The following is a 127,801-nucleotide window of genomic DNA, read 5'->3' on the forward strand; positions in this document are numbered from 1 at the left end:
AGATTATCAATTAAATAATGACTAGATAATGAATAATTAATAGTTGAATAGAGGTGTAATTGGTTTAATTAATTAAGTAGGTAAGTGTATGCTTTTAACACATATCTGTGCACCACAGCTTTAAAGAAAGTCAATATGTAGCATTGTATTCATATTTACAGCCTGTATAGTTTCCTGCCAGTCATTACACACAGTTAATTTCTAGGCCATTCCACTTTTTGTAGCCACATTCTAAATCATTTAATTGACACTTTTCAACTTCCACCAGATCTCAAAACTGTTCATTATTTAAGGTGTAGTGTCCATACAGGAAGTTGTTATATTTAAAAAGGTTGTTACTTTATAAGCTCATGATGAAAACAATCTGTATTGTGCATGTTTCCTGTAATTATTATTATTATTATTATTATTATTATTATTATTATTATTATTATTATTATTATTATTATTATTTGTTTTACACTATTGCAGTAAAAGAAAGAAATCCACTTTTTTCTCTTGTTCACATGGTTAAACAGTTGACCAACAATTATCACATTTTAGTATAAAACTGATCCGGATTGTGGGACAACGCAGGTTTAAATTGTACCTATTAAACCTAAGTGGGTGGTCTAAGAATTCTTCGCCACGATAATTCCAGTTGCTAAAATTCCATTATTTGTATCATGTTTCCCTCCTGTCATTCAGACCTGGATCCCTCTCAAGCAAAGACTGCCAATTGTGTCAAATTGTGCCAAGAAAAAAACCTAACAAAAACAAACATATTATCATTTCAGGCCACAAAGGTCTCACAATAAACATGATAAAATGAAATTAGAGCACCCTACACCCTGTTAGTAACTGGACTAACTAACAGCAATGTTCTTTTTGCTGACAATATTTTGCAAAATTCATGTTTAGAGTGTCCATTTAAAGAACAATACTCCCTCTAGTGTATTTTCACAATAATACACCTAGGAAGCTGGGGGTGGATACTATTTAAAGCACACTCAGCTTCCTGTCCTTTGTGTGGTTTTTGACATCCTGAAGAGACAGCTGAAAGAATTTCAAGCTTTTGTTCTCCCACTTTTTGGACAACAACTTTAAAGTCAAAGGAACCCTAAAATATAAGCAAAACTAAGGATGCATTACCTCAAGACAAATTGTGTGCATTTAGATATTGTAGCGAGCACAGGAGTGGATACACACACACCACGGCTCTTTCAGGTACAATGCGGTTTATTAGGCAGCTATCAGCAACTAGCACCATCCACACACTCTCTCACACACTCACAGACAGCCCCTACCCACCCACGAGTATCCTAACCCTAACCCTAACCGACTCCCAGGGTGACACACACTCAAAGGTGAACACAGGAAGGGTTTAACAATTTCAGGACTGTACAACCAAAACAGTGAAATAACAACACAATGAACATTTTCCCCAAAGCATTTTCCTTTCCAAGCGTCTTCTGGTCTTAATTAGCATGCCAGCCTCTCTCCATGAGAGGAGACGTCCGGGCACATCACCCGATCCACCAACAGTGCCTGTTACAATATGTTAAAAAAAAAATGTTAAAAAAAATATTATTTTTAGATAGGTAAGGAAACCATTTTTTTTTTTTAAATGCAGTGTTCTTTATTTTTATATTACTGTATAGTAAATGCAATACAAATGGAAATACATTAAAGCTTTATCCCAGAACATAAAAAGGCATTAACTCCAACAACCAGGGTACAGACTCAAATTGCTTAGCTTATCTAACAATCTTTCTTACAAATTTCTTCCTACATCTACTATACAGAAACAAGGTCCAATATAATTTAAGCTCCACTGACACCCTGTGCTTTGGAACATGAGAGTTCTGTTCTGCCCTCTGTGGTTGACACCCAATCACAATACTGGCGCATCCTGAATACGATAGGCAGCATCCATCACATGAGCTCTCCTACAGCCAATCTACAGGCTGTACTGTGACAGTTTTGTAATAACCTCTGCAGGTTTTGATAAGGTAGGCTTGGCTTGGCTTTAGACTCTGCTAGTGTAGTAACAGTACTATTCACATGGTGTTTTATTTGTCAATGGCTGCCTAACCCAATGTTTCAGAGTATCTCTGTGATCATTTTCTAATGCTATTGCAAACTGTGACCAAGATTCGTTGTTTTGTTTTAAAGAGCAGTGCAGTTTATTTTGGGCTTTAACTTCAAACTAATGCTCCAGTAATGTATTGTTTTAACTGAACAATACCCCAATACCTTGCCATTAAAGATGTTGTTGGAATCTAATGTGAATGTAAGAATTTGGTGAATAAATATTGTCTGGTGCGAGATTGAATTCCTACTTAACTGCTACTGTATACTGTCCTGGTATTCTTTCTTGATCTACAAAACCAGTATCCCACTTGTAAAACTCTAACTTGCACAGCCACACAAACTGCTTATCTGCCTGACCTTTGAACTACTGACGCAGACTTTTAAAATCCGAAAATAAAACAAACTTTATTTATGAAGCACTGCATTTTTTTGGACAAACCTGGTTGCAGACCACAAAGGATGTGATGATGATATACCAAAAGAAACATCTACAGCGGCTTTGCTTTGCGAGCACACCTTAATCCTGACCTAAACGCTCACCACAGCTTGGGAGAGTCATTATGTTGAATTGTGCTGAATTGTACTAGCTTTTGTGGTAGTTTCATGATGTGGACTAATGTCAAGGTTGAGACCACCAAGCCCATTTGACTGATCTGAACTCAAAACTACGCCCTCCCGCCTTGTCTGCCTTGTTTCACTCACTTCCTCTCACAGGGAAATGATTTCCTTTCTTGCTAGTCGCCTCACTGAAATCAGGGCTGCCTCCTTCTGTGCAGGGATTAATTCTACCACTGGGGCATTGCCTGTGTCCTCTGGCTGATTCTCTAAAAGTATGTGTTGCCTCATCATCAGCCATTATATTTGGTGATTCTCTTTTGTTTTCTACAGCTTATGATTAAAAAATAAATTAGAGAAATGTCTATCTTAATCCTCATGCTTGGTCTTGTTTTTGCCTGTTCGTGTTTATGTACATTACTTGTGTTTTTGCATTCTGCAGCATTTCTCATGATATAATACAGAAGAGCTTTTGATTGATTTTTAATCACCAAGGACTATGAGAAGAACATAGAAGTGTTGAAAAAACCAAAGAGAGAACTGTGACAAATACCGCACTTATAATACAAGTAGTATTGAACCTAAAGGACTGAAGAATTTCCTGTCTGTTATTGAATTCCCTAATACTCATATTGTTGAGTGTGAGAACTTATTATTTCTCTCTCTCATCTCTTATAGATGTTGAGTGTTTATGACATCAGTTAATTGATATGTACCTGATCTTAAATGACCTGATCTCCAACTGAGTATATCAATATGAAAAGCAATCAAGGGAATACATTTAAATGCCTAATACAACTCACACACCAGTGTACAACATCAGACAACAAAAGATGGATCCTTGTAGGGAAACCTGATATCCTCTCCACCTCAGTAAACTAAAACATCATCCCAGGGGGCTACATGGCCATAGTAGGACGCTAATTGTTCAGTGTCTGACTTAAATCCCTCCCCTATACTCCCCTTACAAGGAATACCAAAGGATCTCTTTCAGTGTCAGAGCAAAACATCTTCCAAAGAGGCTCAATGTTCATAACATTTTGAGAAAGCAACCTTTAGCAGGAAATTTGCATTTGCCATGCAGGTTTATGGTTGCAATTAAAACACTTATGGCTAGTTTCACAGACCCTGATTAACACTTGGACAACCTTACCTAAGGTAACATTAGGTAGTCCAGGATTGGTGCTAATCAGGGTCTGTGAAACCAGCCATTAGAGCACTCTTAGCTTGCATGACAAAATCAAAACTAAAACCTTTTTGCAGCACCCCCACCCCCACTTTGTCCCTTTTTTTCAGAGATTCGTTCATCTATTTGCATAATAATGATAAGATGACGTCAGATGCAGGAAAGAGAGCTGTTTGACAGAACAATGTAGATTAGTAATGTGAGACATGGTGTTGTGCTCCGAATGCATATTGATCTCAGACTGAAGGATCACACTAATAAGAAGAGCTGCCTGGCAACAGAAGTGAATTAAAAATATGGTAATAGAGGTACAAACATATCTGGAATATGATAATCTAACAGATGAAATAAAACACCAAGAAATTATAAAGCAAAGGAAAAGACAAGCCCACACATCATACGGGAGGAAGCAAAATGAGATTGAAAGATTGGATTGAAAGGAGATTGCTGGATTGAACTGTTAATAACAGAAAACAGGATTCAAAATATCAGTCAGTCGTGCAGATAAAATCTCCCATGACTTGCTTGAGTAAAAAAAAAAGTGTTTCGGAAAAAAAACCTGGCAGTATTATTTAATGTAAGAATCGGAGACATTTACGAGGCTATGAACAAATGACAGCAATAGCTTTATTTCAGATTTTTCTATCGACATTATATAAACATTATAAAAAGAAAAAAAAATAATAAGGATATGTAGTCACCCTTTGTGATCAGGAATGGCAGAAATAGATATACTGTTACATTTTCAAAATATAATATATATATATATATTTTTAAAGCGTGTATGTGGGACTTCATATTTTATGAAGCAATATGTGGCAGCTGAAAACAAAACTGCGGATGCTACAAGTTCCTGCTTTACATTTCCAGCTCACTGACTCTGGGAGCGTGACCTTAGAGGCAACTTCCTCCTTCTGCCTCATTTCCACCTCACATACCGGGTGTATGCTGGACTTGTAAACAGGACATAGCTTCTCGTTTGGGACACCGCCTTCCCTGCTAAATATAGAAGATGAACACCACAGATCATGCGACTTTTGAGGTTAAAGTATTTGTGACTTCCTGGTAAAAGTGGGTTTAATAGTAAATTGGCCAACTGTCCTTCTTGATCCCTTCTCCTGTGTGTTTCCCACAAAATGATTAACCTTGTGTAATTTTATTTTAGAATTATGCAATTGCTGCTGCCATTATTAACGCTCACCAGTACCATTTAAAATGCCTGTTTGGCCCATGTGACTTCAGCAATTGTGTGTATTTTTTAAGTCTTTGGAGTTACAGAAAGTTAAAGGTGGTGTCAAAAAAAGTAGTCTATTCTATATATATATATATATATATACAGACGTGCTCAAATTTGTTGGTACCCTTACAGCTCAGTGAAATAATGCTTCATTCCTCCTGAAAAGTGATGAAATTAAAAGCTATTTTATCATGTATACTTGCATGCCTTTGGTATGTCATAGAATAAAGCAAAGAAGCTGTGAAAAGAGATGAATTATTGCTTATTCTACAAAGATATTCTAAAATGGCCTGGACACATTTGTTTTTTTACTCCTTAGAAAAGATAATAAATAATTGGATTATAGTGATATTTCAAACTAATTAGTTTCTTTAATTAGTATCACACATGTCTCCAATCTTGTAATCAGTCATTCAGCCTATTTAAATGGAGAAAAGTAGTCACTGTGCTGTTTGCTATCATTGTGTGCACCACACTAAACATGGACCAGAGAAAGCAAAGGAGAGAGTTGTCTGAGGAGATCAGAAAGAAAATAATAGACAAGCATGGTAAAGGTAAAGGCTACAGACCATCTCCAAGCAGCTTGATGTTCCTGTTACAACAGTTGCAAATATTATTAAGAAGTTTAAGGTCCATGGAACAGTAGCCAACCTCCCTGGGTGCGGCCGCAAGAGGAAAATCGACCCCAGATTGAACAGAAGGATAGTGCGAATGGTAGAAAAAGAACCAAGGATAACTACCAAAGAGATACAAGCTGAACTCCAAGGTGAAGGTACGTCAGTTTCTGATCGCACCATCCGTCGCTTTTTGAGCGAAAGTGGGCTCCATGGAAGAAGACCCAGGAGGACTCCACTTTTGACATAAAAACATAAAAAAGCCAGACTGGAATTTGCTAAAATGCATATTGACAAGCCACAATCCTTCTGGGAGAATGTCCTTTGGACAGATGAGTCAAAACTGGAGCTTTTTGGCAAGTCACATCAGCTCTATGTTCACAGACGAAAAAATGAAGCTTTCAAAGAAAAGAACACCATACCTACAGTGAAACATGGAGGAGGCTCGGTTATGTTTTGGGGCTGCTTTGCTGCGCCTGGCACAGGGTGCCTTGAATCTGTGCAGGGCACAATGAAATCTCAAGACTACCAAGGCTTTCTGAAGCGAAACGTACTGCCCAGTGTCAGAAAGCTCTGTCTCAGTCGCAGGTCATGGGTCCTCCAACAGGATAATGACCCAAAACACACAGCTAAAAGCACCCAAGAATGGATAAGAACAAAACATTGGACTATTCTGAAGTGGCCTTCTATGAGTCCTGATCTGAATCCTATCGAACATCTATGGAAAGAGCTGAAACTTGCAGTCTGGAGAAGGCACCCATCAAACCTGAGACAGCTGGAGCAGTTTGCTCAGGAAGAGTGGGCCAAACTACCTGTTAACAGGTGCAGAAGTCTCATTGAGAGCTACAGAAAACGTTCGACTGTCGTGATTGCCTCTAAAGGTTGTGCAACAAAATATTAGGTTAGCGGTCCCATCATTTTTGTCCATGCCATTTTCATTTGTTTTATTATTTACAATATTATGTTGAATAAAAAATCAAAAGCAAAGTTTGATTTCTATTAAATATGCAATAAACAATGGTGGATGCCAATTACTTTTGTCAGTTTCAAGTTGTTTCAGAGAAAATTGTGCATTCTTCGTTTTTTGTGGAGGGGTACCAACAAATTTGAGCACGTCTGTGTATATATATATATATATATATATATATATATATATATATATATATACATACACACACACACGCTGATGCACAGCAACACTCAGGTCTAATGGATTTAATCAAAATTTTAAACATAGATAGATGTATATGTGTGTATATATATATATATATATATATATATATATATATATATATATATATATATATATATATAAAAAATGAAAGCGAATATAAAGGGACACTGACCTTTTATTATCTTTAAACACCAGAAACATCTTTGTGGACACATTGCGTCTGAATTTGCTGTCAGACATAGTGTATCTGTGCTGTCACAGTTACTGGTGCAGCTCCAGGACAGCCGCTGCAAGGACTCCATACAGAGCAGATTGGAATTTGGAAGTGGAAGTGCTCTCTCCGCAGCTGTAACAGCAACAGCTTGTTTTGCGCCTGCGCGCCTGGGGGCTGCAGGACGAGACAATATGGCGTAGCATAGGAAAGGATTGCAGTGACTGAAAAGAAAGAAACGGAGGGAGGCACAAAGGGAAAAATTGAAAAACGCTTCTTCAGGAAAAGAGAACATTGCGAACAGGATGTGCGCCACAAATTAAGGCACATAACTTTTGTTTAAACGTAGTTTTCAGGAGCGAGAAGGACAGTTAGACTACGGGGAAGGGCTGAATGTTGTTTCAGGTAAGTGTGAGTAGAAATGTTTTTGTTTTGTTTGTTACAATGCCCCAGTGTGAAATTAAGGACCAGACTCACAAGTTACTCCCGTTAGTTTTGTTATTGAACCAAATGTAACTTTTCAGGCTATTTGGAAGTTTTGGTTTACTTAAAACAGCAATGGCTCCTAATACTATTTTGGTTGCTTACCTGATTGGCCAAACTACAACTTTCAACTGTTGTGAAGTGTACGGGAAGTTGGCAATAACCCTTAGGAACGTTACAGTCGGTATGACTGATTTAGTGGTTAAAACAACATGCTTTATTGTAGAAAGTGTTAACCGCTTTAAAAGAGAAAACCTTAAACATCGCAAAAAGTATTACGACACAATGCGGACCGCTCATCAACAAGTGAAAACGTGAAAGTTTTGTACATAATTAATCAGCTATATAATTGCTGTTGTTTTCCGCACACTTTGCCACAAACTGGAAAGAGATTATTAATAGATAGGGGCAGTAGATCTGTGTTACTGGACTAAGCACGCAGTGTCAGCGATGCCCAGATTCAGTATCTATCTACGTCAAGGAATGCGACTTTATAGAAACACAGAACTTGCATTACCAGTGTACTACTGCACAAGCCGGATCAAACTTTTGTGTGGTTATGTGGCATATAAGGCCAACATATTCAAACGGTGATTTACACTGTACATGTGCTGTATTATTAATTGCATTTTTTTTGTTCGTAATAATATGTGGCGAACTTGGCGTCACTGCTGTTTCCCATTTGACAAAAGGACCTGGATGCATCACATGAAGAGATTAACAGTTTTTTGTCCTGGTTTATGGATATTTATTGAATGTGCTTTTGAAGAGAAAGATGGATTTACAGTTTACTGTTCTCTCAAACACACACATCAATATAGCAATGATTACACTTTTTTTTTTTCTCGAGTAGGTATATGTTAATATCAAAATATCACTAAGGTATTATCCACTGATCTATGAAGCATTCAGAATACCATATTGTATTTGCTATCAGGTGTTTGTCCAATTTACTAAATGCTAGTATAGATGGCTACTTGCTACTTTAACCTCGATAATTACTGTAACTGGACATTAAGATAGTGCTGTACAAAAATAAACAGATGTTTTATAGAAACAAATTGTGTATTGGCTAGGTGTAGAGTATAGGCAGTTTTAGAAAATAACCATATATTTATATATCAGATTTGTAGCACGTTGGAACATCATTAAGATAGATGCCTGAGATGTGTATACTATACATGTTCCTGATCCTGCGCAATATGTCTCTACCACACAGGTTACAAAAACAATGCATGGTGCAGATATGTGAAATAAGGCTTCAGTCATGCAAGCGAATCATGGTGTGAGTTAGTGAAGTGGTAAAGGGTACCAACGTTAAGAATCAATCCTAAAGAGCGGAAGGGAGATTCTGTACATTTCTAAGAAGTTTGCTTAGGATCGTTTGAGATGCTGTGTTTGAAAATGGGCACGTCTTCAATTCGGGTGGGCATTCTTTTACTGATTCGTTGACTATAAGGTCACTGAGCTGGTTGTTTTTGTACTGATCACAAGAAGTAAGGTAGACAGAGAAGTGCGCCTCTATTTTAACGCAGTAGTACCCCGTCAGTAGTACCTTCACAGAGGGGATTCATTATCCCTCCTGCATTGTTCTCCTGTTCCCGATGATGCCCGGTGGGATCTGCACCTCAGCCAGCTGGGGAAAGTGGATACACGATTCTGAAAGCTAAACACTTACTACTTTAAAACAACAACTTTTAATTTTATATTGAAGCATAGGACCGAAATATTTTGTGTTATCCCAGATTTCTGAACTGATAATAGAAGCATTCCAATTAAAACACACAGATGTGTGGCTTTATTATTTATTCTTTTTGTTATATAGTGTTTTCACATGCACTGGTGCATCAAGCGTTAATTTCAATACATTCAGGTTTCATAACTATTTCTACACACTGCTGGGTATAAGTGTTGTTGTTTGGCTCTGACTGATTGGTTTGGAGGTGCAGTAGTCTTGTTTAAAATATGTTATCTAGTATTCTGTTACAAGTGACAACAAGTAAGGCTTGGAGGGATAAAAACAGTTAACTTTCTTTTATCATTTTTCAAAGGCTTCCCGCATGGTCTGAAGTTGTTCCGTGATGGTCAGATGATACTAATCTGATTTGATAATGTAATTTTCCTAGGCAAAGAAGAATCACCATTTATGGGGAACTGGGTGTGTGTTATGGATGCGAGTCAGTAAGGCCATGTCCTTTCATCTTTCTAGGAAGCATTCAAATGGATTAATTTGTCCAGTATACTGTATGGACAGTCATTTTGTACACAAGGCTCTATGAATATAAGGGCTAATTATTTATTGGGCTTGTCATAGTGTAATGAGTAGGGGTAGGAATTTAGAATACAGTGTGTGTAGTCTATTGAAAGGCAGAGCAAAACTTGTGGGTTTGCAGTTGTGCTGTCATGATGCCCACCTCGCTGTCAGTCTCGCCACCACTATCCCTTACGTGTTTCCTGGATGTAGCCAGCTCATACTGGCAGTTTCTTTACAAATGAAATAATGCATTAAAGATTTCGAGTAGTGAATATTTATCAAAGTACTTCAAGAATGATTTAATTTCAAGTATTCCTGCTTAATAAAAATGTTAAAGCTTACTGATTGATTTGACTTTAAGTACACTGTATTATACTACAAGCACACTATATATAAGGAGAAAAACACTGAGAGATAAATTGAGCTCTAAGTGTTTTGTTTATTACATCAGTGATATTATGCTGCAGTGTTAGATTCACATCAGAACCCGAATTAGTCAGCGGCAATTTGAGCCCCTCTTGAATCTTGTGGATAACTCATGGGTCATGTGTGGAATTTAAGAAGTGGGTGTTATTGTGGGATATCATGCATGCCTTTTATTTCTGTATTTCAGCATGTAGCAACTATTAATTCATTGTTAAAATGCAGCCCAATGATTTTAATCTTTAAAATAAATGCAGTTAATTACCTGCAAAAGTACTTGGCATTTTTTAAATATAATTTTGGGCACGAACAGCTTAAACAATGGCAGTTTAAACACAGACACACAACAGTATAAAAGTACTGTGCTTAAACAGAATTAATTTAATTTACTGACCTGTAAATCAGGAAATAGATACAGAATCTGTTGTGTAAGTCCGGTGATGGGCATGTAGTGCATGTGTTACACTCAGTCAGTGACAATGAGTGTGACACATACACCAAATAGTTTAACAAAAGTGTATGTCTTCTACGGTCGTACGTATGTACAGTAAAAATAATGTTACATTTACATGTGGTGGATATAGGTCATGATGATTTACTTTTCTCATTTTGCCGATGGCTGTGAAATGAAAAACCAACACATGTTGTCAAGGCATGTAGGTTAATACCGACTTACTGTGCTTGTGTACAGTGTCAAACTTTGTATTTTTTCATTAATTCTGCCCTAATCCTTTCCTTTATTCTCCCATTTTGATTACTCCTACTTTTTTCTGGCATCTATTTTTTTCTTCATTCAAGTTCCTTACCCTACTCCGCATTCTGTGCCTCTTTCTCCCATCAGTAATTTTAGCCTCCTGTCGGCCTGTTTTCTCTCACAGATACAACAGTATGCATCTAGCCATTCAGCTGCCAGTTGCCTTAGTAACGGAAAGGCTTTTGTTTTTGACAGGCATTATGCGGACGGAAACATATGTTATTCAAATGCTTTGGAAACACTTTGATACCCAAACTGATTTCCACAATTGGTGCTTGTTATTTTCAAAATCAACCTCTGCTTCAAGTTCCCTAAATCACCCGTCCAACAAAACTGCTCCCAATTCATATATGTGTGCAGAGCTTCTCTTGAATTCAAGTCCAAGCTAAATTACTGCTACTACTACTGTATAACTGGATGATTAAACTGTATTCTATAACAATAACACGTGTCAATTTTATTAAAAAGGTTTTATCCATACCTTCACTCAATAATAAATGAAGAAAAACTATTCCAATATGAAACTAGGGTTTTCCTGATGCCTTCAGTATAGTTTTACCTTAATATTACAGTAGCTTTGCTCAAATGATTCTCCAGGGTGATGAAGAAATGCATTTTGCTTGACAATTAAGCATTTCTGTGGGGGGCAAAGTGATGGCAGAAGTCTTCATTTACAGTAACATACAGATGACCAGTGTTCTGTAGGATAGTCTGCTGATAGAATTCAGACCCACTAGCCTCCTCTGGAAACCAAAGTCAGCTCCTGAATAACTTCCTAATATTCAGGTGACAGTGATTCAGCAGTATTTTTTTGCAGTATCGAATGGTGCATGTCCATTTGTAACTACTGCACTGTAAATGGACAGGTATGCATGTAGTACAAACAAGCAAAATGTGTGTGTATATATATATGTGTGTGTATATATAAAGCATTATAAAGCATTTTGATGTACAGTACCAAGAGAACTTAAAATTAAGTGTGTTATGACAAAACACATTAATTTGTTAACATGAATGTCAAAGAGATAGATTGTAGCTATTCTCATGTGTGCAGTACAGCCTGCGGCCAAAGGAGGCAACAGTAGCAACCTTTACAGGTTAGTAAACCTTTACTAAAATGGTCGCAAGTGAGATAAAACATTTTTTTGGAAAACATTTCTTAGCAAGTTGCTGTATTTTAACACTAGAAGGACCGGAGATATACTCATACCTAGATGCCCTGCAGCCGTGTTTCTGACAGGCTGTATTCAAAACACTTTAAATAGTATAACGAAAGGAGAAACAGTCAGATGTAATATTTGTTGTTTTTTAATTGAGTCACAAACATCTGAACAACCGAAGCATGCATGCATGCATGCATATATATATACACATTTATATATACATTTATATATACACATTTATATATACATTTATATATACATTTATTTTAAAAATTAAAACAAGAAAATGTAAATAAACAGACATCGGTTTACAACATACCTATTTATAAAACTGAAACGATAGCAATACATTTTAACTTTTCAACAGCAATTGGTTTGTTATCAGATGAGCAAAAGCAACTGAACAACGTAGATACATAAACTTAGAAAAAAACATTTTACAGAAGCGCACAGCACCTGACAAAAGGGTATTCATTTACCTTGAGTCTAAGGCTGTTCACAGTCAACACAGATAATGCGCTTCTCCACGTCGCCTTTCTGCACAGGACACAGCTGTCCGAAGTTTTATTTTTATTGCACTTGCCAACCTGGCATTGGCATCTCTTGCGGCTCTCAGCGGGGTTGCCAGCTTCAGCTGTGGGTACAGGCTTGGCAGTCTCCCTCTGTTCCAAATGCTTCTTGCGACGTTCCTGTGCTAACTGTAAAATATATTCTCTCCTTGGTAAATTCTTCTCCATGCATTCTTTGTAAAATACGCAGGATTTGATGGCTGCTAGGTCCAATACATTGTAAAACATCTGAACAGACCACCGTTGGGAGCCAGCTTTCACGTAATACTTCCATATCATCTGATCCAAAACATCAACTCCATATTTTGTTTGCATTGTAAAACTCCAGTCTCTGGTATTTATTTTCACTAGTCCCGATGCTAACTGACTGACCAAAGCAGCGCAGCTGGCAAGCAGGCGCCAGCCTTCAAAAGGCTGATTGAAACCAATAGACTGTCGGTCATTCACTCAGGCAGAGAGTAGAGACTAATCTGATTGCAGCTAAACACATTGCGGACTGGTAAATCAAAATAATAAAGTAGAATACCGTTCTGTATAATCAAAATACAATTGTTTAGGTATAATGTAATATATCTCCTTTATTTCTGCACTCCTGCGTTCCATGCTTTGTGAGAATATTTAATAGATACGCACAGAAAGGTACATGAACGCACAGCCCCATATGTGTTACACGACTGGAGAAAATTACATTTTAAAACCAAAAGCTGCCAGAATGACCGCCGTGGGGTTTCTGTGTTAAGCAGTTAAATATGAATATGATGTGTTTTTAAAAAAGTAATTTCAGCTTCCAATCACTTAAAATATGCTGACGATAATGTAAACAACACCAAGCTATAAACAGCGAGTCCCAAGCTTAAAACGTGTTTCTGTTTACAGATAAGAACTCAACTTTTTTTATGAATATATTGCGTTATGTTTTAAGCAACATATTACGATAATGTTCATTATGGTAATTGTTTGTTTATTAGTTTTAAAATGTTTAGTAAAACGTGGCCTGTTTGACCTCGTTAGTACAACCGGCCCCCTTTGCTAATGACATCTTCAGTCACGGTCATAACCCAGTATAAATCAACACATTTTTGGAAAATGACTTTACACTTACTTCAAAAGATGCAACGTGTTTCAGTAAATTCAAATGATAAACTTCGCAGCCCGTGCAGAGAGAGAACACAAACGTAAAACATCATTAAGTGGGGTTGGCATTGCAGGGGAGATGAAGGGAGGTTTCAGTTCCGATCGAGTGACTGTTTTCTAAGCATTATTTTTGAATGCTTATTCACCACTGCTACACCCTGTTACAAAATGGACTTCCGTGCATTTTTTTTTTAACGCAAGACTGAACTTGAGAGTATATGTGTACATTTGTTTTAAGTACTCGCCCAGAGGACTACTGAGACACAGACATCAACTAGTCCTCATCAGATTGAATTTGCTTCGGGCGAGCAGGAGTTTCTAAGGCTTGATTTTGAAATAGTTACAGTAATTGGCATTCCTTGCTGGCTGTTAAATGCATTTTTACATTTCTCCATTTATGTCCCTTTGTTTTTTACAAATGCTTGCTAACTAATTTATTGTGGTCTCACTTTAATTGGAAGACAAGCTGAGGAGATAATAGTGTACCAATTACTCCTTTATCCTAGCACTAATGTTGCAGTAGCCGTGTTCATGGATCAGCTGCAGGCAGCACCCACCACCATCAGGGTCAAAATGTGTTTTTGACATGCAGTAGGATGTAAAAGGTAATCCTTTTTTTAATTCCTTTATGAGAGATATTGTAACATTTTAAAGCACTTTTGGTTTTACCAATTTTTTAAGTAGTTTTCTTATCTGCAGTTAAGATTTTTGAATTTCTGTCTTTGCAGTTGGTAGGTAGATACACAGCCATTTTCTATTATTCTTTCAGGCAGGTTGTGTTGCCAGTGTTGTCCAGTAAAAACCTTTTTATTGTTTAAACCACAGTACATATAATGCTACATATTTACTATGTTTGTCTGGTTTCATCTGGTCCTGTGCCTTCACGTTATCTGTATTGTTCCGGGGAGGGACCATACCACTAGTTTCAGGAGTGTGTGAGTGTGTGAGTGTGTGTGTGTGTGTGTGTGTGTGTGTGTCGGTCGCTGTTGGGGGCGGACCATGTAATCTAGAGCCCTTGCAGGATCAATGTTCCGAAAAAAGAAGTCCTTTATTAATAGCAATAGCTTTTGTGCTTGTCTGGCAGCAGTAGGAAAAAAAAAACACCAAGAAATAAACAAAGTGGAAGCAATCAAATAAAAGTAAAGATTAAAAAAAAAAACAACGTATTAGACATCTCTTGAGTCTCGGTACCAGAATAGAACAGACTAAAAAAACAAACAAACATGGCATTCTGTAATCTGGCTCAACAAAAAACATTAACTTGTTGAATCCGGTATCCTCCACAATTGAAATTGATTGCATGTCAGTTGCAGTTATCTCAATAATCAGCCATGTTATGTTTTCAGCCCGAGTTACATTGTTGTTTGTCTGGGCCCCACCTCCTCCGCACTAGATCCAGCACCAGTAGTAGAAGCAGACATCGTATGTACAGGATGCTTTATATTCACATGATTTAACGTTGTTCACGTACTGCCGCTGTAACTAAGCTCTGCAGAGCACAGTCTACATTTTACTTTTTGGTCTCCCTTTTAATCACAATATGCCCAGACTTGCTTATTTCGATCTCCCGAAGAGGACATTGCTTGTCACGTGACCAAAAGCATGCTGGTCATTGGGAGGTGAATATCCAGTGACAATGATGCCACGTGACAAACAAAAACTCTCAGTAGCCATTATTTGCAGACACCCTCTTGTTCTTCATATTTGACCTGCACATTTTTGACAAAGTTTAAACGATTAAGCAAAATCATAAATGCTTGACACTTTACTGACGTTTAAACTCTAAACACCCCTAACACCCCTAATACATGCATACACATTTAATTGTGTATAGCTGTAATATGGGAAACAGCATATTACAAGTATACACAATTAAAGGTGCGGTCATCAATTCCACACACATTTTCAGCCAGTCTTGTATTGCAGTGGCCTTGATGCTTCAAAAGTATTCTTTTTTTCTTGTTGATCTTGGCTTGCTGAATACAACTTCTTCATTTCACTAATGGAGTACTTTGTCGGACACACACACGAACACACACACCCCTCCCACACTCTTCCCTCATCAGCTCTGTGCGCCACGATGAGATCGGTGCCCCCTATTACCTTGTAAGTGCCACATACCTTCAAACTAATTGAAAACCCTGGGTGATTTTTAGTCTTGCGCGAATTGCGAATCGGGCTTATGTTGCATAAAGATTTTTGTGAAAGTGTTATTTATGAAATGATTGGAAAGAGAAAAAAAACTCATTCAGCATTACTTTAATCTCTTTGGGGGGGAAGGCTGTAAATCAACGCCTCCCATACAGAATAAAGCAAAAGCATCAATTTAATTTATTTAAAAATGATCTGTATATGAATTTTGGGATGCAATTTGTAATGAACTGATGTAAGCGTATGGTACCAATTTCTATTCTTTTGGGTTTTTTTTGTTTAGTTTTTTTAGACAAACGTTGATATGCAAATTAATTGAGCCATTGATCACGTTAGTTCAGAATGTGGCCTTTTAAAGCTTTGTTCTGTAGTGCAATATTAATACCACACCACCAGTGGTGGGTCCAGGATTCTGAAAGTGGGGAGGCGAAGGGGTGGCAGACAAGGGCTTGGTAAGCGGAGTGTTGTTTTTTTTTTTTAAATGTGTAAGTGAAAAGAAATGGGAGATGAGTTAAGAAGCTAAGTATGATGATTATTTTTTCATTATTTTTTTGTTTTCTGTAAACTCAAAATATTTTGACCAATGTTATATTGTTTTCAGTGCAAATAAATTATACACATTGCCTGGGAATTATCCGAAGGTCCAGGTAGTTCTCTCTGCCTTGTTTCTTTGAAATTAGAAGCTTGAGATTGTGTCTCTCTCTTTCCTGTGAGGAAGGGACTTGTAGATTTGAATCACTCATGTCTACATAATCTTCTTCACTACTTACATCTTGGTCAGTGTGTGTAGTTGGAGCGTTTGATGTTGTAATAAATAGGTGATAACAATGATATATGAAGTTATTTAGTCTTTCACTACCTTTTGTGAAATAACTTATCAAACCACATCGACTCAGCAAGTCGGGTTTCCAAGAGGTTTTTTTTTTTTTATATATAATAGCTGCATTAATAAACCATAAAACTCAACCTTTTTTTACTCTCTTAAATGAGAAAATGAATTATGCAAATTCATATATGTGTACTTTTTTACGCTGCCTTGATAGAATATCATTCTGAATGAGTTTCGTGAAGAAAGGGGTTCTGAGTTCTACCATTAATACTGGTACTCTTAATTCTGATCTTAGTTAATTAATTAATCTTAATTCTGATCTAAAGCATTTTATCAGCACATTTCAGGTGCCCGGCCAGACTACAGGGGTCACTGGTGCGCGGTGAGCCGAGGACACCCTGACCGACCTAATCCTCCCTCCGCCTGGGCGGCGTGCAGCGAATTGAGCGCCGCCCCCTGGAAACTCCCGTCCTCGGTCAACAAAGGAATAGCCTGGACTCGAACTCGCGACGTCCAGACTATAGGGCACATCCTGCACTCCACGTGGAGCGCCTTTACTGGATGCGCCACTCGGGAGCCCACAACATTACTTATAGTTTGACATGAAATTTGTAAACAATAGCTTAAACGAGAACATAATACAGATAAATAAAATATGGAAATACATTAATAAGTTACATATATACAGGCATTAAACAGTTTGTTTAATATTATAGGCACCTTTTTTTTTTACCAGTTGCCTCCGATGAGGTTTCCAGGTGGATTTTGTAGCTGGGTGGGGTGTTTATGCTTCAACCTGACTAAGTAGCTTCGACTTGTTCCTATTCTTACTGTGACTGGCTACAACGACGACAGAGCTAGCCTGAGATTGGCTAATGTTTGTTTGGTTGTTTTTCTTTTCTTGTGTACCATACTTGTAACTGAAGGCATTGTATTGTGAGATGTAGTTAGTTAGTGAAAAGTTTTAGGGGAGGCGGCACAACACATACAACATGAGTACTTATCAAATGTTACAGGATTACTCAGACCAATGCACACAAGGTGATGGTTACAGTAACCACTGACTGCAATTGTACAGTGAGATCTCTATTAGGGACATATTTCTTGCAACAAAATACTGAAGGAATATAGATTTCTTTTGTAACTAATGCCATGTTGATTTTAAAAATCTATTCTTTTTTTAGCCAGTTTATTTAGTTGTTCTTGCTGCTGAATAGAGGTGACTTTACATTGATGTAAATAGGAACACACCAGGACTGGAAAAAAAAATAAAAAAAAATAAAAAAGCTTTAGTTGTGAGGTAGTGTTTTTACTGGTGGTGCCTTAACGCAAGATTTTTACTATTTCCGGGATTTGGAAGTTATTTTGTGCCCTTGATCGATAAGAACCCTTTCATATAACTTGACATATAAAACCATTTATTATCAGATGTGAAGATTGATAGCCAAACTGTATTGTTAGTTAATTAGATGGTGATAACTTGGTAGCAACCCAGGGGTAACCTAATTTATCTTGGTACTTCTTTAAAAATTACCAGGAAAGAATTAGAGATTCATTTATAAATCGCGGTCGGATCTGTCTAAATTAGTTGTTGCTTCCTTGGGATGTATAACTTTTTTGTTTGATTTGTAGTTTAAATCACACTAAATTAGGGAGCCTTTAAAAAGGATTGCCAGATGATAGTATGTTGGAAAATAAATGCTTGTTTTCTGTTGCCAAGAACTTGAGACCTGGATCAGATCCATGAAACATTTTCCCACATAAATTCGGAAATGTGAAAGAAATCAAAGGGAAGGACAGAATGGGACGTAGTGAAACCGGGAAACGTTTCTACTTGCTCTCTAAAGCAGCTTTTAAAAAATTTTTTTGAAGGCAGCCTTATTTGCATGTAAAAAGTACAGCGTTTTTTTTTTTTTTTTACTGAGACGTCCAAGCATCCAAGTATTTGGTGGTGCTTTTAGATGAACCCATGAGAAACTATTTAGTATTCGTATAAGGCCACCAGCTGTGGTTTAACTTGGCATTCTCCTTGAGATAAAAACAACTTACTTATTGAATCTATGGGCATATTAACCCAGTGATTGGAACTTAATTTGTAATATCTTACATTGGGTGGTATTGACAAAAACAAATGAAGTACATAAGTAGCTGTTTTTCAGATGTACACCTCACAAGACTATACAAATGGAAACAACACATTTAATGTAAAATGAAAAACCATCAGCCTGTTTTGTAACAGTTTGTAAAAAAATTAACAAATGCAGCAGACAGCCACCCCCAACATTTTACAAGAGGAAAGCGTTGGTGCTTCACTATATTGTGGCTTGTAATTATTTTATGCATATGTATTTATTCATTTTATTATTCTGGTTCCTGCTGAGCTGACACATCTGGCCTTGGGCTTTATTAGGAGGCATGCAGAATGTGGGTCCAATTTGATAGATATACTTTTTTTTCCTTTTTTTCTGCCACCTACAGCAATATCACAAATCTGCCATCTGCAGCGATATCACAAATATCCCTGGGTTGTATTTTTTTTTTTATGTTATCAGTTTCCTGAGGCTTTTTAAAAATGTATAAATAAAATAGACAAGCTTTTGTTATGTGAAATCCAACTGTTTAATAAAAGCAGATGAAGGGGCTTTTGTGATTGGTAGGTGTTTTGTTGCTTCTTACAGCAGCCATGAGTTTTAGTAATTTTTTTTAAGTTTTAGCTTTTTTGTTCTGCTGTCACTTCCGAGCCCTGGTGACAGCTGGCATGACCTTCGGGCTGCTCGGACCTATAGGCCTCATGCCAGTCATCTGCCGGAGCAAGCGGCCTATACCGCTTCCAGACGAGGATTTAATTGACTATGGGAAGCAGCTGTGTAATCTGTGGGAAGGCGGCCAAATCACCCAGTACTGTAGCAGATTGACTGCCAGCTGATTGGCCCATTGTGGGGGCATGTGACTAGAATGGCTGTATTTGCTTGTGCTTTAACACAGGGAAAGGAGATGGAATGGAGGTTGACAGTGGTACAGAAATGGGGTAGGTTTTTTTTTTTTTCACTTGGCATTTTGATTTGTTTTTGTTTTTGTTTTTTTTGTAAATGAGGATTTGAATGATTTTAATTGCAGACTGTTAAGAAATGAGGTTTGTTTAGAATATCTTGCAGGCTAAGCCTTTTCTTTTTGTGTATGCTGGATCTAAAAACAGGAGGGAGGGTTCCATGTATCTCTCCTTTTTTATCCAGTAGCCGGGAAGGCAGAAGAGACATGTTCTGTGCTTTGGGGAAAAATGAACTGCTGTAGACACTGAATGTGAAATAAAATGTGTTTAAGGCAACCAGCATAGTACTAAAATGTACACTGCCTTGGTTTTGGTTTCTGTAGTATAAAGGCTGGAACAAACCAGATTCATAGGGTTTTATGCTTTCATAGTGGAATCTGTGAAGAATGTGACAAGCCTTTGTGAAAACATAAAAATCTTGGAAATATTGATGTAAGACATACATATTGGTAGACTGCCAAATTAATCTAATTGAATAGTTGCATGCCGTGTCTTTTGTAGTGTCAGAGTGGTGTCCCTCGTTTTGCAGTTGACTGCAGTTTTTTGGTCTCAGAGCTGCAGAAGAACGAGCCAGAGTGCTGCATTGCTGGCTACAGAAATTGATTTAAAAATGGGTTTGATGGTACAAGATGGAATCCTCTTACCAGGAGGAGAACATTGCCGATTAAAAGTATTGTATTCAGGGTGTGCAAATTGGGAAAGAGAATGGGTGTAGTGTTTTTTTTTTTTCTTCTTCTAATTATTAACATGACAATAGCTGAGCTCCAATCTGCGCTTAAACTGAATGCTGAGGGAAATCTTAATAAATAATTTATGAAGCAGTCTGATTTCCCCCCCCCCCCCCCCCCCCCCCAACCCTTTGTTGGCAGCAGTGTTGACTGCGTTAATTAGGCCATATAATAAGAGATATTTGCTTTGTGCAAAAAAAATAACTGAATTGTATCTAGATTCTAATAGCCATGTGTTAAACCTTTTATTCAGATAGAATTTGATGTATTTGTCTGTTTGCTGTTGCAGTCATATTACAATGTATGTACACACACACACACATTAATTCAGTGTTGATTTAAATTTATTAAATTAATACAGGACACTTCTGTGGTCTTTTCTTGATCATTTATCCTTTATATATATATATATATATATATATACAATACGTTATATTTCCTGGGTTTGTATTTAAAACACGTTTTACAATTTCTGCTCCTTAAATTGCTTACAATTATATTTCAAAAAAATGGGCAGCTATATTTTTGGCTAGTATTCTCAAATCACTGAAATGAAGAACAAATTTGCAGTGATTTTAATCTATTTTGGTCCAGCAACCTTTAACATAGTATAAGGCGGTTAACTGTACTTGAAACAAACGATAATTTGATAAGAATTGCCAGTTCCTTGGTACCTTTGTCCCTTTGCTCTGTCGGTATACTGTACCTCAAACCCAGCCCAGTTTGAATCTGCCCCTCCTCCCTCAAGAACAGTGTTTCCACTCTGTGCTTTCTGACCCTTTTAGCTGAAGGAATGATAAATTACTGTAGCTTTGAGTTGGAGAGTTTTTACTTAAATATATATCTGATCTGAAGCTAGAGATGCATGTACGAAAGAACAGTATATTGTACAGTAGCACAGTGCTGTCTACAGTTCCTCTATTTGCAAAACAGGTATTGGCAAAAAAGGTTTCCGCAAAATAGTTTTTCTTCCTCTTGTATTAAATACAATACATGTTTTGTGGCATGTTTTCTGTAATGCATGACACTTTGGTTTTACTTGTTTTGTAACCAGTGGGATGGCAACTGTTCCTATTAATGTAAAAAAAATAGCCTAGGTCAATGCAGTGACTCAAATGAGTCATAAATGGCCTCTACTGTTCTTATGAATGATCAATTAGTAAAGGACATTGACTTTAATACTGTAGTGTGTTTCAGTCCTGTTTAAAACAATGCTCTTCATTTATACATTACAGTAAATGTATGACTCTTCAGTCTGTCTGCAGTAGCTTTCATGTGTTTTTCAGCTTGATTCGGAGGCGTCTGGTGACGAACAAAAAGGCAGCAGCAGTTTATTACCAGTATTATTTTCTTGACATATCCTAATACAGAAACAGTACACCCACATTCTCTCAAGATCAGAATGGGATTTAATCCCCATAAGAGTGTTCTTTAATAAATAAGACATACTGTGTTCAACCTTCCTAAGATCTGTTTCCACGAAGAATCTTTTCCGGGTCCATTTTATTATTATACATTATTCATTTTTCTTTGTTTGACATTCACTAGCCTGCTAATAAAAAAAAGTCAACCAGTGCCCCTGCATGCTGTAGAAGGATACAGTAATGTTCTGTGTGCTTTTAACCCTGTGCCCCAGCTGAAGTTCCAATAAACAGAAAATAAAATAACCAATAACCATGTGCACTGGAATATTTAATCAGGGCATCAGGTCCTGAAAATATTCCACTTTAGAATTGGCAATACATCGTTGTAGGCATGCAGTTGTGATTCCTACAATACATTCTTATAGTGCATCTACATTTCATATACTTGCCATGTAACAATCCTAACGTGCACTGATTTGGGGTGACCTGCTGTTGTACCTGAAGGACGGTAGCTAAACTTCAGGTGTCAGTGCCTTAGTTCTCTTCTTGTCACCAAAGTATGATAAATTGGCCACGAAAAGCTAATGTTTGGTAGTGAAGACTGCAGGCCAAATACCTCCATGGGCAATAGGTATCTTTTTTCTTTTTTTTATAGAGGCTGGCATTGTTGCAGAAATGTTTTAATGGTGTCACCTCATGACCCTCATTGTGCCCTTGGGGCAATTCAGTGTGTGCCCATGCTTGGGGATGCCAGTTCCTTGCCAATATGTTGCATGTTACTTTGTGTTAAGCAAAAGTTAATTGTCTAGTTCAGTGGTTCTCAAACTTTTTTGTTCATCGACCACCTGAATATATATATATATATATTTTTATCTCGGCAGACCACACAATAAACAATATAGCTTACTGAAAAATAAGCACATTAAAAAAATAAAAAATAAATCACTATTATTAAGAATAACTGTAGACTTGCCTTTCTTTGTTTTAATGCAATGGCCTGTTTCTGTGAGCAAAGTTATTTTTAAATTGGAGTTCTAAAGATCAGTTCTAGTTTACTTTTCATAACACATTTACAGAGAGGGAAAAACAACAAAACGGATTATGTGCTTCAATGCGTAATTCGGCTGGTCAGGGATACTCAGTTTTGTTGTGTTAGCCTCCGTGCTGGTCTCAATTGCTCCGTAAACAGTGCTGACATAAACCTCACAATTTGCAAGCCCAGAACACACTGCCCGATGCAACCGTCGCATCTCAATTGAGGAGGTTGCGAGCGGGCATCACACACTGCCCGATTGAAATCGCAGGAAGGGATGCACCATTTTGTTGTTTTTTTTTTCTGTTGCCCTGGGTGCATTAAGTACAGCGGCAATGGGGCAAATCAGTGACAAGAGGCGAAAACATAAGGCTATGACAGTACTATCTAGAATTTTGGCTAGAAGGCGGTGTGTTTGTGAAAACCACATTTGACTGGAGACATGCATATATTCTCTCTCTTAACACACACATATACACACACAAGGTATTCCATTGGTTTGTATATAATGTCTGTGCCGATCTCTTTTGAACAAAAAGCCCTGACAGCCTCATAAACATTGTACTTTTTAACTGTTAGACAAAATATTTACAGAATACTTAAACTGCTGCTGCAATCATGATTTGTTTATTATTAATAGTGTTTTAATTAAATTATACCTCGAATCATATTTTTATTTACAATGTAGATAACATACTGTGTCGCCCAATTGCTTATTATGAAAACATGTACAGTATTATGTTTTCCCTTCTTTGTAAATAAAAACATTTGGTATAATTTAATTAAACGCTATTAATAATAAATTAATCAGGGTTATAGAACCAGTTTGTAAGTACTGTATTCTGTAAATATTTTGTCTAATAGCTAAAAAGTACAACGCTTATGGGGCTGTCGGCTTGTTTTCAAAAGATATCAGCACGGACATTATATACAAACCAATGGAATACCGTGTGTATGTATGTGTATATATATATATTTTTTTTAAATACGGCTCTTTAGTGATTTCGTCACTGACGCGCATTTCCTTAGAGATAGTTGCTACCTGGTTCCAAACAACATGGTGCTTTCAATATTTTTGCCGCTCACTTTTTTTTAAAGGGAAGAACAACTAATTAAAAAGGGAGAAAACTCTCTCAAATGAGGGAAATTTCAATCATTCTTATATGATGGTGCACTTGGTGTCTTGAAAGCCAAAGTTAATGCCAGTATGAAGGCTAAAGCTTACGATGTTGAGTTAAGTTTCCCGCTAAATTGACTCTCAGACCTTATCATTTTGATATACAATGATTGATTTAAAAAACAATTTTTAAACAAGAACAGTAGTAGATAATATTAATGAAAAAGACGTGACTAGCTGACACAGATTTATTATTCTGTTATACATTAACGTAGTTTCACTTCATTGTTCTCTGTATGGAGAATATTGTAAATAAATGCTCTGTTTTTTTGTTTATATAAAAAAAATCAAGAGTCTTTTTTTATGAAAAAGTTTAAATGTGTTTTTATTCAAAGGTGTAGTGCCCCATAAAGTGGTTACTGTTTGAAAATAGTCCCGGGAAACTGGGTAAGGACAAGTATTTTAGTTGCCCCTGAGTGAAAGCAATATTAACGTGTTTTGAGTGGAAAACCTTTGTTAAATTGATATTTCTTATCGCAAAGCAGATTTACAATAGTCTAGTGCGAAAAAGAGACCTGAATAATAGATACATTAATTAGTAACAAGCTTAATTGTGTCTGAATGATTAAGGTTACCATAAAATCCGGAATGGCTCAAATTGCTGAGAAATGGGCATCTTATTTTCATCCTTGAATTGTTAAATGTTGGCTGACAGATGACAATGGTGTTCAGACTACATTTTTCAGTTTTCTCTTTCTGAATGGTGTTGCAGTCTGCCGCAACCTCTTGCTATAACATTTTACACATGTTTTAAAACGCACCAATTATTTTTACTATAGACTCGCCTGTTTGTTTGGAACCACCTAGCAACAATAACCGTGGATGTGACGTCACACTAAAGCAGGGGTGCCCAATCCTGGTCCTGGAGGGCTGGTGTCCTCCTGGCTTTTGTTCCAGCTGTCCCCTAAATTACTTAATTGGACCAATCAAGCAATTTAGTGTACAGTTGGAACAAAAACCAGGAGGGCATCGGCCCTCCAGGACCAGGATTGGGCACCCCTGCACTAAAGAAACGCATAGAGAGAGAATGCATGCATGTCTGTCTCCAGTCATATGACCAAATGCGGTGAACTCATTAGTTGCTGACTGAGACTTGTGAGTGAACATAACACACTGCCCGATGCTTTACCGTACCCCCACTTTCAACCGGAAGTATGCAATCTCTCAATCATGTGTGCAATGCAACCAGATAGGTGCTCCTACATAAGCGGCATGCTGGCCATGGAGAAGGTTTATGTAACCTTTCCTCGGACTACCTGAAGGGAGCCGGTGGACCACAGATTGAGAACCACTGGTCTATTTAACATTGCACTTGGAATTTATTTTACTTGGAGGGTAATTGTTGTCTATTTATGTGCATGCTATTTTACCCATACTACAACATTAAATCAGTTTAATAATGAAATGATTGTGTATTGCAGTATACTGTGTTTATTTTTAGTCTTTATCGGTATACTGATTTCTTATAGCTGGTTTAGTAGCTGTGATTCCAACCAGATTATTATCTGTTGGGTCTGACCTTTACAGTAATTAATTATTGGAACTCAAATAGTGTTATACTAATTTCTGTCATCTGTAAGCTGTTCTAGTGACATACAGTGAGGTAGTAAGTACAGTAGATACATTACAGTAATTGTTAAACTTGTTTGACACTTTAATTGGTACAGGATTCAGTACAGGATCTTGTGCTTAATACCACACAATCCTCTCAGTAACAGCAATCAGAAAACATTAAAAATACATTGTTTCAGGTTTTTTTTCAGTATTCTTTTCTATATATGGTATTCTTGCATATGTTTTAGAAAACCCTAGGGGATGCATCTCTGAATGGGGGCTCAGCTGCCTTTTAGTGCAGTTATGGAATTTTAGTTAACATCCAGCTCAGATGTTGGTAAAATGTATTATATGATTGTGTATCCAAGCATGCAGGGACCAGTATCTGCAGTTGTGTGGTTCACCAGAAACACCCTGCCTGAAATGCAATTTTATGAGTGACTGCTCCTTTCAGTAGTTAATTTGAACGTTAATTTATTTTGAGGTACTGCTAATGGGTTTATTGATGAGAACACTGCTGATGCAGAAAACACACACACACAGTGAGTGTGTAGGGAGAGTTGGTACAGCATGGTGTCCAGAGGACATTTTAAGGTTAGTCTATTGCAGGGCTCTCCATTCCTGGTCCTGGAGAGCCGGTGTCCCTCCTGGTTTTTGTTCCAACTGTACCCTAAATTGCTTATTAAAAGCTTAATTGGTCCAATTAAGTGATTTAGGGTACAGTTGGAACAAAAACCAGATGGGACACTGGCCTCCAGGACCGGGATTGCAGATCTCGGGTCTATTGGATTTTCTGATATGCACAGCTTTTTTACTACTGTTGCTGTACATTTGAACATAGCTTTTGAAAATGTATATTAAATATACTAGTGCAACCAAGTCTCAAAACTTGATATGCTTCATTTTGGCTTGCATATATTCAACAGAGAAGCTCCATCTTTGCAATCTTTTCATCAATACACTGAAACATACACCTGCATGAAGCAACAGACTACCCTAAAACAGAACCAGTTACAATTTGAGCTTCTTGAATGTTGGAAAACATTAAGGTTCGCAGACTGAGTGCATGCGAATGCCTGCAGTGCTAGTAGCACCGGTACCTTTCATCAACAAACCATACTGAGGGCTGTCACAATCTATCAGGTAGGTCTTGTCATCAATTTTGATTTATGCTAACATATTAAAATTAAAGGCTATTAATGTGAAGTGTCTACATCAGGGCTTGCCAACCCTGGTCCCGGGGACCCCATGAGTCTTCTGGTTTTCATTCCAACTGAGTTCTCAATTACTTAACTGAAAATGTGCTTAATTAGAACATTTTCATTGTTTTTCAGCTCTTAAGTTAGCAATATAACATTTTATAAGTAACTTGATCTCTGCAACTTTTTAGGAGCTGCCATCGCTTTTTCATTGTGCAAAAAAAAATAAAATAGAAAAAAAACTTGGTTTCGGTTCGGTATCAAATTTTATGTAAAAGTCGGTTTTGGTTCGATTTTAGTTTGTGCCTTCAGTGGCACTGGAACAAGTTTTAAAGTGGGGGTGCTGAAATCTATTGAACAAAACTGTAACACCTGTAAATGATGGAAGCCATGCACCCCCAGCACCCATAGTTCCAGTGCCCCTGCATCCCTTATTACAATAAAACAAAAACAATACAGGTAACTACTGGGGAAAGGGGGTAAGTCTTTATTTTAGCACTCAGTACCCATTATTGGCACCTAGAATGTTTCTGTAGGATTGTGGAAAGGAGTTCAACATCCAGGCAGACAAATACATTATATCTTTCTGTATCTGAATAGATGTCGGAGGAAATGGAATACATTTTCTGATAATATACTGCAAGGGATGACAGCCACATTGAGCCAAACATTCACTTGATGATTCTTTATCCAAATCCATTTTCTGAAACGTTTGGCAATCATCGTGAGTGTTAGAGCTGACAACACTGACTCATTTCTAAAGGGTGATCCAGGAATCTGGATTAGAATGCAAGTGGGAAGCCACCTCGGCGCTCGGCATCTTTGTAATTAATCACCTTGGCGAAATGTATTGCTAATGCTTTGGGGTTGTGTGGTTAATTAAAATTGTGATGCATTTGGCCAAAGTAACTCTTCTCCAACTTCCTGACACCTATTTTGGAATAAAACTCATTTACCTGTATATAGAAGAACATTTATCTCTGTTTTGGGAGGTAATTTGAAAAAATAGAAGAATACTGGAATATGTTAATGTGTATTGAAAGATTATTTGAATAAATGTTTGTCCCAGCACCCTGGTTATTAATTTCTACAGTACGTTATTGAAAAAAATCTGATTTAATTCTGAAAGGGATGGAGCTTACCTTTTTTATTTTTGTTATGCGTGTAAGATGTCTTTGTGCACTGTTTCACTACGCTGTTCAATAGTCATTTATTACTTTAGTGATCAGTGTAGTTAAGTAGAAAGCATTTACTTAAATCCTTGAGAACTACTTGAGGTAATATTGGTCGGGAGTTTCACATGCTTTATAACTAGATGTTCTAATTATGATACGTAAAGGGGCTAGACAAAAAAAAATTAACTCCTGAGATCTGTAGCAAACTTCTTTTTTTTAATTTATTTTTTTGTTTTCATAATATTCGATTTATTTGATCTGTCTTCAGGTACATCTAATAACAAAGAATGTTTGTATGTAGAGAAATGAACTGAAATTACAACGCTGTTTTCTCTTGATCAGGTCAAGAAGTAGTCCAAGATGGCTGCAGCTTCTTATGACCAGCTGCTAAAGCAAGTGGAGGCACTTAAAATGGAAAACTCGAATCTTCGTCAAGATCTTGAGGACAACTCAAATCACCTGACCAAACTCGAAAGAGAGGCATCGAACATGAAGGTAGGCTTACACAGAATAAAATGTAATGCTGTTAAAACATTGAATTTCAGAAGGTTTTGCTGATTCATAAATAACCGTAACGGGTCCATAAAATAAGTTATGATGCTGTATTTTCAACATCACATTATATTTGCTGGTGCCGCGGAGCTTTAAAATGATTTGTTCCTTGTGGTATAACTGTAAGAAACCTAATGAAAAAGCATGTCTTAAAAAAAAAAAAAAAAAAAAAAAAAAAAAAAAAAACCAGGGGTGCAAAATTTATATTTAGACAGGTCTTGTTTAGCCTTTCCATAGCTAATTATGCAAATAGTCTTTATTGCATCATACAGACCTGTACATCAAGGATTAAGTACTACAGTCAATTCTCATTAGAACAGACTTGGGTTAAACAAATTTCCTGATTACTACAAATTTAGCAGTTGTTTATTGTAAATTTACTATTAACATGAAATTTCCTGTTGGTGAAAATTATTTTGGAGGCCCCCTCATGGAATAAAATTGGAATAAAAGCATTTGCCCTAGTTTGAACAGCTGAGTGTAAAGGATGTTGGGCAATGTATTAACACATCCAGTTTAGTGCCTCTAGTGTATTTTAGTGCTGTTTTGGGACTACAGATCTTATGATTTAAGGCCCTGTGAAAATCACAATTTCACGGAAAATTAGCCCAATACTGCGATTTTAACAATATTCTTAAGAAATAAAAATAATTTCATAATTTGGATTTCATACAAAAAATAAAAAAAATCACATTAACAAAACTGTTCATCTCTGCTATGTGCCTGCGTGTAATATTCGCTGTGCACACAGTGCTGTGCAGTGACTGTCATGTCACTATATGCAATCTAAGTGGGAAATTAAAATACTACATACTGTAAACAAGAAAATGTCTCTAAAAAGGCTAAAAATGTGTCTGCAGCAGATCACGTAAAGCGGTATCCAGCAGGAGTTTTACACAGCGATGGAGGTAAGCTCTTGTTCAGTATGTCCTGCAACGTTACTGTAGATCACTACCAAAACTCATCTGTTGACAGGCATTTAGATTCACCGAAAGGCGGAAATCCAGAGCAGTACTGCGACTGCTTTACTTGCAGAGATACAAAAAACAGTGACTTCCATATTCCAAAAGTCCACTTAATAAATTTTGACCTGACAGAGGCGTTTGTTTGCGCAAATATCCCTTTTGAAAAAATTGGACAACCAAAAGTTACAGGAATTCTTCAGACAGAGTGTAGCAAATGGTGGAGTGATTCCTTCATCAGCCCAGCTGAGACGTGAATACTTGCCTAAAGTTGCAGAGTATCACAAGCAGGAGATTATGGAATTGGTAAAACAGTCTGGTTGCTTGTCAGTGGTCACTGACGAGTCGACTGATGCCCAAGATCAGCATGGGTTACACATTGTATTTGTTTTTAAAGACCTAAATGGTGAACATGCACCTGATGTACTAGAACTGAAAGCTGCCCTTGCAGATACACTTTACCTACAGGCTGTTAAGTACAACACTGTTTCACAAACTATTGTAAAGTGCTTTAGTAACTTTGATGTTAATTTCAGAGTAGGTTAGGGGCTGCACAAATGTTATATTAAGTACTGTTGTACTTTAGCCAACACAAGATACATATACTGTAGATACCTACTGCCTTGGCTTTTGGTAAGAGTGGCTTGCTGTAATTATGCTGTAGTACAGGGGTGTCCAATCCTGATCCTGGAGAGCCGGTGTCCCTCCTGGTTTTTATTCCAACTGTACCCTAAATTACTTAATTGGACACCGGCCCTCCAGGACCAGGATTGGACACCCCTGCTGTAGTAGATTCTTCTGGACAATAAATGTTTCCTAAGGGAAATTTATGGTGGCTGTTAGATATTCTTACGTCAAAAGGTTCTTTATCAAGTCAAGATTGAATCTGGATGATCAACAGCAATGATATATCATGGACTCCTTCAGCACCACATTTAATCAGAAAGCCTTTTATTGCAGACCTATCTTTTATGAATAAATTGATACCTGTGACAGACAGGTGTTTTTTATTTATTTATTTACTTTTTTTTTTTTAAGTAATACTGCCATGATGGTCCCTGAGTGGCTCACCTGGTAAAACATGGGCGTGTGGTAGGGCTGTCAGTTAAGCCTCCAAATAGCAATCGATTAATTGGGCACACACAATATAATCGTTTTAAAAAATATTGATAATTGTACTTGCATTGACTAGATGTGGTCATCAATCAGGAAACTCAGACAGCATGCAGTCCATTTGGAAAATGCATAGTGAAAAACCCACAAAGTATTATTCCCAGGTTTAATAGTAAATTTTGAAACTCCAAAGAAGCGCAATCAATATATAGTCAGTGTTCTTCAATGTGCACAAATTTACATGTTGTTTGCCAGGAATACAAGCCTGTTGACCTGCTCTGGATCCAAGGCGGCACACTTTTTATATGCAATGTTTCCAGCTGTTGAAAAGACCCTTTCAGAGTGAACAGAGGTACAGTACCTGGCACACTCAGGTATTTTGTGGCCAGTTGAGCAAGATGTTGATATTTCAAGCTTGTTTTTTTTTTCCCCCCAGTCAAGCGGATTGCTGTTGGCAGTGTCTCCTTGATATAGCACGCCCTATCGTGGATCATTTGTGCTTCACGGTTTTCTGTTTCTTGCCAGCCCCTGTGTTGACAGACCTGTCAACTCCCCCTTATTTGCCGGGACGCTCGCATTTTTTGGACACCTCTCCTGGACAACTCCCGGGACAGATCTTCTTCTGAATTTTGCTCAAAACTCTACTGTTAAACCCCTTTGTCAGCAGACTTTTAATTTCTGTAAAAGGCATGTACGGTGTGTGGGTACTGCAATCCCCGTCTGTACAGAGCAGGGTTTAGGACCCTGGGGATCCCTGTGGCAGGTATGCATTCAGTAGTTGACCAACTAGGATGGCTGTGTGTGCGATAAGCCCTCCTTGCCCGGTAAAAAAAAAAAAAAAAAAAATACTGATCCAAATGTCAAGCTTCTTGGACCACAACATATCGTCGCATAATCCTAAGCAATGTTGGAAAACAACATACTTTCTGTAAACTAGGCAGGACTGATTTTAATGGTGGCATGTGGGAGCAAGATTGATGATGTGTGGTAAGCATGAGAGATCACAAAAACACCAAAAGCCCAGCGCCGCTCAGAAAACCAGCACTTCAATAATATCTTTTGTTGCCAAAGGAAAAAGGGAGATCAAGGTAGTTACATATAGTGAGACCTTTGCATGTTGTGACTAGTTCAGCAAATCTGTAGTAGACATGTTCCCAGACTCACACATTGCAAAGTACTCTGCAGGAAAGTCTGAAAGTCATACACATAATGAAAGATAAGCGTTTTTATTACAATTTCAGCATTAACATTGCTTTAGAAATTCAAATTGATTGATAACATGTTTATATACAAGCAATAGTGTGTTTATTTCAAATAGAAGATTGTTAACAATGAAATGTTTAGTAACATGATTGTTTATTTTCTTTGTTGCACCTCAGACTTGGATCGCTGTAAATTTAGTTTTTCATTTCCTTCACGACTGGAATTTTGGTGGGTGCTATGTTTTTAGCCTGGCTTACAAGGATATGGATATTCAATGTTTTTTGTGTATCACGGATATTTTCAACAATTTAACCATTCATTTAACTCCAGATGAGACAGCTCCATTTATTACGTTTTCATTTTTCAAGTCAAGCAACTTTTGCATGTCTTGCAGAAGACACTAATTCCTGGGTGTAAATGAGGAAATTGGCTTGGTGGTGGGAATGGAGGGCGCCCACTGAATCTTCAGTTCTCCGGAGCTGTTTTGTGAATTGCTGCAGTGAGTGAACATAATTGATCATATTTTTTGACTGCTGAAATGATGCTATAGCAATGCTTTTCTTTTCATCGGTTTGCAGGTCATCAGTGAATATTGTCACTATTGCACTGTTTAAAAATACAATCAAAAACATGTTTCCTACTGTACACAATTTTAAATAAACACATTTTAAACAAGCAGCTTCTTTATAAACTTGTGCATAGATGTATGTGACAGAGAGCGAGTGAATCAGAGCCAGTCTCCCTCCCAACCTGTGAGGGCACGGTATAACCGGAACAGTGTGCCCCGGACTGGATGGTTTGACAGGTCATTCGAGGGTCAGTCAGAATTCGGCCATCCAAAAAGTGGGCGAAGCCACAATACTAGAAGTCAGCGCCTTTCTGCGATAGGCGATGTGTCAGTCATGGATTGGAGGAGACGTGATTGCACTCGCAACCAAAGGGGGCGTGACTGAAGGTATATTGGGGGATGTGGCCGAGCGATCTGTTCCTTTGTTACGGTTATGGAAAAGACCTGTAAAGGACGTACTGTGATTTAAACCGTGAGTGTTTTTGTCAGTCTATTAATAATTGTATTTGTCATTGTTAGATGTATAGTCAGTATTATTATTTAAAAGCAAATAATAAAACTTCATTTTTCACCATTGAACTCTTGTTGGATAGTTACTGAGCACTGCATTACTTCTACACCTGTGCACTACAAACCACTTTGCCACAATGTGGCATCTTTGTTTGTGGAAAGGCTGCATACCGTGTATAACCTGTATATGAAAGGAATAGTTAAATTTGTCTATTTCCTCAACATTCTCATTATGTCACACCTGTTTATCACCAATGGGTCAGATGTGCTTTTAGTTTTATTATTATTATTGTAATAAGTACCACACGTTCAACACATTGTTTTATATGTCTTTTGTACTGTATTAGAATGTAACATGATATCATTTAACCAATTGAAAATGAATAGTCAGGCACCAGTCAATATAACCATGTATTTAGGTTTAGGAAATATTATACTAAAACTTGACACCCTACAAAAGCCAGGAAACTAACCTTAATGACTTTTTGAATTAGTTGGTGTTTTTTTGTGTGCATTTGAAACAGAACAATTCCTGATGTGTGAGTTTCTCCTGAGATATTGAAAATGGAGAGTAAAAGTATTAACTGTGTATTTAGGGCGCATCAGGGACAACCTTGTCTGAGTGAAAAATATAAACTGGGGATTTCTGTATCTCAGCATGCTTTGAGGACAGTGAGATTTGTCCCACGCAATTTTGGGATTATACGGTTCTGTAAATTACAACAAGGCTATGCTGCTCAATAATTATATGTGCTGTACTTTAGTTCAGCCTCTAATCTTTTTCCCTGCTTTAGAATTTAAATATCAAAAATCAATTCTGAAGCTTATATATGCAATACTTTTTCAACTGCTATTTTGCGTCTTGATACAGTGTAGCATTTCCAGACTGACTTGTTAAGGACATGCCTAAAATACTCTTAGTAGGAGGGGAATGAAAATGTGGCCCTTTGGCGTGACGATGTTATATTAAGCTGGTCGAGCGGATATTTTGAAGGATAGTCTTTTCAGCAGATGTGTTCTCTCAGGCTGCACTCTCCTCTCACAGTCCTTCAGAATTGGAGAAAACAACTAGATAGAATACCTCAATGCTCCCTTTTTCAATTACATTTCAGTATCTGGTGGATCACACTGAAAAAAGAAAAGAAATTCTACTGTATTTAGTACAGGTCCTACAACAAAAGGTTGTGCAGACTTGACTACAGTTGTTACGGCAACCGATGGGGAATAGGGAAAGCACACTGCATTGAGAGGAGCTGCTTCACAGGCCTGAATTTGTTGGACAGGCATTCCCTAAGTGGCAGCTTTTGTTATCAGAGCTGGGGAACTGGTGCAGAAAAGCTCGAGGGATAAAAAAAAAAAAAAAAAAAAAATGCTATCCCAAAATCTCATGGCATTTTAATTGAATGATTTATTTGTAGTTGTAAAAGCAAAAAAAAACACTAGCGATTTTAAGTATGTATTTATAAAATAGACCTTGATATATTCTTAGCAAAGGAGGTTATGTCTGTCTCTGTCTCATGTATCTTTGTTTTCCTGTATTATATTGTGCCCAAATCCCCAAAACTCGCATACATCTCTAGGTTATTCACAGATGGTATAGTTGTTGTGCAAAACACTTTGTTGACTCAACAGTACCAGAAATTATCTAAAAGTAACTTGTAGTTCCAAAGATTTAAAAAATAACATAATCCGGTGGTTTTGTGTCATGTTGCAAAGTGTACTTCATCATTCACTGAGTTTAAAATAGACCCTTTTAAAATCTGAAATGGTCTGTGCTGTTTAAAAATCACAACATTGCATTTCTGTTTCAATCTGCTGTAAATAAACATACCCTAGATAAACAGCCTTCTGTGTGTGTGTGTGTGTGTGTATATATATATATATATATATATATATATATATATATATATTAAATAGTGAAATAAATGGATGAATAAACTAAGTCTTGTGGCATCCTTTTGTTAGGTGCTATAGAGGCCAGAGTGAGTAACTTCCATGTGTTTCCATTTTTAAGCATTATATTTAAATTTTTTTTGCCTTTTTGCTGTGGGAAGGGAAGTGTTGGAAATGACTACTGTATAGGGTCTGCTGCAGCTGTCTAATTGGGGGGTGGGGGGTGCACTTCCAGTTACTGGAAATGTAGTGAGGATGTTCAGATTGTAGAAACTAATAAGTAATCAAATTTTGTAAGTAATTAAATTATTTGGATACCACTATTTAATCTTTTTATATAGGGCATGCCCTGGTGCATATGTACTGCAGACATGAAGATGCAGGTTAATACGTGTCATTCTACAAACCAGCATGTAATTGAAATTGCACCAAATTAAATGTTAGTCAGTGGCACAGGACTGCAACATTTCCCCGCCCTTCACTCTGGCAAATCAGACAACAGCCAGTGGGTATGGTTTATTTCTACAGATTGTTATGGCAACGCATTTCTGTTTTTACCACTGGTTCATTCACTTTCTTTAGTAAATGTGTTAATTTTGGGTTCTTTTTAGTTTCCTTAAACGATTCATTAAACAGCTTAATTACTGTAGATCAGTTTTCTCAATAGAATATTCGATTATAATCAATAACTACGGTAGGCACAGCCTGAAGATGTACATATATCTAGAATATATAGTTTTATTCCTGTTTTTATATATTATAAAAATATAGTATAGGATCCTTTATCATCTGATGCAAACTGTGACACAGACATTTCAAATCTTCCAGTTTCCTTTTACAACATACATGCTTCCCAAACAAGCGCACAAGCTCACCCTCCATAGCAACAGTCTTCCACACTGAAAAGGGCACTTTAGACTTGGAGTATGATTATCAATAAAAAAAATAATTTATTTTAATATAATTCGTTATTTCTTTTGCAGTGAAGTGTCTTTCATGCTTCCATTTTTACCCTTAGTTCAGAATATGTAATGGCCTCTTTAATTGGTTATTTTGGAAAGCTACATCAGACTGACGTCATGTAACATTTTCTTTCCAGTGGCCTTGAAATGACAAGAAATAACTGAATGCCAGCCAAATGCTTGGTGTTACAAGTGCTTTGAAAGTCATTGCAATGATTCAGGCGATTTTATGAAGACAGTTCCTTGGCTACCAGATCGAGCAATCCATCCTTGCATTGTAATGTCCTGCTAGATATTCTAGAGGGGTCGACCGTGTACGCCCATCTCAGGAAGCAGGGTCAAATCATGGTGTCCAGAAGCAACCACTAACCAAGGTTTTTTTTCCCCTCCAACACCCTTTGTCTAGGACCAAGCTTGATTCAACTGCAGTAGTTATTGATTGCTGGTTATTAGTCATACTGGAAGAAAGACAATGGTGTACACCGGAGGCTATTTGTATTTTGCTGAATATATTACTAATGATGATTGCAAATATACCAAGGTGCATTACAAAATGCTCAATGGTTGTCTCTTTGAATTACTAGCCTGCTTGTGTGAAGGATGAGGTTTTTTTTTGCCTTCTGTGGAGACTTGTATCCAACATTTTCTTGTGATGCCTAGGTTCTTAATCCTGGGGCGATGCTGGGATATTCCACAATTGCTGTATTTAATACTACAAACATAGATACATTTGATGGCTTTTGCATGAGCAAAAAATAAAAGATTATTATAGGTTATGTTATCTGTATCTGCAGTCAACAGTTTGTCATGACACATTATGATAAAATATATTTGTTTTTTCAGGCGAAAATAGTTTATTTTATAAGCGATGGGCACAGTTTAAAGATATCTAGTTACTGAACCCTTTTTTTTTGTCTTAATGTGTATTTGTTTAGCAAATGTTTGGGCTGCCTTTGGTCAGACTGGTAAGCTGTGCACAGTATTAAAGCAATCTGTTTTCCCTTTTAAGCTGCAGTGTGCGTAAACCAGATTTATTTTAACATCTTAAATGTACTGTATAATTACACCACTGCATATCCAAGCTGCTTTGGAATGACCTTGATGGATCACAGTGTAGGGCAGATTACTGTCGAGAGAGTGGTAGTATATTATGGGACTGGAAAGAGGAGAGGCTATTTCCATTATCCAGTTATATCGATCCTGTTGGTTATGTTCTAATTAAATGCATTTGTTGCTGGTTTGCGCACACATGTGCAACCATGTTAATTCCTTTGGCTGTTTTTTAGTATGTGCGTCACAGCAGCTTTTAGGGGTTCTCACAAGAATATTTGTAGACAAACTGATAATTGTATTTTATTTATTTTTGTATTTATTCTTTTTTAATATTGGCATAAACTGGCAACTACAGTATGCATCCCAAGTATATGGATTAGACACAGTTAGGTACTGTATGAGCTTCAATCATCATTGGTATTAAAAGATGTAAAAATCATTGATCACTTGATGTTCACACGTGCACCATTTATATTGATTCTGTTTTTAATGAGCTTGCCATGGCCCGTGTTGTATACTGTAGTACAAAGAACCTTATGGTTAAAACACTCTGTTTGTTACCCATTGTAGCTAGAGTACAATCACACTTATAAAATATGTCCTTATACTTTTGTATTCTTTATCTGGACATTATGCTTTTGAAAGAGAAAAATAAGTGATAGGGAAGGAGACTATCTGGAGGCAAAATACAGCTGAACCTTTGTAATCAACGTTATTAAAGCACGTGCCGCATTTCCTTATGTTTGACAGAACTGTGGTGCTGTATGTCGGAGGTAATCTGCTGCCCTCTGCTGCATTTATGTAAAATAATTAAGCAGAATGTGTGTGAATTAGATAGCTTAAAGTGTTCTGGTTTAAATGCTTTTCTGTTGTGTTTTCCTCTTTCTATCAAGAACTGTGCATGTCTGGCTGTGATACCAGCATACACGATATTAACTATGTCTGTGTTTGGTAAGAGTCTCTGGCGGGCTTAAGCCAATTCATTATTATTATTATTATTATTATTATTATTATTATATGTTTTTATGTACAGAGTGTACTGTACTCTGGAATGTTAAGTCTCATTTAAGGAGGCTTTATAATCAAAAAATGCACATATGGGTTAACTATTTGTCATACTGTAGCTACTGAATAAATACGGGAATCTTGCTAATGCGCGTAATTACGGCAGACCTGTTAACCCAATCAGGAAATGGATTTAATAGGTCTTGCAGATCCTGCCATCCCTATTCAAGATGTTATATCCTGTTAACACAATGAAGCAGGTCATCTTTTGACTCCCAAGGTGGCAGGTTTAATTAGCCAGTTTTTTCCGTAATTATGTAAATCAATATATTTCTGTTTAACTGTTTCATTTCCACTCCATCTGGTGGCTAAACATTTTAATAGAATAAAGCCCAGCTGCAAATCCTTACTAAGTTTGTGGACAAGAATTAATACCCCGAAATGCAATGTACAGTAACCTTTATAAAGCAGGCAATCCGTACTGTACAGCATGGCCAAAAGCAAAGGTGCGCATCCAAACTTTTATCACGGGCCGCATATCCAGAAAACTAGTGTAACCTAATGTGTATAGCGGGCCGCACATTACTAAAGAATAATCAGAGTTTAACCCTTAGCTGCAATATACATAGGCATATAAAGAATTAACACATTTTGCTTCATAAAGTTGAATTAAACTTGCTGAATAACGTTACGTTAACATATTTAATTACACACTGCTTTTTACATATACTTAATGAAAATCTGACATTGAAAAATTAGATTTTTTTTTTTCCTCAATCCTAAAATTATAGGTGATGTACAATAGATTTACATATTGTATATCCTCTTAAGAAGTTTTTCTGAGTTTTTATATTGTAGTTGGTATGGGCATTCCTTCTCTGGTTCTAATCATAATCTAAGTCATGGTGATTTACTTTTGATGAAATGAAAGCTACCTGTACAGTATATCTTCTGAACAGCTTGCCCAAATTTGCTGAAACCGTTCCACTTTGAGTGTAGGTCAAGGCAGCGTCAAGGGTTCATCTGGTGCTTGCAATTTTTTATGAATAAAGAGAACAAAAGTTTGTGAAAAAAATGTTTATTATTATTATTATTATTATTATTATTATTATTATTATTATTATTATTATTATTATTATTATTATTATTACTACTACTATTATTATTGTTACTACTATTATTATTAGTGTGCAGTTATTAAAAATGCTTCTGTGAAAATAAACTGAAGACACAGTTTGGGAAAAAAAGATTGTGCAATTGTAATAATAATCATTAGTCTTTTCCTTGGTAATTGATTTGAATATTTCCAGATATCAAGCAGTTATTAAAAATGCTTCCGGGAAAGTTGCCTTGTAATTGGAGAGCAGATGCAGTGTGTTTTATTATCGAGTTAAAGACATTATTGGCAGATATGTAAAATTGCAGTTTTGTATTATATTTATTTGTTTGCAGTACGGACGGCTTGCTAAATGTCTGTTTCCCAGCTCTCAAAGAAATATAACTCGATGTACCGGACTGTTGTCCCTCTTTATTTTTGACAGTTTAAACTCTGGCAAGTGTACTCCTCTAAATGTGTGTGTTTATTATTTTCCTTTAACTAATCTCGAAAAACATTAATTAGCCGAGCTGTTTGTTTTCTGGTATTTTTTTCAGTTCTTTCTATTTCAATTAAATCAAGTCGCTGTTGTGTAACGCTCCCATGTCTAGCACTACTAGTGAAGTGTTTGTGTGTATATGTGTGTGTGTGTGTGTGTGTGTGTGTGTGTATGTATGTATGTATGTGTGTGTGTGTGTATATGTATGTGTGTGTATATATATATATATATATATATATATATATATATTACTGTATGTAGTGTGGAATAACACAATTCACCACTGAAAGCCCAATTTATTCTGCATACTGCAGGCAGGGGCATTATGGGAGTCAACACTTGATACTGTCGACAAGTCCATGGCAGATGGAGGATTGATTTCCTTTACAAAGATTGTAAAAATGTTGGCGCTTACATTGCAGCTTATTTTGCAGATCTTTAAGTAATAGTTTAAGCATGTACAGTAATATCAAAGGCTTATTTTAATGTACTGTATAACGTGGCGTATTCCCCATGTGTTTCAAGTCCTGAAGTAAGGGTTTGTTTCTGATAATCCAGTGAAAATGGGCACTGTTTTAAGGCTGTCCTGTTACAGTAAAGGGTTCAAGCAGCGATGCCGAGGTCATCTTGCAGTGAGTGAGAGCTGGAGTGCCCAAGGGGATATCAGGGCAGTGTCATATTAGTTTAATGGAAAGCAGCTGCAACCCCATTGTCTTCCCCTTGCATTAGGCAGATTTTTATTGACTTGGGTGGGATGACAAGCAGCTTCCTGCAAGCAGATTGTGTCGGACACCATTAGAGAATCATGTTTGTGCTTTCTGTTAGGGGGTACTGTGCGCTATTTTGTTTTTTAAACACTAAAATGTCTGCTATCTACATCATTTAATACCGGAATACACATTACCTAAAATCTGAGAATGATGGCTTTTCTGATGAACATGGGCTTTTGTGATGGCAAGAGCTTCATTATGGTAAGAATGATTATGTTAATCAGTGTTGCTGGATTTCAAATTTTGAAGCTACAATTTTATTTTCATTTTTTTATTAAAATATTTAGTTTGGAATTGGATTGTAAAGTAATGTGACGATAAAATGAATACTCTACGTTCAGAAATTTACAGTGTCACTTGTGTATCCCTCTTCACAAAATAATTGTCTGCTTTGGTAGAATTGTAAGACTATGTTGTATTGGGTATTAATGTATTTATTATTTTTGGTACAGTGCGTTTTTTGTTGTCCAATCAAGTTAGTGACGTCAGATAGGTGGGTCCTTACTCTGTCAGTATTTCCATTGTTATGTACTGTAATGCTGATTAGCATGTACTGTAGGCTAACTGAAGTGTGTGTTGCTTTTTTGTCTTAATCTGTGAGCTTCAACATATTGAAGGAGTGTACCATGGTAGTTTGCAAGACCCAGACCCAGAAAGGTGGTGTTTGTAGTAGGGATGCACCGAATCCAGGTTTTTGGGATTCAGCCGAATACCGAATTCATCTCAAAAGAAAACGTTTCAACCCGTGTCACCGATCTGAGAGCTATGAGGAAAAAATTACCGTTAGTGACCCGAATCTCCCTGCGAAATAAAACCCATGTTGATTTAAATGCACCGTGTGTGTAACACCTATCAAATAGGCTACAAAATAGCCTATATATAATAAAACACAGCAATTCCCAAATGGTTCAACTTGTATTGGCACATTGCAATAATGTAAAATGTAATTTATTAAAGCATATTGCTCAACAACGTCTTGCACATCTGACAGTTGTAAAGTTACAAAAAATATATTTTTCTGTGCACCAAGTTTTTATTTTTTATCTCTGTATGATAGAACACATTTCACAAACAAAGCAACAAAGCACAAAAGTCAACAACAGTTTGCTGTATATATTACAGGTTTACTGCATAACTTCATGAAAAGTGAGATGTGACTGTGCTGTGTTGCATACGGGTGGGGGGGGGGGGGGTATGTTTACATTCATCAGCTGCGTGACGTGTTTAGTGCGTGTGCCACCAGTAATTTAGGGAGTTAGAGAGTTGAGAGCTGCGACCAGAGTTCATCAAACGCACTATACAGTTACATTCAATACAGGATTTGTCTTTTATTTAAAGAACTGCACACATTGGATGGATGTATTAAAATGGATCCGAACCCTGCTCAAAAAGTAGGTATTCGGGCCGAATCCGAAACCGAATCCTGGATTCGGTGCATCCCTAGTTTGTAGTGCCTATGAAGGTTCAAGTAATGTACTGTACTGTAGAGTACCATCTCCTACTGAGCAGGCCCTTTAGAGATAACATTACCATTACTAAAGCAGCAGTCGTCTGTTACAGGAGTGAGCAATTTATTTCACTTTAGCACTAAAACTTTGTGACATCTATACAAAGCCTTTGAACTATTAGTGGATAAAAGCAAGTAAAATATATTAAGCTTTGATGCCTTTTATGTGTGTAGGTTCAGTAAGAAGGAACTAAAACACACCATGGTCTCCAAGTAATTGGATTTCTTTTAAAAGAAAGAACTCTGGGTGATTTCATCACCGAATCTGAAAAAGAACTTGGAAAGAAAAGTCACAGATTAAAGAGCAGGGTAACCTTCTGTGGGAAAATGTAATAGAAGTCACAGCCACATCAAACACTGCTCCGAGCATATTGCAACCGATAACCTTTTTTGTGAAGGTGGCAAGACAGAAGGTCTAAATTCACAAATCCTTCCAACAGTGCTGCAGTTTGATCTATTCACACAGAAAGTTGTGCCCATTGAAATTACTTTATTGTTTTGATTGGTTTGAACTTGTTCACTATGTCAATTATTATTATTATTATTATTTATTTCTTAGCAGACACCCTTATCCAGGGCGACTTACAATCGTAAGCAAATACATTTCAAGTGTTACAATACAAGTAATACAATAAGAGCAAGAAATACAATAACTTTTGTTCAAGCAAAGTACAAGTGTGACAAACCACAATTCAATAATACAGCAGATAATAGTGATAGTTACATCAGGATATGATTAAATAGTGATAGTTACATCAGGATATGATTAAATACAAAGTACTACAGGTTAAACACCTGGCAGATTACAGTATTCTGAAGTACAGGATTAAATGCAGTAAAATAGGGGGCAGATAAGAGCAAAATAAAGCACATTTACATGAAGGGTGATAGTGTCCCAGGATACAAACAGAGGAGTTCTACAGGTGCTGTTTGAAGAGGTGAGTCTTAAGGAGGCGCCGGAATGTGGTCAGGGACTGGGCAGTCCTGACATCTGTAGGAAGGTCATTCCACCACTGCGGAGCAAGGGTGGAGAAGGAGCGGGCTCTGGAGGCAGGGTAGCGTAGCGGAGGTAGAGCTAGTCTTCGAGTGCAGGCGGAGCGGAGAGGTCGAGTGGGGGTGTAGGGAGAGTCCATGGAGGGATACAACCAGATTATTCGCATTACAGCTGTCCACAGAGACCAAAAATATGAAATAAGAAATACATTAGGTGGAAGAAGAAATGTGCTATAAACTACCCATTCATGTGGGTTTCATTTTCTATTTATTTTGGAAATGGGAGTACTACTTTTGTTAAATCTGAGGGGGAGAAAATCTTCTGCTATCCCTGTGTCTTTCAAAATAATATTAAAAGAAAACATTAAAGGAATTCCTGGACTCTGTCTTGGAGGCACTGTAGGTCTGTGTTTAGTGATCAACATCTTATGATGGGCAAAAATAACTTTAAAGAGATAGATTAATGCATTTGAACATCATCTGAGACTGCAGGAGATCAAATGCAAAAACACAAGATTAAAGAATTAGCAGAAGTACTTCTGTAGGGTTCATAGCTCTGATTGTGATTCTTTCAGTTGGGGGGACTATTTGATATATCAAATCTTTTTTTTTTTTTTTGCTCTCACCTAAAGGCAAAATCTTTCTGTTTTTGTGGCACTGCCTTAAATAACACTTCTGGAGTATTTTTTTCCTTTGAATGTTTAACTTATGCCTTAAGTAATTTGAATACATTTTCTTAGAACTTTTGGCCTCTCTTAAAATTCAGTATTGCCTTTTCATCTTTGAATGTGAAGTCTAGTCGGAATAGTTTCTGGGACATGAACTGTGCAGCAGAAGATTTTTTTTTTTTTTACATAAATAGATTGAGCTCTGTTTATTAGCTAAACAGTGGCAGATCTTAACCACTTGACAACCACTGAATGTACCACGTACGACATCCTCGAGTAATGCAAACATTTGTTCTACTCTCCTTTTAAAATGAATTATTTCCTTTTCAAGTAACCTTGATTTGTTCAAATTAATTTCTACAGTGCTCCCCACTCCTGAGTCAGCGCAGGGGTGGTAGCGGTGAGTTGAGTTTCACAATAATAATTGGCCATTCCAAATTGGGAGTAAATAATAAAAATAATTGGCAACTACTAAATTTATAAATAATAATAAAAAAAAATAGTAAATGAAAATAAACTCCTATTCTGACTCCTATTCAACCATTGCTTACAGCTCATTATTTAACTACCAATCACAGCTATGAATAAAGTATGAATAATCAGGAATGAAGTTACTCTTAGAGTAACTTAATTATGGTTAAAGTACATGTGTGACAAAGTGGCTGAGTGGCAACAGGTGCAGGAGTGATGCAGTGCGTGAAAGAAGCAGACAGATAATTGTAATCCGGTTTGAAAAATGTTTTTATTGTATTTTTCAGGTCTGGCGACCAAACAATAATTCCCCTGCAATACACACCAATGTGTACAGCACAGGATAAATAACACAGGAAAAGACAGTCCCAAATAATAAACAATATCTGCCCCACAATAATAGAAACACAGTCACCAGTCCTGGGTGCATGCAATAGTGCTCGTGGTGGGTGATACAAGTTTATATTTGTGACAATGGTGAAGTGCTGTCCATTTTATTGCTGGCCCTTGGCGACAGCTCAGGATCTGTGTTAGCCGTCTAGTAATGCATAAAACAAGACAATTACAAGACAAACAAAACACTCATGGTACTTTTTACGTGCAACGGGGTCTCGCAGACCAAAGCGAAGGAACAGTTTGTGATTCTCCGTCCCCTTTTATGCTGTCACACACGACCCCTTGGTAAACGAGTGCAACAACCTCTCCAATCTGCGGCTGCCACGTTGTTTCCCTTACGGGTCAATGCGTTATTGCAACAGAGTCTCGCCCCCTTCCTAGCTGGCTGACTTCCCTGGAACCCTGGGAAAGAACTGCCAGGCCAGCCCATCCAGGGAACTCTGTTCTCGCTGCTTAGCGCCCTCACAGGTCAGGAGGGAGATTTACAAGCAAGAATCATTGTATTTCTGCCACAACATGTTATGTAACATGCTTGGTGGTGGCATTTTTATGATTTTTATCCATAGCCACTCCTATTACCCACTTTCGCTCACTGACCTTGTTTTATTTACATTGAAACCCTTGCCCCATATGAAAGCAAGCTGCTTCACTTGACCTGTTATGGATGCTAACTGGATGAGAGCTGTCAAACAATTTGAAAGGCTGGTAGTACAGTACAATAGCTATACGTTTCGTAATGTCCACAAATGTGAATCTACAGTCCTGTTAAATATCTTTTCGACTGTATGTACAGTGTCAACTGTAAGAATGGGGGACACATGCACATTCTTCAAGAACCTGCATTGTGAATCATATACAGCAAATTGTACTGATTCCTTCAAGTGAGTCAGGATATGGAGCAGTATCTCTGCTGCAGATTTTTACAGAACTAGCTTTCACATAAGGTGTTTTTTATTCTTATTCTGTGAAGTGTTACTGTATGATGTTACATATTAAGCCCATAACAGAAACTGGTAGAGACTGTTTCCACTGATACAGTACCACTCAACGGCTGATCATAGTTATCATACACAACTGCCTTAAACTTCATGATTAGTTAACAGTGGCTGGATTAAATGACCCAATTCTATTGGTGGTATATTACTGTGTGTTCTGTGATGTTACTGAATGTGTGTCCATGCCCCCCTCCATTAGGCAAATTGGTATATGGATAGTATATTACAGTATACTGTTGACTTGTTGAGTTTTACCACTTCAGTTTGCATTACATTATGCGCCAGTAGTTCCTTGTTTGTCAGCTGTCAATGATAGTTCAGTGCCAGGCTGCGGGGGAAGAACTCTTGGATTTATAGCACATGCATAAAAGATCAGACAAGGGCGGACTGGAAATTTATTTCAGTTTTGTAATAGTAATGCAATGTGAAAGAGTGTCTGTCATTCCTTGGGTGTCACTGTGTATCCTGGCCATTGCAGTATCCCAGCCTCTCTTAATAAGGGTACAGTTTCCATTTCAGCATACTTTACTGCAAGTGGAGCAGTCGTAAGTTACTGCTGTGTTCACCTTGTAGCAAGTTGAAGCATTAAATGAAAATGCATAACGTCAATAAAAGAAAATGCATATCTGAAAAGGTTAGTAAGGCTGTTGTATTGATTTATCAGCCAGAGGCGGTACTCTTTTTTTTTTTTTTTTTTCTTTTTCTTCCGATTTAATTCTGGCTGTGTAGCAGAAAGCCTGGTGTATTCTGCTTTTACCAAGGTGACTGGTGAAAATGTCATTTAATCGCCATTTTATTAATTGGACAGTTGGATGGCATTTCTGTTGATAGTTTATTGCTCCATGTCTCCATGGGTCCTACAGTATGTTGCTAAGTGTGTTTCTTTTCTTAAGCATCTCTTGCTGATACTGTTGTAACCCATTTCAGCTAGAAACTTCATATTTTCATTGTTCTGGAAACTTCTTGGGCAAAATGTAAAAGCACCATTCAGCTGAGACAGCTACAATATTGGGATCTTATGTCTATCATCCAGAAAACAAAGTCACAGCAATTCTCAATATGGCACCCGAATATGAATGCAGTTTCTGCTGAGTTATTGTTTTAATGTTTGGTACACAGCAGTGTTTTAATGTAGCCTACTTTACGTTCAATTATCTGTTTCCCTGCTGGATTGTTTTACCTCTGGCCTTATAATAATAAAAAAAACAACATTTCATTAAGCAGTGATTAAATTCAAAACTATCGTCCAAATCATTCTGTCAGTGTACTATGATCAGGTGGTCCATAGTAATTAACCATTTCACTGCACATTGTTTCAACCTCTGGACATACTGATGATGCAGATCCTTTTTTTCACCCCATATCCATTTTCATATCCACTTTACAAACCATGTGGTCTGATATGACATTGCCCTTGGTTATGCCCCGGGATGCTTTGTTTTTGTTCACAATTTCGCACCAAGCATAGATGCATCATGAAATTAGAGTGCATCGCTGTCTGGGCAAACACTCATGGGGATGTCATCCAAGAGAGGAATGTATTCAGAGGTTTCATTAAAGATATCAATAAGGATGCCATCGGATAAGATTTGTTAGTCGGAATGCAGAATAAATGGTTCTTGTGGGTTAGTGCCAATACTTGTATGCAGGATTCCTTGTAGAGCAGGAGAACAAAGGGGAGCTGTGCTGGCCATTAGCAGTGGGGCTGGTGTACAGTAGCTGTGTGAATGAGGGCTGCAGAGCAGCATGCAGCTCTGTCTCCTTATACAGCAGCATACAGTATGGTCATAGGGATACTGATTGTGCTCCATTCCCTGCTTCAGGAGGTGCTTAAAGAGTTACAAGGAAGCATTGAAGAAGAATCCATGGGGTCTTCTGGGCAAATTGACCTGTTGGAGCGGCTAAAAGGTAGGGCTTTGAGCTCGTGTTTTTAACCTTTTTATTAGAAATTCTTAACTAATATAATTATTGGGGAGAGGCATTTTCTCGCTCTGTCGGGTTTAATCCAGCTGTTGATGCAAAACTACAGTATGTTGCCAGTGTCTGATTTGATTGTTTCTGTACATTTCAAGCTATATGGAATACATAGTTCAGGACATGCAGTAAGCAAGAAGACTGTATTTTGTATTATACAGGATGGGTTAATATATTGTTGATGAGTTAAAATCTCACATTTAGTATCTATCTGTCTCAGGTTGAAAGGATACTTTAGCATTTTCACATACAAACCTACTAATTTTTTCGGTGTGCTGTGTTCTGCATCTTCCTACTGTGCATGCATTATCATCTTGCAGCTTTGGTAATGGTTAACATGAACCCCTATTTGAGTTAAATTATACTGCAAGATTCTACTACATTTATTTTCTTTTTTTAAAAACAGCAGAACATCAATGGCTATTATGGGCATGACTAAAGTACAATAACATAAATGTTAGCAAATATTTCTACAGCTATGAGGAATGTAGTGTAATGAATCTAATACAGTAGGAACTTTGGAGAGAAAAACAAGGTTTCTTACAGTTATTCCTGCTCCCCCAGCAGCATCATTTCTAGGTTGTGAATTCTTAAATCCAATATCAATTCAATTTATAATGAGTAAAAACATATTATACTATTCCATGACTGCTTACATCTGTGTTACTTTTTTATATCAATTCTTCATTTGGGTTTTAAAGTACATTGTCTTTATTATGTTTTACTAGCTTTATATGTATGTGTGTATGTATCTATGTATTTTTTTATTTATATTTTAATTATGGAAATCAATACATTTATTAATTGTGAGGTAATATCACAAGTGTTTTGAACCAAAGTTTTGTTTCTTTGTTGTAAAAAAAGCAGGACCCCAATTGGAAATAGTTTTCTTCTCTGTTTGTCACTTAACCAGGGTTGGGGTCAATTCCTGTTTTTCAGTTTCCAATTCCTTCGAAGGTTATTTTAGCAACCATAATAATGGCCATGATTGTTCAACTGCTTTTAATTTGAAGCCAATTTAATTGATTAACAATGACTTCAATTGAAGTCATTTTGTTGCCACTGTGAGAAGCTCATTTTAACAGAATACTGCTCGTTGCATTTTTGATCAGTGATGTGTTGGAATTGATTAAAAGGGAATAGGAATTGGAATTGGGAACCAATTTTAAAATTGGAAATGAAAAACAGGAATTGGCCTCATTCATGCACTTAACATACAGTATCCTAGTCTTGTTTGATCATGAGTAGTGCTAAAGGGTCTGTGAAACCAGATGATTATTCTCCTCATCCTTGAGTGGTGGAGTATCGGCTTTTGGTTTTACCTGGTGCTGCCGTGTGAAGTTTAACCACGTTGTCTGATATTTTTTTGATTTATCAAGATTCAAATCTACAGGTTCTGTCTCTGTTCAACATTAATAAAAAGGAGATACATTGATAAATTCTCAATTTCTCTTCAGAGATGAACTTGGATCCCAGTAATTTTCCTGGGGTCAAACTGAGGCCGAAGGTTTCCTTACGCTCATACGGCAGTCGAGAGGGCTCGGTATCCGGGCGGTCAGGAGAAAGCAGCCCTGTACCCATGGGCTCCCATCCACGAAGGGGATTGGTCAATGGCAGTCGGGAAAGCACTGGGTATCTGGAGGAGTTAGAGAAAGAAAGGTAAACTTTTTATTTTTATCACCATCCTATGTTTAGCTGTCATCATTGATCTCCATGTTGACCACTACTGAAGCTATGTGGGGGTTAGGGACTTTACCACCAATGCTTACTCAAGCTAAGGTTTAGGTTAGAGCTTAGGGTTCACTATGCAGTGAAAAAAGCCATCCACTAGGGGGTCCACTCCTAAATGGCATGCAACCCTGCTGCTGGTATTTAGCTGTATTTGATAGTTTTCCATTTTTCCCACTTTATAATCTCCTTCACCTGTATCTGTTTGTGGGGCTAATTTTCCTGCTGTTTCCTTGTGGAAGTACACTGAATTCAGAGCCCAGCATGCCAGGTATTTTTAAATCACGAGTGGAAGCACAACTCTAGTTAGTTTGTGCACATAATTGTTTATTGATTTGAGCTCTAGAGAAGCTATGTTAAAACGGGGCAACCAAGTGGCAGAATACAAAATTATAATAACACAATAAAACAATAATAATAATCTGGATTAGGTTCTACTATTTATATTTAAATCAGTGATTTAATAGATAGAATGTTGTAATGTTAAAATAAGCTTTTTGTCAATTCCCTAATTAACCTCTTCAGATTCTTTATTAAAATAACATATGTTGGTATGCATTTCGACAGTGCATTTTTTTCAAAAATAAAGTTAATCCAATGTAAACGGAAGCCTATTCAGCAGATACAGAATGAATGTAAATTGGCTGTACACAGGAGGAGCGTTTGATGTTCTGCAACGTCAGAGTGGTATGTTTCCTCTGCGGCACTGTGTAATGATGGGTAATTGATTCTACCGCTGTATCTAAGGTCATCATTGCCTGATCAGTATTCAGTGCAGCTAGAGTAAAGTGTCTGGAATATAGTGAATAGGTTCCTTTTAATAAATATAACAGAGGTTAGGAGTCGTGTAGGTGTATATTTTTATGTTTTTGTAACTGCCATCATTTTTTCAACTGATCATATGTACATTACAAATGTATAGAAAATGAATGGTGTTAAATATAAAAATGTAAAGTACAACCGAGACCAACCACACAATTCCTCAGTTTGAAGGAAATTGCCCTTCTGTTTGTCTATTCATTTCTGTATGGCTTTTTAATTATAGAATATCTCTGAAGTATTGTTAGATTTGTGTAACTGTAGAAGATTTCACTAGCATTGTGTCAAGGAATACATTTCTATGCTTGCAGCTGGCACGTCCTCATGTTATAAGTTAGCGATTAAAAGGGCCTGAGGTTTACATGATAGCAGAGCTGCTGATTTACTGTGTACTGTAGTGTTGCGGTCATGCCCCTTCACTTACTTGTGTCCCACTTATAGTAGCTGTACAAGCAGAACCCCACTAGAAATAAGGAGACCCATATCCCAGGGCATTCATTTGTAATTATTAAAGGATCAAAGAGAATACATAGGTACCTGTGTGTTTTTTTTTGTTTTTTTTTGTTTTTTTTTTAAATTAACAAATACATAAACATAAAATATATACTTTAAAATGCTACATAAATGTTTCTGTATTGGCTCCTGCAAAATCATATTAAACTGTGCAGTAATAACTGCTTCATTAAACACATTTCGCAGCTGTGCAAGACTTTTGTTTTGTTTTTTGCTGCAGTCTTCTTTCTCCACCCCCTCAGCCCCCAGAAAAAAAAGAAATATACTTTTTCCATGCTCGACGCTTATAGTGGATTGCCTGAAGCACTAGAATGAAGGTTGTTCCTCTGCTGTTGAGAATCATTCATGTGTGTGCAAACGACATTTGTACCAGTCTTGTCATCCTGAATAGGCACGTGCCAGTCTCCCTTATCATCTGACCTCATCTCTGGTTGTCCACTAATTCAGTGCATGGCCCTGGGCATAAACTGAAAATCTGAACCTACCAGAAATAGTGGGATCCTGCTTTTAACATTTTGTTTGCCTCTGATATGCAAAAAAAAAGAAAAATGCTAAAATAGTCTCTTTTAATGTATCCTTAGGCATTTTAAACTTGTTTTTTTGTTGAATTATAAGGATTAAATCAGGGAGAGGTGGATAAGAAGCAGCCACGTTCCTTTATCCCTGTACTCTGCAGTAGAGATGTTAATATTATTGAGTTTAAACATTTTCCAAGTAGTACCCTTTTTTATCGAGTCTTTTGCACTAATATTTTTAATGACTCCACTGTATGAGGGATTTTGTTTTTCAGATGATTGTTTTGTGAACAGTGTTTGTGAGCTTTATCTAAACTGAAATGGTAAGGAAGCATTCACCAGACTGTGGTTTTGCTGTTTTTAGAAAATGGTTACAGTATTGCAAAGACTATTTGTGTAGTTGTGCAGGTAATGTTTTTTTTTTTTAAGATGTACATTAAATACAGCTTGTTATTTTACTTTTATCATGAATGCCCCTTTTGTTTTGTTTTTTTAGGTCTTTGTTACTTGCTGAACTGGAGAAGGAAGAGAAGGAAAAAGACTGGTATTATGCACAACTTCAGAATCTCACAAAGAGGATTGACAGCTTTCCTCTCACTGAGAATGTAAGTAGCTGTAACCAGTTTTTTTTTTCAGGTTCTGTGTTGTCACGTAGATGTATTTCTACAGATCTGTCTTAAGCAGAGAGTCCAGGGGTCTTGGATTGGTTTGCTGCTTCTGAGCATTTTTGCATGGTGAAAATGAAAAGCCCAAGTTGGTTTGCTTTGATCCCATGTTACAAAATGCAGAGGCATTCAAGCAAGTAGGTGTCTTTGGTGTTGAAGGCGAGTGATTCTGTTTATGTATTTTGTAAAGAAATGTCTTGGAAGAACCCAAAGGCAGGCATTTCTATAACCTATATAGTGCCTTTTCTGAATGTTCTGAATCTCAGCCCAGTTGACAAACAGCAAGTCATAGCATTTTTCTGTTTTGTTATGTCAAGTTTGTCAAATGTGTTTTAGTAGTGTGATGGTTGTCTATAATGATTTTCATCGCAATACAATAATGACTTTGTAATTGTGCCAGCAAGCAACATATGGGTAACCCTTGAGAACTGTTTCTATTAAAGGGAGTGTCTATTAAAACTTGTTTTTGATTACATTTGTAGATTTGAAACCATTAACCGTGTTAGTGCCATCAAACAACATTCAATATTTATAACATTAAGCTTCTCATGTGGCATTGTATTGCAATTGCTTTGATATACTTTCCGTGTACCTCGGGTCTTTAATTGTTGAATGAACTGGACATAATATACTCACTTGCACTTTTCTAGAAACTTAGATGTAACCAGAGAATCAAAAGCAGAAATATCACAGAGAACCAGCATTCATATGAAAAGTTTGATTTCACTGAGCAGTTGATTAATCACCCATTGTATCTGAATACATGCAAATTATATTTTGATATTGCAGGGAATGCATACCGTACATAGGACAGTAACATTTTAATTCAAAGTAAATTCTAATTATTTCTAAAATACTAAAACACTTTTGTGTCTACAGTTTTCTCTGCAGACAGACATGACAAGAAGGCAACTGGAATATGAAGCAAGGCAGATCAGAGCTGCAATGGAGGAGCAACTTGGGACATGCCAGGACATGGAGAAACGGGCACAGGTAACTTAACATGGCTCTGCATTCTGATATTAGAATTTTCCATATTTTGTATTCTAAATTATTCTGTAGAATATTTTAATGAAAGGTCAATAGAATATCTTGTTTTTTATTTGCATTTTTGTATTTATCTGTTTCAGGCAAGAGTGACTAGAATTCAGCAAATAGAGAAAGACATGCTTCGCATTCGACAGCACTTACAGACTCAGACAGCAGAATCAGAGGTGGGTATTAAGTGTTTACATGTCAATGGCAGAATGAATCTGAGATCTGTGTTGTAAAACAGGACGCTGCAGTACAAACTAAGCATTTGTGTGGGAGCCAGACATTATATTCATTGTGTTATGGAAAGAACATCTGTTTTCTAATAAAACTCTATTAGCGCATTTATAAATACATATATAATATATAGAATGTATGTAGTTGATCATTAATCAACTAGTAGCAGTTAAGCAATTCAAACCCAATATTCCCATTGACTTAACATCATCATATTTTATAATTGCATAGAATTGATAGGTATGAATACTGTATTTCTGTAGCTGGATACTTGATTGTGCACTAAACCAGTTCTACCCCAAATCCGGCTGGAATATAACAGTATAGTGGAGAGTTTATCACCTTATGTGCATAATACATTCAGTACCCCAAACCGAGACTGACCATGGATGAATTCGACACTGGGCTGCTAGGCTAGGTGAATTGGACCGTTTGGAATTTGGTTCCAGCGTCGCTGCAGCAGTGTAATAGTGGTTCACCCCTTAGTGTACATTGATTGGGCCCCTTGGAAAATGTTGGATCACCAGTTAAAATAGATTAACTATATAGATCAACTAAAATAGATTCAGCTAGTTGGTTTGGTCACAGTTTAAGCATCCACACAGGTTTTTAGAAAAAAAAAAAAAAAAAAAAAAACTCTTCCTGGTACTGGATTTTAATGTTAAGTGTTCACACTTTATTTGTTCAAAATGTTTTACCAGGATAATGCCATCATTTAAAAAAATGTGTCCTGGGAATTGTGACGTTTTTATAAATGGGTCCCTTTTTTTGTTTTGTTTAGGTTAATGGAATTTAATTGTATGTACTATATAATGCAGGGTAAAGAAATGTACATCCGTATGATTACATCTGACTGTTACTACTTTGTTTCCCACTGGCAATAAATGATTGGTGCCTGCTGGTTATTTAAAATTTTTTTTGCATCTCAGTTATTTGGCCCCATTTCTGTTAATCTGTGCAGAGTTTGTTTCTGTAAAGCTGTGTTCCCAGGATGAATGGTTCATCTGTTAAAAAATAAAATACAAAAAATAAAAAACCCTGGGAGGGGCACATTAAGGCATGTCTGCATCTGCTACCTGAATAGGCTAATTGACTCAAGAGCATCCTCTCCAAGTCTAGTTGCTTTTTACTAAATCAAAATGCATGGTTTCATACAGATGCATCCACTTTATATTGTACTGTTTGATATTGAAGAAGAATATACTGTATATATTTGTTCGCTTCTGATTGTTTAACCTGCATATTAGAGTTTTTATTTCTATGCAACCATATGCTGTGTGAGTAGCTTTATCTTCTATAAATAACAGCTCGAGTGCTCTACATCTGCCTGAAGAGATGTTGCTGCATCATGTGACTGAGTGCACAGGCAGCAGCTTTGTGAATCCCTTCTCTTGCATTATAATTCAAATCCTTTCTTTAAAAGGGCGCTCAGAGAAAGGGGAGGACGTTTTTTTCTCTCTCAAAACGAAGCTTGCCGTCGTAATGATAGCAAAACATCACTGCAAAATGTACTGTTTTTGTCTTGTTTTTCCCCTTTCTGTGATGGATCAGCTTGAGCAGCTGATTATTTAGGTCAGATGGGGAATAAGGCACAAAGAGAACAGATGCTTTCGCAAATTACCACACCAGTAGCACTCTCGTATCAGACAGAATCCGCCTGATGCTGATGCCATGCAGAGTTCCTTACTGAATGCTGAAGTTGTTGTTTTAACAGAAGACATCGCAGAGCAAGCATGATCCACCTTCACGTGATGCAGAAAGACAGAATGAGGGAGGACAGGCAGCTGCAGAGTTGGGCATGGGTACCACAGGGTGTGGTCAGGTAGGAATATTTACAATCTGCCTTTTGTTTTGTGTTTTTTTTTTTTTTAAATTTATTACATGATTAATGGTACACTGGTAGGTTAATAGATACATGTGAATGCTGCAGGGTAACTTGGCTGCTTAGCAACAAGCCAGGATGATCCGATGTATTCCTACAGTCCTTCATTCCCTTGTTCGCTGTTTTTTTTTTGTTTGCTTTTATTGTTTGCAAAATGACTAATTTTAGCTTTGAGTTCTCTAAATGACAAATGCTAAGCAGTAAGTTGATAGTTGTTCCCTTTCCTTAATCAGATCCTGGCATGGTAAACCTCCAGCATGCTGAGGTTCTATAAAATTTATTTTGTGAGTTAACATGTGTTTACTAATATATCGATTTTAATGTTTTAACAAATGGTAAACGTTTAAAATATATAATTTTATATATTTAATGTGGCTTACATTTTAAGACCTCGAATGAACTTGCCTGCAACCAATATTATCTACCACCGCTGCCATAACACTGGTGGTCTTTTAGACATTGCTATTTAGGCTGTTTTGAAATAACACCTTTGAAGTGGTCAGAAACCTGTTCAGGGATTTATTTTATTTTTTTAATTGGCAAGTCAAGGGCTATTGCAGTACATATTTTAATATGCTGCATTATATTTTATGTTCGTCGAGCATTTAGCACAAAAACAATCGCTGTGAAATTAGCCCTATTTCTGAAAAATGATCAAAAAGCAAAAGAAATGATAAATTAAACCTGAATGAGGTGATTTATCCGACTGTTAGTGACACATGTGATGTACAGTGTTTGGCATCAAGAAGGCCACAGAGCTAAGCATATTAAATAGGCTTTGTAGCTGGAGTAAAATTGTCTTGAAAATCACAGAGATTATTTTAATTTGTCCCCTGTATGTATGTGTGTATATATTTATATATATATATATATATATATATATATATATATATACCGGATTCAACACCCAGGGGGCGTAATGTTGCCGTTAAGACAAAAGTGTGTGGTGGTGGGGGGGGGGGGGGGGGGGGGATTGCAGGCATTAACATTAGGTAGATAGATTACGTTAACAATTAGGCATGCTTAAAATTCAAAGGTAGAGCGCAGCACACAGTCATGCTAAAGAATCAACAAGTGCAGTCAACAGATTTATTGACTGGTGAAATACAATTCATAGTTGCTGCAGTATGTCCACTGTTTTGTCATTTCAAATATTCACAAAACAAGCTTTAAAGCTGCAGTGTCCCATGCAAAACCACATCATGAAAAACCACGTTTGTAGGTGAAAAACGCTAAAATAAAAGTGGCTACTTTTAAAAATATATATAAACACGTGAAATTTTCGGTCCACTAAAATAAATGGCTTTACATAATCTCTGTAAGTAAGCAATTGGAGTGTCCAGTGTGAAAACACAACACGAAATAACACATTAACATAGCATCCAAAGTAGTGCTATAGCATTAAAATGTTCAATACAAAAAATGCCTGTTTACAAGATCTTGCAGCATCTAAAAAAATTAATATATATGAATTGTAGCGTAACAGGAAAGTGTAATCAATCAGACTGTGGAGTCTGTATCATCTGATCTGAAACCATCGAACTCTGTCATCTGAACCTACATCATTGATGATGTAAGCAATTGTTGAATCATTAATGCACAGAGCAACTGCTTCTAGGCAGTTTTTTCTATTCACATGAGTTGTAAAATGTTACTTTCAGGTAAAAGGTGTTGGGGGGGGGGGGGGGGTGATCGTTCAAACCATGGTGTTGACTTGGCAGAATCCTTTACGTGGATCTACTTTTAATTGCAGCATAACAAGAGATATGTTTTATAGGTCATACTCTTCAGTAAACTACAATATATTAAAGAAGTTGACTGGTAAATGTGATTCAGTAGTAGACTGTCATCCCATTAAACCTGTTTGGCATCAGAAACCTGTTTGGCATCAGTGTTCTGTTGTAAGATTACTCTAGTTCAGCCTTGCCCTGTGAAGCATCACTTTTAAATGCTGCATCACTTTTAAATGCTGCATCACCCTATCAAATCAGAACTCTAGCAGGATATCGATTACTGTAAATGGCCATTTGTTTCCCCCCTTCCAAGCTTATTCTGTCATGCACAGCATCTCAGCATGTCTTTCTCACTCCATTTGCTCAAATTTAATAGAACACTGTTGCTCCGTCAGAGAATCTTCCTTGTGCACATATTTAGAGGGTTTTTATGGTGTGTAAATGTCCATGTTTTATTTTTTGACCAAAGGTGGTAAGGCTGTGCCTAGTTTTCCTGAACTCGGCTAGTTATGTAACTAGATGCTAATCTTGGTGCCAAAGAAAACATGGTAACAGATCCACAAAATGTGACGCGTGCAACCTATAAGCTAGAGGCTAGCTTGCAAACAAATGACACAATCGCTCATTTGTTTTTAATGCACATTTTATTAAATATTTGTAACATTCTTTCTTTTTGTGTTCCGCTTTTGTCTTTATAGGGTTCAGGTGTCCGAATGGATCATGAGACAGCCAGTGATATGAGCTGTAGTAGTAGTAGTTATTCTGTCCCTCGAAGACTGACAAGTCACCTGGGTACCAAGGTAACCGAAGATTCCAAGCCCCAGGTTGCTACACTGCATTTTTACTAATAAATTAATTATAACAGTGCTTTGGCTGTTTTCTTATAGATAGACTTACTAACAAACAACACAACTGCATGCTTAAATATTTTGAAATACAACTACATTTAAAATATACACAAACCTAAACTAAAAATAAACATATTACACTTAAGTTAAAACTTAACATTTCTGTAGCATAATTTAGATTTTAAATAGTTTCAAAATCTTTGTGATCTGGTCAACAATTCAAAATCAACAGTAGAAGACCTTGAAGACCAATTTTCTGGTACTAGCTTAACCCTTTGCGGTCCATTGTCGGACTGGGTCCGACATTGCAATTATTCCTCACAGGTCCTTTGTCGGACTGGGTCTGACATCATTATAGCAACGCAATAAACGTGTGTTTAGTCGTTTTTCCTCCGGAAAAAGCCGAAAAAAACATTCAATTGCCGAGTGGGAGCGACAGGAGCCGAGACAAGTCGAAAAAAAAAAAAAAAAAAGGGCGTATCTCATGAATAGTCATACATGGTATCAGGTATTAGATAACGGGGGAGGTCGTAAGTAAACAAGTTGGCTGACTGAATCAGCGCACAGAAAACACGGACATTTGCAGAGCTTTTTTGAGATGTTATAGTAATAAAATAATGACTTGTATCGCATTATTGAGGAGTTTGGCGATAAAACGAGTGATCCGGAGATGATCGATCGGTATGTACGACTATTATTATTATTATTTATTTCTTACATAGGTGAACGCTATAGCAAACGAAAGGGTGGGGCGGGGCTGGAGATGCCTAGTGAGTGCTTTGTTGATATGCAGGGCCATTTAAACCCGTTTGACTGTGAAAAAAAATACTTATAAACAGTGCGTATAAAATTAACTGCTCGTGTGAAAATTAATTAGACCTGGCGTGCCTGACGCGCAATTAACCGCAAAGGGTTAATCACTGTAAAAATAAAAAAAAACCTTTAGAAATCTCCCTTTTTAAAAATAAAAAGAAAGTTAAGCACTGATGTACAGTTTACGTGGTTCAAGCTGAACAGACAAACTAACTGGACTCAAATGTTTGTGAATATGAATTGTAATTTTTAAATTTGAGCCACAATTTGCAATTGTGTTTACTTATGTATGCTCTTTATTCTGACCATAGGTGGAAATGGTGTATTCACTGTTGTCAATGCTTGGTACCCACGATAAGGACGATATGTCCCGCACTTTGCTAGCGATGTCTAGCTCCCAGGACAGTTGTATAGCAATGCGGCAGTCAGGGTGCCTTCCTCTGCTGATCCAGCTGTTGCATGGAAATGATAAAGACTCTGTGCTGTTGGGCAATTCCCGTGGAAGCAAGGAGGCCCGTGCAAGGGCAAGTGCAGCACTACACAATATCATCCACTCGCAACCAGACGACAAACGTGGAAGGCGAGAAATACGTGTGCTTCACCTGCTGGAACAGATTCGTGCTTATTGTGAAACATGCTGGGAATGGCAAGAAGCACATGAACGAGGTGTAGATCAGGACAAAAACCCAAGTAAGCTTTTTCAAATAGTGCCAGAACTAGACTAGTACGTGTTTTAGATGGTTCCTGCTTAGGCAGTTATTGAATCCTGGTCGAAGGAATTATAAACAGTGGAAAAAGTTGTAACAGCGCTTACCCTATGAACCTGTATTGGTATAAAATGCTTTAATCCATACTGCAATGTTATGTAAAACATCATGAAGATGACATTTGAATCCACTTATAACTTGTGCTGCTCTCACTGCTGAAATACTATATTGTAAGCACTTGTAAAAAATAAAGTTGTTCATGGAAACTGTGGTTTAACTAACATTTTTGCCAAAATCCATATAAATGCAGGCCCAACAATTGGGCCCCAATTTCAGATGTCATTATCCCACCAATAGAACACTTTAAAACAGTGAGTTTTCGGCATCTTTAATAATGAATAACAGAAATTGCACATGTGAAACAATTTTGCTGCTTAAGCATTTTATTTGTTGATTTTGTATTTTTCTTTTTTATATGTATTCCAGTGCCATCACCAGTGGAGCATCAGATCTGCCCTGCTGTATGCGTGCTTATGAAACTCTCATTTGATGAAGAACACAGGCATGCTATGAATGAACTTGGTAAGAACCTTATTTATCATCCCCAGCTGATGATGCAATACCCCTTGGCAACGAATATAGTGTAGGGGCCTGTATGTACATCTCGCAGATTGTGATAAAACTTGGTTCAGATGGTTTTTTGCACATGTTTTTGAGAGTATCAGAATTTGGGGATATAAGGAGGTGCCTGTCCATCTGTTTCTATGCATGGCCCACTTCGATTTTACATACCTATGTAACTGGTTATACAGCTGTGATATTGAGAGCATCACAACCTGGTGGAAAATGGAGGACCTTGTCTGTACAAAAACTTCACTTGCGTTTTAATGTGTACATGCAGGTCATGATGGTCTTTTTTTTTTTGACATACTTGTTAATTGCTGTAGTAGAGCTAGCTAAAGGCATCGTTTTATTTCCTAAATATTGTTTTAAACTGTTAAGATAATATTACAATGTTTGCATTTTATTCTGTGTAAATGTATTAATTGCTACACAACCACAGTGAATCTTAATGTTAAGTGTATTCTAAAAAACAATTGTTCCACACCGATAATTACACAATCAGCAAGTTGTATTAGGAAAGAAATACAACATGACATTTTTACTACTATTTCCTGTTTGTTAATTGGTTGTTTTTACATTTCAGGAGGATTGCAGGCTATAGGAGAGTTGTTGCAGGTAGACTGTGAAATGTATGGACTTACCAATGACCACTACAGTGTTACTCTGAGGCGTTATGCAGGAATGGCTCTTACAAACTTAACATTTGGGGATGTTGCAAATAAGGTAGGTACACAAATACTGGCAGCACTTTTAATCTTTTGCTTTTTTTTTTCTCATGTTCAGTAAAATATTCACTACTATATTTGGTTCAATTGAACAGGCAACTTTGTGTTCGATGCAAGGCTGTATGAGGGCAATGGTGGCACAACTGAAATCCGAAAGTGAAGATTTACAGCAGGTATTGTGTTGACTTTGTTCACTTTGTCATATAATAATGGAATGCATCATTTTCCCATCAAGTTATTTGAGGGCTTTCACTATCTGCACCTGAAAAAGGTAGTGCACTTTTTATGTATTGAGTCAAATGAAGTGCATCCATATTCTATGTATATATATATATATATGTGTGTGTGTGTGTATATATGTATGTTTAATCTCAGTGTAAATGCTTTTATGTATGTTGTTTACATTTGCAGGTAATTGCAAGTGTTTTGAGGAATTTGTCTTGGCGTGCTGATGTTAATAGTAAAAAGACTCTGCGTGAAGTAGGAAGTGTGAAAGCACTAATGGAATGTGCTCTGGAAGTGAAGAAGGTGAGTTGTGTGCGTTTTAGTATTATCCCAATTTAAGAGAGTCCAGGCCAGTGTTGTTCAGAGTGATTTTGTGTGGCCACATCAGATCCCTACTAACCCTGCAGTAGACCCTCACCTGGCTCCTTTTAATGGTGTTGATATTGGTAACGGCTGTGCTGCTTTTATTAACCCCATTTAACTTCTGTGGTCATTTTGCAAAGGAATGTATTTTGGTACAAATTTTAAATTGTTCTGCATACTTATTTTCTTTATTTTCTTTTCAAGGAATCTACCCTTAAAAGTGTACTGAGTGCCCTCTGGAACTTGTCGGCACACTGCACCGAGAACAAGGCAGACATCTGCGCTGTGGATGGTGCATTGGCCTTTTTAGTTAGCACTTTAACCTACAGAAGTCAAACCAACACTTTAGCCATCATCGAAAGTGGGGGAGGCATATTGCGAAATGTGTCCAGTCTCATTGCTACAAATGAAGATCATAGGTATGCACCAGTGTCTTTATTCCAGTAAACCAAAATAGGATGTTCTCTGCCTTAAATACTAGAATGGTCTTTCAGTGGTGCAGCCTTTACCTGATTGATTACAGAGAATATAAAAAATGACTAATAAAACCAGCTATTCCCTAACTGAATTGCAAGGATCTTATTATGGTGTTGCCGACTTCAGTCCTAAAGTTTTATATAGGAAGTGCATGTTGAGTTGAAACAATGTATTATTATTATTATAAAAGGCACTAAACAAGGTGTGTTTTTTGTCTTTTTTTTTTTTTAGGCAGATACTGCGAGAAAATAACTGCCTGCAGACGCTGTTGCAGCACTTGAAATCTCACAGCCTAACAATAGTTAGTAATGCATGTGGAACTCTATGGAACCTTTCAGCTCGAAATGTAAAGGACCAAGAGGCCTTATGGGACATGGGAGCTGTGAGCATGCTTAAGAACCTTATTCATTCAAAGCACAAAATGATTGCAATGGGCAGCGCTGCAGCTTTACGAAACCTAATGGCCAACCGACCTGCTAAATATAAGGATGCAAACATTATGTCGCCTGGATCTAGCTTGCCTTCCCTGCATGTCAGAAAACAGAAAGCTTTGATAGAAGAACTGGATGCACAACATTTATCAGAAACTTTCGATAACATCGACAATTTGAGCCCCAAAGCATCCCATCGAAACAAACAAAGACACAAGCAAAATGTGTACAGTGAATATGTTTTGGACTCTGGACGGCACAATGAGGATGGGATGTGTAGGTCTGAGAGTTTTAATACTACCAATGTGACTGTTCTCTCTCCTTATATGAACACTACTGTACTGCCCAGCTCAGCCTCTAGTGAAACTAGGGGAAATGCAGAAAGTTCTAGGGCTGAAAAAGACAGAAGCACTGAAAGAGAAAGGCGAGGACCAGGACCTGGTGGGTTCCATCCTTCAGAAAATTCTTCAAAAAGAATTGGAATGCAGATATCTACGACAGCTGCACAGATTGCCAAGGTCATGGAAGAGGTGCAGAGCATACATATATCCCAGGATGACGGAAGTACGGGGTCTTCAGCAGACCTGCATTGCCGGCAAGAGGAAAGGAGTGGCCTGAGACGAACATCTGCTTCTCACACGCACTCTAATGCGTATCACTTTAACAAACAAGAGCATCCCAGTAGGACATGTCCTATGCCGTATGGGAAAGTGGAATATAGAGCATCAAATGATAGCCTAAACAGTGTTAGTAGCAGCGATGGGTATGGTAAAAGGGGTCAGATGAAGCCGTCAGTGGAATCCTATTCAGAGGATGATGATGGGTATGGTAAAAGGGGTCAGGTGAAGCAGTCAGTGGAATCCTATTCAGAGGATGATGAAGGGAAGTTTTGCAGTTATGGAAAGTATCCAGCTGACCTAGCCCACAAGATACACAGTGCCAACCATATGGAAGACAATGATGGAGAGATGGACACCCCAATAAATTACAGTCTTAAATATTCAGATGAACAGTTAAATTCAGGAAGGCAAAGCCCTAGCCAAAATGAAAGGTGGCCAAGACCTAAACATCTTGTGGAAGATGAGATGAAGAGGAACGAACAAAAAACATCAAGGACTCAAAACCAGGGGTATTCAGTTTACACAGAAAACAGTAGTGAGGCTGCTGATAAGCATATGAAATTCCCGTCACGATTTGGACAACCAGAGTGTCCTGGTCCTTTCAGACAAAGAGGCTGTAACGGCTCAGAGCAAAGTAGATCTGGTTCTAATCATGGAATGAAACAAAAGATGAATCCGTCACACTGCCCGGTAGATGACTATGATGATGATAAGCCAACCAATTATAGTGAGCGGTATTCAGAAGAAGAGCAACATGATGAAGAGGATCAGCCAACAAATTATGGAATAAAGTATAGTGAGGAACACCACCATGCTGAACCCATTGACTACAGTATAAAGTACTCTTCTGAAGTCCCGTCATCTCAAAAATATGGACATTCAAAGACTTCTGCTGTTCAGAACTCAACCAAGGATCATATAACACAAGGCAGTGGAAGTACCTCTGGTCCATCAACCAAAAATTCTGTAAGACAAAACCAACTTCACCCATCCACAGCCCAGACAAGAGCAGGTCCAACTCGGGTACTGCAAAAGTCTACCACAGGCAAGACACCCTCCATCAATCAAGAAACTATACAGACGTACTGTGTTGAAGACACACCAATCTGTTTTTCCAGGGGCAGTTCCCTGTCGTCTTTGTCGTCTGCAGAGGATGAGATGGAAGGGCGTGAGCAGCACAGGAATGTTGCAAATAACTACCCAACTTTACCTATTGCTGACAAAGAAGCTAGTGGTTCTTTATGTGCTGACACGCCCATGGCTGAAGACCAGTCCTCTTCTCAGTATACAAGAATGAAAGCCCAAAGACATCAGTCCTCTAATGTGTCAAGTTCTGATGGATCAAGACATAAAGCTGTTGAGTTCTCGTCCGGTGCCAAATCTCCATTCAAAAGTGGGGCACAGACTCCAAAAAGTCCTCCAGAACATTACGTACAAGAAACTCCTCTAATGTTTAGCAGATGTACTTCTGTAAGTTCTTTGGACAGCTTTGAGAGTCACTCAATTGCCAGCTCTGTACAGAGTGAACCTTGCAGTGGAATGGTTAGTGGAATTATCAGTCCAAGTGATCTACCAGATAGTCCGGGTCAGACAATGCCCCCAAGCAGAAGCAAGACCCCTCCTCCGCCACATGCGGGTCAAATGAAAAACAAAGTGAAAGTGCTTAATAATGCTGATGAGAGAGAGTTGGCTCCAAGGCATGTCGCTGTAAATGCTGCTATTCAGAGAGTCCAGGTTCTTCCAGATAATGATACTCTGTTACATTTTGCAACAGAAAGCACTCCAGATGGCTTCTCTTGTTCATCAAGCTTAAGTGCTCTGAGCCTTGATGAGCCCTTTATTCAGAAAGATGTAACACTGGAAATAATGCCTCCTGTACATGAAGATGATCATGGAAATGACGGAGAGCCTGAAAAGGAGGAAGATACAAAAGAACACAAGAGTCAGAATAAACCACCCAATTCCAGTGAACCTGAAAAAGATATACTTAATGATTCTGATGATGATGACATTGATATATTGGAAGAATGTATAAATTCAGCTATGCCAACCAAGTCTTCAAGAAAAACCAAAAAGCCACCTCCTGTCGCCAGAAAACCAAGCCAGCTTCCTGTATATAAACTCCTTCCTTCACAAAACCGAGGACAGCAGCAAAAGAATGCTAATTTCACACATGGAGAAGACATGCCCAGAGTATACTGTGTTGAGGGAACTCCAATTAACTTTTCTACAGCCACATCTCTAAGTGACCTAACCATTGAGTCCCCTCCAAATGAGCTTGCTAACACTGAAAGTTCTAATATTGAAACCCAGGGTACTGGTTCATCTGCCATGGAAAGACGAGACACTATTCCAATGGAGGGAAGAAGCATAGATGGCAAAGATGCAGTAAAAAGCTCTGCTGCTCCCTCTTTACCTCTGGATGATGAAAAAGCAGAAGGAGATGACATACTTGCTGAGTGTATTAGTTCAGCAATGCCAAAGGGTAAAAGTCATAAGCCTTTCAGGGTAAAGAAAATTATAGGTCAGGTACAGCAGACATCTACATCTCCAGGTAACCCAAGGCAACAAGAGAAAAAGAAACCTACTTCTCCAGTAAAACCAATGCCACAAAGCAGTGAATACCGAGCTCGAGTGATGAAGCCTCCTAACAATTTTTCCTCTGGCTCTTACCCTGATAAGAATAAGGATGCCAAAAAACGAGATCCCAAAAATTCCAGGGAATGTAGTGATAAGGCTCCAAATAGCGAAGAACGTGTACGTGGAAGTTTTGCTTTTGATTCCCCGCATCACTATAGTCCAATAGAGGGTACCCCTTATTGTTTCTCACGCAATGATTCCCTGAGTTCATTAGACTTTGATGACGACGAACTAGATTTTTCTAAAGAGAAAGCTGAACTTAGAAAAGAAAAAGAACATAAAAAAGCATCCACAAGAAATGTTAATGAGCAAACTTCCAATCACCCATCTGCAAGTAGAACGCAAGTGTACCAGAGGCCATGTCCGAATAGAGGCCCTGCAAAACCATTGTTGCAAAAACAAGCAACATTTCCACAGGCATCCAAAGATAACACAGGCTCTGTCACAGATGAAAAAATGCAGAACTTTTCTATTGAAGACACCCCAGTGTGTTTTTCAAGAAATTCATCACTCAGTTCCTTAAGTGATATTGACCAAGAAAACAATAACAAAGAAAGTAGTCTTGATCGTCAGAAAGAAAATTCAAGTGCCCAGGTGGAAGGATCAAGGCCCCAGGCTTCAGGTTATGCTCCAAAGGCATTTAACGTTGAAGACACTCCAGTGTGCTTTTCCAGAAACAGTTCTCTTAGCTCTCTTAGCATTGACTCAGAAGATGATCTTTTACAAGAATGTATTAGTTCTGCTATGCCCAAGAAGAAAAAACAGCCTGCCAAAAGCAATGGAGGAGACAATGCAACAAATGATGACAAACATATGGGGGGGATTTTAACAGAAGAGACAGATTTAACATTGGATCTAAGACATATACAAAGTCCTATTTCAGAGCAGGCACACTCTCCTGATTCTGAAACCTTTGACTGGAAGGCTATTCAAGAAGGTGCTAATTCTATTGTAAGTAGCTTACATCAGGCTGCTGCTGCTAGCCTTTCCAGACAGGCGTCTTCGGATTCGGATTCAGTACTATCTCTTAAATCGGGCATCTCTTTAGGATCTCCCTTCCACCTTGCGTCTGATCAAGAAGAGAAGCCTGTTGCCTCAAATAAAGGTCCAAGGATCTTAAAGCCTGGAGAGAAGAGCACCTCGGAATCCAGAAAGAAAGAAGAGGAACAAGCAAAAGCTTTAAAAGGAGGAAAGAAGGTTTATAAAAGTCTGATAACCGGTAAAGCACGATCCAGTGTTGACATTTCTTCTATACCAAAGCAGCAGGCTCCTGTTCCCTTGATCTCTCGTGGAAGGACTATGATTCATATTCCTGGTATAAGAAACAGCTCCCCCAGCACCAGCCCAATTCCCAAGAAGACACCACCAAAAAACACCCCTCTAAAAGCTCCGACCACAGGGCAAATTTCCAGTAACTCTCCAAGAGGTGTTAAAACTCCTGTAAAATCTGACCCCAACTCTGCAAACAGACAACAGGGGGCTCAAGGAGGATCAAGCAAAGGCTCATCTAGGTCGGGATCAAGAGATACAACTCCCTCTAGACCTGCACAGCAGCCTTTATCAAGACCTGTGCAGTCACCTGGTCGTACTTCTGTATCACCTGGAAGAAATGGAATCAGTCCTACCAACAAGTTATCACAGTTGCCTCGCACATCATCTCCAAGTACAGCATCAACTAAGTCATCAGGCTCAGGAAGAATGTCTTATACATCCCCCGGAAGGCATTTAGGCCAGCAAACTCCAACCAAGCAAAGCTGTTTACCAAGAAGTACTAGTGGGATTCCAAGAAGTGAGTCTGCTTCAAAAGGCTTGAACCAGAGTGCAGCTACAGGTTCTGCTAAAAAAGTAGAATTGTCAAGGATGTCTTCAACAAAATCAAGTGGAAGTGAGTCTGATAGATCAGAAAGACCGGTACTGGTGCGTCAGTCAACCTTCATCAAAGAAGCTCCTAGTCCAACACTGAAGAGGAAACTAGAAGAGTCTGCCTCATTTGAATCCTTGTCACCTGCCTCAAGACCAGTCTCCCCCAACAGGTCCCAGTCCCACACACCAGTTTTAAGTCCATCACTTCCAGATATGTCATTAACCTTGCCATATCAAGGTAGTTGTTGGAGGAAATCCCCCCAAAGCCAAAACTCTTCTGAAAATGGGGATGATAGGTCTCTGAGAAGGCATGACATTGCCCGTTCACATTCTGAGAGCCCATCCAGACTCCCAATTAACAGGTCTGGCACTTGGAAACGTGAGCATAGCAAGCACTCTTCATCTCTCCCAAGAGTAAGCACTTGGAAAAGAACTGGGAGCTCATCCTCCATCCTTTCTGCATCTTCTGAGTCAAGTGAAAAGGGAAAAAGTGAAGATGAAAGGCAACATGCAAGTTTTGCTCAAGGAAGCAAGCAGAGCAAAGAAATCCATACCCCTTTGAAGGGAACATGGAGGAAGATCAAAGAAAGTGAAAATCCCCAAAATCCGTCCGATGATGGAAGTGATGCTGATTCAATGGTTCATCAGATGGCTCCTGCTGTATCCAAGACGGAGGATGTGTGGGTGAGAATTGAGGACTGTCCTATCAATAACCCCAGGTCTGGGAAATCACCAACTGGAAATACTCCCCCAATAATTGACAGTGTGCCAGAAAAATTGACTGTTGATGATCCAGACCCTAAAGACACACAGTCCAAACAATCTGCAGTAAATGACAATGTGGCTGTTTGCACAACGGGATTAGAGCATTCATTTATTATGAATGAAAGCCCTGAGAAGAAGGCAGCAGAGACCAAGTCAGTAGCAAGTTATCCTGCTGCTACACCAGAGACTTCTGAAAACCCTGTTACCGAGCGCACTCCTTTTAGTTCTACAAACTCAAGTAAGCACAGCTCACCCAGTGGTGCTGTTGCTGCAAGAGTAACACCTTTTAATTATAACCCCAACCCCAGGAAGAGCAGCACTGATAACGGCTCTGCTCGGCCATCACAGATTCCAACGCCCATAAACAGCAGCACAAAGAAACGAGACTCCAAAGGTGATAGTGCTGAGCCTAGTGGAAATCAAAGCCCCAGACGCCTTTCTGGGTCATACCTTGTGACGTCTGTCTGAAAGAAAAAAAAAAAAACATTTTGTGATATTAACTAGGATCTGATCACTACTAATGTATAATTTGGTACAATTGTTATGTAGACTGTTGGTTTAAAAAGAAAAAAAAGTGTAAATAAATTGATTCTTTTCTAGAGGGTAACTGTTCTGGAAGTCATATTTGATAAAGAAACTATCTTTGCTGGTAGATGTGGCTGGTACACGTGGTTAACAGAATGAGATTAATTTAGTTGGTAAAGCAAGCATATTTGTACTGTACAGATTGTTTTTCATGTATTATTTAAAAAGAATCCTTGCCATGATCCTGTATGTCTTGCTTGGCTTGAATAAATCAATAAAGAAAGAAAAAAAACTACACAATTTGGAGACACTAAAACACTATTTCAAAAGTACTGTGTTATATTAATATTTTAACTTGATTTTTTAAAAGCAAGGCGAGAATTCGGCAGTAGGTCCATCTATCATGCAAACGACGTTAACAGAGATTCTGTTGCAAAAAAAAAAAAAAAAAAAATCTTCCCCATCCTGCTCTTCTGCATGACCTGATCTGATGGTTTGGTTCCTGAAGTAACAATTTTTGTGGTCACATGATGTCTAGGTAGCTGTGGTGTAACAAAATACACTGATTTGTGTGTGCTCTGAGAATAATTAAGGAATTATCTGTAACCTTGAAACCTTGGATGAGATTTTATCTGAAATAGATTTTACCAGAAAGTAGGTAGATCCTTTGCTATGCTGTTAACTTGTTGTATATTCTGTTATTTGAGGTGTGATGGCTGCTCTTTTAATAATGAGACATTTGGTAATGTCTCAAAAGGACTAAATGAAAATTTCAAAATAAATTATTACTGTATGTATTGGTGTTTTGTGTAATTATTTCTCAAGCAGTCAGTGTTCAAGATTCACATTTTTGCCAGTGTAGTACATAATTAGCTGGGCCAGGAATTTTGTAATCTGCAGTTTAGATGTCTTATACGCCACACAACATTTCACACACTTCAACTCCAGTTACTGATATCATAATTATTCCATATTTATAGTGTATGGCACATAAATATCACTTAATCTATAATAAATAAATCTTGCCTTCTACAATGCAAAGTGCTAACATAGTTTGATCATGAAAAGATAAGCAGCATACTATAATGTACAGTTATTTCTTAAGCTTTAATTTAATGTATTTATTTTTAGTTGGTGAGCATTTGTAATACTGTTTACACTTGCAATACTGTATCACACATTGTCGGGTAACTCAGTAATGTGAAAGTTTCCCTTAACCATAATGTAATTGTTTGCTGTGCTTTAGAGGATTATCCATGACATAGTGCAGCTCGGTCATTCACTGTATCCTTTCATTTAATGTGACACTGAGGCTTACAGTCTTCAGTGGCAGTCTGTCTTCAACCACATGACAGGGTACATCCGTTTTCAACATGCAGAAGATTAGTTTTGCAGCCATGGTTTATAGAAGCGATGCTGTAGCAGCTGTTTTTTTTAATCCTCTTTCATTCAAAACCCTTTATCAGACTGCTTAATTTTTAAAATGGCTTTTATCATAAGATTTGTTTTCCAGTAGTAAAAAAATTTGAAAAATTGGGACATTGGGGGGAAAAAAAACAGAATGTGGAAATTGACAAGTTAATTTCAGCAATATACCCTATAGTAGTTTCATTAAAGCTGAAAGACCAAGGCACAATTGGAGCAATTACAGTTGTAGGGCAGAAGATATAGGGGAGGTCAGGATTAAAAACGAATGCTTGCCCATTGCCCAAGGCGAATTAAAACTGATGAGGACTAGTTGATGTCTGTGTCTCAGTAGTTCTGTGGGCGAGCGCCTAAAAAAAAAAAAAAAGTGTACGCTCTCATGTTCACAGGCTTGCATTTTTAAAAAATGCAGGAAAAGCCAATTTTGTAGCAGTGGTGAACAAACATTCATAATGCTTGCAAAACACATTAACACATTAAGTTTCATTTTTCAATTATTAATTTATTTTTTGAAAAAGCCCAATTGCTTGAACACAACACACTTATTTGGTAGGTCGATCTTTAATCAGTGCAAAATATTAAAGTATTTAAAACTATAGAGATTTAAGGGATGATTGTTTAACTGTCGTTACTAACATATTCATATTACAAGATTTAGTGTAAAATATTAGAACAATTTCATATGGTCCGTTTCAAAGAAACGTAATGTGAGGAAATGGCTATTCACTTGAACTATTTTGTGTTGACGTTTTTATGCTGTTTTGATATTTAAAAGGTAGATTTAATTTATAATACGGAAAGCTTACATTTAAACCATGGTGATGAATAAAATTAAAATTAATTACTAATGGCTTCAATTAGTACTGTCCTGCAGACTATAAGCAGGCAGTGTGGGCCAGTGGTTAATGTCCAAGTTTGTAACCAGAAGGTCACCGGTTCAAATCTCACCTCTGCCACTGACTGACTCACTGTGTGACCCTGAGCAAGTCACTTATCCTCCTTGTGCTCCATCCTGCGGATGAGATGTTAAATCAGTGCCCTATTGTAATTGACTCTGCATATAATCACAGCCTACCTCTGTAAAGCGATTTGTGATGGTGGTCCATTATGAAAGGTGCTATATTAAAATAAAGATATGATTATTTATTATTATAAACAGGCACAGGAGTGTATACATGCTATTGTGAGGACCCAGCATCCACCACAGTTAACCAGAATTGCAACTGCTAAATATTTGTCGGTTATTTCGTACAGGTCTACAGATACTTCCATTACTGAGGCAGTAATTTGCTATTTGAAGTATGCTGTTAACGGTGTTGTCCGCACAGACTTTATTGGGATTTGGAACGTGGGGAAGGCAGATGCAGAAACCCAATCAATGTATCTGGGAATGAGCATTGTTTATTTTTTAGGAAATTAAAATTGATGCCTAATATTTTAAGGACTTTACATAAGGACTAGCAACCACCATTTTGTTAGTTTCTAACCCTGGGAGGTGTATAACTTCAAAGGAATTCTGACTCTCTACTACACCCTGTGATGGGGCTAGCAACCAAAGACTGTACAAGTATACAAGCCCATGTATTTGTATTGCAGAGATGCTCATTAAGTTATGTTTAAAAGCAGATTTACCTGCTGATCTCAATAAAAGCAGCCCGCAACCCAAATACTGCTACCTTGACACTGGAGGAGAACAACACTCTGTTTCGCTGTTTCTTATGATAATGATGGTACTTTTTTTAACTTTTCTTTGAATGACTAATAAACGTGCAAGTTATTTATATAAATGTTGTCTTGTATTTAATTTATTATATTAGTTTTGTAAATGTATCAAATCAATTTGGTGTGATCGACACTAAAAATGTTAGCCCCATAGGTATTTTATAAAAAGTACTATATATTCGTGCCATGCCATATTAAAATGGGCAGTCTTGAAACAGAGGTGACATTTATTATACCACACTGCAACACAACATGAGCACAAAACTGAGCAGAAACAAACACGAGTTTTTTATTGTTTATTGAGGTGTTCCCAGACATGTGCGATAGGGTTTATGACGGGACTCTCAGGAGTCCAGGGAAGAAGCGTACAGCCCCTCTTGTCTCTCTCAGGTAGTGGTGATTCTGGATGTATGGCATGTGGCACCGTCTTCCTTGCTATAAGATGGTTTTAAAAGACAGCATTGTAATGTGTCAAATTAAGACGTCCCTTGAAGAACACCTACTCTGTCTTTCCACAGAACTAAATTGCACCCCAGACCACGATGCTGTAGCCACCATATTTTACGTTGCCTTAAAGCAATTGTTCCACAGTTCATCTCCAGCCCTCCGCCTGTGCCTATTTCAATTGTTGGAAGTGGAACTCCAGAACTGTAGGGGTCTGTCAAACATCTGTCAGGCTCAATGCTTTCTGCGCTGTACATTTGCATGGGTGAGCAGGGGTTTCCATTGGGACACTTGCCCATTGTAGCCCAGCCTATGCAGATCTGTGTACGTTTGCTCATGTAGAAAAGCAACTTGGTTGATGTTTACTACCATGGCACAAACCTGACCAATACAAGTGGTGTAACAAGGTGTAGGTGTTCTGATCACTGTTGCAGGTGACGTAAGGTAGACTGCAGCGAAAGCCAGCCAGTGCAGCTTACTCAGGGGAAGTAAAATACCACTGATAAATCCAAAAGTTGAACTCACTAGGCCAGGGCTTCCCAACCCTGGTCCTGCAGACCCCATGTGTCTTCTGGTTTTCATTCCAACTGAGCTTTAATTGCTTAACTAAACCCTTGATTCAACTAATAATTTGCAACCTTGTTAATTATTCTCAGCTCCTAAAAAGTTACAGAGTTCAACTTACTTATAAAATGCTATAGCTACCGATAACTTGAAATCTGCCACTGTTTAAGAGCTGAAAACAAGTAAAAAGGTCCAATTAAGCAAATTATCAGTTCAATTAAAGGATTTAGTTAAGTAACTGAGCTTAGTTGGAATGAAAACCAGAAGACACATGGGGTCCCCGGGACCAGGGTTGGGAAGCTTTGCGCTAGGCACTACTGCCTTGTAACTGCAAAATGTAGCAGTGGGAGGAGTCAGAAACCAATGTTATGGCAACTAAACTGCTGAATTCTGAAACTATGAATTGAATTAAAAATCAATATTGGAGCAACAGAACTCAGAACAATTGTAAATATAATTAAAAGGTAAGGGAAGGCGGTATCAAAAATACCTAATATATTGATAAACGACATAGTCTCTATATTCCTAGGAACTAAAACGCTGCTGGACTGAGTAATTTTTGAGGTACTACCATTTTACCGTGGAACGGAAAATAGCTTATGTTAGACCTATGATAGTATAGTTAATATTCAGAAATCTACAATAGTAGTCTGCAATAACCTACAACAATATTTAGGACAGAATAATAATTGTGTAATCTTTAATTAAAAATAAACAAATAATCTTGGTGTCTCAGAATGGTCACACCACTCTACAAATGACTTTAATAAGCAAGTGCACTTGTATCTGAAACATTTTATGACCTACAATTAAGTAAAAATAATGACTGTGTGCGCCATTCTGTGAAAGTACAAGTGTGTTTTGCAACGGCAAAGCTGACGTGAGCTTTGTAATTATTAGATATTGTAGTTATTAGAACAGTACTGTATTTTATTCAGTGAAACTGAAGTTAGCTTAAAACGTCAACTCACGTAAGCCACAGCTGCACCGTGTGGACTCACTGCGCCCACTGAGGGATGTGGGTGACTTTTTGTCGATGATTTGTATGCGGGACCACACAGGCGCCAAAATAAAAACATGGAACCGGACTTCATTAACACAATCGCAAGATGCTGTGTTTTGATTTTAATTTCGTTTTTTATTGTCTATGTTTTAATTGATACGGCTACGGAACAATAGTATACAAAACGTGTTTTCAAGGGACATATTTAATGTTACCCTGAAAGTTGATTGATGTTAAAAAACAATTGACTGACAACTGTTTCCTCCAGTAAAATCGTTCAGATCCAGGATTGGTATACGGAGGGGCAAGACTTGATATTATTTCCGGTATGCGTCCTGACCAATGGAAGACGAGACAATCAGCAGTAATTTCAGCTCTTCTGTGAGTGTATGTGGATACCACGCACACAGTGGTGTGGAATCGGCCTGAGAAAATGGCTCATTTAAATAAAAATCCTGCAGATAAAGAAAGGTAAGTTAAATGGGGCCTTTTAATAAAAATATTTATGCATAGCTGCTCTTATTATGAAATATATTGCGAGGTATAGTTTACCTACCTACCTAAACGCGGAGTACCTAGCTAAACCCTACGAATGACTGAGCTATACAATGTATAAACATTATAAATCAATTTTAAAAACAACAGTTTTTCTGAACATCGGTTGAATGTTGTCATATAGCGAGGTGTAAAAAGGTTTGTTTTCCTGTGTCAGATTGGAGATGCTACGTTTACTATAATAGTTTTAGTGTTGTTGGTATAGTTTATTTTAGAAATACAAAAAACTTGTAGAGATTGGTGTTTTTGTCAAAACCTCTAAAGATACATCTAGTAACATGTTACATAACTTGACTCGTTATTGTTTTTCAGGTTTATTTGTATATACCCAGCATTTATAAACAGTAAGAAGACCATAGCAGAAGGCAGGAGAATACCAGTTGACAAGGTAAGAAAAAATAAAAACAAGCTGCAAAAAAAAAAAAAAAAAAGAGATAATTTATTTGTACCCATGCATTTACTTTTTTTTTTTTTTTTCAGGCTGTAGAAAATCCAACATTTGGTGAAATAAGAGATGTTTTAACAGCAGTGGGAGCAAATGTTATTGTTGAGGTACTGTACTTTGTTTTACTCAGACACTTGGATAGTTTTAAAATAATTCATTTTGCATATGATACAGTACTCACACTTTATATTGCTTGCAGAATAAACTTTACCCAAGAGAATGGAACCGCGATGTGCAGTTCCGAGGAAGAATACGGGTGCAGCTCAAGAAGGAGGATGGGAGTTTGTATCTGGAGCAGTTTTCATCACGTGAGTAATACTTTGAGGGAATAATGAGAGATCCAGAACTTTTAAAACTCAAATCAAAAACTGTAATTAAACTATAGGTCTCAAATTTGCTGTTTTAAAAGAAATACATTATAGCAAATGTGTGTTCATTATTTATATATATATATATATATATATATATATATATATATATATATATATATACACAGTGCCTTGCAAAAGTATTCAGACCCCTGACCAATTCTCTCATATTACTGAATTGCAAATGGTACAGTGATATTTTGTTCTGTTTGATGTTTTATTTTAAAACACTGAAACTCAAAATCAATTATTGTAAGGTGGCATTGGTTTTATGTTGGGAAATATTTAAGAAAAATAAAAAACTTCCTGTAGTATTATTATTATTATTATTATTATTATTATTATTATTATGCCTCATTTCCAAGAAAAATGCAGTGGGACAAAAAGGAAAAAAAAACCCTTAAAATCTGACCCTGCTGAATCTTTGGGGGAGAGTAACTGAATACAGAGAGCCAGTTGAATCTGTCTCATCTCCAGCAACCAATGAACCCCTCATTGTTTTCACCACAGAGACAGATGAAAGGGAATAAAGAGTGCGTTTTACAGTAACATCTCATAAATAGCTGGGTATTTTATGAAACTAGCCATGGATTTTCCCAGCTCCTGGCGTTTACCTGCATCCCTGCTAATGTAGTTCCACATATATACACACACACCCCCCTTATATGTGTGTGTGTGTCTATATATATATATATATATATATATATATATATATATATATATATATATATATATATATAATATATATATATGTATGTGCCTGGGTGGTGTGATGCAGCTTCCACTTCCTGATTAGTGATCCAACTGTGCTCACTGGGATATCCAAACACTTGGATTATTATTTTGTACCCTTTCCCTAATCTATGCATTTGTATTACTTTATCTCTAACTTCTGTAGAATGCTCTTTGGTCTTCATTTTCCTTCATATTCACAGCCTGACCAATGATCCTTCAACAGTGGGGTTTTTATCCAGAAAGTGTGACAGCAACTTTAATGATTCACAGGTGGAGGCCAATGGTAAGGTAATTGTGTCCTCGTTAGGGCAATTTCTTTCATTGGTGTAAACTGGGAGCTTCCACAGCACAGGGGTTGAATACTTACGCAATCAAGATATTTCAGTTTTTTATTTTTCTTAAATATTTCCCAACATAAAACCAATGTCACCTTAAAATAATTGATTTTGAGTTTCAGTGTTTTAAAATAAAACATCAAACAGAACAAAATATCACTGTACCATTTGCAATTCAGTAATATGAGAGAATTGGTCAGGGGTCTGAATACTTTTGCAAGGCAGTGTGTGTGTGTGTGTGTGTGTATATATATATATAATATAAATATATTTGTCCCACTGCATTTTTCTTGGAAATGAGGCATAATAATAATACAGGAAGTATGAGCCTGAAACTGTTTAGCTGGTCTGCTGTACAAAATGCTTACACATGTGCTGTCAGTGTTGCAAGATCATAGGTTTTCCCCTCCATATATTGAGGTTTTACATTTCTGCTCGGGGTACCTTAAAAAAAAAAAAAATATTAACTAAGGTACGTTTTTTAATTCTGGATGATTTTCTAGAGGATTTTTTTTTTCTGTCCAAAGATTTTTGTCCTTGCTTAACTAAAACCGAGGGGACACTAGTCTACATGTTGCGAGAAAAATGTAGAAAAGGATACTTTTTTTTTTGTAGAAAGTGATGTGCAAGCTACAAGTTTCAGGTAACTTTGTTGCAAGCAACTGTATCAAAGGACTGTTGATTTTTATAGAGGCAAAATTACATCATAGTATAATTAGCCAATGAAAGTGATGTAAAAAGTCACGTGACTGGCAGCTTCGCTGGCAAAAAAAAACAAAGAAATGTCAGAGAACATGAATGCGAAGCCTGGGTGGGATATTGAGGGAGACTCTCCTTATCAGTTTTAAAGTTGACAATTATTAATGTTATATTCTTTGTAAAAATAAATAAATAAATAAAATTAAAAAATATATTTACTATTATGACCTGTTTTAAACAATGTTGTGATGGCATTATAGTCTAATAGTAGAAATTAGTGTCCCCTGAAATTTGAAGCAACAATGTAGAAGCAACAGATTTAATTCTACATTTTCTAGACATGTAGACTAGTGTCCCCTTGGCTTAAGATGACGGATGCACTCCACTGATTTCTGTAGACTTTCTCCATGCTTTCTCCACGTAGTCTGTTCTGCATATAAGTTATGAGGGCACAATTGGGGCTCCAATACTTGTAGTAGAAAAAGTGAATTTGGTTGTAATGGCAGTGTTTGTGTTGTGCCAGTCAGTGAATATATATTCTGGAAAATGAAGGAAATAAAACATGTACGGAAAAAAAAAAAACTCTTTGAAAATGTATTTAGCTGATGAGAGGTAACTTGACTATTTTGTTACTAATGATTTTACGATGTATCCACGGTGTGCTAATATTAGGTTTATTTTGAGGTTGAATAATTCTACACTGTATTCAAATTAATTGCATACATGACAGAAATTGTACATTTCTGTTGACTTTAAAAAATGTGACTCGCATTTCTCCATGACCATGCACATGCAGTAGTTTCCTGTTAATTGCATAATCTATAATACATTTCCAGTCAGCTGCTTCCCCTATTGACTGACCTGCTTTCAGCCAGTACTGTGCTTTGATCCAGAAATAGCAAGTGTAAACAGATAACCCAAGAATAAGGCATATAAACTGTGAGCTTCTTTTTAATCTAATGTAGGACCAGATGTTATAAAATAAAATGCATGTGTTTCTTTCAAAACTGCGCTCTAATAGAGCTATTTTAATATAGTAACTTTAATATAAAATATACTATACCCCATGGACATATGTGTGGTTCTGTGACCAAAAATTCAACATACATTATTGGTCATTAATAAAAAGTCAAAAAAAAAAAAAAAGGGAACTGTACAACTTGAATTGTGGCAAAGTCAGATAACTGTTAAAAACGCGTGACCTGAACTGTGTTACAGCAATTTATAAAATGGCTCAAAAACCGTGTCTGATGGTGTTGTTTAAATACAGTGTGCTTTATTGAAAAATAAATTAAAGCCGAAGCATCACGCAGTGACTGAGGGAATTTGCTGATTTTAGGTTTTTGTTTAGGTTAAGACTAGCCAGTCTTCCTAGTACAACTTATTGTGTTCTTTTCTGTTGTAGGTAAAGATATTATGCTTTATGTGGCTGAGACGATTCCAAAGCTGAAGACTAGGACCCAAAAGACAGGGGGAGGAGACCAGAATGTACAGCAGGGAGAAGGAGGCAAGAAGGGCAAGAAAAAGAAGAAGTAGTTACCACTGACCGCTTCGACACGTCATACTGGAGATTAGCTCAGTGCAGCTTCCTTGTAAAGAGAAACCTAAGTTTTGTTTTATCATAATTGGGTTGTGCTTTCCTTCTATAAGCTACTACATGCAATTGTGCGGATAAACGAAAAACAACCATGAATAAAGGAAGTGAAGAAAATAAATACAATTTATGATTTTTTCAGTCAGACGTATTGCTAATATGGAGCCCCGCAATTGGGGATTCATGTTAGGTTTTGGTGGGGGATATTGCCTTATTTTTGAAGACCGTTTTATTCAGAAGTGTAATAAACATTGCCTAATAAATATGACAGAAGGTGGAAAGAATATGCTTGTCTAAACACTTTGGATGACAATACTTGCACTATACAGCAGTGAATAAACACAAAAGAAAATCACACTTTAGTGAGGTTTTCCGACATTAACCGGATAGCAGGAGCAATGCTATTCCTTATTATACATACCGGTTTGTTGTATTTATATAAGTGGTTAAAGATATATCATTATTTGTATGTTTTTTTGCTTCTTATTTGATGCATTATTTACATGTATTTGATTCCATGTTAAATAAGTTTTTGTTTTTGACAAATAAAAACACTTATTTAGCACGCTGACCCATCAATTTCTACCATTCTTTCATATGGAATTGTGATTTTAGGGTTTTTAACTAGTCCTCCTTCCTAAATTATTATTTTTAACCTTATTTCATTACACAAGGTGCAATAATCTTGTATGAAGTGGCCATCTGTACTGAAATTGAAGATGGAATCTATGAAAAAGACCTAGGAGTTTATGTTGACTCAGAAATGTCTTCATCTAGACAATGTGGGGAAGCTATAAAAAAGGCCAACAAGATGCTCGGATATATAGTAAAATTATATATGTTGAATTTAAATCAAGGGAAATCATGTTAAAACTTTACAATGCTTTAGTAAGACATCTAGAATATTGTGTTCTGTTCTGGTCACCTCGCTACAAAAAGGATATTGCTGCTCTAGAAAGAGTGCAAAGAAGAGCGACCAGAATTATTCTGGGTTTAAAAGGCACGCCATATGCAGACTAAATTAATTGAATCGATTCAGTCTGGAACAAAGAAGACTACACGGCAATCTAATTCAAGCATTCAAAATTATAAAAGGTATAGACAATGTCGACACAAGGGACTTTTTCGACCTGAGAAAAGAAACAAGGGCCAGGGGTCACAAATGGAGATTAGATAAAGGGGCATTCAGAACAGAAAATAGGAGGCACTTTTTTACATAGAATTGTGAGTCTGGAACCAACTCCCCAGTAATGTTGAAGCTGACACCCTGAGATCCTTCAAGAAGCTGATGAGATTCTGGGATCAATAAGCTACTAACAACCAAATGAGCAAGATGGGCCGAATGGCCTCCTCGTTTGTAAACATTCTTATGTTCTTATGTACAGTGTGGTAATAATGACATAACTTCGTTAAATAAGGTTTGAATTCAAAATAGCTGTTTATTTAAAAATAAGCTGAAAAGTTAATTTGAGGGGACTCAAATGCTGTAAGAAACTGCAAGTAGATGTTTATTTTATGTTTTACTGTCTGAAAGATTTGTTTGATCCTTTTATACCAGCAGTGTGTGTTGGATCAGTGATAAAGTGTACTTTATGTTTGAATTGATTAACGCTACTCTAACGAGCAATACAACTTGCCCACTGAAGGCATAAAAACACAATCTACACAATTCTAAGACCGCAAGTTAAATGGAGAACTGTAGCCTTTAACTTATAACTGTTTTATTAGAAATTAACAGCGTTATGTGATCATAATTTGAGGACAAGTTTCCATAACAGAAAGAACAGTAAAAAAAAAAAAAAAACTCAATACAGCATTTCCAAATGGACAAACTACAGTATTAAATAGGTGTTGTAAATACAACCTTCCTCTTTTGTTATATATATGAAGGTTGAATGCCATAAATGGACCACAACTTAGCTTTTGAATCTTTTGCCACTGCACAGACAGCTAGCAAGGCACCTACAGTGGTAGGAGCCTCCCAGTTTGTTGCAGAGATCAGTCACTGGTGTCTGCTACTGCTTCACTGGTGTCCACCGGTTTGCTGTTCCTTTAAAGCTCCTGTCAATAAACCATATAGGATAGATTTAGAAAAATCTTTGCGGAGACTGGTGTCGGTCCTGCCCCACAAGGTACCACGATTACTATACATCAACCTCATAACCCACTTAAAAGTCACTGCCATCTAGACATATATATATATATATATATATATATATATATATATATATATATATATATATATATATATATATATTCTACTACATGAAAAAGTTAATTTTGTTTTGTTTTAAAATAAACAATCAAATTGCCCTTGGTGTAACCTTCAGTGTTAATTCCCATGTAGAAAATCTGTCAAACTAAAAAGTATTTGTTCTGTGCAATTTAAACTTTTAAATAAAGCAACAATCTTCAAATAACTCTCGTGTTAAACTTTGTGCTAAGGCCCACAGTATTTTTCTTTTTAAATATTTTTTTTTGGACAGGCGACACCTGTCCAAAAAAACACTTATTCCATGGGAACCATTCCAGTGCCAGAATCTATCAGGTACAGTCAATGAGAGTGGAATGGAATTTGTGGTTTTGGATTATCTCTGAGGATATAGCAATGCCTAGTTTCCTCTGCTCTTTTGTAACTCCAGGATGACAGGCCTCCTTTTAAAAGCTGATGTGTCTTGTTGGGGACCCTGTACGTTGACTGTTGCCAATGCTTCCTCGCCAGAGACCTCCAGATTGGTAAGGATAGTTTAAGTGGCCACCTAACTTTTTTATTATTATTTTTTAAATGTCACAGCTATCAATCTGGTCAATTTTGAGGTTCTTCTCTCACATTCTTGTGGTTATTATGCTACACGTTTTAGTTTCAACTTCTCTTAGAGTGCATGTTGTTTGAGGCTGCATGTTGTTTGCATGTTGTTTGAGACTGTATGTTGTTTGAGATTGCATGTTGTTTGAGGCTGCATGTTGTTTGAGGCTGCATGTTGTTTGCATGTTGCTTGAGGCTGCATGTTGTTTGCATGTTGCTTGAGGCTGTATGTTGCTTGAGGCTGCATGTTGTTTGCATGTTGCTTGAGGCTGCATGTTGCTTGAGGCTGCATGTTGTTTGCATGTTGTTTGAGGCTGCATGTTGTTTGCATGTTGTTTGAGGCTGCATGTTGCTTGAGGCTGCATGTTGTTTGAGGCTGCATGTTGCTTGAGTCTGCATATTGTTTGCATGTTGTTTGAGGCTGCATGTTGTTTGAGGCTGCATGTTGTTTGCATGTTGTTTGAGGCTGCATGTTGCTTGAGGCTGCATGTTGTTTGAGGCTGCATGTTGCTTGAGGCTGCATGTTGTTTGCATGTTGTTTGCATGTTGCTTGAGGCTGCATGTTGTTTGAGGCTGCATATTGTTTGCATGTTGTTTGAGGCTGCATGTTGTTTGCATGTTGTTTGAGGCTGCATGTTGTTTGCATGTTGCTTGAGGCTGCATGTTGTTTGAGGTTGCATGTTGTTTGCATGTTGTTTGAGGCTGCATGTTGCTTGAGGCTGCATGTTGTTTGAGGCTGCATGTTGTTTGAGGTTGCATGTTGTTTGCATGTTGCTTGAGGCTGCATGTTGTTTGAGGTTGCATGTTGTTTGCATGTTGTTTGAGGCTGCATGTTGCTTGAGGCTGCATGTTGTTTGAGGCTGCATGTTGTTTGCATGTTGTTTGAGGCTGCATGTTGCTTGATGCTCCATGTTGCTTGAGGCTGCATCTTGTTTGAGGCTGCATGTTGCTTGAGGCTGCATGTTGTTTGAGGCTGCATATTGTTTGCATGTTGTTTGAGGCTGCATGTTGTTTGCATGTTGTTTGAGGCTGCATGTTGTTTGCATGTTGCTTGAGGCTGCATGTTGTTTGAGGTTGCATGTTGTTTGCATGTTGTTTGAGGCTGCATGTTGCTTGAGGCTGCATGTTGTTTGAGGCTGCATGTTGCTTGAGGCTCCTGTCAAACCAGGTTGTTCCCTGTTTTTCTGTGGACAGTATTTTTTGTTTGTTTAATTATTTAATCTGAAAGTACCATTGGTAGTCAACATTGCACTGAATTATCAATGGTAGCAGATTAGTGTTGCGTTAGACTTCCTTTAATCAAAACAGCTGACCAGATCCTTCCTGGAGGCATTGCTCAGATCCTTTATTTTTCTGTTGTTGTTCACTTCAGCTGCATTCTTTAACAGCTATTTAAGAAGAACCACGCAAGGTACTGTATGTGGAAATATATATATATATATATATATATATATATATATATATATATATATATATATATATATATATAATTTAGTAATGTGGTGGTTAATAAAGCAAGTCAATGGGAAGATTTCCAGTAATGCAGATTTTTTTTATGTACTTCAGTTTACTGTTAAAATGAACAATGTTGTTGGTTAGAGGATTAAGGGATGTGAAGAAAAAAATATTCTGAACTTTTTACACACCTAAATAAACTTAAATATTTTTTTAAAATATTTTTTTAATGAAAAAAGTGTGTAGTACTTTGGTAAATCTTTCAAACGCACATCGATTTGGTCTTATGCAGTTAATGTATGTTTGGATTTATGAACAGTGTATTTTGGTTTAGTCTAGATAGTAAGTAGTTTTGTGGTACAGCAGTGCACTAGACTTGCAGTTGAATTCACATGCAGTTTAATCTTGATTGTTGTCTGGTTTTATTGATTTAGTCCTTTTTTACTTGCAGTGTGTGTTTTATCAGTTAGTCTTCTCAAAGAAGTGTGCTCAGCAACATTTGATTCAAATTGCTTAATGTGAATGCTTTAAAAAGTCATTTTAAGTGTGTATACAGTATTTATGAATTATGTAAAAATGGAAGATATAGATCCTTACAGTGTGAAACTTTTTTTTTTTTAATTGCTGGTTTCAGACCCAGATAAGAACTTATCCTGGAGGTAAAAATAGACAGTAGAAGTGTAGTGTAAATCGGGGTCTGTGTGCGAAACCAAATTGAGTTTAACATTTTACATACTTATGCATAATTGTTATATATATATATATATAATTGTAAAACATGAAATATTTGCTAGCAAGAAATATTAACTAATTTCTCTTGTTAAATATTGTATTACAAATTCAGTTTATATATACAGCATATGTATAGTTTACATGCACAAATATTTATTGTTTTAAATATGTGCACAGTGAGACATCCCCATAATTAAGTTACACAGATATTGATAGATTTTTCGCTACAGCTTTTCAATTTAAATCACCACAAATCAATACGACCAGCTGAAAGCCAGCAAACCACCAGCTTTCAATAAGGTTATCATTTTTTTTTCTTTGTTTAATATTGTTTCTTTGGTTTAGATACATCTCCCCTAGGGATCCCTTCCACCCCATTGAAATCAACAGTAGAACCACCAGAATTTCTTGTTTGATCTTGGAGAATATTGGACTATGCCTAAAAATATTCGGAATTCTAAAAGAGTTTTGAAAAGGGCTGATTGCATTATACAATGATAGTGTTTCATTTAGAATCTGCACCCTGGAGTGTGCTTGCAATTGTTTCTAATTAGATATGCAATCTTCTTAATGTAATCTCTAGATATGTAACATGCACTTGATGATGTCTCCTCAGGGCTACCACTTGTAAAATTCCTAAATCCACTGAAGGCAGAACCACAATGAGTGAGCTGGATTATTACGAATACAATTACACAAATGACACTGATTATTTGCCTGATTATGAACTGGATACAAGCGTCAGTTACCCTGTGGAAGTTTTATCTATGGTCCTTTACAGCATAACCTTTGTCCTCGGGGTCCCAGGCAATGGCATTGTTATCTGGATAACTGGGCTGAAGATGAAAAGGACAGTCAACACAACCTGGTTTTTGAATTTGGCCATTGCTGACTTCATCTGTTGCCTGTCTTTACCCTTCTCTGTAGTCAACATTGCACTGAATTATCACTGGCCATATGGCAATGCTCTCTGTAAAGTTATTCCTTCAGCGATTGTTTTGAATATGTTTGCAAGTGTCTTCATACTTACACTGGTCAGTGTTGATAGGTGCACTCTTGTCACTAAACCAGTGTGGTCCCAAAACAACAGAACTGTCCGGCTGGCTAATTTACTTTGTGGCACTGTTTGGCTGTTGGCACTGATTATGTGTTTACCTACTTTAATCTATAGAGAAATCTGGTTGGAGAACAACATAACCATATGCAATTATGGTGACCATGAAGACACTGTGGGAATTGAAAGGGTATTGCACAGCACCAGGCTCATATTTGGATTCTTCATCCCCTTTATCACCATCACAACATGTTACTCTCTGATAACGCTGAAAGTAAGACGCAGTCAGTTTTCCAAATCCAGTAAGACGTTAAAAATCATTCTAGCAGTTATAGTTTCTTTTTTTATTTGCTGGATACCTTATCATGTCATTGGAGTTTTACATTCATTTGCAGCTCCAATGTCTGACCTGGCAAACACTGTTCAAATTCTTGACCCACTGGTAATTTGTCTTGCCTACATCAACAGTTGCCTTAACCCTCTTCTCTATGTGTTCATGGGACAGGATTTCAAGGATAAAATTAGGACATCACTCAGAAATATACTGGAAAGTGCCTTCAGTGAAGACGTAACTCGCTCAACTTTGCATTCCAAAGCAAGGTCTTCAAGAGATGAAACAGCCACTTGAAGCTTACTTGATAAAACCTTGACCTTTTGGTTGCCAATGCCAACTGCATGACAAAAGGAGATTGCTGCATTCAAATTGTAATTAACAGTGAACCTTTTTGTGAAGTTAAACATACCAATTATCTTTCAGTGCCTAGCTATTAAGGCTGTTTCATTCTCATCCTTTAAAAATAAACTCAAGATTAGATGAAGAAAAAAAACAACAGCAGCCTTAGTAGAAGACAGGTTGAAATTAATCTGAGAAGAAAAATAAGTCCAGAAATTGCATAACCAGGACCTCTTAATGGAATTATGTACGGTTGGGTGTACGTTATTCCTTAAATTAGAACTGGTCACTGAAATAAGCAGAAGGGCCTAGTAACCTACACCCCTGCTACAACTTGCAAAAAATGTTGTTGACGTTGATGTATATCAATTATATGTACAGAATAAGAAATGGAAAGGAATAAAAAAGAGAGCTCAATGTGGTTATGTGTGTTAAATATAGAAAATCAAATTCAGCACTATGTGTGGATTGTGTAAATCAGGAATATTAGATTAGGGAACTTGTATCATGTTCCAGAAAAGTGCAGTGACTAATTGAAGGACACATGTCAGAATATGTCATTCTTTAGGTTTCAGGAACCAGAGTGGAATACAAAATTTAAATTACTGTTGGCAAGTAAGGGTGATTAGATCAGTGTTATTATTATGACAACCCTAAACATAGGTTACAGTCTTAAGAAGCTGAAAAGGTGTTTTTTAAGGACAAAATGTACTTTGCAACTGTTTTTTATTTTATCTCTGAATTCTAACCTGGAGGTTTTTACACTTTCAATAATATGTTAACAATTATTTTCTGAAGAGAACCTTTTGGCAATATAGAACATGCAAAGTTGATGTGAGACAAGTAAGAAATTACATATTACGAACATTGGCTTAATATATTTATTTATGCTTTCTAATTATACTGCTGTTCAACATCATAAAGAGTCATTTTCTGTATATTGTCATTAACATGTATTCTTCAACTGTCTGATAAGTTCCAAGTTTGGGAAGATTCTTAAACCTGCAATGTCATGATGTCATCAGCTAGCTTTTAACAGTTGTATCAAAATGTCAAAGAACATGGGAGCTGATTGCTGTGCTATTTATGCCTGCATAGGAAATGAGATTCTCATCTGTTAGTTCATCAGTTTATTCTAACCTCTAGCAATGCAAATTTTGCAAAATAAATACTTTATTAATAACACCAAGTGCCTTATCATTTAAGAAGTGTTTTACCATAAATTAAATGACTCCTGAGGAATGAGCTCATACTGAACCATATTCACAGTTCCCTCCAGTGAAAATAATTTTACTCATAAGTCATAATGCTAAAGAACCTTCTGAAAGTGTAACAACTGCTAAATAATTTGATTGAGATTTTTAACAAACATATTTGTTTAATGGGAAGAAATGAACAAAACAGTTTAACCATCTAGAATTCTGAGATGTTCTTTTAAAGTTGTTCCCTTTCAATTCGAAGACAACCACCAACATACTTATGGGATATGTCTGCCTTAGGTAGGTATTCACTGAGTATTTTATGTCAGAGCTGCCGATAGGCCCCTTCCTGGAGTGACATCCTCGGTCCGGCCTACCGAGGGATTAAACAGTCAACCCACGGAAGACATTTTCTCTTTTGCCTCTCACCTACGGTAAGGTAAGCTTCTGCGTTTACTAACTGAGTGTGTTTTTGAAAGAGCTCGTCTGAGTCGACTGCAGTTCCCTTGCATTTGTGCTGAAATCTGGCTTGCCTCTTTCCTGGAATCAGCGGCTCTAATACTTCGTTTCTTTCTTGCCCTTTCTTCACAGCCTGCCTCGCTTGCGTTGCAGGCTGTCTGTATACTGTATACACATCAACAGGCAGTCAGCCGTGTAATTTCTCCAAAGGGGCTGCATTCTAACCTGCCCCGCTGTTGAGTAGACCTCGCCGGCTGCCATTTATAAATAAAGCAGTACACTTTTTCTTCTCTGGTATACGCTACACGCTGCCCCGTTGTGTGACTGTACGCAATCCAGAACCAGGTTATCGCCGCGCTGCACCCTGATGCAGCACTGTGCGCTTCCCTGTACTGCTCTCCTGATTGCCTACCGCAGCCACTCGAGCCTGTGTATCCACCCCGGCATATGTTTTGTGCTACCCCGGGTTGTGTTGATTACACGCGTTTAATGCTAGGCACCTCTCGGTGCTTTGGCACCCTCAGTGCTTATATGCTCTGTGCCTCGGTGCTTCAGCGCCCCAGCATGTCAATAACACCTGCACGCAGCATCCTGATTCTTTGGTACACCATTACTATATTCTACCTCACTCAGTGTCCTCTGTGCTTCTGCACCCTTGGAGCCTGAGTGCTTCAATACACAGGTCTACACCCTCATTCCATGTTGCACATCCTGCACAACGTCCTCTGCTAGCACTGCTGAGCTGTACGCGGCGTTGGGAGCCCCTGGCCAGGCAGCAGGCTCAAGCCCTTGATCTGGCCCCAGCTCAGCCAATAACATCGGCCCCGGAGCTGGCCCCGCCTGACCACTACCTCCCCTGACCATTCCTTTGGACCAGCGATAAAGGAATTGCTGCAGCGCTCTCACCGAGAACGCAAGGCGTCTCAGCAGGTAGCCTCAATGCTCCCCTCCTGTACTCTGGTACAGGAGAGAACGAGACACTGGTGTCCGCCGTACTTGCATGGTGACTCGGACGGTTCCAATCCCCACTGGTCCGCTTGATGACCTAAAGCACCGCCTTCAGGCTTCCGCGGCAGCTAACAGCTGGCCCTACCCACAACAATGGGAGGGAGCCGGACGTGGGATTCCAAAACAGCTGTGATCTCGGAGGCAGCACCCACTTGGGTGCTCGCCACTGTACACACTGGTTATGCACACCGTCACATTCTCTAGTCTGCCCGGCTGGGTGACTGGTTAACAACAGTGGACCGAAAGGACTCGTATTCCACGTCCCTAGTGGTGAACTGGGCAGCGGACCTCCTCTTGAGGGAGGTTCCTCACCCGTCAGAATGGCGACTGCACCCTCAGGTGGTGCAGTGCATTTGGGAACCCATTTATTCCCCTACAGCAACTATTTTGCAGTTTCTGCAAGATCTGTTAGAGGCAGGTCGATCCCCCTCTAAGATGAAAGTGTACCTAGCAGCCATATCTGCATGCCACCCCATTGACTCAGTGTCCTGGGTGCTCATATACTAGCGACCTGTTTTCTCAAGGGTGCTCGACGATTATGCCCTCCATGGAGGGACGTTCTCCCCGAATGGAGCCTTGATATTGTGCTGGAGGCTCTGAGGAAGGCCCAGTTTGAGCCCATACACTCCATAGAGTTGAAGCATCTGTCTATGAAGACAGCCTTCCTCTTGGCAAAGGGGTTCAGTGAGCTGCAGGCGCTGTCAGTGCACAGCTCCTGTATGCGTATTTGGGATGATGGCAGCAGGGTGTCACTGCGTACAAACCCTGCTTTCCTCCCTAAGGTAATTATAGCCTTCCACATGAACCAGTCTGTGGAACTGGATTCTTTCCTTCCACCTCCATTTTCTTCGGAGGAGGATAGGAGATTGAACTTCCTCTGCCCGGCGCGGGCATTGAGGTGTTAAGTGGATAGGACAAGAGCTCTGCGTCATTCTGACCAGCTCTTTGTCTGTCACGGTATACAGACCCTAGGACAGGCCCTCTCAAAGCAGCGACTGTTGCACTGGATTGTGGACACAGTCTACTGCGTATGACAATGCCGGCTTGCCCCCAAATGGGCGGGTGGCCGTGCACTCTACTAGAGGGTTGGCTACATTTTGGGCCCTCTTCATAGGGGCCTCGCTGTCTGATATTTATACTGCGGCTAGCTGGGCTACAGACCTCCGTAAGTTACGCATACCTTCTTCAGGTTTTACTGCCTTAATGTGGTAGATCCTTCCCTGTCTTCATTAGGCATGAGGGTCCTTGAGGTTGCAAGCTCGGACCGCAAACCCTTGGGTTATGTGGTTTTGATGTGTCTCTCATCTGCTGCCGTTCCTTCTCCCTCGCGACTGCTCTGGTATACTTTCCCATAAGTATGTTGGTGGTCATCTTCAAATTGAAAGGGAACGTTAGGTTACTTACTGTAACCCTAGTTGCCTGAAAGAGAAGACGACCACCTACCAGCAAGGTTGCTTCAGTCACCCTCACGGGTTCGATGCAAAAGCGAAAATGTCTTCTGTGGGTTGACTGTTTAATCCCTCGGTAGGCCGGACCGAGGATGTCACCCCAGGAAGGGGCCTATTGGCAGCTCTGACATAAAATGCTCAGTGAATACCTACCTAAGGCAGACATAAGTATGTTGGTGGTCATCTTCTCTTTCAGGGAACCATGGTTACGGTAAGTAACCTAACATTCTCTGCTATAAAGTATATTAGGCAGCAGATAGATCTAGGCATTGTTAAAACTTTAAACTATAGTGATGTGTGCATTTGGATTTAAAAATAAATAATGAAATTGATCACCTTTAGATAACCAAAACTCCCCTTCAGACCTCACTGCAGGTGCAACATGGTGGTTTATTTGGAAGTTCCTCAATGAGTTTTAGTTTCATTGATGGTATTTTAAAAACTGTTCTATCTTAGTTTAGCAAGACGTGTTAAAAAGAAAATATAAAAACAAGACTGGCCTTATAGCTTTGCAGCTTCTGGCTTCCATTTATAAATGAAAAACTCATGCCACTGTCGGTAGGTCATTCAAAGGTAAGAGGTAACCATCTTAATAAAATAAATAAATTAACAGACCTTTTAATATAACCGGCCCTATTTCATTATTTTGTAAGTTATTTGAGTTCAGTTTTGAAGAATAAAATAAAAACAAGAACTATTTAAGGAATATGTAGTTTTCATGAATATGCAAGCTATTGTATTCATTCTTTTGATTTTTTGCATTTAATAATTTTACAATAGGTTGAAATGAATGACCAGTAACAACAAGGTGGATCTGGGAGACTGAGAAAGGCCAGGACTTAAGGCCTATTATTCTTAAGAATAATAAATGGAGCAAATACTGTTTCAGGGACCTGACACATGCACTGTAAAACAAACATCATGACACCAACTGATGAGCTTGAAACTATTCTTCAGAACTGCACAGGGATGCATACTTGCCTTTCTATACTTGCCTTTTACGTCACTTTTCAAACTTTTTGGAGGAACTGGAAGCATTTCTGTCCTCTCGAAGTTTCTTCAGCGCATGGTGAAGCAACCAGTAGCTGTTCTGTGCTGTGGATAATACATTAGCAAGGATCCAGCACACCCTTAAGGTGAGCTGGAGGCATAGCTCAGAGCTAGGGTTATTATTTGGCTCCTTGCTCACTGGGACAGTTTGGAATAGTTCAGGTTTACTTTTAACTCGCATCCCAATTCATTGTAGTACTTTTAGTCCTGTAGTTCTGAAAAACTAGATAAAAGGTAATAGGTAACCAAGTTTAAAAACAATACCTGTCCTAAGCTGTCCCAGTGAGTCTGGAGCCACATGATCATCTGCTTTAGAGCAAAAGAAGCAAATCCTTCTAGAAAACCTGCTTTTGGCAACAAGTCAATGAAAATGGAGAAGGAAAGCAAGACCAAATCCAATGCAGCTGCATTTTTGTAGCTACAGAAACTACAGTACAAGCATAAATAAATACTTTACCCATAAACCAGCTGATTAGCATAAATACACAGGAAACCTGCATCCGGTCATGAGAAACACTGAGTAGGATATGATAGAAAAGTTAATTTATTGCAAGTGAATAAAAATAACTAAAATAATACTTTAAGTAAAACATATTCCACCTGTTCATAATAAATATTGACTTCTTGTCAAAACTTTTATTTAATTTTATAACAAAAGTCTATGGTACTATTGTATATTTTATGACTGTGTGTAACAGGGCGAGGTGCCCTGTACATTGTTTTGTTTATTTTATTTTAGAACGGGGTTCCCCTCCGCCCCGGTGCAGATTATTGTTTTGTGTTTGTTTATTATGAGTTATTATTTTTATGTTGGCGAAGCGCCGTATGTTTTGTTTATAGATATGACGTCGTAGCCGAATCTTTGTTTATTTTGGTTAGTAGCGTGGATGGGAAACCCCATCCACAGTAATTGATAAACTCGTGCAGAAGGTGTCCATCTCCCGAATTAATTGATTCATTTTGTTGCTAATCGGGAGATGGTCACCTGAATATAAAAGCCTGCAGCTCTCGGCACTCGAGGTGGGTGTACGAGAGGAGCAGAGAGACGGCGATTGAAAATGAAAACGAAAACGAAACTTAAAAGTAACATAGGAACAGTGAAGGCAATCTGCCCAGCCTGACCTGTGTTTTATTTATTTTGTATTTGAGATTTGTTTTGTTTAACCAGTTTATTTTTGTTAAAAATATTTTATTTCTTTTTGTATTTGTTAATAAAAACGGCGCAAGCGCCTTTAACTGCAGTACTCCCTGGTGTCAGTATTTTTCCTTCCTGCTTCTGTCTGACGTCACCGCCCAGTCACCCTGTCACACTGTGTTTAAAACTATTTGATGAAAAATCAGTGGAATTTAATACAACCGTTATTATTTTGGAACAGTAAGAGGGGACTACAAATCTGTGGCTCTTATAAAAAAGGCTTTAAAAAAACGAATTTAGCAATCTCACAAGAATTTGTTACCTGAGCAGGGTTTGTACAGATGCTGTTAACTTTTCATAGGATACACAGAAAATTTAAAAAACAAAACTGACTTCATCCTTCCAGTATAACACATTTCCCACTCATGGTATATATTTTTGAATACCCACAACACTTTTGGCTGCTAATACCTTTATATATATATATATATATAAAAACATTTGTACTTCTGACCACTGTGTTACACACAAAGCTTACATCACTGAACTAAATAATAAAAGGCTTTGTTCCATGTCAATAACTACACACTGCCTTGGTTTGTTCATTGTGAGGCAATGCATTTTGTCTTTACTGCATATTAAGTCTACAGGTCAACATGTGATCCTGTTCACTGCCATCTTAAACACAACCTTATAATAGAACAACATTGAAAAATAGTTTTCAGTGAGATGAGATGATGCTTCCAATAATTTTCAAACATGTCAAAGGACTATTCTGATTTCTTTTAAACAAATGGTGTTGTTCATTAAGTACTAGCAACATAAGATTCAGAGTATTGAACTCTGTTGAGGATGGTGACTCACTCTCCTGTCTTTCTGTCTTTGAATAAGCTTTCACTAACACAAAGACCTTCAATAATAAACGGCCGACAAAAGATATTATGTTTTATTCTTTGTACTGTATGATGTCCTTTATGTAAAGGCTGCTCCAAATGCATTGTGCCATGTGCACTGGCTTAGTTTGCCATCTCAAAGAGGGAATGCAGTCATGATACATATCCACTAGAGAGCAGTACTAGCATTAGACATTTCAGCATCAAGATTAAACTCAGCAGGAAAGGGATTCAGGAGTTTGTGTATAAATATTGTTAAAATTATCATACATAGCTTCAGAGTAAATTGCGAAACAAGGTGATGGGGTGCATTGCAATGAGAAAAAAAAATAGTATTTGATATTATAAGGACTGGAGGCAGCAGGTACAGTGGACTGTATTAGTCATAGAAGGATAGCATTCTCCTGCAGAGACAAAACAAGATCAGACCTGTGTCAAGGAAAGGGTGATACACCAACTACCAAGAGAATGGCAGCCAAACACACTGATGGTTTGTTATAAATCATTAATCACACTGCTCGAAACTCTAGGGGGGAAAAAAGCAAAACTTTCTTTGCATTTGATTTAATTCTGGATAAAACTGCTTTTAGAAAGATGGCCACTGGGTGTTGCTAAAACATTAAAGGAATGTAAACACCAGTATTAAGTATAGGTAAGTGTGTGTAATACGCCTGTTAAGGGCTTCGAGGGGTTGTGGGTGCCAGAACCCAGAGAAGCCCTTAACAGATTTGATAACATGCACTTAATTATTTATTATATATGGAGAGTTGCAATCAACTGAACACACAAACACAATATTGTAAAGCTTTTTTAAGACAATTATTTTAAAGCTGAAAAATGTATTTTTCTGAGGATTGTGATAAATATTAATGTTAATTGATGAATTGTTGAAAGCGCAGTGTCCATCAAACACATTTCCTAAATTACTGGGTAAGGCGTGCTGAGGAGTAGAGTTTTCTTTCTCTGACTCAGGCACTATGGGAAAGAATGAAAGTGTCACTTTCTGTTGAGAGAAATATGCTGATGAGGAAGAGGAATTAAGTACAGAAGAAACATTTCTCTGTTGCTGGAGTAGTTATGTATGCTGCAGAGGTTCCTCTGCCCAGAGACCTGCACTATTTCAGTTGGAGGTATGTTGCTGCTGACCATTTTTTGTTTGCTGGTTCTGTGAGTGGTGTGGTTGGTGAACTTTTTGCTTGCTAGCAGATCTGCAGAGAGCTGCAAGTTGTGCATCATCTGCTTTATTTTGTTTATGTCCACTCTCATATTTTTGAACCATAGCGAACGTCCTCCTGCTTTCAAGTTTGGTACAAGGTAGTAGGGAGAAGCCGAAGCTGTAATTTCCTGCCTCCGGTTCTCTCTGTAGCGCTTGTAGGTATTGATTGAGTCCTGGGCCGGATGTTTTCAGTGTGTTGCTGTACATTCTTGGTTTCAGGGACACTATGTCTCCTGTGTTGTCCCCAGACCGTGTCTTGGTTTGTTCATCTGAATATTGTAGAAACTCGTTTCCAAGCAAGTCGGTATTCAGAGATGTCTCCCCACATGAGGTTGTGCTGCTGCTTGGTCCAAAAATGGAGACCGTTCAGAAAAAATACCATGTTCAGAAGCGCTGCTGCATCTGCCATTCAGACTGTTCCTGAAGTAAACAGCGGATTCATTTCCATTTGTTTCCAAAGTAGATTGTGAAGCCATAGTTTTTCTTCTTTAGGTATCTATCAATGCTGCCGAGTATCTTAGGGTGTGGGGTTTGAACTCATCCCTGTCTTTTCTTCTGACAGCCAAGATACATTTTGACAGGTGGCTGTAGAGTTCTTCCACTGGGAGATGCAGCAAATCTTTTTCCTCAGAAATGCTTCTTAGATAGATTCTGAACAAGTTTAAGTCACATAAAGTTTCCCTTTGTGTGCCTTTGTTTTCTTGTTCCTGAAGAAAACTATCCACCTCAGCCTCACTGATAGCTAGAAATCTTGAGTCTGCCATTTTTTCTCAGTTTGTTTGGAATTCTGACAGGGTGATGACATCACTGCCGTGGCCTGTAATCTAAAATTAAATAAATAAATAAAAATAATAATATGAGTATTTAATGTAGCAATGCTAGTGATAATGCTGCAACAGCAGTGCAAATAAGAGAGAGATTTATTTTAGAACTAGTAATTAGTAATCCGATATCAAAAACCAAGATTAACTGGTTAATACCATCAGTTTGAATAATGTCTTCAGACATTGACTACAACCTGGTTTAAGCTGAGCTGGTGAAAGTCCACACTTTTTGACATACATTGTTAATCTTAATATTAGCTGGATAATTCAAGCATTCCCCAGTTTATTTATTTATTTATATATATATATATATCAATTCAACAAAGTCTAAAAGTGGTTACAATATATCAGAATCAATGGTCCCCTAACTGTTTCAGTCAAAATAATGTATTTCTCTCAAGCACATAAAGTACTAGTCTTATAACTAAGTTATCATAAATGTATATAATAGTGTTCCAAAAACTTATGGTTATTCAGTCTAATTTCTTGAACATGACATTTAACAAACCTACTTTGAAACGTTGGATTCAATTCAAGGAATGTGTGTTATTGATTGGTTTGTTTTATGCCTAGAATTTGAGCCGAATCAAAATGCATTGAAACAAAATGCTAACTCTTAAGAATCGATTTGTCTTCTCTAAACTGGCTGTTGTAAAAACTGCACTGTAATTTTCAGTAGCAACAAAGAACTCAGACATGTTCTTTGTACATCTGACACTTTGATCTGAGGTAAAATCAAAATCCTTGGTCTGAAATAACTAATTATAAGAATAATACAACTGCATGAATAAGCAATGATTGGCAAATCTGCAGAAATCACCGTCTGACTTATTTTCTGTAATTTATAAAAAAATATTGTTTTAGAGAACAAAGGTGAGATATATCAAGGCTTTTCCACATAAAATGCATAATTAAGTCAATATTTTTGAGAAAAGAAAATGAAAGTTACTTTCTGAAATGTTTGTTACTAGTTTCATAACATTAGCAATATTATTTAACTTTTACCAAAAAAAGTAAGATTTTGATAAATCTGTCCCAATGTGACAATGTTTAAACTGTACATACTAAACAATTGTGGTATTCAAGGTCTCCTGTGCAGTTTGCAACAATTTAGAATGGAAAATGTATAAGCCATAAAGCACACAGTATCTTTCAGGCAACTTTTTTCTCTTGAAGCGACTTGTTGCAGGTGACATTTTTATGAAATTTAGAAATGTTTCATGACTTTAAAACCAGTAAAACAAAACGTAGGCACAACTGAGTTACTTGTTTCTAATTTTATTTTTCTTTAAAGCAAATTAAGCCCTTTGTGAACGAAGGTATTTAACAGAACTTTTACTGAAATAGTAATTTGAACCACATGCATAACTGGAACATAGGGATTCTGCTATTCACAGTCATTTGGATCTGTCCTGTTCACCTCAAACAATTTCACTGAAATACCTGGCGTGTCCATTTTTTGATTACAACACAATCTGTGGTTATGTCTTTCACTGTACTGCAGCATAATCAATAAGCAAAGCTTGTCATGGCGCATGCAGTGACAACTTGCTTAGTTTATAGTCACTATGAGCCAATCACTTGCTTTGTAACTCCCGAATACAACCCCAAACCTTGCCCCCCTTCACACGCATCTGTAATGACAGCACACTGCAGAAGCATTTGTTATCCAACATGTTGGCACGTGTTGACCCTTCATATTCAACCCAATGTTTAAAGTCATCACTCATACTCATTTTTCCCCGTCCCCTGTGGTGTTGTATTAATATGTGTCCGCTCTGTGTCACATGGTACTATATGGCTTGCTGGCTGTCAGTCTTCCGTTTAGCCCAGCTACACAAAGTGGCCTCTCTCTTTTCAATGTTTATGGACACCAATGTTCTCTGAAGGGATTCAGCTGTACCGCTATGGTGGCTGTCAATTAACTGTCACGAATACCTAGCGCTTTGACAAATTGCATGCTGGTTACTACAATATAGTGGTCCTCTCAGTCAGATGTCACTTCCTTCTGACCTTCTCTCTTTCTGTCTTGATTTGTCCTTGTATGTTTGACGGCATTTGACAAGTAGCAGAAACCCTTCACTGAGCCACTGAAGACTGAACAGACAGCTAAGATTATAATTTTCTTTTAAATTTGTGGTCATGACTATTGTGTCCTTTCAGGACTCAATAGAAATTACACCAGTGAGGTTAGCTGATGATAATTAACCTGTACATTCTATCACCTTATAAAAATGGGCATAGATATACTTTATATATTATGATTCTGGTCAATTGGTTCTCACGAACCATTACAGTTATGGAAATTGTGGTGGTAAAATCTAGCTGCACCCTTTACTTTGACCTGTAATGAAGAATACCTAAGGATCTGAGAAATTGGCTTCAAACTTCCTGCACGAAATACAGATATTCCAGATCAAAGCCACATACTGTACATGAGTAATGGAGACAGGATAACATAGTGTTAAAGCATTGGCTTATAACTTTTTCTTGTGACTGTTCCAGCAGCTGTTAAAATAGAACTATATAAAACCACCCCCCCTAGCTACACCACTGGCTTTATTGCCTGGATTACTGCATATTTGTGACTTCCCCTAGAATGCTGGGTTGCAAATGTATGTTTTTGGTATAAAGAATGAAAAAAAAAACCTTCATATAACAGATATCAGAACTTAAGCCTTCAGCTGGGTGCATTCGTTCCCATTACATATTTTTAGACTTACAGTGTCATGTTCACTGGTGTCTAGTAGAACAGAATGTTGTTGGTGCTGTTAATTGTGCACTAGGAATATTCAAGAACGAAATGTCCAGGATGATGGGCCACAATCATTCAATAGCTCCCTGGGGACAGTTTGGATGGATACCACTGTAGTCTGGCACAAAATATTAATATTTATTTTGGTGATCCCTCCATATCCTGTCAAAGTGTCTTTGTCTCTCCAGTTAAAAGATTGATTTTATGACAAAAACAATCAGGGAAAACAGGATTTTAAATTCCTATTAAGGAGACAGAAGACTTTTCAAGGTATTAAAACTAGGAACTGGGGAGGGGAGGGAATCTAAAGAGGCATGTAAAATTCAGGTTAAAGTATCCTGCCATTCCCGCTACCCGCTGAGTAAACACAGAGGTGTGTGCTACAGTAACCTTCGTCAAATTCCTATTACCCCTGCTCAATCACATGCTCTTGACTGGACCGATTTATGCCTAGGTTTATTTAATGTCAGGTCTCTGTCTAATAAGGCTCCATTAATTAGGGTACATCATAACCCTAGATCTTACTATTTCTGATCATCTTGCCATTCTTTTTGAGCTGACTCTGCTAGTATCGACAAAGACTGTGGACCGTACATTAAAATCACAGGTAATTAATTCTTCAACTGCTGTTAAACTCTCTGATGTCTTGAGCTCATTACCACTCTCTGAGTCCTTATTAGTAGATGAGCTGGTTAATACCTACAACACCACCTTAACTGGTATCTTAGATACTGTAGCGCCAATCAAAACTCGGAGAGTGTCTTTTAAAAAAAGCTCACCATGGTTAAATGATACAGCTCGAGGATAAATACGAGGGTCATAAACTAGAACGGAGATGGCGGGAATCTAAACTGCATGTTCATTACATCTCATGGAAGGGCCACCTGGTTAAATATAGGAAGGCTCTGGCATTGGCTAGATCATCATATTATTCTAATTTAATTTAAACAAATACAAATAATCCTAGATTTCTTTTTGCTACCCTAGATAAATTAATTAATCCTTCCCCTAATAGTCCCACCCTTGACATTGGTTGCAATGACTTCTACATTTCTTTTAAAATAAAATACTAGACATCAGAAATCTGATTCCATAGACACCTTCTATTAAGGAGGGCTCCAGCACAATTTTACCAACTACACCTATTAAGGCTACTATGGGGGCTATTTCTTTGATTACCTTACAGGAACTGACAGCGCTAGTTCGACATATGAGAGCTACTACATGCTCTCTTGATCCCATTCCTACAAAACTATTAAAATATGTTCTTGGTGTTATTAATACCCACATTTTAAAAATTATAAATGATTCACTTTCATCCGGTATAGTTCTCTCAGCACTTAAGGTAGCTATGCTTAAGAAACACAATTTGGATCCTAAAGTCCTCAATAACTATAGGCCAGTCTCCAACCTACCATTCTTAGATATAGTTCTAGAGAGAGTTGTTGCAATTCAATTACAAAAAATTATATCGCTTAATGGTATATTCGAGAAATTTCAGTCTGGTTTTCGTGCTGCACATTACACTGAGACGACGCTTGTCAGAGTTGTGAAAGCTCTGACTTGGGCTTTCCATCAGTTTTAATTCTTCTAGATCTAAATGCTGCCTTTGATACTATAGACCATTCCATCCTACTGAATTGTCTTGAAAGCACAGTCGGACTGTCCGGCCTTGTCCTAGCCTGGTTCAAATCGTTTCTTTCTGATTGGTTTCAGTTTGTTTCTGTTGGGGAGGTAAAATCGGCATATCGGGAGTTGTATGCAGTGTTCCACAAGGCTCCATTCTAGGTCCCTTGTTGTTTTCGTTATATATGCTACCGTTAGTTGACATTATCCACAGACATGGAGTGAACTTGTTTTGTTGATGATACCTAGCTATATTATCCCTAAAGCTAGGAAATTCTTCTGCCGGGGTGTTATTAGCTACTTGCCTTACAGACCAAGCATTGGATGTCACAGAATTGTCTAATGTTGAATTCAGATAAAACAGAGGTTATGCTAGCGGGCTCACAGAACCAACTAAAAAGAAATGTGGGATTACATGAGCTTGACCCTTGCAGTCTCTCATCAAAACTTAAACTAGAGGGTAATCTTTGGGTGTCTTCTTTAATCCTGATCTATCATCTGAGACTCTTATTAGGGAAATTACTAAAGCATCTTTTTGCCATTTGAGAAATAAAGCCAAACTTATTTCCATATCTGATGCTGAGAGACTAATGCATGCCTTTGTTTCATCTAGAATTGATTATTGTAATACACTTTTTTTCTGGTGTCCCAAAACTTGTGGTATCCCGCTTGCAGCTTGTTCAGAATACCGCCGCTAGAATTCTGACTAAAACCAGGAAAAGTGAACATATTACCCCTGTTTTGGCCTCTTACACTGGCTCCCTGTCCAATATAGAATTGATTTTAAGATTTTGCTGTTAACTTACAAGGCCCTGAAAGGACTAGCACCTAGTTATTTGCAGGAGTTACTGAGCCTGTATCTTCTTAACCACACTCTGAGATCACAGGATGCAGGGCTGCTGGTTATTCCTAGGGTCAGCAACAGCACCACGCGAGGCAGGGCTTTTTCTTGTAGAGCTCCTAAATTATGGAATACTCTGCCTTTGTTTGACAGGGAAGCTGGGACCGTTACAGTTTTTAGGTCAAGACTGAAAACGCACTTTAATAAAATGTCTTTCTTATCTTAGTGGCTTTTAATGTAATTTTAAAATGCGTCTTTTGTATTATTATTGTGTATACTGTTATTTAAATGATCTGATTGTGGCAGTTGTATATGTGACATGCTATACAAATGTATTGTGGTTTGTTCTCTTTTCTGCTATGTACTAAACAATGCTTTGTGATACTTTTGCATAAAAAGCCCTATATAAATGCAATAAACAAATAAATAAATAAATAAATAAATAAATAAGTGGCAGTTCCACTTCCAGCTGAATGATTGAAATCCATCAACAGCTGCAGGCATGCATGCTCTTGTGGAATAAGGACTCAAGGGTCATTCTTGTCACGATTGTCTATGCTCTTAAAAATGTGAACACACATGGCATATCTCACGGAACTGAAAATACAGTAAGTGAATGTTACTGAGATTAAATTTGTGAATAAGGACACATGCTTTATGAGGCAGTGTAGATTACACCCGAATATGTTTCTCCGTTGCTATCAAACAACTGTAAAGTGCCTCAAATGATTAAATTAGAGATTAAATACCATATTGTGAAAATTTTGCTAACTTGGTTAAATTATTCTTATCTAATTTAATCCCCCCTCCCTCCCCATTATAAATATACAATTACTAATATACTCAGCTCCTAAAAAATACAAAATACTCAGCCCTCTGTAGTGAAGTGATTCCTTTCCAGAATGACAGACCATTGATATACTTCCAAGCCATTTCCAAATATCCACTTTCCATCTCTCATTAGGTTTTGTACCATCTCATTGTCACTGCATCCAGCTTTTTCTATTAAAACTTCATTTTTCGTACAAAAATTTAAAGTAAACAAGTTTCAAACTTAAAATTAAACACTAGGATCAAATCAGTTGCTCTACACAACAGCAGGACAAAATACAGCAGACTAGAATACTAAGTTTGTTTTCACTGAGGACTCAATTTTAATGCTTAAAATGCTTAAGAAGCACCTTTATACAGGGTGATTCATAAAAGTAAAAAACAAAACAAAAAAACATTGTTAAAAACATGTTTGAATTAAGCTCCTCCATTGGGCTGATATATGGGTCGGTCAGGAAAACATGCGATAGAAAGAACAATATTTATTAAGCTTAGACAAGACAATAATACGTTATACATATTTTCATTACATCCTTGGTCTTTGGCTTCACCCTACAAGGTACCCTGCCCATAATTTAGTTTGCTGATAGTGGAGAGGATAGCTGCCCTCCCCTTAGATGAAGCTGAAAAACAGGAGGAGGCTGGGGAGGAGGAGACAAACTCTGACACACAATGGGGACTAAAGAATTGAGTTAAGATATAAAGCCCTTTCTAGCTTTTCATTGGACGTGTTGTTAAACGAATGACGAATGACATACCAGCTATTTGACTGCTGAATGTCTGGTGATGGAGGCACCTAATATGCTTGATGTTTATGATTTTAATCTATCTTGAAAGTGAGTTCCCTGCCTGAATCGCCACTTAGCTGAATTCGTTCTTTGATTCTGGTTAGCCACGACGGGTGTGATGTTTGCACGTTCTTCTGTCCTAATTTCTCCTGTAATTCACAATGTTCTGGGTTTTTCAGTTGGTGCATTGTTTGAATCTCCATGTAGATACAGATTGAACACCATTTAGCACCCTGTATTCCCCCATCCTCCATGTTGGTTATGAGCATCACACATTTCGTACTACTCTAGATGTCTTAAAATAGCACTCATTAGAAATACACAGGGCTGGCATCAAGTCACTTGGTTTGTTGTATATCCACACATGCTGTGACTTACCTAGCTGTAAAGTGTTGATTTTTCTACTGGCACAGAAGGAGCCAGGGGGAACACAATGATGCAATATAAAATGCTCATAGGGGGTGTTGCTGAAGCCCATGTATGCATATACTATGGTAAATTGACCATATAGTATAGGCTACAATCTGTCAGTGTGTTCCACATGACTTGTTCTGTGCTAGTATTATCATTCACTCTAAAAGTCTGCTACGTAAGCCACAGCATGTCGATAAACCCCAAGCAACTTCATTCCAGCCCTGTACTGAATATATTAAAACATTACATCAGATTAATAGAAAACTTAGCTTCATGTTTTTGAACTCTACCTTCTTATTTTTTGGAATTTTCTATGGATTTTCAATTTAAAACAATGGAACTGTCAAAACTAATGAGATTGACTTGTTCAGGTATAGTCATGGAAACCTCTGAAGCCTGGTTAGGCTTACTTCAGATGATGGTACAAAGGAATAATGTGCTGCCAGAGAACGAAATATTCACTTCCTTTTTTTTCCTGATATTTGGCAAGACTTATGTTTATTTCAAGCCATATGTCACAGCCTCAGTTTAGACCAAAATGCTTGGTGGATGTTCCACAGTATGTTTCTGCAATTATGTACAGATCAGATGCAGAGGATTCCTTCAGTCTGCTTGGAGACAGCCCATAGTACACCTTCATGATGTCAAACATCTGTCTTCTGTCTGCAGTACCTGCATGAATTCAGGATATAAAGAATGTACACTGAGCTGTTTGTTAGCATCTGTAATTCTTAGAACAATGACTTGTGCATTATGTCAGACTGGGGTCTTTTCATCCTTACTGCTCTCAAACAGCTCATAAAACAGATTCCATTGTGGAGTGAGTGGTTAGAGCAGGGGTGTCCAATAACGGTCCTGGAGGGCCATTCTCCTCCTGGTTTAAGAGGTAAAATGATATAATTAACCTACTTCAGGGTCTGTAAGGAGGTTTAATTGGCTCAATTAAACAATTTAGAACAGGGTTGGAAAGAAGACCAGGAGTGGAAGGACCAACTTCGGCCACCCCTGTGTTAGAGCCTTGGCACTCACTTGTGGCTCTTTCAGTTTATTCCAGTCCATGACTTTATTCCAACCATGTCCTTAATTATTCAATTGAGCAGTCTAGAGCTGTGTTCCAACACCAGTTTTCCAATGTTTAATTGGGTTCAATTAAGTAATTGCAGGCCTGGTTGGAACAAGGTCTTAGTTTGAAGCTTGTTTACCTGTGCACAACCAGATGTTATAGCTTTACATTTTAATAATAATAATAATAATAATAATAATAATAATAATAATAATAAAAGCCACTGAAGAGGCAGATCAATAATAAATATGCTACTTAATAAAGAAAGACCAATTTGAAATAAAGAAGTGAATAGTATGGACCTGTAGCTATGTATGTACGGTAGTGGGCAGTGTCAGAATCCATTTAATGTTGGATTTCATTGAAGAATATTGTTTGCTTCTTTTCTTACCTCAGAAAGTGATACATTTTTTGTGATGGATTGCATTTGTGATTTTTATAACAAAAAGAAAAAAGAGAAAAAGAACAACTCAGCAAAGTCAATGCTCCCTTCAACAGTATTTGTCACACAGTAAATCATTCAGCTGCTAATATTTTGGCTGAGAATAAATTAGAATTAAGCCCCAGTAATTCTTCTGCCAGGTGCTGGTAATGTATTACTTTATTATTAAACCAGGTACATTTTCTGACGGAACAGGAAGGTCACTCAATTTCAAAACTCCCTGCAACAAAGTTTTAAACCGGAGGCTTTCTCACCTTGTGCCAAGTGATTTTAAAGAAGTTTGCTCAAGGCCCTGACTTATGTAACAGGCAGCATTGTGTGATACGAGATGAGGTGAAAAGCGCTAAAACCATGAATGCCGATGAGCCCAGCTGTTTTGCATAGTGGTTAAGGTGCTCGCTTGCAGCATGTGTGTTATTTGTTTGTTTGTTTAGCAGATGCCTTTATCGAAGGCGACTTACAGAGACTAGGGTGTGTGAACTATGCATCAGCTGTAGAGTCACTTAGAATTACGTCTCACCCGAAAGACGGAGCACAAGGAGGTTAAGTGACTTGCTCAGGGTCACACAATGAGTCAGTGGCTGAGGTTGGATTTGAACCGGGGACTGCTTGGTTACAAGCTCTTTTCTTTAACCTCTGGACCACACAGCCGGTTTGCACCCAGCCTTTGGCCTGTTACACTGACTTGTTTATTAATATACAGTAATTTCAATATGAACATGTCGGTACTGATGATATAACACAGAACCTTGATGTAGAAATGTATCCTAAAATGTTCGTTTAGCTCTTCCTTGAAGGATCTCACTTACCTGTGATTTACCATGCTTGTCTGTGCTTTTACAATGCTTCTCTTATGTTTTACTACACCATTTCAGAGATACAGCCCTGTGATATTTTATAAGAAAGCTCTTAGCATTGGAACAGACTTACAGCTATAGTAATACATATTCTGAAGCCATACGACCCCCCCCCCCCCCCCCCCCACCCCAGATTGTTTATGTGTGAAGCTATCCAAATATGGCCACAAGGGACACTGTCACACTGCTGACAAATTTGTCCCTCACAAGTGGCAGCCATACAATACATTGTTATGGGGCCAATGGTTCAGTAAGATTTAAACATCTATCAACACTGTGACAGTAACTGGAGACAACATTTCATAAATAGAGATGGCAGACAGTTATTTTTTTTTTCCGTGGATGAATTTTAACTGATATCCGAATATGTGATATTTATTGTAAGCACATCGTTGCTCAAATAATTGCATGTGTCCAGAATTGGTGCTTACAATATACAGATTCTATCAGGCAGTCAAGTAATAGGGCTACAGTTGTACAAGCAGGTTGTAAAACAAACACTATTTCACCATTTAGATATAACTAATGTTGAATGCATAGAATGAAAATGCATTTGAGTTTGAAAAACCAACCGTGTTATTTAACATAGTGGATTTTGTTTGTTTATACCATTGTGCTGACATTTTTCAATAGGTCTGTAAAACGTTTTTGTTTTGCATTTAACTTCTGTTTAACTGGGTGCCATGATTCATCCGCCTCTCCTTCTGTAATTTCCTTCCTATTTTACTTAAGCTGTCTTATCTATTCTGCCTTCAGAAAAAGATACTGACCTATAACCCTGTATCATTCACTTGCATTCACTGTGGTTATTTTCTTCATTGTTTCCCTTCAGTATTTCTGCTCCATGTGGCTGTTTAATAAAGATCATTCTTTTTTGTATTTTGTGTAGAATATCAGACTTGATTGATATCTAAAAAGAGAAAATCCTGAGGCTTAATTTTCACTCTTATTAATTGCTTTTTGAACTTTAATTTAGAATGTGTGTGTTTTTTTTAACCGTTTCAGATGCTTTTTAAGTTTAATGCCATGGTAGAGATCATTAGCTGTTCTAGTTATTAGTAATAGTAATAATAATAATAATAATAATAATAATGTGTTGCACAATGTGACCTCCAATCCTTGACTTTAAGTATGTCATTGCATGTAAGGACTCATAATGTTGATCATTCAGAATCCCATTAGTGAGAAGACCATTTTGTGAAGTTGCACTGTAGGCCAATGGAAATCAACATGTACAGTACTTAAAGTCACTTTTTCACCCTGGTGGATCAAGCAGGCTAACAAACTGACAAGCTCCACTTAAATAAAGGTCTTTCAAGAAGTTAAAGGGACATTAGCCTATGTGAATACACCCATATATATATATATATATATATATATATATATATATATATATATATATATATATATATACACATTTAGAAATACTAAACCTAATTGATTCAATAATAAACATTTGTCTAAAATTCTTCTTAAATTTTACATGAGGCAGTGTAGTCCAGTGGTTAAAGTCCAGGGCTTGTAACCAGAAGGTCACCAGTTCAAATCACACCTCTGCCACTGACTGACTCACTGTGTGATCCTGATCAAGTCACTTAACCTCCTTGTCCTCCATCCTGTGGATGAGATGTTAAAACAATATCTTATTGTAAGAGCCTCTGCATATAACGCACAGTTCACAGCCTACCTCTGTAAAGTGCTTTGTGATGGTGGTCCACTATGAAAGGCGCTATATAAAGATATTGTTATTATTAATGCGTCAATATAGTAAGAAAATCCATTCATGAGCTTTGCTCCTATGATCAAGCAGCTTTACACAAACCTCTCTTTACTGGGACTAATGAAGGCACCTGACACCAGTAATATTTTTCACTAAAGTTCTACGGCTTTAGATGCCAATTCAACATGTTGTGGTATTGTCATATCATGATATTGGAGGGTGGGTATTACTTACTCTATGCTTGAGTTTTTGGTAACACTTTACATTAAGTGTCTCTAATTACTGTGTATTTACATAGTAGTTACTTAGTAAAGACATGTGTACTTACACATAATTACAATGTTATTATGCATAGTTACAATGTACTTATTGTGTACATTTTTACATAATCCTAACCTTGACCCCATCGCTAACCCTAACTTTAAACTTAACTCTAAACCTAACCTTAACCCCACTAAACCTTACTCTAACCCTAACCCTTTCTGATGCAATTGTGTACTTACATATACCGTGCAACAAGATTTACATGTAAAGTACATTGAAGCTATGCATAATACAATTGTAATTATGTGTAATTACACATGTATTTACTATTTAACTACTATATAAATGTAAAGTGTTACTGAGTTTTTCAGTGGATGGAGTTGGTCAGACAACAAAGAAATTGAGACAAGGACAGCTTTAAAGCTGGCCTGCTGGTGCATTCTTCATGCCTGTCCCCACTGCGATCTGTGCTGTTTATTGCATGCTAGATAACTTAATTTGCAGGATGCTGCAGGAGATTATTGAGAGTCATAAATCCTGATAAACAAAACACTGTCACAAACATGTCAATGAAACTAAGTAACAGTTTCAAATGCTTCAGTCAATAAAGTTACTGAATACAAATGAAACAAATACAAACCTTCTAAATACATCAAATATTCCAAGTAAATTACACCTATATTCATTTTAAAGAAAAATGCTAAAATGTACTAAAGGTCATTCAAAAGTACACTTTAGCTAGACATCAGTTTCTGAATCTTGTCTCATGAAAACAGAACTAGCTGTTCCACCCCCGTGTTTTTATATTTCTAATAAGACATTTTAATAAAATACTTCGGAGAACCTTTATTTGGTATTTACTGTATACCAAATAGTAATTATTATTTAATATATTTAAACTCATCCCAGAACAGTATTTATTTTATGAAAATTCCTTAACAATAAAAAATAATTTAAAAAAAAAATACAGGTGTGTACTACTTAACTGCAGCAGTAGCACAGACAGACAGATTGCAGTCATTTTTCTTGTGGGTACTGATATTACCATTTGTAGTCGATTAAAAGAGCAAACATTTGTATCTTCTGTTTCCGAGTAATTACATGTCACTGCGCGTCTTAAAATAGTTAATCCCACATTAACAGCTCTCTTAATACAACAGATAGCTAACCATGCTTACACCTTACAGAAGAAAAACTGTATTGCAATAAAGAATATATTATTTATATGTGTAATTATAGAGGAGACCCAACCAGCTCACTGTCAAAGATGAAATGCACATCCTCACACAAGGTACTTGGATGCTCATGTCTATCAAATACAGTACTTTGAATCTTTGTGACAACCTCACTGTTACTGTCACTCTAAATCTATTAATGTTTGTCAATCAAGTCAATAAAATAAATACATGACACAGTCCATTAAATGAACCAAAGTAACAACAGTCAAAAAAACAGTTAGTCTGGTGAGATGAATGTACTGCTGGAAACACAATATGGTCCATTCCCAGTTTCATTCTTAACATATTCACAAGCGAACCCAATCGTCCCACTACACCTCAAGCCAGCTGAGTTCAGCTTCATACTTTTACAGACCAAAGTCTCAAAACCTTACCGAACCAGCCCTTGACAATCTGAAAATTAACTTTTGACAGAATTTCAGTTCATAAACCTACTATAGCTTCTAACAACTCTTAACTCATCCTCTTAACAGCCTTAATTTCCACTTTCCTGTATTAAGCTGTGTTGATAAATATTCTTTCATTTACGTTATATATACCAGTGAGGGGCATATATTATAACAACTAGTTTAACAGTAAAGTGACAATTTTAATCAGGTGTATTTACTGAAAGTGTGATTATAGCATCATTTTTGATAGCACGATGAAGTAGTTCAAACATTCAGCATATTAGTAATGATCTTTATCAATGATTATAAATAATATGTTTCTGTTTTAGATACATTACAATATACAGCAATATAAGCCACATGGGCTGCATCATTTGTACTGCCAGCAGTGCCTGTAATGGAATCATGAGGGGTAATCAGATTGCATGAATACATTACAGACACACTCAGCACAAGAGCTCCCTGGCCAGCACTTTGCTGGCATCGCTTTTGCAATTTAAAAATTATTTATTTATTTAGCAGACGCTAAATAAATAAATAATTTCAAAAGGTAATTCAATACATTCTTTTCAGTTTGCATCTATGTTACAAGTTAGTTGACGGTAACATGGGCTCTTCTGAACTAGACAAAACTTCTAAATGTACACATTGATAATCTATCCTCTAAGGAAATAATGATGTCTTTATAAAATGATGTGCACAGAGAAGGGGTAACACAGAGCATCATGGAATAGGTTAGTAGTTCAGATTGGAATTCCAAACATCTAACTACCAATTAATTTAAGCAACTGATTCTGCTTTACAGAGCGTTGGCTCAGTTGTCAGCCGGGATGCTTGCATCTGTTTGTGACGATCCTCATTAAATTTCTTAAGATGCTTTGTTCTGCTTTCCAGTTGTTCCACCCACTCGTTCCGTAGTCTGTAACAAGAAAATACATTTGCAAAAGGTAACAATGATTAGAATCATTCTCATGCTTTGTCTAATTTAGTTTCTGAATCCTGGTCCCACAACCAACTTATTTCCTATGAAAAACAACATCATGTACTTACCCTAAGAACATTTGTGAACCCAGTCCACTGTGTTAAGGCTGGTTTATACTTCTCTCGCAGACAAAAGCCGCACGTCAGCTGCAGACACGTCTACGGGTGCACCAGAAGGATTGAAGCACCTCCGAGTTTGCAGACTTTTTGACGCAGAAAAGTGGTCATAGCTGTCGGTCATACTTTCAGCCAGTCTGCGTTACTGCCGGTGTTGACTTGTGACTAGTGTTGCCAACGGGCTCCACAATCCCGGGACACTGAGACAGAATGGGATTTTAAAATTGCCCCTAAGCTGAATGAAGCGAATGCGTAAATTGTCTCATATATATTTGCTAAAATGAATACTGTTGCTGAATTACTATGAGCAGCAAATAAGTAAAACTGATCAGCTGTTCTCCATACTGCCTCTGATCAGATGTACTGACCAGCTGAGCACCGTTACTGATTTGATTGGGAGAGTAATTGCATGTGGTTTAATGTTAATGAACAGAAAATAAATAGCGACGTTAACTTATTAGTGACTCAAAAATATATATAGTGTAGCATGCACTGGGGCAGGCAGCAAAAGGGTTGGTAGGTGACGTAATCACACACAAAGACATTAGCCCGATGTATGCTCTTGCAAAGGAGCCAGCTCTTTTGTACAGCGGTATCAGCGCTATGCTTCAGTGAGAGAGGTCCCGGGTTGCCTGCGTTAACCGAGATCGCTACTATATATATATATATATATATATATATATATATATATATATATATATATATATATATATATATATATAAGACAATAATACAAATAAAAATACATTGTATTCATTATTGTTATTATTATTATTATACAAATGTTTGCAACGCAAGGTTCATTTACGCTTTAATTTCATTCGGTTTAAATAGGGGCAAGTTTAAAATCCTGTTCTGTTGTTCATGTTTATGAACTTCTTCTATTAAGAGTTCCTCAAAAACTTGCTCTGTCGCGCTTCACTGGCTTGCGACCATGCGACCATGTGTGTCTGCGACCTGCGTTTTGCGGTCGCAGACACACAAGAAAGGGTCGTCCGACTTATCAAAAAAGACGCAGCTCGCGGCAGTGCGGATGATGTCATTCTGACCGTCGGAGACCACTGACTGAGACCAAAAATGGGGTCGCAGTCAGAAGTATAAACCAGCCTTTAGCCTGAAGTGATAACAATCTATAATAATAATATAATATCTTATTTTTATATAGCGCCTTTCATAGTGGACCACCATCACAAAGCGCATTACAGAGGTAGGCTGTGAACATCTCATCTCATCCACAGGACAGAGCACAAGGAGGTTAAGTGACTTGCTCATGGTTACACAGTGAGTCAGTCAGTGGCAGAGGTGGGATTTGAACCAGTGACTTTGTGGTTACAAGCCCTGGACTTTAACCACTAGATATATAGAATATACAGTACTGTGCAAAAGTTTTAGGCAGGTGTGAAAAAATGCTGTAAAGTAAGAATGCTTTCAAAAATAGACATGTTAATAGCTTATATTTATCAATTAACAAAATGCAAAGTGAGTGAACAGAAGAAAAATCTACATCAAATCAATATTTGGTGTGACCACCCTTTGCCTTCAAAACAGCATCAATTCTTCTAGGTACACTTGCACACAGTTTTTGAAGGAACTCGGCAGGTAGGTTGGCCCAAACATCTTGGAGAACTAACCACAGTTCTTCTGTGGATTTAGGCAGCCTCAGTTGCTTCTCTCTCTTCATGTAATCCCAGACAGACTCGATTATGTTGAGATCAGGGCTCTGTGGGGGCCATACCATCACTTCCAGGACTCCTTGTTCTTCTTTACGCTGAAGATAGTTCTTAATGACTTTCGCTGTATGTTTGGGGTCGTTGTCATGCTGCAGAATAAATTTGGGGCCAATCAGATGCCTCCCTGATGGTATTGCATGATGGATAAGTATCTGCCTGTACTTCTCAGTACTCCATTTGCAGAAATACAGCCCCAAACTTGCAAGGAACCTCCACCATGCTTCACTGTTGCCTGCAGACACTCATGTGTACCGCTCTCCAGCCCTTCAGCGAACAAACTGCCTTCTGCTACAGCCAAATATTTCAAATTTTGACTCATCAGTCCAGAGCACCTGCTGCCATTTTTCTGCACCCCAGTTCCTGTGTTTTCGTGCATAGTTGAGTCGCTTGGCCTTGTTTCCACGTCGGAGGTATGGCTTTTTGGCCGCAAGTCTTCCATGAAGGCCACTTCTGACCAGACTTCTCCGGACAGTAGATGGGTGTACCAGGGTCCCACTGTTTTCTGCCAATTCTGAGCTGATGGCACTGCTGGACATCTTCCGATTGCGAAGGGAACTAAGCATGATGTGTCTTTCATCTGCTGCAGTAAGTTTCCTTGGCCGACCACTGCATCTACGGTCCTCAACGTTGCCCGTTTCTTTGTGTTTCTTCAAAAGAGCTTGGACAGCACATCTGGAAACCCCTGTCTGCCTTGCAATTTCTGCCTGGGAGAGACCTTGCTGATACAGTATAACTACCTTGTGTCTTGTTGCTGTGCTCAGTCTTGCCATGGTGTATGACTTTTGACAGTAAACTATCTTCAGCAACCTCACCTTGTTAGCTGAGTTTGGCTGTTCCTCACCCAGTTTTATTCCTCCTACACAGCTGTTTCTGTTTCAGTTAATGATTGTGTTTCAACCTACATATTGAATTGATGATCATTAGCACCTGTTTGGTATAATTGTTTAATCATACACCCGACTATATGCCTACAAAATCCCTGACTTTGTGCAAGTGTACCTAGAAGAATTGATGCTGTTTTGAAGGCAAAGGGTGGTCACACCAAATATGGATTTGATTTAGATTTTTCTTCTGTTCACTCACTTTGCATTTAGTTAATTGATAAATATAATCTATTAACATGTCTATTTTTGAAAGCATTCTTACTTTACAGCATTTTTTCACACCTGCCGAAAGCTTTTGCACAGTACTGTATATATATATATATTAGTTACAGAACAAGCCTATGTTGCTTATTGTTTCGTACTACTTCAAAGCTTTCCATTTGACCTTTATCAGCCCAAAGCCATGTGAAGAAGGCATGTTCCAAGTTTGTATTATTTACAGAAGTATCTCATAATCCTTTGACCTTTTTGTAAAATAAAAGTGTTCAGCATTACTGCACGCAGGAGACACATTCATCTTAATATGCAGTGATAGCACAAGTTTCATTAAAAAAAAAAAAAAAAAAAAAACTATGAATTGGTTGGGCCCAGAATCAGTTGTCCTGGTAGCTAGACTTTCTAAACACACACAAATAGAGCAGCTGTTAATTAAAGACAGATTGATGTAGATATCCCCAAAGGACACGTCTCAGCCTCAGCTGTTCCTCCCAAAGTACTGGGATTTTTAAACTGGAATTTTTAACCTGCCAGTAATGATGTTCTAAATGTAACATGTCTGTTGCCATTCAGTTCTAGAATCATTCCTGGCTGGGAGGAGAATGTTGCTTGTCATCAGTGAGGCAACAAGAAAGAGCTTGAAGCCTATTCTGATACAGAATTACAAAGGTTTCACCTACTCTTCCATTGGCCATGAGTGGAGATGTCGACATTACCTGGGGGTAATGTTCTACACGTGCTGTTTTAAGTAGCAGTGTCATGCACAATGCGAAGCACATTCCCCCCAATTGTTTTGCACATGTATTGTTACAGTATACTTCCATTTCATTTGGCCTTTTTGTCAGTAACAAAAGTTGTGTTCAAATATTTATTGCATTTAAAAACAAATAATATACAGCATTAATGATGCTGTTAATGCTGGGAGTATGTTCTCAGACTTCCAACACATTCATATTCATTTTTGAAAACTAGACTGGGATGCAAAAGTATGTCAAAATGTTCAAATTCATAACACACCAAGGGGTTACAACTGAACAGATTAATAAATAATCTCCAAAATTGTGTTTAAAAGCCCCAGGTGTGCATTATTTAACATCATATTAAACAAGTTCATTTGGTGGAAAATGCTGCACTACATTTTCTAAGACAACTACAGTGCAAGCAATTATTAACAGAAATTGATTTTAAAAATATAACTTCAATAGACTTTATTATGATGCTATTCAAGTGACCTTTAAAAGCATTTTATTTTTAACACACCAAGGGAAGGGTATTAGTTTGAACATAATTTATTTTTAAAAAAGCAGACCGCAATAAAAATGTGGTGTGTGGTCTGTTATTTGGTTTAAATAATATTCTTCATGACAGATTCTGTGCAAAGAATGCACCTATATCACGCATAATAAGCCAGCTCTCCAGATCAGGTTTTGGGTCACTGAGTAATTTACTCTCCAATTTAGACACTATGTAAGTAAAATGTATTTTGAGTGAGTAAAATGCAACGTTACCTTGAAGCCATGAGTACTTTAAATAAATCTGTGCACATGGCTTTCTTTATTTTCCACCTGAAAAAATCCAACGTCTTTTTTGCAGTCATTTAGTCCTGTCTTAAAAAAACATTAATAATATTATGGATCTGGAAGTTGCTACTCTCAATGTAGTTGGCTACTGCCTGACTCATCTCCCACTACTAGGCTGTTTTTATAATTGTTTTCTGTAAATGTTCCTTTCCCTTGTGTTCTCCCTTTCCAAGTTGACTGACTCCCTAAAAATTTTAAAACAACAAAATGTGATACTGCACTAATGCAAATAAAGAAACAATAATATTGTATTCCTTATTGATCACTTTGCTTTAACAATATAAAGCACAGTATTGTATTTATTATATAGATTATTATTATTATTGGCTCTGAAAATTGATGCATTTTTTATGGTAGAATGTTTATCTGAGCCAAAATGTCACCTGGCATACCACACTTTAAACATGCATTTCCAAACACAGCATGATAACATTCCATTCTGGATGCCAAAGGTGACATCATTGTAAATCTAGACATTGTCACATGATTTAAATGGAATGAGGAAGCCTATTCAGTCACGGTGTCAGGGATATATCAGTTGCCCCTTCCAAATATTTGTAACCCCCTTTTTTATTTTACTAAGTGATCTTTCTTTGCATATAAGTCAATATCCAGACATTTTCAGCTGTTACTCTAATCAGTAACAAATCTGTTAGCTTAAAGGGGTAAAAGAAAATGTAACTGAATTAATTCTCTGAGCTGTCACTCAAAGAAAGGAGGTCCTGGGATTAAATACAAGCAGGCAGTAGTTACCAAATTAACCACACACCACTATAACCCAAATAAATAAAAAAGTAATTTGGAGCATATCGTCGTAATATTAGGCATCTGAATGCATGAGGACTTACTTTTTTAAGGCACTCTTCTTCATTCGTACATCCTCACTCTCAGTCACTTGGTCCTGACTGTCAATTTTTTGTTCCCAGAAGTTTTTTATTAAATCTTTATCATGAACCAGCACCTCACGACGTGACATATTTGTATTCATTTTCTAAAAAGAAAAATAAAGATTTTTGTTTTATTATTGATTATGAGCTCAGTTGTCCAAAAATGGAACACATTCTGTTTTAATTTGTGTTTAAGTTGTGCAAAATATTTATTTGTCATTCTTGCATTTAAAATAACCTACTATGTATTTTCCATGTATTTGGCACTTTAAAAACCTGCCAATTTCCCTATTTTACTTGTAGGATTTTCTAAAAAGTTACCATAGTCAATATTAATTATAATTTGAACTTGAAGCACATTTTCCATTGAAATAGATTTCCAGTGAAGAAACACATTGATTCCTGAATATTTAACTGAATTTTTTTGTTACTTTAGTTATTCTTTCCAATGCTGTATTACACGACTAATATTGAAAACATTATCTTAGTACAAGAAAAAGTAAAGTGAGCACGGTATGGCAAAACCTACTACTAATAAAAAAAAGACACAAATAGCATTAGAATTGTTCAGCCCTTGAGAAATATAATATTTTCCATATTAGAAAGTGCAATAAAGGTTCAGTTTCTGCTTGGAAAGCACATAAGTTTATTGTGTAAAAAGTAACGCAACAGAAATAAAACTCATATATGAACAGTAACTGCTAATCAACTCTAAAGCTATTAAAAGAGCAGATCATTGCTAATGAATGATCACTGTTTGTTGGCAAGAGGTCTTTGGGCTGTTTAATGAGACTGTAATGGATGCTATAAACAAACATATAAAACTCTATTCATATAGCAATACAGCAATATATATATATATATATATATATATATATATATATATATATATATATATATATATATATAATAAAAGCACTTACTGCAGAAACAAGACCAATCTTCTTTCTGTGAAAACAGGATTTTCTCTAAAAGTTGTGATGCGTTTTGGTTTATAGTCCCTCGTTGTACAGCAGCTATTCACAATGAGCGCTGATTGGTGCTGTTTATTTGTGATCTGGTGACATAGTTTGGAAGCAGGAGAGAACCAATATCATTCCATTCATTTCGCAGTGTGCTATGTAGTGACATTAAAGGCAGTAGGCTCAGGAAGCCACACAAGTATGCTGTAATATCTGTCGGCAGGTGGCTCAAGTGCTTTTATTTGTAACCAATAAGAACTTGGCATAGCTCTTTCTGCATGACTTCCATAAGCACAGAGCAGCCATTTTAATTGTGATTTGCACGGGTCTTCCTGAAACTCAGGGTTGGTTCCAGAGAAGTCATTAAAGCCAAACCTCAGCTTATAGTCCTGGATCAGGTTACTGTACAAAACAACTCATGCATGTATCAGTTTTTCTTCTGAGATAATAAATCTAAGGATAACCTTGGACCTGCAGAGCAAATGTTACATGGATTATTGCTACAGTATGGTGCTTATGGCTTTTGTTATGAACTTGCATGTGTTGTAGTAACTGTGGAATGTATACTTCACTTGGGTATTTGCTATGTACCCATGGCCCCAGATGCCTGCTATAAAACACACTGGTGATTCATTACAATTAAATGTATTCTTTAGATAGTCATAGCACTAAATGTATTGTTAAATTTGGCTTCAAGTATTTTTCAGTGCATGGTAGACCTGCCAAATAGACAATGAACTTCACGTTGAGATTTAAGCAAGGATTACATGTGTTTTTCAGTTTTTTTAATGTGGCAAAAATGCAGGCAAACTACCCATAGTACATGTATGACACAGGGAATTTGCCCCGGGTCAGTTCAGCTTACCTTATTTTCAAAATCTCATTCCTTACTTTGTGATGTGTATCTTTTCAGGATGTATCTCTTTTCACCACTGGCCATTTTAAGATGTCTAGGTGGGCATATAGACTTTTAGATCAAACTGCAGTGGAATGTCAGCGAGCGAGTTAGAAAAAAGAATAATAGAAACTACAGTATTTGATCCAATCCAACAGTCATTTTCACAGTGACGAAAGATATAGATCCTCCACAAATGTGTGACACTCCATAAAACTCTCAGGGTGTATTTCAGGGCAATTTTCCTGGGGGGTGCAAAAGCACTTTATTGGATGCATACACCCATTCCTTTATAGGAACATACCTTCAACCCCCCTCCACACCCCAGTCTCCTTCAAACAACCTGAAAATCACAAGTTGTTTAGAAAATAGTCCATACTTCATAAGGTCCATTTCAAGTCCCCAAACACAACAGGTGGTGTGCTGGCAATGGTATAAAATCATTATTCATTGTTTTAATTAAACATATTTGACATTTGAACACGCTGTTCAAAGGTTATTGGTATATGTTTTCAAAAAGAGACTTTGCCAGTGTAGACTGACATACAGTAGTGGTATGAAGGTTTCAAAGGGGGACGTGCTTGTAAGTATACCTCCAATTAAAACTGCCTTTCAGAAATGTAAACACTTTGGAGAAGTTATTATAAATGGACTGCCCCTCACATGACCGATTCATGTGTTTGACAAATATATCCTCTCATACGCACATCTCCGTCACCCCTCTGAAAGTCACTTTCAGTCCTGATAAGTAAGACAAGATTGGCAGAATGTTTGATTCAACATGCAAGATTGTACAAATTACTGCTGCTTCATGAAAAAGTGACTTCACAAGCAATTCCAGAGAACATAATTTACTGCTGCTATCCACCTTCTGCTTCAGTGATGGAGTACAGGCAGTAATTGTTAAGGAATGGTCACATATCCCTCCAGAACACTTCAAACATCCTTGTAACTGATGTGCTGTGCTATAGTAGGTAAAGGCTGTACTGGATGAGCAAAAGCTGGAATGAACAACAAACATTTTTTTTTCTGAAATTGAAATGTATGCTCAGTTCCAGGATCTTAGAATCCAACAATTAAACTGGGCTCTTCTTCAAAAATTCATAACACTTTTGCTCTGGATCTTAGAATGAACAATGATGACCAGTTGATAGCATCTGCTGCCATGCATCCACAAAATAGGAACACAAAAGGTGCACTCTTTAAGTAGAGCACTGGAAGGGCTGGATTCTCAAACTACTCACAAGTTATGTTTCTTCCTGAAATATCATATGAAAGGTGTTTCAGATTTAATTTACAACAAATCCTCAAACATTTTTATTTTCAGTCCAACAAACACACGACATACAGACCTTTCAATGCTTTTTAAGTGCCATATACTGTTTCTGGGGAGCATACATGCAATGGAATAAACAACATGTTTGGTATTATGCCTCAGTACGAAATGTAACATAAAACTGACCATATAGCCTTCATGAGATTTTGCTAAGCCCTTCTATTCCTATTCTGGGTCTCTCTGTCTTATTGCTTCCAGCACCTCTTTCTTCCTTTACATGTATCCTTTTTGCATTGACCTGTAAAACAAATGACATACTAGCTCACAATCGATCGACAGGTTTTTACATGTAATTTACTAATTAAGGTTTTAAAATGAAATAATAAATAGAATTACTTTCCCTTCCCCTACAAACGTATTGATGAGGTTGGCCTCAGTTAGGCTAAGATTTATACCTTTTTCAGATTAGCTAAATAATAATGAGCAATCACCACACATTGAAACCACGTGATTGCAGTTCACTACATTCACAATCACATGCTATTTTCACAAAACAATCATATGTATATATAAAAGTAGATCACCATGATACCTCTTACTATCCCCAGATTTGGATTCTCAATAATTGGTGCTTAAGAAAAAAATCTTGCAAATTGTGCATTGGATAAATAAGGTTCAACGTGTTTAACCATAACCATGGTATGTAGAAAGTGAACTGGCAGTTGACCTGCTATTTCTTTCTGACGGAAGAGGCTATATAATCAGCAGCATACAATTGATTTAAAAGCGTTGTCGCTATTTGTGGCTTTTGAAACGTTAATGCTTGTGTAAAATGGATAGCATTTGAGTAATCTATTCCCTGCTTATCGTAAATGTTCTCAGTTGGGGGGAAGGTGACATTCGGATGGGTTGCAGTTGGAATGTTTTTTTTAGCTTCAGACAGTATTATGATCTGGAAACAGAGCTGACATTATGAATTATTTGTCGACAGAGAGGATATCTGTAGATTATAGTTTACTAATGTGAGGTAATCCTCTATTGTCTTGATCTTTGGACACATAATACATGTTTTTTAGTCTTATTTTTTTTTTTTTTTTTTTTTTTTAATTGCAAAATTTCCAAGTCCAAATAATGTTGTACTTCATTATTATTTTATTTAAAACTTGTGGTTTTTAGTTCATAAGTTACTTCTAAAGTAGTCATTTCCTTTTATTGGTTTTCATCCTTTGAGATCCAAATACTTTTGCAGGGCTGTTTTCTGTAAAACAATAAACTGTAACTAATGTGTAGTTATTCTTGTGCAAAAGGTGGTGCTTGCAGTTTTGCAGATTTTTTGCTGTTGCTCGGGTCTGAAAAAGCAACCATACTAAAAATGGTTGGAAGGTTATGTCCTCTTTTTATGACAGCCATTAGGTTATGGAATGCTTTGTGTTCAGCAGCAGTGCTTTGGCAGAGTTTGATTGATTTAAAGGCCTTCAATAGGGAATCATGTTGTACTGTACATGTCTCGACTGAGTTATGGCTTTGTCTTTTAGCCTTGCTGTATCCATGGCACCTCAATCTCAGTAAAATTGTAACTCTGTTGCATATCTGTACTGTTCAAGCAGCACACACAAGTACTGTAAATATGTAACTAATTGTATGCACTGATTTAACTTGAATTAACGATATTAAAATATGAACATGTAGTACGGTATTACATAAATACCTATTTCGCATTATTTATTTGAAGTTTCAGATATGAGTTATGGCTGCAGTTAATGTAAAATATTATTCCTGGGTGACTGTTACACATTTTTCACAGTTTACCCTTCTGCTCTATCTATCTACATGCAGCAGTAGGAGGTTATATATATATATATATATATATATATATATATATATATATATATATATATATATATATATATATATATATGCCTGCTCTATTTAAATGTATTTAGTAAATCCTATGGAGGCACAACTTCTCAAAATATTTGAGAAATAAAATAAAATGTTAAAATAAGGCAGCTCTTTCACTGCACTGTCTCCTTAAGCCACACTGGGGAACTGATCCGCAACTACTTCCTGGACCAATGTGTATTCCATCAGGACTCTACGCCTGCTTAGATAATGAGATTGTACCAGATCAAAATTCAAGGGGGTATGACTGCAGGCACACCTAGCCAGTGTGGAATCCTCCAAAGCAGGGGTGTTGGAATGTCAATGAAAACTCTCGGCAGGGGCACCACTGTTACTGAAATGAAAACCGTCCGAATCTGCCCTGAAGCATCTTGTATAACCCTGTCGTTTTCTAAAGCACTGTTTTTAATGACAGTCACATTAAATTTCTGCAGTCGGATTTAATTTTGACCATCTGTTTGTTCCAGTAAAGACGTCATTTATTCACTGCAGTATGCTTCTTATCAAAATAACACTGTGCAAAGAAAGCAAAGCCTTTTATTTATTTTTCCTTTTCCCTCATATTCTCATAATCTCTGACAGGTTTGCTTACTTCAATCCCCAAGAATATGTTTTCATCCTTTCTCTAGCCACTCTTTATTCTGTGCTTTTGTTCAATTTCTATTGATAAAATATTAATATTCTTACATGCCTTCAATATCGAAACTGTCCCTCTTGTCTGTTGTAAGTATTTTGTTGAGCAAACTCACTATAGATGCTTTAATTAAATATATGCTGGCCAGGGACTTCAAACAGGAGACCTCTGTATTCTTACAGTGCGTTTGCCCTTCATCAGGTCCTTTGGGCTGTTTTTGTACCACAGGAGGGGTATTTTGTATGGGTACTGTAGTATCTGAAGCAGTGGCTCATTTCTGATGGCCATGTTTCCATGCTTTTAGTACTTTTTGTATGATGATATAATCCCAAATGGATTTGCGGTGAGACATCTAAATATCACAATCTAGTAAATGTGCGTTGTTCTTCACTTTATTACTCAAACTTGCTTTGCTGTGCTTATTGGTATCTGCAGAATTAGCAATACTGATATGTGGTACAGATATACAAACAATGCTAATGGGATCTGGGGAGGGTTGAATGATTGAAGCTGGTCAAAGCTCAATTAGATGAGCATCACACTTAATGCAATGTAAAATGTTTTTTTTTTCATGTATCTTTGATGTAACTAGTTTATCAATCACCCATTTTCCTGCTACTTTTACTCACATGTAAACATGTTGATATACTGATGTTGCAACCAATCATCGAAACAGATACTCTCAGACACAGATTAACAACAAGAGAAGCTGAAGGTCTATGATGGCAAGTTAGTTATATTGTTAGATCATAAGCCAAAAACCTTTAACATAATAGAACTCTGCCACTATAAGTTAAAGGTGCACTGAACAGCTTAGGAAAATATTAGAATTTTGCTAAATAACAGACAGAAGCTCAGTTTGACATTATTACTGTTTTATGTGCAACATGTTAATGAACAGCTGCACACTAAAGCTGTCTATTCCCAGTAGTTAATCACTACTTCACAGCCAACTAGAAACATGCCTGCAACCCTTTGGATCTAAAATGAGAAGTAAACACGTTATTTCATTCGCCAGACACTCGGGAGCTACACTGCTGATTGGTAATACAATTCTTAAAAGAGAGGAATCTCACTGGAGTGCAATTCCGTTAGCTAAAGATAGGGTTAGACAGAGACCTATGTAGTTTTTGTATTTTACAAAAGCTTAAAGTATGCCTAAAGTTTTATCCACCACAGTATTTTATTTTTTAATAAATACTGTAAACATTTCAAATGACTTTCCTCCCTTTTGAAAACTCTTTTTAGATTCAAGTACTTCATTATAGAGAAAATTGAAGAGTCAAGGTCTCCCTGGATACTAAGTTTCCACTGTAGGAGTCTTTGCTTTGTCAACAGAAATTTGGCAGCAACTTTTCAATAGGCAATATCGCTCTAACATTTAATTAACAACCAGGAACTGATGCATAGGCTAAGTTGGGTAATTTCAGAATCATCTTGTCCTTACTCCGAGGTCATTTCCTCACAAGTGTTTATCACATTTTGCCCTCTTATTTGAGATGATAAATTCCTCGTCAAATCTGACAGCAGGGAGCTCATTACACTTATCTGAATTGGATGTTATAGGTTATTCCAGCAAGCCTTGTCAGTAGGCCACAAACTGTCAAGGGTTTTTATAATAAACAAACAACTTGGTAGATAAATCATAGCGGATATTTCAATCTTTTAGACAGACATTCCAAAGTCATTTTTCTTATAGATGTATTGACGCATTTATATGATCTATAGCAGGCTTTACTTACAGAGGTGCCATCTGTGCAAACAAATGTAAGATGTCTGGCTGCTTACAGAATAAAAAATGTGTGAAGTTGTAACAGTATAATGTGTAAAGACGAAGGGTCCTATCTAACAGTACCTGCATGGTAATTCAGTTTCTAAATAGAACTCAACTGGAAGGAACACAGAACATTTTTTGCTAAATGTAAATCAGTGGTAGTGTTACCATGACAATAAGAAGGGTCTGGTGGTCTGGTATCATAGTTAATCGTGGCTTCATAAATTGGTCAGTTGGAGGCTTTGTTACCTTAAAATACAAGAGAAGAATACATGACTGCTTTACTTGAAAGATATGTTTGACTGTGGTGTTCACACAGTTCAAGGGCTATCACATTAAAAAGTCTTGCACTGATGAATCCATTCTCCAGTTTATCAAATAATACAATAATTATTTTGTACTGTTTGTGTTTAATGTACTATGCCCTGTATTTCACTGTATTTAATGTATTATGCATTGTTCCTCACTATCTTGTAAAGCACTTTGTGATGGTGGTCCACTATGAAAGGCGCTATATAAAATAAATATTGATTGATTGATTGATTGATTGATTGAATAATACTGTTTTTGGTGCATGTGAATGGCACTGTAGACACTGCCTTACCCAAAAAAATAAAGGAACAAAGTCGGTAGCCATTTAGAATAGAAATAATAAACGATTTGAAATTGTACAATTGTACAGCAAAGTAAATAATAACCTAGTTATGCAACTCGTGGATTCCCATGTATTCCTATAATTAAACTGCAGACAGTTTGTCTTTAATGAACAAAACCAGGGCATACAAATGAACAATACATTCACAAAGTAAGAACTTTTATTCATGTTTAATATGAAAAGAAGAATTATTCACAATCCTAGTTGCTATGGAAATGAGGCATTTGAGGAAATTAATGAAAGCTGTAAATGTATTATTAGAGACCATGTAGGCAATAATCCAATTATAGCTTTTAACAGGATCAACTGCTTAACATCATGACCGTCTCACCATTTTAAATATGTGCCCATTGCATCATTAGCTATTAAAACTGAGTTCTGTTATTTTTCTAATGTAAGCACTCAATAGTATTTCCTCATGATTCTACTAAAATATTTATATTTGTTATCCATTTTGCACAATCCTTTATCCCTTCTTTACGAGGACTGTCAAGTTTGTGGATTTCTTGTTGCTTTTCCAAAGCATTTGACCAAAAAATATAGTTATTTATACTACAAACTATATAAAAAAATAAAAAATAAAAACTGCAGCAAATTTGAAGTAATATCTAATTGTTATTGAAAATAGCACCAGATTCTTACATTTTAGAAACCAGAATTTTAGGAGGTCTACAGCTAGCTGTTGAGGTTGGCTGTTGGTTATATTGCCTCACAGTAGTGTTTTGGGTTTTGTGGTAATTGATAGATGACTTAACTTTATAGACCAGAGGAATGGTTTTCTGAATATCAAACTGTTTTATATTCATATAAAACAACTCTGAAACATTATTAACCCTTTAAGGTACAAGGGACATATGTGATGCTTGAGTCACTCTCAAATGTATTTTAAGAAGAAACTGTTTGAACAACCACTCAATTCATAGTGCACCTGAAGGGATTAAAAAACGTTACATTTACTACAATATCACAGAAAAAAAGTCCTACCATTTGACATTTATGTGAAATAATTAAATTTGGATTAAACTGTACATGTGATTTTATTTAAGTTTTTCCAATATCACATTCTGGTAGATATTCACTAGCTCATTACCATGTTCAAAACTGAACAAAGGTGCCTGTGAGTGAAGCATAGTGATACACTGTACTCAGGAAATGAATTACACTTTCTTTCTTACAATGTTTATGAACAGATCTTTGGAAGGTTTTTTTTTTTTTTCTTATTTATTTAAATCATTGGGTTTCTTTATGACCTGTGAGGTTACTTGGCATTTGCTAAATGTTGAAATGAGCTGTCCTGCTTTGAGATATCCTGCCAGGAGCTTATTTAATATGTTATCATATTGCTTGATACGATTTTTTTTTTCATGTAGCTATAGTTATAAGCAATACAAAAGAACAGACCTCCGTCACAAAGCTTGTATGTTTATCTTCAGTGAGCAGTGTTGCTGGGGACCTAGCATTAAATTAGTTGGATGCTGCAGAAACACATTTAATCAATAGGGAAATGTAATTACATTTACAACTAAAAGATGCTGAATGTTCACTGTGTTCAAAGTAGTGCTTTCATTTAGGTGGTTTCAACAGTCTTTCCCACTTAAAGGTCAGGTAATTCATTTACCTACATCTTATTTTTTTGCATGAGCTGCAAGCGCTGCACTTTATACTTTTTCTTGATTTGATGTGTGTTTGATTTTAGTAAAGGCTTATAAGTTCTGAATGCTTTGTTAGATGGATCTGATAATCGTCCTTTTAGTTTGTTACAGAGTTATAAGGTATGAACTCTAAAGAGACAGTTGGAGAGAGACATAGAACCTGTTGTTAAAAGAAGTTTCTCCTTGAAACACTTTGAGATGCATTAAAGATGACAAGCGATTAACTAAAGATTTAGTACTGATGCAAATCCTCACAAAGAACATTGATTTGGGTTATTCCTCAAACACACTGGATATGTTAATCTAGCTACACAAAACTGGAATGATAATCTTTGCAAATATACCTATTAATACTCTCCATTTTAATTAATGAGAAGTTGTTTCAGTTTCAAGAGTAGCGGAACACTTAAAAAATAAATTGCTGGGGATTGAAGAAAAGCTAAACCCTATTGTTTTTAAGCCATTGGTTTTCAATGTGGTCAGCATTCTGCAGTCTTGTAACCTTGGCCCACAATGTCTCACTAGTAACATCCCCACTGTTATGTTAATAATGGAATACACTGTTAATGATCGCTGGATTTGTTGTATTTACATTCAAGATGAGCAATCAAACTGGGCAATTACAGACTGTAGGTAGCTTGTGGGTTTAAACCGGTGTGGAAGGGATTTCATCATATTTTGAATCCCCCCACCCCCCCAGGGAACTACAGGTAATGTTTCGCTTACTGTGTCCTTGGAGGAAATTTACAGCAGGTTGTAAAACACTAATTGCCTGTTGTTAATTTGTTTTAGTCAATTAGGAAAACAAAATCATACACTATAATGAGATTAAAACTGTAGTTTTATTATTATTATTATTATTATTATTATTATTATTATTATTATTATTATTATTATTAGTAGTAGTAGTAGTAGTAGTAGTAGTAGTATTCAATAATAATAATAATAATAATAATAATAATAATAATAATAATAATAATAATAATAATAGTAGTTATTTATTGATTTGCTTAGTTATATATCAGACTTCTTCAGGTCCATTCACTGCACATGTTAAATTAGCTCATGCACTTGGAAGGAGCAATTCAAAGGTCTGTCATTTGCTGTTCACATAATCTTAATTATTTCCTTCAGCTTCATGGTTGTGAAATCCCTGCTGTTTCAAAAGCATATTTTACTTAGTCCTCCTATTTATTCTATTCACTCTTAAACACAAATCTAGAGCCAGCTAACCCCTTCAAAGTAATGTGTTTTCTATTCCACATAGCACATATTTTGATATAAGAGAACAATACCAGAGATGAAGAGCAGTCTAGTCTTAAAATGATATGCTTTCAAGTAGTCACATTATTCCTACAGTTTCTTTCTATTGAAATGCAGTGTGGAACTGATTTCTGATAAATGGAAAACCAATCCAGCATTCTGGCTGATGTGAAGCAGTTCCTGTTTGCAAGTCCAATGAATCAGTTACACTGTATCCAATCACTAGCGCAAAGATTTCTGTCACTGGATGACAGCAAAGTATAAACATACTAGCAAATATATGTAATGTGTTTTACTGACAATGGTCTAACTAATACATAGATCAGAGTTAAACACCCATAGGGATAACTACAATTGTTATGACTTATTATTGCTATATATAGTATAGTTATATAAATATATATCAGGTTACACTGCCATCTGCATTCACTACATTCAATAATTCCGCCATGCAATGGCTCAAAACATGTTTGCCTGTCTGTCTGTCTTGCTTCAATTATTATTTGTTGTTCTTGTTGCTGTATTAGAATTTGTAACATCTAGTTTCAGACAGCTCTCTTTTTGGAGCACACGCCTCTGCAGGCAGTTGTGCCTGTGTCAAAAATAAATGCTATCAGTTTTGATTGGCTGTCATCACTTCACCAGTATGACAGGGAATTGCTGGCTTTGGTTTTATATATTGCATTAGATTGGGATGTTTTTAGACGTCCTCTCTTCCCAATACAGCACTTGTTCCTGTTCTGCTGTAAATGTATCTTGTATTAGTAAAACAAAGCCAGGAATGGTAACATACATTCTCTATAAACAAAGAGTTGTTATATGAGAATAAAGACAATTACAACGACAATGTACTTTTCATATAATAGTGTTTTATAAAGTACTTTATAGATCATATAAGATATATTAGGACAAATGGTAGCATTTGTCAGTAGCTATATTCCGTAAAAGCAATACAACTGTAAAGTACCAATGCTAAGATTTTTGTGAGGGCACACAATGTCAACTGGATTTGTGAAGGCCACAGCTTTGTAAGCACAGCATTCCACTGTGAACCCCAGGCTCAGCAAATTCGCATCAGTAAATGTTAGCAACCAAAAATGAAGCCTCTTTCTCAGGAAACATTTCATTGCTTCGGGTCACATATTAAACACAAATGGCTTCAAACTATCTTTCAAAAGAGCAAATTTGCAGGAAAAACTAAATTGGCATTCCCTACCTGCATAGCAGAGACGTATCAGAGCAAACTCCACTGACTGCTGTAGGGTATCACTGCCAGTGCCAATTGTAGCAGCCATGCCGAGATGGAAAAGAGACCTCTGGGGAAAAGGACATGTTTGAAAAAGGAGCCAAAGCAAAAAAACAAAAAAGAAAAAAAACAAAATATAAATATAAAAAAGCCAAAATGGTAATGTAAACACAACAGGATATAGAGATTACAGAAACATAGCCTATAAAAACACAGGAGACCGCGTTTGATATATTTTTTTTATTGCTTAATAAAAATAAACATGAAACTCTGAGGTGACAACTAGCAACATTAGCACTGTAGGACTAACATCGTACTGAAGTATGGTGAACACACAATAAACTGCAGTGCTTTCCAAAGGAATGGAAAAACATGCAAAAGGGCTGAACATAGTCATAAATTATCAACACACCTGTTTAACATTATTCATGATATCTACAGAATATTTATTGTGCATGTTTCTCTTCTATCTATATTATTATTACTTTTAGAAGATTTTTTTCTTTTTAACAGGATTGACTGCAACATGTTCAGTCATCCTACTGGGATTGGGAAATTAAAGCCTTTTTTTAAAATAGGGATTTGCAGGCCAGATTTTCATGGTTCTCTCTGCCAGGTATGAGTTGTGGGTTTAAGACAAATGCCTTGATTTGTGTTTTGTGTTGAAAAACATGGTAATATTACACAAACACACACTGCCCCCAACATGTATCAGGAGAGATGAATAAGCACAGAACAGCTGTTTGTGTAATGGTGACTGGGACTGGTAGTGTATTTAGGAGGCTGTGTGGTCCAGTGGTTAAAGAAAAGGGCTTGTAACCAGGAGCTCCCTGGTTCAAATCCCACCTCAGCCACTGACTCATTGTGTGACCCTGAGCAAGTCACTTAACCTCCTTGTGCTTTGTCTTTCAGGTGAGATGTAATTGTAAGTGACTCTGCAGCTGCTGTATAGTTCACACACCCTAGTCTCTGTAAGTCACCTTGGATAATAAACTAATAATATTTAATAATCATTTTGCCTTTTTATTTTTTATTTAAAAATAATAAAAAATAACACGCTGTAGCCTTCCACTAGATGGCAGTGTTGTGTGTCAGGAGAAAAACAATCTGGGAAGAGAAGGAAGACAAAATGTTACCTAGAAAACAAAAAGAATTACAAAGCGGACACAGTGCATTTTGTGCCTGTAGTTAAAAAAAAGGGGATTGAAAAATAGTATGGACCAAGGGTTAAAAATGCTAATGTCTGTTTTTGAAAACGTGCAGAAGGGTTTTAATTCTACAACGTTTTGGCTGAAAGCAGAGGAAAAGGTCAGAACTTTCCATTTCCATTATCTTGGGTGGTTTAGGTTCATCAGATTAACATTTATATAAAAAAAAAAAACCCTTTGTTGAAGGGTACACGAAGAGCGTCTTTGTAGTGCAGTATTTTCTTTAAGTACATTTCACTCTGTAGTTTAATTTATAATGCTGCCCCTGTAAATGCCCCCATATTTTTACTCACATGATTATTTCATGTTGCACTTTAGCATCCCAAGGACTTGACGGTACAAAAACCACAACTACTGAACTATACCAACTATGCCATAAATTCAAACACACATGAAAATGAGTTAGGTAAACAAATGTTCACTGATATTTTATTGGTTTCTTGCCTTTTTGGGTGTGGGTGAATGAGGAATGCTATACAGAATAGACTATTTTTTATTTTATTTTATAGAGTACCTTCTTTATCGCTTCAGTCAGTTTATTGTCAGACAAATACTTTGGAGCAAAGGCTTTTCTGTGTTCAGAACTTGTGGTGTTTTGTAGTGCCTATAATCAATGAAGCTGGAGTGAAATATGAGTGGTATTAATACTCTGAGCTGTGTGGATCAAGTAGGATTTCAGAGCTCCCAGGCAGAGCATAAAACATGTATCTCTCCCCTTTAAACCTCTGGAATAAGAACAGGCATGCATTACTCTGGCAAAAAACATGCTTACAAATGAAATACAGCTGTATATATATTTTGAAATATGATATATATATATATATATATATATATATATATA

The 127,801-nt window shown here is 37.2% G+C and overlaps 3 protein-coding genes and 1 non-coding gene across 9 annotated transcripts; 3 read left to right on the forward strand and 1 right to left on the reverse strand.

Moving 5' to 3' along the window:
• The first annotated feature begins 7,177 nt into the window (after window positions 1-7,177).
• On the forward strand, window positions 7,178-68,826 carry LOC117973183 (adenomatous polyposis coli protein-like). 4 transcript variants are annotated; one of them, XM_034924590.2, is made up of 16 exons: window positions 7,178-7,455; window positions 28,432-28,584; window positions 47,129-47,213; window positions 48,737-48,938; window positions 51,351-51,459; window positions 52,399-52,512; window positions 52,650-52,733; window positions 54,503-54,610; window positions 57,102-57,227; window positions 58,376-58,754; window positions 59,258-59,353; window positions 59,979-60,118; window positions 60,216-60,293; window positions 60,532-60,648; window positions 60,913-61,127; window positions 61,417-68,826. In XM_034924590.2, exons 2-16 carry the CDS (start codon window positions 28,450-28,452, stop codon window positions 67,970-67,972), a joined length of 8,544 nt encoding a protein of 2,847 aa, XP_034780481.2. In that variant the 5' UTR covers window positions 7,178-7,455; window positions 28,432-28,449; the 3' UTR covers window positions 67,973-68,826. The 4 variants fall into 4 exon arrangements, with proteins under 4 accessions (XP_034780481.2, XP_034780483.2, XP_058877822.1 ...); XM_034924592.2 differs by having other exon boundaries at window positions 57,102-57,203; XM_059021839.1 differs by lacking the exon at window positions 7,178-7,455 and adding an exon at window positions 19,736-19,838.
• A 3,624-nt stretch (window positions 68,827-72,450) lies between these two features.
• LOC117973184 (signal recognition particle 19 kDa protein-like) lies at window positions 72,451-78,489 on the forward strand. Its single transcript, XM_059021921.1, has 6 exons — window positions 72,451-72,648; window positions 73,456-73,658; window positions 74,055-74,130; window positions 74,223-74,294; window positions 74,387-74,495; window positions 77,730-78,489. Exons 2-6 carry the CDS (start codon window positions 73,621-73,623, stop codon window positions 77,858-77,860), a joined length of 426 nt encoding a protein of 141 aa, XP_058877904.1. The 5' UTR covers window positions 72,451-72,648; window positions 73,456-73,620; the 3' UTR covers window positions 77,861-78,489.
• Window positions 78,490-80,432: 1,943 nt separating this feature from the next.
• LOC117973186 (C3a anaphylatoxin chemotactic receptor-like) lies at window positions 80,433-85,823 on the forward strand. Of its 3 annotated transcripts, XM_059021967.1 has the most exons (3): window positions 80,433-80,654; window positions 83,528-84,239; window positions 84,471-85,823. In XM_059021967.1, exons 1-3 carry the CDS (start codon window positions 80,626-80,628, stop codon window positions 84,591-84,593), a joined length of 864 nt encoding a protein of 287 aa, XP_058877950.1. In that variant the 5' UTR covers window positions 80,433-80,625; the 3' UTR covers window positions 84,594-85,823. The 3 variants fall into 3 exon arrangements, with proteins under 3 accessions (XP_058877950.1, XP_058877911.1, XP_034780489.2); XM_059021928.1 differs by having other exon boundaries at window positions 80,437-80,654; window positions 83,528-85,823; XM_034924598.2 differs by lacking the exon at window positions 80,433-80,654 and adding an exon at window positions 81,716-82,135 and having other exon boundaries at window positions 83,528-85,823.
• A 19,110-nt stretch (window positions 85,824-104,933) lies between these two features.
• LOC117409688 (uncharacterized) lies at window positions 104,934-114,626 on the reverse strand. The gene is made up of 3 exons (XR_009328390.1): window positions 114,417-114,626; window positions 113,455-113,597; window positions 104,934-108,017 (listed from the first exon to the last, which is right to left on the reverse strand). It is a non-coding gene; the product is annotated as an uncharacterized LOC117409688 (transcript).
• Between the last annotated feature and the right edge of the window lie 13,175 nt (window positions 114,627-127,801).

Source organism: Acipenser ruthenus, chromosome 1 (assembly GCF_902713425.1).
Source record: "Acipenser ruthenus chromosome 1, fAciRut3.2 maternal haplotype, whole genome shotgun sequence".
Classification (NCBI taxonomy): Eukaryota; Metazoa; Chordata; class Actinopteri; order Acipenseriformes; family Acipenseridae; genus Acipenser; species Acipenser ruthenus.

Coding starts and splice junctions, on each gene's coding strand:
- LOC117973183 (XM_034924590.2), top strand. CDS start 28,450: ATGGCTGCAGCTTCTTATGACCAGCTGCTAAAGCAAGTGGAGGCACTT. Junction 52,734..54,502: donor CTCAGACAGCAGAATCAGAG/GTGGGTATTAAG, acceptor TTGTTTTAACAG/AAGACATCGCAGAGCAAGCA. Junction 61,128..61,416: donor GCTACAAATGAAGATCATAG/GTATGCACCAGT, acceptor TTTTTTTTTTAG/GCAGATACTGCGAGAAAATA.
- LOC117973184 (XM_059021921.1), top strand. CDS start 73,621: ATGGCTCATTTAAATAAAAATCCTGCAGATAAAGAAAG. Junction 73,659..74,054: donor AATCCTGCAGATAAAGAAAG/GTAAGTTAAATG, acceptor ATTGTTTTTCAG/GTTTATTTGTATATACCCAG. Junction 74,496..77,729: donor TCTGGAGCAGTTTTCATCAC/GTGAGTAATACT, acceptor TTTCTGTTGTAG/GTAAAGATATTATGCTTTAT.
- LOC117973186 (XM_059021928.1), top strand. CDS start 80,626: ATGCTTCCTCGCCAGAGACCTCCAGATTG. Junction 80,655..83,527: donor CGCCAGAGACCTCCAGATTG/GTAAGGATAGTT, acceptor ATGTCTCCTCAG/GGCTACCACTTGTAAAATTC.